The sequence below is a fragment of the Oncorhynchus tshawytscha genome, linkage group LG29 (assembly GCF_018296145.1).
Source record: "Oncorhynchus tshawytscha isolate Ot180627B linkage group LG29, Otsh_v2.0, whole genome shotgun sequence".
Taxonomy (NCBI): domain Eukaryota; kingdom Metazoa; phylum Chordata; class Actinopteri; order Salmoniformes; family Salmonidae; genus Oncorhynchus; species Oncorhynchus tshawytscha.
The window spans coordinates 16537811-16659706 of NC_056457.1; the positions used below are offsets into that span (position 1 = coordinate 16537811).

Here is a 121896-nt window from a genome sequence, read left to right on the forward strand (position 1 = left end):
TGATAGTGTCGCACGCCTTCTCCGACAGATATTGATATTCAATGTCTGGTGTCCAATAAAATAGTAACATGCTTCAAGTCCATAAATCCACATATAAGGCCTTGTACTGTCTATGTGTGCAAATACAAGTACTTGTACAGATGAACATAGCGCTTTATTTGAATCAAAACGAAGAGACCAATGAGCCAAACCCCCATCATAGTTGCCCATCCCTGTTCTAGACTATACTCTCATGGCTGAGCAGGAAAAGGACCGAAGCCTCTTACAGTAGCTTCCCATTTCATTCTATTAACATTTGAAGAAGAGCGTGGGAAGATTATCATTATCTGTGTGGATAAGTCGGGGGCAATTAACCACGAGGCTAACCGAGGTGTTGTCGAGGATGAACCTAGATAGATAAAGAGTAAGTGTCAGCCCCATAAAACAACAGCTATTCCTTCTGTATGTGAACGGAATTCAAAATGGCTCTCTCTTAAATGTAATTATATGGGCTAATTATGCCAGTGTCAGGCAGGAAGCAGCCCTGGTAGAAATGAAAGCCATTTCTTCCCTCTGGAGATGTGGTACCCTGTTAAACCCACCGAGACACAGCGCGCTGCTGGATGTGTTATCTATCTAATGAGGTCCATAGGGCTTTAGACCTGACACGGCATGGGAATAACACTGTGTGCATGGATCTCCCATGATGAGAATGCACGGCAGTGTGTTTTGTAATCTGTAATGGAGTTTAGCATTAACCGCCTCCAATGAATTGTCAGAGTGGGATTAATACTCACACAGTGCTGGGTGTGAATGTGAAAGTGTCGACCTACTGTTGTGATTCTGTGTGCTGTCTCAAAGGAGGGAGGCAGTGAGTGGAGTCCCTCCTCTAGTCCTCTTCAGCAGTCCTCTCTTCCTTCCCTCTCTCAACCTCCTCAAAATTGTCATAGGGAGGCGAGGAAAACGTTAGAGGAGAACATCTGAGGAGAGGAACCTCCATTGCTCTCCTCGCTTGCTTATGACAATTTTGAGAAAGAGTCAAGGAGAGAGGAAATACTATTGAGATTCACCCAGCAGTGTCTCATTGGATTCCCGCCTAAAGTGTCAGCCTGTGAGTGGGGAACCCTGTTCCCTGGTGTGCTCATGTGATCCGTGTCTCCTTCGACAGTACAATTCAACTGTGACCTCTGGCCCGGTTACAGCCTATCACGTTCTTGCTGCACTGTTGCACTATATAGAAAAGCCTCTACACACTCATTATCCGTATACGTCCTAAGACAAGACCCTATATCTTTTTATTCAGTATTTTTGACATTTAAGTCATTTAGCAGATGCTCTTATACAGAGGGACTTAAAGGAGCAATTAAGGTGAAGTGCCTTGCTCAAGGACACATGGACAGTTTTTCACCTAGTCGGCTCAGGGTTTCGAACCGAAGACTCCAGCCACCCGAGTCATAGACTGTTTTCTCTGCCACCGCATGGCAAGCATTACCGATGGAACCAACAGGACCCTGAACGGCATCTACCCCCAAGCCATAAGACTGCTAATTAGTTAACCAAATAGGTACCCGGACTATCTGCATTGACCCCTTTTGCACAAACACTTTTAACTCACCCCATACGCTGCTGATATTGTTTATCATCTATCCTGTTGCCTAGTCACTTTACCCCTACCTATATGTACATATCTACCTCAATTACCTCTGTATATGGACTCGGTACTGGTACCCCGTGTATATAGCCAAGTTATTGGTACTCATTGTGTATTTATTCCTTGTGCTATTTTTCTCTCTGCATTGTTAGGAAGGAACTCTAAGTAAGCATTTCACTGTTAGTCTACACCTGTTGTTTACAAAGCATGTGACAAATAAAAAGAGATTTCTGTATTTCATTGATGTGTAGGTGAAGCTAGAATACCATGTTTTATGCTTGTATGTAGGCTAAGTGAAGTGTTTCTGTCTGCCTATCAGGTGGTTTCCTGAAGATCAGGGGAATTCACCACCAGTAGACCCACACTAGCAACGGTGGAAGGATTTCTCTCTACCTCTCTCTCTCGGCTGTTGTCCGACTCCATTAGCCTTGTTACTGAACGATCAATGCTGACGAGAGCGCACCGGCTCCTCCAGAAGAGAATAGAAGCGTGCTTAGCTCCCACTTAGCACAAATAACATTTGAAACCCGATGAGCCGTGCATCTCATATGCTGTTTAATTCACTTAAGCGCTGTAGGAAGAGGCAGAGAGATAGAAGGAAGAGATACAAAGAGAACGACAGCCCTGGTTGTTTTGTCTAACTTTCTTCTGCAGGTTTAGTTTCTACTTAACTGTCATGTGGTCATCAGCAAATGCATATGGGGTTGTCTGTTCTTTGATGTACTTGAAGCAATGCATTTGCTGCCGTGTGTATAGATTCTAGGCTCTATGCAAAGGATCTATTCATTTGTTGTCCTGTTTCTTATTGCATCTGTTTCTTTCCATCTGTGTCTACGTCTCTGCTTCTGTCTCTGGTTCTTCCTGTCCTTTTCTGTCTGTCTGTTTTAACATGGTCAGTATGTCCTTGATCTGTGTGTGTTTGTCTTTGTCTCTGTCATAATGCTCTGTGTCTCAATGATTCATATTTTGTCTGACGAAGATGAAGTATGAAAACTCCCGAGCTCCTGTTCGCTTTCTCATGCCACTAGCATCTCCAGTTTATGCTATTTCCAGTATTTTACGCATTAATGATAGGGCTGGGAATTGCCAGGGACCTCATGATACGAAATGATCACGGCACTTAGGAGGCGATACGATATGTCTGGCAATTCTCACGATTCTATATATCTATATTGTGATTTTATTGCGAGTCGATGTTCCCGAACAGACCGTATTGCTCACCATAAGTCTGCTTATCAGAGGGACAAGAGAGAGGCATGGGAATGAGTTTTGATTAGTCATGGAAATAAAACGGCTTAAAACGAACTGGCCCCCTATTTAAAAAGAAGATGGAGAACAGGCTATGAAGAAAAAAATACTGGAGTTTTGGTGCAGGTACATCCAACTAGCACAAAAATGATATTGCGATATTGTAAAAAGGATACGATAGCCTATATCGTCAAAAATAATATCCCAATATTGTAGTGATTTCCCCCTGAATCTCTGTTATACAGTATATTAGTGTTCATGTTTTCACACATCTGATCTGTATAATCCAGTTTTAAATGGCTACTTTATGTTTATGTTTTGAAAGAGAAGTGGCGACCCTTACCCACCAGTTCACAGCTACTATGTACTATGTAACCCTACAGTGATAGAAACACAGTTATTTAGGGATATGCTACAGAAAATACCACATGATCACGTAATCAATAGTATAGTCAATCATATAAACTGTGATTGCGCTGTGTTGCTTTCCATGCTAAATAATCCCATGACCTTTTCCTCAGGATTTGATGTGCTTTGAGTTGACGACACATAATGCTGCTGAACCTGTGTAGTGTTAAGGTCAGTGTCCTCCTCGCTCTGTGCCGTCGCCATTACCCATCAACCATCACACCTACCATGCTGTGCTCCATAACAGCATCGTGGTCCGTCTGTGGTGTCTTCACTCAATGTGTTTGTGTTTCTAGCTGTGTCTCATATGGTGTTACAACTAAAGTACCCAGGTCCAGTGTCCAATGCCAATTGATGCCTCTTCTTGGGGTCTGGCCCTTACCCTTGGTTGTGCTTAGATGGGAAAGGTGCTCAACTCCAAGAATTGAAATAGACAGACAATGACCTAAACCAACTAACTAACCTACAAACATTCCCCCACTAAATGTAAGAATGACAGCATACAGTATGAGATGTGCAGTGATGTTTTGGTATCACTATTAAATAGACTAATTGGCCTACAGTTGGCCCTAACTGGCCCTACACATTGCTTGCATTCTGAATGACTCTACTGTAAACTAAAACTAGACTACCAGGTACGCTGTTCAGTGTTAGCAAGGATCAGGCCTTTTCACTGAAGATGTGTTGGAGTAAACCAGCCTAAAGCTAAATAAGGTGATGGTAATCTCACTGAGAAGTTAGGGTGTTCTTTCGCAGTGGGAGTTAGACTGCCAGGTGTCTCTGGAGGCAGAGCTGTCTGTCAATACCTCTTCTACTGTGGGAGGGCTGCTTTCCAACACACAGATAGGACTTTTTATTTTGTCACTGCATCTAGGCTACACCATGGATTGTTCACTCCAGGCTGTTTACGATGAGGATTGTGTCTGTGGGTGCCCTTAGGCCAGAAACCTATATTGATGTTCTGTATGTAAAAGATAAGGATCTCTGGGGAGTGTGGGGGGTTTGTGTGATCAAAACACACACAAGCAAACGTAGCCTAGTTCATCATTGCACTCACTGTGCAAGGATGTGAACACTTCCTTAGGAGGAGCTGGCTTTGACGATGTGAAGACACATCAGACTGGATTATATTGTTTTCCCTATCTTCTTCCAATTTTAGGCCTTCACCACTATAATGCACCAAACCCACATCCAATGGGGAAAAGACCCATTTAAACTAAACCTTAACCAAACCAAGGTCATCATTTTAGGATCCATATTCATCATGCAATCAGTCACATCCTTCAGCAAAAGAAGGCACCTGTAATGGTTGCTCGTTAGAATGGAATGTATACCGTGTGTACACCTCCCCACCTTGACCTTGGTGGGCTGGATAACCGACTGTTCACTTACTAATGTGTCCACCCCTAACAACCTACCACACCAGGGCAGTGTTCAGTGGGGCAAACTGCACCAAAACGTTTTGCAACAGTAACGAAAAAATCTGTGTTGTCATGGGACAAGTTTTACTAACACCTCCCAGTTTAAAAACATTTCATAATGTTCACTCCCTACTGAACAAGACCCAGATTGCACCTCATGGCTCTACCATCAGATTAACATTTCCATCAGTGGAACCCATTCCCCCACACTCTTCCCACACATCGTTAGCGTCCATTACAAATGAATGTGTTTGCCCAAATGTTTCTGCCAGCGCCTATGAATTACTGTGATTGTCCTGCTGCTAACAGTTAACAACCTCCATGTTTATGGTGATGTGGAACGGAGTGCCAAATGACTGCAACTGCCGCTGGGTGGAACGGCTCGGAATCCTCTGATTGAGCGAATGAGCATTCACTTGTGTTTACATTTGCTCTTATCTGTCTTTTAATGCCACGCGAAAGAGCTTCGATGTCTAAGCAGATTGGCAATGGGTAGTGCAAAGTGCCCTACAATCTCAACACACCCATCTTAAAGCTGGTACTGGCAGAAATATTCTCACTATGTATACTCTATGTAGTCACGATGTGAAGGGATGGTATCAGTGACGCTGTATATCGGTCCAATATGATGGATCATTTTACTTCCTTTTTTTTTTTTACAGAAAATTTACCTCAGTCAGAATGTAATTTAAGTAGTCCAGCAACAATGTTCCTAATTCACTTCACTATTTAAAGTTGCTGGACTTACATCAGACAGGGTAGCTGTATTATCTCGTACATGAAACATCCAACACATCTTCCGGTAATTACATTACCCTGTAGTGTGTGTGTTGTACCTCCCTCCAGAACTTGTACCAGAACAGGTTCCTGGGCCTGTCCGCCATGGCGTCGCCGTCGCGCAGCGCCCAGAGTCGGCGGCGCTGCAAGGACGCTGGGACGCGTTACAGCTACAGCCCTGAGCAGTACCCCAACGGTGGGCCCCGGCACGACCACGCCACCGCCCTGGCCCTGCAGCCCCGCTCTACTAGCGATGCTGACCTGGTCACCTCGGACAGCCGCTCAACGCTGACAGTCAGCACCTCCCACTACGCCATCAGCCAGTCCCAGGACATGCTCATCTGCTGGGACATCAAGGAGGAGGTGGATGCCGGGGACTGGATCGGCATGTACCTCATAGGTGGGTGGAGCTTCTGATGAGTCAATGGCAAGAGTCAAGTCTACACCAGTTCCTAACATCAGAATGATTGTCCAAACTTTGCCCATTAGACTAATCCCAGTGGGCACAGACGTCAGTTCAACGTTTAGTACACGTTGGTTCAACGTAATTTCGTTGAAGTGACATGGAAACAACGTTGATTCAACCAGTGTGTGTCCAGTGGGAGGTTTATACCTTTTCCCAACTGACATTTGTCAAGTTCACAGTGGGCTTTGATTACAGTGAGCATGCATGCAAAATAATATAGAAGCTACAATATATACTGTTACATTGTGTATGATGTTCCTGTTCATTTAGATGAGGGACTGTCGGAGAACTTTCTGGACTATAAGAACCGGGGAGTGAACGGCTCCCACAAAGGCCAGATAGTGTGGAAGATCGATACCAGCTCCTACTTTGCAGATTGTAAGTATACCTATCTCCTTTAAAATCACATTTTAAATGTCGACAGGTCAACTGGTAGCAAATATTCTGAGACTGTTCCTGTTGTTTTATCACTATGTGGGAGATTTGAAGTTCAGCATTGTAGCACGTCCTGTGTGTGGAGCATGTTGTTTATCTGTAGAGAGAGTTGATAGCGAATTTCAACCCCTCTATGTTGTTTTGTCATAAGTATTTAGACTACATTGGATGTTTACTGGCCTAAGCAAAATGTCAGTATTTATCTCTTGGATGTCGCAAGCTGTTAGAATTATACCATGAGGTGATACTTTATTTATACCCATTAAAATGGTGCATCAGGCTACAGGCAGGCACTGATGTTTCCGAGGGCTGCAGAAATCACAGTGAGTCAGACTCAAAAACCCACTCTCTCCTCCAGATGTCTGGAACTTTCAGACAATTTCACCACCAATTTTTCAGCCAGGTAGAGTAAAAAAAAAAAAAACTGCTATTATGCAAAATATGTCCCATTATCCACATTTCTGTCCATATCTCATTCTCAAACCTGCCACCGCCGACCAGGACGGATGTATTGATTTCTCTCTCCCTTGCTATTCATCTCCGACAGGGATATGACAACTAGCAGGACTAATGTCTACTGCTCACATGGCAACCTGCCTGATCTGTGGCTGGGACTCAGGATCAGTCCAAACAAACCGCCTTATCTACTGCCGAGGCTGCAGAAAGCCCAAGCCTAGAGAGAGCTATCCTCAGGTTCCCTGTGGAAAAGCCTGGCACTCCCCTGTGGTGGCAGAGCCCAATGACTGTGCAAGGAATGCTAAAATAAGGGGAGCCCATTTTTGTGTGACAAGCAGAAAGTGATTTTTCCTTAGAGCCTCCCTTGGATACAAATGGAATGTGTTACAGAGTGAAATGGTACCCTATTAGTTAGGTGACAGAGGAGCAGGTGTGAGCTGTTTTCAGACTGAGACACACACACACACACACACACACACACAGGGGAAGTCAAGTGGAGCATTCCGAAAGTGGGTCTTTTCTGGTGGCTATCTTTTTTTTGCTCAGCTCTGATTTTCTGTTTTTAGAACATGTGTAGTAGCTGCATAAGGAGACGGATTTGGCAGCACAAATTCACATGGGACTCTCCTCTCGTGAACACCGCCACCACCCACCTCTTTGTCATCACAATGCGTGCTCCCTAGAGCATGTTTCTATCTCTCTGTCTGTCTCTCTCTCTCTGTCTCTCCCTCTTTCTCTCTCTCTCTCTCTCTCTCTCTGTCGCTCTCGCTCTCTCTCTCTCTGTCTCTCCCTCTTTCTTTCTCTCTCTCTCTCTCTCTCTCTCTGTCGCTCTCTCTCTCTGTCGCTCTTGCTCTCTCTCTCTCTCTGTCTCTCCCTCTTTCTCTCTCTCTCTCTCTCTGTCGCTCTCGCTCTCTCTCTCTCTCACACACACAATAGACAAGAATGCACATGCCTATCCTAAATTGATTTATTCTCCTATTATGTCAGCCGACGCCTCTTTAACCTATACTGGCTGTATCGCAATGATAGCAGTACAATTTAGAGGGAAATGAACAGTTAAAAAAATGCAATGATGTTGAAGTGATTGACTTCCCTCATTGGATACAGTGGATTATAGTCTGTCGCACAACAATGATGAACTATAGTGCTCCATTTCTGCCTTCCTCCTCCACCAACCTGATGATGATGTCAACAAAGGGATTAGGGTTGGATCATCCTGTCAGGAAGCCTGCCATCGTCTCTGTCACTACTATTCTCTATTCCCTCCATCCACCCATCCCTCTGTCCAATCCATCCCTCCATCTAATCCAGTGGGTCACGGGAAGGGGAAAAAACGAATTTGTGGTGACGTGACCTTAATCTCACCTCCTTTCTTTTCTCTCTCTCTCTCTCTCTCTCTCTCTCTCTCTCGCTCTCTCTCTCTCTCTCTCTCTCTCTCTCTCTCTCTCTCTCTCTCTCTCTCTCTCTCTCTCTCTCTCTGTCTTGTTATCCCTTATCCTCCCTCCCTCTTTCTCTCTCTCTCAGTATGTCTCACTCTCTCTCTTGATTTTGACACTCTCACTGGATGTGACTATTTTAGTAAAAAGTGTCGTCTGACGGTACAATTGGTTGCCATTCATTGAAACGTGTCAAGAAAAGGGCAATTAAAGTTCAAATCTCTCTCTCTCTCTTTCTCTCTCTCTGTTTCTTTCCCTCTCTCCTGCAGCGGAGACTAAGATATGCTTCAAGTATTACCACGGTGTGAGCGGAGCCCTGCGAGCCACCACACCCAGTGTGACAGTGAAGAATGCATCTGCCCCTGTGAGTGTCACACCCTCGTCTTAAACCCTCCCCTCTGTCCTCCTCCCTAATGATCCGTGTAGAAGTTAACCAATAGGCACAGATCGAGTAACCTATAGCCACATATTTTGTAACCTATAGGCACAGGTCTAGCACAGATCTAGGATCAGCTTATGTTGGCGTTTTAAAAAAAAGAGAGACATTTGATAAACCTATACAGACACTACTGTAGCTGCTACTGACCCGTAGCACTCACGTCTGTAACCATTAAGTGCTTCGAAAGGCTGGTCATGGCTCACATCAACACCATTATCCCAGAAACACTAGATCCACTCCAATTTGCATACCGCTCCAACAGATCCACAGATGATGCAATCTCTATTGCACTGAACACTGCCCTTCCCCACCTGGACAAAAGGAACACCTACAGTATGTGAGAATGCTATTCATTGACTACAGCTCAGCGTTCAACACCATAGTGCCCTCGCAGCTCATTAATAAGCTAAGAACCCTGGGACTAAACACCTCTGCAACTGGATCCCGGACTTCCTGACGGGCCACCCCCAGGTGGTAAGGGTAGGTAACAACACATCCCCCACGCTGAACCGCAACACAGGGGCCCCTCAGGGGTGCGTGCTCAGTCCCCTCCTGTACTTCCTGTTCACTCATGACTGCACGGCCAGGCAGTACTCCAACACCATCTTTAAGTTTGCAGATGACACAACAGTGGTAGGCCTGATCACCAACAACGACGAGACAGCCTATAGGGAGGAGGTCAGAGACCTGACCGTGTGGTGCCAGGACAACAACCTCTCCCTCAACCTGATCAAGACAAAGGAGATGATTGTGGACTACAGGAAAAAGATGACCGAGCACACCCCCATTCTCATCGACGGGGCTGTAGTGGAGCAGGTTGAGAGCTTCAAGTTCCTTGGTGTCCACATCACCAACAAACTAACATGGTCCAAACACACCAAGAAAGTCGTGAAGAGGGCACGACAAAACCTATTCCCCCACAGGAGACTGAAAAGATTTGGCATGGATCCTCAGATCCTCAAAAGGTTTTACAGCTGCACCATCCAGAGCATCCTGACGGGTTGCATCACTGCCAGCTTCTACCCCCAAGCCATAAGACTCCCGAACACCTAATCAAATGGCTACCCAGACTATTTGCATTGACCCCCCTTTTACACCACTGCTACTCTCTGTTGTTATCATCTATGCATCGTCACTTTAATAACTCTACCTACATATACATATTACCTCAACTAACCGGTGCCCTCTCACATTGACTCTGTACCGGTACCCCCCTGTATATAGTTTCACTATTGTTATTTTACTGCTGCTCTTTAATTACTTGTTACTTTTATTTCTTATTCTTATTTCTTCTATATTTTTTTACTGCATTGTTGGTTAGGGGCTCGTAAGTAAGCATTTCACTGTAAGGTCTACACCTGTTGTATTCGGCGCATGTGACAAATACATTAGGATTTGATTTGATTTACTATCAATGTCTGTGGGAACACATTCCAACAATGTAGCATCCCAACATAAGACTCAAGTGAATTTCTATAATGGCCGTTGGTTTACACAGTAGCTAACTCTACAGTAGTCATGTCCTCAACGAGGCCTGTAAATGCAGCCACAGACATACAAAGGAGAATTACTGCACACAAACAGAGGGATTAGAAATAACAGGGGGAAGAGAGTGAGCAGAAGTCCTCTTTAATGAGCGAGAGGTTGCGTGCAGACCTCCCTATCTCTCATCCTCCTATCCTTGGCTGAATGGGAAGTTCAAGAGCTCTGTGGGTGGCCAGCCTCTTTCATCCTCTCCTTCTGTTGTTTTGGTTAGAGGACTTCATACTGTAAGATTGTCCTTGCTGTATTCATCCCTATTTTTTTTGCGTGCTGTGATGCCCCCACCCACTTTTCGATTGAATGCATAGTGGAATTGTAAAGTGTAATGACCATAGAGGTCCCATAATTCATAGGATATATCATTAATAGATTCTATGTCATTCTACAGTATTGCAATGACTGTCTTACCGTGTCGTCTTTTGAGAGTTGAGCTCTTTCTACCTTCTGTCTGTGGATTAGATGATCATGGACAGATCCAGATTGACCTGGCTCTTATTGGTGGAGTTTCTCATTTCCTAAATGCTGGAGCGAGAGTTACCTTAATTAGCTTTTCACTACATGGCACCTTTATCCTTTATTGGGTTGTGTAGAGTTTGTGAAGCACAGTTAACTACCACTTACAGCATTGTGCCCTGTTGAAGTGTGTTGAAGATGGGCTTTGAGTGCAAAGGCACTCCCTATTTATTAATACAATGACAACAATGGGGGCGAATCCCAAATCACACCCTATTCCCTATAAAGTGCACTGCTTCTGGTCAAATCTGTAAAGAGATATGTCTCTGTTTGTGTGTTTTTTATACAAAAATCTAATCAAATCAAATCAGATTGTATTTGTCACATGCGCTGAATACAAAAGGTGTAGACCTGACAGTCAAATGCTTACTTACAAGCCCTTAACCAATAATACAGTTTTAAGAAAATAGCTAAAAAAAAGTAAGAGATAACAAAAGCAAATAATTAAAGAGCAGCAGTAAATAACAATAGCGGGGCTATATACAGGGGGTACCGGTTCAGAGTCAATGTGTCAATGTGCAGGGGCACCAGTGTCGAGGTAATTGAGGTAATTATATACATGCAGGTAGGGTTATTAATGTGGCTATGCATAGATAATAACGGAGAGTAGCAACAGCAGGGGGGGGGTGCAAAAGGTATGGGTAGCCATTTGATTAGCTGTTCAGGAGTCTTATGGTTTGGGGGTAGAAGCTGTTTAGAAGCCTCTTGGACCTAGACTTGGCACTCCAGTACTGCTTGCCGTGTGGTAGCAGAGAGAAAAGTCTATGACTAGGGTGGCTGGAGTCTTTGACAATTTTTAGGGCCTTCCTCTGACACTGCCTGGTATAGAGGTCCTGGATGGCAGGAAGCTTGGCCCCAGTGATATACTGGGCCGTACGCACTACCCTCTGTAGTGCCTTGCTGTCAGAGGCCAAGGAGTTGCCATACCAGGCAGTGATGCAACAAGTCAGGATGCTCTCGATGGTGCAGCTGTAAAACCTTTTGAGGATCTGAGGACCCATGCCAAATCTTTTCAGTCTCCTGAGTGGGAATAGGTATTTTCGTGCCCTCTTCAGGACTGTCTTGGTGTGCTTGGACCATGTTAGTTTGGACACCAAGGAACTTGAAGCTCTCAACCTGCTCCACTACAGCCCCATCGATGAGAATGGGGGCGTGCTCGGTCCTCCATTTCCTGTAGACCACAATCATCTCCTTTGTCTTGAACATGTTGAGTGAGAGGTTGTTGTCCTGGCACCACACGGTCAGGTCTCTGACCTCCTCCCTATAGGCGGTCTAATTGTTGTCGGTGATCAGGCCTACCACTGGTGTGTCATCAGCAAACTTAATGATGGTGTTGGAGTACTGCCTGGCCATGCAGTCATGAGTGAACAGGGAGTACAATAGGGGACTGAGCACTTACCCCTGAGGGGCCCCCGTGTTGAGGATCAGCGTGGCGGATGTGTTGTTACCTACCCTTACCATCAGGGAGAGCCTGTCAGGAAGTCTAGGATCCAGTTGCAGAGGGAGGTGTTTAGTCCCAGGGTCCTTAGCTTATTGATGAGCCGTGAGGGCACTATGGTGTTGAACGCTGAGCTGTAGTCAATGAATAGCATTCTCACATAGGTGTTCCTTTTGTCCAGGTGGGAAAGGGCAGTGTGAAGTGCAATAGAGATTGCATCATCTGTGGATCTGTTGGGGCGGTATGCAAATTGGAGTGGGTCTAGGGTTTCTGGGATAATGGTGTTGATGTTGGCCATGACCAGCCTTTCAAAGCACTTCATGGCTACAGACGTGAGTGCTACGGGTCGCTAGTCATTTAGGCAGGTTACCTTAGTGTTCTTGGGCACAGGGACTATGCTGGTCTGCTTGAAACATGTTGGTATTACAGACTCAGACAGGGAGAGGTTGAAAATGTCAGTGAAGTTGGTCACTTGCCAGTTGGTCAGTGCATGCTAGGAGTACACGTCCTGGTAATCCGTCTGGCCCAGCGGCCTTGTGAATGTTGACCTGTTTAAAGGTCTTACTCACATCGGCTGCGGAGAGCGTGATCACACAGTCTTCCGGACCAGCTGATGCTCTCATGCGTGTTTCAGTGTTACTTGCCTCGAAGCGAGCATAGAAGTTATTTAGCTCGTCTGGTAGGCTCGTGTTACTGGGCAGCTCTCGGTTGTGCTTCCCTTTGTGGTCTGTAATAGTTAGCAAGCCCTGCCACATCTGACGAGCGTCGGAGCCGGTGTAGTATGACTCGACCTTAGTCCTGTATTGACGCTTTGCCTGTTTGTTGGTTCGTCGGAGGGCATAGCGTGATTTATTATAAGCTTCTGGGTTAGAGTCCTGCTCCTGCCCTTTAGCTCGGTGCGAATGTTGTCTGTAATCCATGGCTTCTGGTTGGGGTATGTATGTACAGTCACTGTGGGGACGACGTCCTCGATGCACTTATTGATAAAGCCAGTGACTGATGTGGTGTACTCCTCAATGCCATCTGAAGAATCCTGGAACATGTTCCAGTTTGTGCTAGCAAAGCAGTCCTGTAGTTTAGTATCTGCTTCATCTGACCACTTTTTTATAGACCGAGTCACTGGTGCTTCCTGCTTAAAATTGTTTCTTGTAGGCCGGAATCAGGAGGATAGAGTTATGGTCAGATTTGCCAAATGGATGGTGAGGGAGAGCTTTGTACGCGTCTCTGTGTGTGGAGTAAAGGTGGTCTAGAATGATTTTTTCCCCTCTGGTTGCACATTTAACATCCTGATAGAAATTTGTTAAAACTGATTTAAGTTTCCCTGCATTAAAGTCAACACAGTGCTGTGTTGTGTGTTTTGGCCAGTCATTGTGTGAGTCACTTTGTCTGCGTTGGCTTCTACCATCTCCTGTCCTTTTGCTTTGATTACATAAACCCGTAGACCTGTCGTTGCATACTTCTTAATTCAACATTGAACGTTGGTCCTGGCTGGTAGTGCAGTGTTTGACCTAAGCTAGGCTAGCTATAGTGTTACCGCGGCTGCCTGCCGTTGTGCTGGCGTGGCCACCAGAAATGCTGATCACCTCTAAACCTGATCTGACTACTGTATTCCTGGTTTAAAATAACCTCACCTTGTCAGAGGGAGAGAGAAGGCTTGAGTGGTTGAGCTGGAGTACACATCAAATGGACATGGGCAGAGGAAGGGGGCCCTAGCTTCAGTGCTTCATTACAGTACTGAAGCCTGTCAGGAAGATAGATGATGGAGTGGACATGCTTGGCCGCTTTGGACCGATGAGGCAAAGTGTGTTTGTGTGTGTCTGTGTGTGTGGTGTGTGATTCATGGAGAGACAGTCAACAGCCGTGACTGATGGTGTCTCCGAGACGCACTGAGAGGAGGAGGAGGAGGACTCTACTCACCTGGCTGGCCTGGGTAATAGATGGCCAGTTAATTTCTCTCTGCTTCTTGTACTATCTTGTCCTCTCTTTCTCTACCGCTCACTCTCACCCTTTACCTCTCACTTTCTCTGCCTCTCACCCTCGACCTCTTACTTTCTCTCTCTCTCTCTCTCTCTCTCTCTCTCTCTCTCTCTCTCTCTCTCTCTCTCTCTCTCCCTCTCTCCCCACTCTCTCTCTTCCTATGTGTGACAGTATCTGTTTTGTTAACTCCTGGTAGTGTTCTGCTCTATTCTGCCAAAGGGCATAACGCTTGAAGTTTGAAGACGCTTGTCGCTTAGTGTATTAAATAATTTATATTCAGCGTAGGCGTCGTCTAAGTAGCAGGTGTCAATCTAGTAGTTAAATGATAGTATTTCTGTATCAGAAATGTACAAAGTGGTTTTCACTTTAACTGTCATGTGTTGTCGCTTGCATACTAACCTCAGGCTGTAGGAGAGGTGGCTGTGTACTGAGATAAGGAGCCTGTCAAATCAGAGAATCAGTGTGGAACTGTCCCTATCGTCTTTTGTGTTTCATCTCAGATCACACACACACACACACACACACTGTGTTATCTGTGTTCTGTGTTACTGGCTTGGCGATTCCTCTCTAGGGACTCTCCTTCCAAGAATGTGTACTAGATTACAAATGGCTTGACTGAGAAACCCACAGCCATAATAGTATGCAGACATCCACAGAGCGGGGTAGTAAACCTGATAACCAGTTCTTCCCATCCATCAGTGTACCCATACTGGTATAATGCCAGAGCCCACAGGACGTCCCAGACATATTGGGTCGCCGTTGTGGGCATCTGAATCTGCAGGGAGGAGATTTGTTGCAGTGAATTTGGGGGGTAGAGCTTTATTTATCATCAGTGTTATCTGCCCATCGCCGTCTGTGTGACTCTCTTTGCCTCGCTTCTCCAGATGAACTGGGCCCTCTTTGCTCCCACTCTTTCATCACTCTCAAAGCCCTCTATTACATTAGAAAGGAGGTGAAGTTATTTACAAAAATGACAGTGTTTGGCTCAGGTCTACCTCCATTGAATAGTTACTGTACAGTAGTATGTATAGCTCTTCATTCAGGAGAGGCAGGCTGAGAAGCTTGGTTCTCCCTCTGTCGTGTGATCTGCGGTGGGAGTGTGTGTGGTTGCCTGCTCTGTCCATTTTGAGGTGTAAATGTGTCTTTGTGTCTTTGAAACTGAGACAAAGTGATTGTATGTGTGTGTGTGTGTGTGTGTGTGTGTGTGTGTGTGTGTGTGTGTGTGTGTGTGTGTGTGTGTGTGTGTGTGTGTGTGTGTGTGTGTGTGTGTGTGTGTGCGTGCGTGTGCAAGTGATAGAGATGGCACATGATGGCACAGGTTTACATCCCAGCTCTGTGGATGTCAGCATACATTGTGTTGTTTACTATTATGGCTGTGGGTTTCTCAGTCAAGCAATTTGTAATCTAGTACACATTCTTGGAAGGAGAGTCCCTAGAGAGGAATCGCCAAGCCAGTAACACAGAACACAGATAACACAGTGTGTGTGTGTGTGTGTGTGTGTGTGTGTGTGTGTGTGTGCAGGGCAGTGCATCTATGTTGGCATAAAGTATATGTATGTATGCGTCTCTGTCCTCACTGTGTCCTGACTCTTTAGTCTAAGCCGTGCCATGCGCTGAGCTGACAGGACCGCTGTGTAAGCTTTTCACTCAGTGGGGCGCCAGCCTTAGCAGTCAGCAGAGCAGCCGCACTGCAGAGGAGAATCCCCCTCTCCTCTTCTCACTCCCTCTGCCTTTGAATCTGACGCTGCCTCTCTGAATCTGACTCGACCAGTTACTCCCATCAATACCCCACTGGCCCTAGTCTGGCCTCAAGTCAGAGTAGGTTCACCTGGGCCATGGCCAAAGGCTTTTTGGGGGGCCTCAGGGGTGGAAAGACAAAGCACCGGTGTAAAATCCTGCAGTGGAAAAGGGACATATCATATCAAGTCAAATTGTATTGGTCACATGCACATGGTTAGTAGATGTTATTGCGAGCGTAGCGAAATGCTTATGCTTCTAGAGCCGACAGTGCAGCAGTATCTAACAGGTAATATCTATCAACTCCACAACAAAACCTAATATCTAACAAATTCCACAACAAAACCTAATACACACAATCTAGTAAAGGAGTGGGATAAGAATATACACATGTAAAATATATAGATGAGCAGTGACAGAGCGGCTAGGATGCAATAGATAGTATAGAATAAATAGTGTAGGATACAGTATACAGTATATACATATGAGATAAGTAATGCAAGATATGTAAACATTCTTAAAGTGACATAATTAAAGTGACTAGTGTTCCGTTTATTAAAGTGATATCAAGTCTGTAGGTAGGCAGCTGCCTCTCTGTGCTAGTGATGGCTGTTTAACAATCTGATGGCTTTGAGATAGAAGCTGTTTTTCAGTCTCTCGGTCCCAGCTTTGAAGCACCTGTACTGACCTCGCCTTCTGGATGGAAGCGGGGTGAACAGGCAGTGGCTCGGGTGGTTATTGTCCTTATTGATTTTTTTCGCCTTCCTGTGACATCTGGTGTTGTAGGTGTCCTGGAGGGCAGGTAGTTTGCCCCCGGTGATGTTGTGCAGACCGCACCACCCACTGGAGAGTCCTGCGGTTGTGGGCGGTGCAGTTACCGTACCAGGCAGTGATACAGCCCAACAGGATGCTCTTGATTGTGCACCTGTAAAAGTTAGTGAGGGTTTGAAGAGGTGCTGTTGCGCCTTCTTCACCACACTATCTGTGTGTGTGGACCATTTCAGTTTGTTGGTGATATGTACCCCGAGGAACTTAAAACTTTCCACTGCTGTCCCTTCAATATAGATAGGGGGGTGCTCCCTTTGCTGTTTCCTGAAGTCCACGATCATCTCTTTTGTTTTGCTGACATTGAGTGAGAGGTTATTTTCCTGACACCACACTCCGAGGGCCCTCACCTCCTGTAGGCTGTCTCGTCGTTGTTGGTAATCAAGCATACCACTGTTGTGTGGTCTGCAAACTTGATGATTGAGTTGGAGGTGTGCATGGCCACACAGTCGTGGGTGAACAGGGAGTACAGGAGGGGGCTGAGATCAGTGGAGTGGAGATGTTGTTTCCTACCTTCACCACCTGGGGGCGGCCCATCAGGAAGTTCAAGACCCAGTTGCACAGGGCTGGGTCAAGACCCAGGGACTCAAGCTTAATGATGAGTTTGGAGGGTGCTATGGTGTTGAATGCTGAGCGGTAGTAAATTAACAGCATTCTTACATAGGTATTCCTCTTTTCCAGATAGGATGGGGCAGTGTGCAGTGTGATGGCGATTGCATCATCTGTGGACCTATTGGGGCAGTAAGAAAATTTAAGTGTGTCTAGGATGACAGGTAGGGTGGAGGTGATATGATCCTTGACTAGTCTCTCAAAGTACTTCATGATGACAGAAGTAGTCATTTAATTAAGTTACCTTGGTTTTCTTGGGAACAGGAACAATGGTGGCCATCTTGAAGCATGTGGGGAGAGCAGACTGGGATAGGGATTGATTGAATATGTCCGTAAACACACCAGCCAGCTGGTCTGCGCATGCTCTGAGGACGCGACTAGGGATGCCATCTGGGACGGCAGCCTTGCGAGGGTTAACACATTTAAATGGTTTACTCACGTCAGCCACGGAGAAGGATAGCCTACAGTCTTTGGTACTGGGCCGCATCGGTGGCACTGTATTGTCCTCAAAGCCCGCAAAGAAGGTGTTTAATATGTCTGGAAGCAAGATGTCGATATCTGCGACAGGGCTGGTTTTCTGTAGATCCTGCCTCATGCGTCTCGTGTTTGAGCCGTTGAATTGCGACTCCACTTTGTCTCTATACTGACACTTTGCTTGTTACGACACTGTTTGTATTCGGCCGTATTCCCAGTTGCCTTGCCATGATTAAATGCGGTGGTACGTGCTTTCAGTTTTGCGCAAATGCTGCCATCAATCCACGGTTTCTGGTTAGGGAAGGTTTTAATAGTCACAGTGGGTACCGCACCTCCTATACACTTTCTTATAAACTCGCTCACCGAGTCAGCGTATACGCCAATGTTGTTCTCTGAGGCTACCCGGAACATATCCCAGTCCACCTAATTGAAGCAATCTTGAAGCGAGGAATCCGATTGGTCAGACCAGCGTTGGATAGACCTAAGCACGGGTGCTTCTTGTTTTAGTTTCTGCCTATAGGAGGAGAGCAACAAGATGGAGTCATGGTCAGATTTGCCAAAAGGAGGGCGGAGGCCTTGTGTGCATTGTGGAAGTTAGAGTAGCAATGGTCGAGCGTGTTACTCGCTCGTGTACTGCAATCGATATGCTGATAGAATTTAGGTTGCCTTGTTCTCAAATTAGCTTTGTTAAAATCCCCAGCTACAATATATGCAGCCTCAGGATATATGGTTTCCAGTTTGCATGAAGTCCAGTGAAGTTCCTTGATTGCGTCTTGGTATCCTCTTGCGGGGGGATATACACGGCTATGACAATAACCGAGGAGTGTTCACTTGGGAGATAATACGGTTGGCATTTGATTGTGAGGAATTCTAGGTCAGGTGAACAAAAGGACTTGAGTTCCTGTATGTTGTTACAATTACACCATGAGTTGTTAATCATGAAACACACACCCCTCCCTTCTTCTTACCGGAGAGATGTTTAATCCTGTTGGCGCGATGCACTGAAAATCCCGTTGGCTACTGACTCAGACAGCATGTCCCAAGCTAGCCATGTTTCCGTGAAACAGAGTATGTTACATTCCCGGATATCTCTTTGGAAAGCAACTCTTGCCCTGATTCCGTTGACTTTGATAACTAGGGACTGGACATTAGCAAGTGATATACTCGGAAGCCGTGGGTGGTGTGCGCGCATCCGAAGCCTCAGAAGAAGACCGCTCCCGCACCCTCTCCTCTGGTGGCGTTGTTTTGGGCCTCTGGAATCAATTCAAATGCCCTGGGAGGTGCAGACAAAGAATCCACTTTGAGAAAGTCGTATTCCTGGTTGTAATGCTGGTTGTGCTGGTAAGTTGGCATCTCTCTGATATCCAATAGTTCTTCCCGGCTGTATGTAATAACACTTAAGGTTTTCTGGGCTAACAATGTAAGAAATAATACATAAAAAAACTAAATAGTGCACAGTTTCCTAAGGACTAGAAGCGAAGCTGCCATCTCTATCGGTGCCATCTTTAATATTAATGCACATGTGTACTAGGTCCTACCGCACCACATCCCATGGATTTTATAGACACACTTCTTCCCATAGCAATCTCCTTTTGTCAGCAAAACTCTCTGTCCCACTGTCTGTATATACTAAGTGATGACTCTAATCTAGCATCTCTCTCTCTCTCTCTATATATATATATATATATATCTTTCATTGTGATGACTCCTCCACCATTGGATTCAATTAGAGGTTGTGTTCTCTGAACTGGAAGATGACAAAGATGGTAGACAAATGAAGATGTCCCACTCAGGCCATTTACCATTGAAAAAAAATGGTCAGTTCTGGTCTGCTTAGCGGGGTGGCTCTCCCATAGGCACCCATGCATTAGCAGCTGGGTCTGGTCTGCTTAGTTCATCAACTGTATAAGAACTTGAAAAAAACAGAGGGAGTGGGATGTCTCACTTCCTCTTTTCTCTCGGAAGATGATAGAACAAGGAAGGTGATATGGGGGAGCTGCCCGACAGATCCGTTCGGTGTCTATTTATGGCTTTTGCCCTTTAATTTAATTCATATCCACTCTGCAGATGTAGTACGGCTTGATCTTGAGTAAGAGCATTGCCTGCTAAGTCAAATAGTGGGGACAGAGTGCTGAAACATTTTTTTTTTAAACTCACCGTTAAAGACTGATGGGTACAGTCCATATTGAGACATTCCTGTAAATATGTGCATAATTTGGTAGAAACAATATTGGATCTTTCAAGAGCAGAAATTAAAACCCCTACAGGTCAGATAGTTATCGAAGTATTTGTATTTGTTTTCTCCACTTGGCCCCTCCTCAACCTAAATGCATTATTTGCAGGAAGTAGGACGATCGATTACTGCGTTTCCTCATCAATCATGTCTCACCCTCCAACTGGGCTCAGACATCAGATCAAGATTTAGTTTTGATTTACATTTGGTTGAGTTGTCAACTAACGTGAATTCAACAACAAATGTCATTGGATTTAGGTTAAAAGTTTTAAAAAATATTAAATGCCTTTACGTTGATTGCTTTTTGCTAATCCAATCAGCTTTCTACGTTGATTCAACATCATCACATTTATTTTTGGGGTTGAAATAACTTTGATTCATCCTCTTTGACATCTTTTAATTCAGGATAAAAAAAAATCTTCACATTTTTATAATCTTGTTATTGTGAAACTAGTGCCAATTCATTTTGTGACTGAATCTATGGTTCAGCTGTAATTTGATTAATCTGGCAGTCAGATTATGTTAATCTCTTTGTGTTACGGTATAATCTGTGAATAGACCTTGTCGTTGGCCTCTGTTTTATGTTCAGGACCAAAGGATTTGCATTTCTTTGTCTAAAACTGGTCCAAACACCTGCTCTTAAGGTTATTTTGTTCACTTGCCAATTGTTTCTGTTACTGGCATTTAAGGCTTTTGTTTTGTAATAAACATTTAGAAAATGGTGGGCAAAGTCACTTCGCACTGAGATATCAAAAGAGTTTTGAGGGCACGGTACAGATTTGTGAATCTCTAGTGTAGCAAATACAGTGTTGACACACAATTTTCTCCACTATGTCAGAGACAGCTGATGGGTTCTGGGTGTTGGTGTTTCCTCCATCAGAGAGCCCTGGATGGGAGGGCTGATGCAGCTACAGTTTTCCATGTTCTGAGTAGGCCTCTCCCTGGGGGCCTCTCCCTGGGGGCCTCTCCCTGCTCTTCCCCTTCCTTCCTGGAGACCGGATCAATTGAGCCCTAATGAATGCAAGGCTATTGATCCCCCAGCCCTCAGCCAGGCCCATTGTAATGGCCCTGAAATACTGGATCTCACTTCCCAGACAGGACAGGACAGATAAGGAGGAGGAGGAGGAGGAGAGAGGGGGAGGGAAGGTAAGGGGAGGTACTGCATGTAACTCACTCCCTACTGTAATGTCGCTTCCTTCCTCCCTGTTCCTGTCTGTCTCTCATTGCTCTTTCTCATTTTCTCTCTTTCTTTCCACACAGGTGCTGAAGCCAGTGGTCAGCCAGGAGGTCACACAGAGTCTTGGCAACAGAAGGCTCATCAGTTTCTCTCTCTCAGGTGAGTCACTCTTCCTCCATCCCTCCATCCCTCTTTTAACACAGGGTGTCACATGGGACAGGAGGAGCTCTGTTTGGCACCACTGATACCTCTTTCTTTCTCTTCAGGTCTATTTTAGTTCAGAAGGTCAGGCTCAATGTCAGTCAATTGATTTATAAATGTGGTCTATTTTAGACTTCAAGGAGAGACTCTCCCTTGTTTTGGTTCTATATCAGGCTTTGTGTCGATATTGTCAATGTTTCATTTTAGCAGGAGAGGGTATAGTCAACCATGCATAAAGCTCTGCTTTTTAACACCAGAACCTCCTGGCCTTTCAGCCTATAAGTACCCACTAGAGATCGTTGCTGGGTCCACCTTTAACATATGCATCAGATGCATATCAACCCGCAAGGTGCGCAAGCATAAGCACCACCACTTGATAAATGGTGCATAAACTATAATAAAGGATTAATTGCATGAAGAAATATAGCCTTTTAAAACAATTATGTCAATGGTTATTTGTTTAGATCATGTCAAGGACATGTTTTGTATAATTCTACCAAGTCCTAGGAAACACATAGGCCTTTAGACTATTTTCGTTACCCTTACAATAAAAACAATGACAGTGTAATCCATTTGATCAAATGTATTTGTAGATTCGATTAGTAATATAGTTATAGTAATTAATAACGTCCAGTTACAGCTTCTTTTGGCCAAATAGAAACGGAGAAGATAATAGTAGAACCAGGTGCAGAGGTGAAATGATTTGCTGCATTCCTGACCCAAAGCACCAGTGCATGAACAATTGTAAAGGATGAATTGCATAAATAAATATATTGTCATTGTAATTGTATTGTAACGGTTCTCTTCGATCTCCTCCTCTGATGAAGAGGTGGAACAAGGATCGGACCAAAATGCAGCATGTAGATTGCGATCCATAATTTAATAAACAAACGTAACACGAATCTAAATATAAACACTACAAAACAAATAAACGTAACGTAAAACCGAAACAGCCTATACTTGTGTCAACTAACACAGCGACAGGAACGAAGACACTAAGGACAATCACCCACGACAAACTCAAAGAATATGGCTGCCTAAATATGGTTCCCAATCAGAGACAACGATAAGCACCTGCCTCTGATTGAGAACCACTCCAGACAGCCATAGACTTTGCTAGATACCCCACTAAGCTACAATCCCAATACCAACACCAAAACCCCAAGACAAAACACACCACAATACAAAAACCCCATGCCACACCCTGGCCTGACCCAATACATGAAGATAAACACAAAATATGCGTGACATGTATTATGTTACTAGTTTTTGCTTAGTAGCCAGAGCAATGTTGCTGGCTAAATAGGCATGTGCTGAATGCACGGATATTCTGGAGAAAAAAAGGGGGAGCAGAGCTGCACCTCTTGAATTATGAGAGTTATTTGGCAAAGGTAAGTGTAATAGAAACGGCAGAATATTCTCTATCTGATACTTGTCTACAGGCTAACTTTTATTACGTGTGAAATTAGCTTCACACATAGTTTAGGTGTAGTTTAGGTGTAGTTTAGGTGTAGTTTAGGTGTAGATTTGATGGGCCGGCTGACTGGCATCGTTTGTTCCCCGCTCATCAAGTTGGACAGAGTCAAGGAGATGTTTTGTATTATTCTAAAGGCCTACTGCAACACGTAGCCTGTTTTTGTTACCCGTACAATAGATTTGATTAGTATCAGAGTTATAGTAAATAAAACGGTTCCATAACAACTTCTTTTTGCAAAGTAAAATGTAAAAGACAGTGGTATCAACCCCGAAGGCTGTCAAATGATTTGCTGCTGATAAATAGGCATAACAAACGCATCATTTCACTAAACTGAATTAAATCAACCTCTTCACCCTCCTTATCATTAAGTTAGGCCTCATTTAAATTCAATTGTGAAGTAAGGTGCACAATTATCGCCCATTCATCCATTTGTCATTCATTCAGTGAGTAGAGAGAGAGAGAGAAAAGCTTTAGCACCTGGCTAGGTACCAACGTTCCACAGCACATTTCTTAGCAGGTTAAGTTGGGAATAGGTGTGGAAGAAAACAGTTAAAAAGGTTCTAAATGCTTTTTTTTGTGATTTCAAAATTCTGACAAATGAGCAGTGTGAAATACAAACATTTAGGAAAAGTCAGGGAAGGAGCAGGACATGGCTTATTTTTTCTTTACAAAATCAAACGTCAGTGACCTTTGGCCTATGGCGGTTCTAGTGTTAAGGTACCACTACTGTCATTTTGGAGGCATCTGTAACTTTGGAATTTGTCTATATCTATTTGAGCAAGAGCATTGGCGAAAACTTTCAATGCAGTTTCTCTCTCTCTTTCTCTCTCCATGGTAGGTGGATAAACTGCATCTTTGTCCTTAGCTATACATACACTTTAAAAGCAAATGTGTAGCTATATTTTGGAAGTGTTTGTTGTTGTGCTCTGTTAAGAGCCAATCGCCCATGCACTGCCTGGGGCTTGTTGTATCTGGCCCTACTGTACTGTGCCCATGCCTCCACAGCTCAACATCCCCCACAAGTGTCACTGATGCCCTGGCAATCTGTACTGTAGCTATTTTTCACATTGCTATGGATAGGGCCTCTGGAGCTACCTTCCAAATGTAGCTGTTTTTCAGATGCCTGTTGGAATGTTTCATTTGATTCGCTGACTTTGGTCAATATAGGCTGTCATCTTCAGGAACCCTTCAGGAGTCCTCTTTCAAGGCTTTGACTGCTGCAGGTCCACATTTACCTTCCTTTTGTCGCTCTCTAAAGAGGAGCTGAAACCAAGGCTATTCTTTCATGTGCACATAAAGGGGTCACACTTTCGGCATATTATTACATGGAATTTGCATTAAGGTGTAGTTACAGTACATGTATCTACATAGTAACTATATTAGTCATTTGAACACAGTTTTAATTCACCCATTTTTCTGCACCATGTACATTCTGGTTATTGAAGGACCTATAGAGTAACTATGTGGTGCGAAGGCAACATAATGTGAAGAGTAGTCCAGAACTGTTATTTGTGTAAATGTTCAGCTAATAGATGTTACTATGAGAAATGGGAGGTGCCACAAGATGAAACATATTCTGTATTTTCAAGTATCCTCCTTTTTCCTGCCCACTACTCCCTTACCTGGAGTAAAAGCTGTTGCCACTCTATCCAAGCTTTCCTCAAACAATGAAACTATAACCCAAACGAGCACTAACAATTCACCACACGCAGTTAAGCTACACACACTCTCTTTTAACGCACATACGTCGTTCAACCCCGCCACTCTGTATGGCTTTAGCTATTGACCGTGTCGTGTTCTCATATTTCATTCATAACCACTTCTCTCTTGCTACTGCTTTAGAAATGCTGGTACAAATATGAGCATTAGCGACTTAGCTACCAAGCAGGCCAGAGTTGACTGATGTCTGTACCCCGTCTCCCGTTATCCACAAACCCTCCTTCCCCTTGTCTGCTACCACAGTCACCCCTAGAGGGAGAGGGAGGGAGGGAGGGAGGGAGGGAGGGAGGGAGGGACGGACGGACGGACGGACGGACAGACAGATGGGTTGATTGGAGTGGAGGAGAGGGAGCTAGCGCTTACAGTCTGAAAGGGGGGAGGGGGGATCTCCTGGCCCAGGCTATTGTTTGTGATTTATCGAGCGGCCCAGAGCAGCTATAGGCAGCGGACATGCAGAGGGAGAGAGAGAATTACACCGCCACAAGCTTTGATCAATGGGGTACGACTAGAGACCGAGTTGTAAACAAGGCCCAGAACCATTAACAGCCAGATCCACACACTGTGTTTGATCGCTCAGTCTCCCTCTGTTAGGGGATGAATATTTGAACAGGTTATCAGGCTCTTGAGCGGTTTGTAGACTTCTATCTTTCTCGCCCTGTTTCCACGTTTTTTTGTCTTCCTGTTTCTCTCGCCCAACCACCAGCTTTTACCACCAGCTTTTACCGTACGTCACCCATTTTGTCGTACTTTTTCTTTACATTTGAGTAATGTAGCAGACACTCTTACTGTGTCTGACTTACAGGGGCGATTAGAGTTAAGTGCCTTGCTCAAGGGAACATTGACAGATATTTCACCTAGTCAGCTCGGGGATTCGAACTAGCAACCTTTCCGTTACTGGCCCAACACTCTTAAACGCTAGGCTACCTGCCATCCCGGAGAGGGAATATTTAGAGAGAATATAGTTACACCCCTTCAAACTACAGAATACAGTCTATATGACTCTCTCTCTCTCTCTCCCTCTCTCAGATGTCCAAGCGGTGGGGCTGAAGAAGGGCATGTTCTTCAACCCTGACCCCTACCTGAAGATCGCCATCCAGCCCGGCAAGCACAGCCTCTACCCCGCGCTGCCCCACCACGGCCAGGAGAAACGCTCCCGCGTTGTCTGCAACACCATCAACCCTGTTTGGCAGAGAGAGGTGAGTCTGACTGCTGGGTTGGTAGGGTTAACAGTGGTCTCTGGGTATTCTAGAAACTGTACCTTGTTTCTGTGACAGTGTCACCAGTTTATTCAAGTGTCTTCAGGTTTGAACCCAGGGAGGTATGGCAAGACGTCAGCAAGGGAAAAGCATTATAAGTGTACGTCACAAAACAATACACACACTATACAATACCGAATGGAGGTAGATGTGAAAACTGGATAATGATAATGCGTTCATCCTTAATGGATCTTGGTCAGTGTCGATGGATCCTCTATGGCGTTGTGTGTCTGGGGATATAATTCTACCCTGACACGTCTTTTGTGAACATGTCTGAACTCAGGGCTTGGGGGAACCTGCCATTTTGAAAGACAAATCTGAGAAATGCATGGCATGAATAGGGTGAAGAAAGTGATGTAAGGTGTAGGAACTGTGAGAAGAGTTGGTGACAGGCTTGCAGTCAGACAGGTTGGGAAGTGTCCCTATTTTTCGTCCAACCTCGACTGTCCGTCTCTGCTACACCGAGTATTTGGCAAGGACATCTAATTCATCTCACAGACATTGTTCTTGAGAATGTTGACACTGGCCGGGGAAATGCATTTGACACAGTGGCCTCAAAGCTCTGTGCAATGTAAGGATTCTAGATAGGGGAAGACTCAGACTGTGGTGTGAGCTGCATGCCTGTGGGATATTGTTATTTCCCTCACCTATCTTTTTGCCTTCGTTTGTATACTGTGCATGCTCAGTTTACCTACTTGGTTAGGAATAAAATGTTTATCCACACCAGAACAAAGGTACTTTTCCAGAGTAAGAAATTGTCATTGAACAGCAGTCCCAGAAGGGGAAAACAGCAGGATCAAGGTGGAGAAGTTTGGGACTGCTGTCAGACAATTCATTGGCCTGTTGTGCTTTATTAACGCAACACAGCTCATTGGGAAAGCTGTAGTGTCGCTGTGTGTTTGTCGAGGACTTGTGTCTGACATTGAGATTATTTCTCTTTTTCACGCGGAGCAGAGAGAGAGACTTGAAAAGGGGAGCCCCTGGGAAGCAACGTCTTTGTGGGTTCCTTGATGCTGCCGCTGAGTTTCCTTTGAACAGTTAAACATCAGCTCTCAACACATACCGTTCTGATCCCTCCATTTTGTCGTAACACTTTGTTAAGTCTGTAGTCTGTACAAGAGAAGTCTCAGGCTTACACTCTAGCAATTTGTGATCAATAAGCCAACTCCAGAAAACAAGCCATTCGATATTCATTGATTGCCTAATTTATTGGTGGATCGATTATAATATTGTGTATTTGTCAAAGTTACCTTTTATGTCACAGTTACACTGGCTGGTGATTTTTGCCGGCTCACAGAAGAGCCTAAAGAGAATGTGTATGCCAGCGTAGGTGTGTATGTGTGTAAGTGCGTGTGTGTACACATACATGCGTGCGCATGTGCGCTAAGGAGTTCCTCTCTGTCTCCTCACTACCTACTGTGCGGTTCTTGTGTGACAGAGTGAACGTACTTCCTGTATCTACGTCACAGTGTCCTTGTGGGTTCGCCCGTGTATCCCCCAGCACTGAGGCAAGGGAGGACCATGGCACCGAGCCAAACCCCGTATAGCTGGAACACACAGCGTCTGTGGAACTCACTGGGTGACTTTGACGGTGTGAAAAAGCACTGTATGCCTTTACATTTTCAGTATATCATTTATTTCAAAATAGAACTGCAATGAAAAAGAATCTGACCTGGTATGTAATATCTTGTCGTCTTCATGTTATGGAGGACAACCCCTTTCATTCATTTTCTACATGTATTGCATTCACACCTTATCCCACTGGCTAAGTTGGTCTGGACTTCATTACAAATGCGGGGTGTTCATTTGGTGGCGACCCACATTCTCCATCTCCACCCGATTTGAAATATGGGTGTACCACAAAGAACGAATGGGTGACACTCAGGGCCCTGCAGTATTTTTTTTTTTTTTTTGTCAGATGCTCTTATCCAGAGCAATTGGGGTTAAGTGCCTTGCTCAAGGGCACAGACAGATTTTTCACCTAATCTGCTCTGGGATTCCAACCAGCAACCTTTTGGTTGGTGTCAACTGCAACAGGTTTTGAAAGGGTCTTTAGATTCTCTCAGAACAGATGGTTTTAGCATTCTGTGTCTGTCCCATCAAGTCACTGTTGCACATGAATGTGATATGAGGGATTGATAACGTGAGTGGCACCCCGATATGACTCTATGTAACGTCACCCTGTTAGACAGATCTATGGTGGAGCAGAGGGAGAGAGAGACTGGAGAAGGAGAGATGGGGAGAGAAAGATGGGAGAGAGATGGGGAGAGAGATGGGGGAGAGAGAAATTGGAGAGAGAGAAATCAGGGAGAGAGATATGGGGGAGAGAGAGATGGAGAGAGACATATGGAGAGAGAGATGGGGGAGAGAGAGATGGAGATGGAGAGATGGGGGAGAGAGAGATGGATGGGGAGAAAGATGGAGAGAAAGAGATGGGGAGAAAGAGATGAGAGAGTGAGAGAGTGAGAGATGGGGGAGAGAGTGAGAGATGGGGGAGAGAGAGATGGGGGAGAGAGCGAGAGATGGAGCAAATGAGTGTTCAAGAGGCAGAGAGCAGAGGCGAAGAGATGAACTCTGATGGAAATATGGGAACCCTGGTCGGTGCAAGAGCAATGGGAAAGATATCCCCATCCCTTTTTGATTCCCTTCAGTGAATTGGTTCCATGGGGGCCATGTCAGTGACATCTGCTATCTCCCCACAGACTGTAACTATAACATCAATACAGTGCTCCCATGCTGGCTATATGCACACCAACGACCCACTTCCTTCTGTACCATAGAAGAATTTCTCAGTGAGTGGACTCATTTGGAATCGTCATCTGTATACCTTGGAGCTCCTTCCCCAGTAGACTAATTTGGATCCTGCTTTTGTGGACCAATTTCATATCGAATTTGTCTTTCTGCACTGCAGACTATGCTGGACCAGGGGAGCTTTCCTGTCATCACCGTTACACACTCTCTCACTTCCTGTCGGGGTCATCTCCACAGCCATAAATGTCCTTTAGGATTTACAGCCCTGCCGCCAATGAAATATACTGCCTGCCATGTCATACATGTGGCCATAACTCACACCCGCTCAGAGAGAGAGAGAGAGGAGAGAGAGAGAGGAGAAGAGAGAGAGACAGACAGACAGACAGACAGACAGACAGACAGACAGACAGACAGACAGACAGACAGAGCAGTAACACTGATGCTTTACAGCAGCTCATGTGGTCTCCATGGTGATAGGGACTCGAAGGGTTAATGGTGTTGTACACGTTTCTGTGGAAGGGAGCAAAACCCAACTCTGCTACATACCAATGGATTTTACCAATGATTTTAGGACACAAATGGGCAACCTGACATGAGTCAAGGGTCTATTCCTTTTCATGGGTTGTTGCTGGTGAGGCTATGAAGAGTAGCCTCTCACAAGCTGTGGTGCAGATGGGTGTCCTTTCCTCCAAGGTTTAATGCACCAACAATGCAGTTGTAATGTGAGATCCGTCATTCTCCTCTCTCTCCCTCTCGGTCACTGCACTTAAAGGCAGGGAACACACACACAGTGTGAATAATTGATTTAGCAGGCACATTTCCGTGAATGTGTTAAGGAAGTCATTTGTGCATATTGAAGGGAAAAAAGTTGTATATTATGCCCTGTGAAGTGGAACAGTAGGCATTGATGATGCCATAAAACTGGTTTGCTGTGCTGTATATTTCATGTACAGCATGTAGGGTATACATATAGTACATTTCAATCTGTGTGGCTATATCACCCTCTTATAGCAATGTCCAATACCATCTCTCCATGTTGTGTCTTTTGGGAAGTGTTTAAAATGTGATGCAGTCCTGATGGCCCAGTCATGAATCAAGCCCGTGACCTCTCCCTGGCCCAGGCTAATCTTTCTCACTCTGGCCGCGCCGTAGTATTTAGCCCCTGTCACACTCTATTCCGCCTGGCATATTTGGTACCTCCTGAGGCGGGACTGGGCACGTACTGTAGCTGTGGCTACCTTAGCGCTTGACTAAGCAGGCCTGTCTGACTCTGCACGAGGCATTTCATCATCAAACCCCTGATGAGGCACAGAGCGTGCCGTTATTGCCACACACTGACTCCCCGAACACCACGGGAATGTTAATGGCTGGACGGGAGAAAGGTTTCATCCATTTGGAGGCATACGGTTGATGATTTCTGCTATTGTTGCTCAGTACGTAGTGAGCAAACTCTCCTCGCGTTCTTCGTGAGCCAGCATAACAGGAGGCAGGTACGGTGGCTCCCGTAGGACACGTAAAGGGTGAGTCAAAAGGAACACACAACGATAATTCACAAGGGCTACATAGTGAACATAACAAACACAACTGTTTACTATGGATACTCGTGACAGTTAAATAGGTGTATGCTGCACAGTGTCTGTGAATTGAAGCTCTCGACTCTCTCGTTTTTACGCAGTTACCTGTGGTTTCGGCTTTACATGTTCTTCTCTCCGTGTGTAGCCATGCCGGTATGGTCAATCAGGAAATCCGTGCCACCTTTTTAACCTTCTTAGACGTGACAAGACTTTCAACACGTGATGAAGAAAGAAAATCATAAAGTGTTAGAAGTAGACAGCATATGAAGAGAATGGGAGCATTTCAAAAGCTCAAAAATGGTGTTCCCGCCACAGTTATCCCCTGTCGGCACAGAAGGCTAATAATCTCACTGGAGATTGCAGGTTCAATCCCAACTATTCTTTCACCATGTCCCCCCCCCTCCCTCAAAAAAAAAACATGAAATTGAGGCTTAGATACAGTATACTCTACTAAAAGAGAGGATGTCTTCGTTTTGTCCAGATTTATTATTCCAGTCGAATGCAGAATTTAGACCAAATGTAAAAAATTAAACATTGTATAGAAATTGACTGTTCAACTTTGAAAAACACACCTGATATAATTCATACGTGTTGCCTTTTGATAAGGTCCCCCTTGGCTTATTTTTCATGATCTGATCCTAGATCAGCGCTCATAGTCTTGGATACCTTGTAAATATGGACCCAGAAGTAAGCATCATATAAAGAGGATGGGTGAGGTGACGGTGAATAACTCAGGTACCAGTATTTCCCTGGGTTGGTTATGTCTAAGAAGGCTAAAAAGGAAGCATGGAATTCCTGATTGACCATACTGCCATGGCTATATACTGAAAAAATATGATTTAAGACATCTTCCATGGTGACGCAGAGGATAAAAGACCTGGCTTGGGAGCCAATCATTGCAGGTTTAAACCCCAGATTGTGGACATAAAGTGTAAAAAAATACACTTGTGTTCGTGTAATTAAATTCTGTACAAATGTCTTAATAATGAAATGAAAATGCCATGTCTCTATATCACCTACGTTGTGTTATCTGTGGTGGTTGGTAAAGACGTTGTGCACGACATTTTAGTGAATGTTAGGAGAACATTCTGAGGATATTTCAGTCAAAATATATATATTTTTTAACGTATATAAAGATTTGGTTATCAAAAACATTCACTGAATGTTTTTGGGATGTTATCGTAATACTGCTAGTTAAATCCCTAACTTGAACTTAAAAGGGAATCTTAGCTAATGTTCTGTCAATGTTCCCAGTTTGCTGAGTAGTGTCTGGTGATATTGTCAGCTAAGAGAGGTTAGAAGGTCAGAAATACTTCTAAATGTCACCATTGTGTGCTGTTTTTTTGTTGTCCTTCCTGGTTTGGACCTGTATCTGTATTACATGCTTAACTCTGTTCCATTTTCTTCCTATGAGTAAGGAACACTACGTTACCAAAAGTATTTGGACACCTGCTCATCAAACATCTCATTCCAAAATCATGGGCATTAATATGTTGTTGGTCCTCCCTTTGCTGCTATAACAGCCTCCACTCTTCTGGGACGGATTTCCACTAGATGTTGGAACATGGCTGCAGGGACTTGCTTCCATTCAGCCACGAGCATTAGGCGTTCGATAGGGTTGAGGTCAGGGCTCTGTGCAGGCCAGTCAATTTCTTTCACACCAATCTAGAAAAAAAACATTTCTGTATGGACTTTGCTTTGTGCACGGGGGCGTTGTCATGCTGAAATAGCAAAGGGCCTTCCCCAAACTGTTGCCACAAAGTTGGAAGCACAGAATCATCTATAATGCATTAGTACGTATATCTCTTCACTGGAACTAAGGGGCTTAGCCCGAACCATGAAAAACAGCCCCAGACCATTATTCCTCCTCCACCAAAATTTACAGTTGGCACTATGCATTGGGGCAGGTAGCGTTCTCAGATTCGTCCAGCGGACTGCCAGATGGTGAAGCGAGAATCATCACCAGAGAACACATTTCCACTGCTCCAGAGTCCAATGGCGGTGAGCTTTACACCACTCCAGCCAACACTTGGCATTGCGCATGGTGATCTTAGGCTTGTGTGCTGCTACTCAGCTATGGAAGCCCATTTCATGAAGCCCCCGACAAACAGTTCTTGTGCTGACTTTGCTTCCAGAGGCAGTTTGGAACTCAGTAGTGAGTGTTTACACGCTATGCGCTTCAGCACTTAGCGGCCCTGTTCTGTGAGCTTGTGTGACCTATAACTTCGAGTCGTTGTTGCTCCTAGACATTTCCACTTCACAATAACAGGACTTACATTTTTTTATTTAACCTTTATTTAACTAGGCAAGTCAGTTAAGAACAAATTCTTATGTGCAATGACGACCTACCCCGGACGACGCTGGGCCAATTGTGAGCTGCCCTATGGGACTCTCAATCATGGCCGGATATGATACAGCCTGGATTCAAACCAGGGACAGTAGTGACAGCTCCTGCACTGAGATGCAGTGCCTTAGACTGCTGCGCCACTTGGGAACAGCTATTGAACTGGAGCAGCTCTAGCAGGGCAGAAATTTGAGGAACTCACTTGTTGGAAATGTGGCATCCTATGATGGTGCCACGTTGAAAGTCACTGAGCTCTTCAGTAAGGCCTTTCTACTGTCAATGTTTGTCTATGAAGATTGCATGGCTGTGTGCTCGATTTTACATACCTGTCAGCAATGGGTGTTGCTGAAATAGACAAATCCACTCATTTGAAGGGGTGTTCACGTACTTTTGTATATACCATGTATAATGTAACTGCTGGCTCTAGGAGTTGGCTTTAATTTGGGATTCATTCAGAATAGTGCAACGGCCCCTGACCTAGCATTTTCTGGAGTGTGCTGCTACTATTTGGCTAACACGATTATATTATCACTGCGACCACTGAGTGCGTTCCATTTCCCCCCACTGTGGGACAGTGTTGCTCTCTTAACCTGAGGGAGACAGCTACTCCCGCTAATCAGGCTAATCAGGGAAGCTACACGAACACTCAGTATGCTAACACTTTGCTTTATTAAAGTCGAGAAGTGATATGACGGCTTGGAACTGGGAGAATGACTCACTCTGTGCATCCCACCAAAGCATTTCCCTCGCTCCTGGCACTCGAACACAGCAAACACTTCTGTATTCTCTCAAGTGGCTTGGTTTGTTTACCCTTTATGTGTTTGTGTGAGGCTGTAGGCTAATGATAGCTAGCACGGAGCATGTTTTCGTTACTCCTCAGTTCCTCCACAGCACCTTGTAAATTAGGAAGGGAGGTTTACTTGAGGGGATCCATCTTAATGGTTAACCACCCTGGCCGGGCTTTAAGTGACAATAAACAATGTTGTGAACCTTGCTCTACAGAGGGATGTTTTTGTTTTCTGGTAGGTTAGCTTAGCTTAGCATCTCTGGATCAGCAGTATGGCTCAATAATACTACAGAACTGTTTGCGCCTGAGGCTATTACATAGCCAGCCAACCATCTTTACTGTACTGTACAGTAGGTGCTGTGCTTAGCTTAGTCACTGCAGTAGTCTCCCAGATGGCTGCAGGCCAGAGGAATGCAGAGCTGGATGGGAAATGGATTTGCATGTATGCAGGCATCGTCATGACTCACGAGTCACGACACACAATTCGCTCTACTTTACTGTCATTTAAATCTATAGCTCTCTTGTTTATTTATTTACCATCATCGGGAAAACAAAAAGCCTGCACATCAGATAGTACACTGAGGCAAACATGGGTTGAGTTTTTCTATCCTATTCCTTCCTTAATTTGTCTGTCTTCGTTTTTCCTTGAATACTCCCAGCATCTATTTTGGTGGGCCTGCAGCTATCTTGTTTGTTTGTGTAGTGGTTATTGGTCAAACACACAGAGAAAGGAGTCTCAGGCTAAAACATTCTCACATGGGCTATGAAGCCTCTTCTTGCTCAGTGCATAGTGTGCTTGTGGAACTATGTGTATGTTTCTTTCTGTCTCTATCTTCTCCGATACAGGAAAGAGCTGTACTTTTCAATTCAATTAAAACGGAGCGCTGAGGATGACAAAGCCGTGGGGCGGAGGGAAAGGGAGAGACACTGCTGGATGCAAATTACATTCAGCTGCTACAGATTGGATTTTAAGGGGTGGTGCAGAGGGGGGGGGGACATTAACTAGGCCAGTGCATGGAGGAATCAGTGGCTTCGTTGTTGTTTTTAGTGCGAGTGGCAACTCAAGCGCGGCAGAAAGCAGACATACCAAAGCAGCGTATTCCACTTTGGCGCTGCAGCTGAAATTTGATAGCAGGCTAGTTGTGGAACAGTGCCCTGGAACCATGAACCGGTCAGGCGGTCACTTACAAGGTGCTCCCATCCAACTGTCCTCCACGCGAAGGCCATTTTTTCTTCTACTGACCTGTAACTGATTGAACGCACCACAGCAAATCCACTTTCACAGAGGACTACACATCACAAACCCTGTTATAGTATACCCAATGGTTACCCGTGCTCTGGGACACTGCACACACACATTACATCTCCTATGTACATTTCAAATCCACCGAAGCTCTACAATGAAACGCCAGTTAGTTACTGCAGCTGCAGAGCTGGTGCCTTTTATCTGGCTTGTTCACTGGGCAGGATGCTCCTCCGGTCTCTCTGGCGTTTGGATGGAGTTCAAGGCACTCTCTCTCTCTGATTCTTGGCTGAGGGAGAGGGCGTTTAAGCACCTTGGACAGCGCTCATTTTCTGCTGCCGCTGGCCTTGGTTCATTCAGCACCACGAACAGCAGCAGAGACAGCCCAGACATGGAGAGGAACTGAGCGACAGAGAGAGTCAAAGAGTGTCAAAAAAACAGCGTGAGGGAAGGAGAGAAAGGCAAGGAAGGAGATATAGAAATGGATTGAGGGAAGGAGGGGGAGAGAGAGTTTGGGAGAGGAAGGGAGGAGGGGGAATATAGAAAAAGGGAGTGAAGGAAGGAGAGAAAGAGATAAAGGCAGTAAGGGAAGAGAGAGGGAATGCACATTTCAAGATCTTATCCTTCAAGATCCAATTTTTATCATACATTGATTACTTAATCCAAGCTCTAAACTCCATAAGAAGATTTCTATACGTTCCATTGTCCTTTAATATTAAAATATATATATATATATATATATATTTAGAGTATGGTCATAATAGGTCTAGTAATCAGGGAACAGTGTAATTAAGTAACTATAGAGATTTTGGCTAAATCGGAGAAGGCAATGCTGCCGTTTTGACCTTGATAAAGGCTCTTTATTTCAGTGTAAAATAGCTGTCATCAAGAGAATAATTCAAAGCCAATGTGTTTTTGAAGGTTTCATCAATGAGAAGCCATGCCTAACAAAGATGCACTGTCTCCTGCTATTCCTAATAGATCTATTAATAACACCATGAATGGTCATGAAAAACAATTCTGAATGATATTAATGGTGTGTATAAATTAATCATAAAGAGACCTGTAAGGACCGCCGCCAGGGTTGAGAAGCAGGTACGGGGAGTCAAACATTTAATTGGGAACAGACATGAAACCAGACAGGACCAGCGTCAGCACATGGGTATATAAGGACATAGGACAATCATTGCAGAAGCAGGGAACAGGGCTGGGAACCAGAAAGATATAGGGAAGGTAATGACAGAGATGATTGAGTCCAGGTGAGTCCAATAATCGCTGATGCGCGTGACGGGGGAAGGCAGGTGTGCGTAATGATGATGGCAGGAGTGCGCAATGCTGGGGAGCCTGGTGCCCTCGAGTGCCAGAGGTGAAGTGCGGGAGCGGGCGTGACAGTACCCCACCGCCCCCCTCTAGGGGCACCACCCGGCGTTCCACGTGGGAGAGCCCTACGTGCGGGCTGAGGCACGGGCTCTGAACAAGCCGGCTGGGCGTGAAACACCGACGAACAGGCAGAGGCGTGAGCGCCTGGCGAGCTGGCGGAGGCATAGCAGCCTGAGGAGCTGGCTGGGCGTAAAAACTTGACGATCCGGCTGAGGCCTGAAGTGGGATGGGCGCCTTCTGAGCCAACCGGGGCAAGAAACCTTGAGCCAGCTAGGGCATGACAGCCCGACGAGCCAGCTTAGGCAACCCCGGTTCCATCGCTGTCGGGCCACGGACCCGACGTCACCACCAACCGGCACCCTCGAGCACCAGGGGGGAAGTGCGGGAGCAGGCGTGACAGAAACACACATAGAAGTTATCATGTCATTATGATGTCAGTACCTGATTTACCATATAATTCCTTGGAATAAATACCCAGTAAATGGCATTAATGTATAATAGAGTGTAACCAATCAAGTGATGTTATCGGTAAGCCCATGGGCACTAACATAATATACCTTTCTCTCCTCTCCTCTCCTCTCCTCTCCTCTCCTCTCCTCTCCTCTCCTCTCCTCTCCTCTCCTCTCCTCTCCTCTCCTCTCCTCTCCTCCTCTCCTCTCCTCTCCTCTCCTCTCCTCTCCTCTCCTCTCCTCTCCTTTCCTTTCCTCTTCTCACTATTTCTGTCTGCAGCGCTTCAGCTTTGTGTCTTTGCCTACGGACGTGTTGGAGATCGAGGTGAAGGACAAGTTTGCTAAGAGCCGGCCCATCATCAAACGTTTCCTGGGCAAGCTGTCCATGCCGGTGCAGAGGCTACTGGAGAAACACGCCATCGGGTAGGTCACCTGACCTGACCACAGCCACTTCCACACACTCAGGCCTACTGGGCCATTAGCGATCAGACCCTGCTAGGGATCCATGTCCCCTGTGTGGACAGCCTTATGTCAGTTTGCATGTTGGTTATATGGAAAGTTATGTATATACTGTATAGTACCAGTCAAAAGTTTGGACACACCTACTCATTCAAGAGTAAAAAAAAAAACTATTTTCTGCATTGTAGAATAATAATGAAGACATCAAAACTATGAAATAACACATATGGAATCATGGAGTAACCAAAAAAAGTGTTCAACAAATCAAAATATATTTAATATTTCCGATTCCTCAGAGTAGCCACCCTTTGCCTTGATGACAGCTTTGCACGCTCTTGGCATTCTCTCAACCAGATTCATGAAGAATGCTTTTCCAACAGTCTTGAAGGAGTTCCCACATATGCTGAGCACTTGTTGGCTGTTTTTCCTTTACTCTGAGGTCCGACTCATCCTAAACCATCTCAATTGGGTTGAGGTCGGGTGATTGTGGAGGCCAGGTCATCTGACACAGCTATTCATCACTCTCCTTCTTGGTCAACTAGCCCTTACACAGCCTGGAGTTATGTTTTGGATCAATGTCCTGTCGAAAAAAAATGATAGTCCCACTAAGCACAAACCAGATGGGATGGCGTATCGTTGCAGAATGCTTTGGTAGCCATGCTGGTAATGTGTGCCTTGAATTATATATAAATCACTGACAGTGTCACCAGCAAAGCCCCCCCCACACCATCACACCTCCTCCATTCTTCACAGTGGGAATCACACATGCGGAGATCATCTGTTCACCTACACTGCGTCTCACAAAGACACAGCGGTTAGAACCATAAATCTCAAATTTAGACTCATCAGACCAAAGGACAGATTTCCACTGATGTCCATTGCTCGTGTTTCTTGGCCGAAGCAAGTTTCTTCTTATTATTGGTTTCCTTTAGTAGTCGGGTTCTTTTGCAACAATTCCACCATGAAGGCCTGATTCACGCAGTCTCCACTGAACAGTTGATGTTGACATGTGTCTGTTACTGGAACTCTGTGAAGCATTTATTTGGGCTGCAATCTGAGGTACAGTTAACTCTAATGAACTTATACTCTGCAGCAGAAGTAACTCTGGGTCTTCCTTTTCTGTGGTAGTCCTCATGAGAGTCAGTTTCATCATAGCACTTGATGGTTTTTGCGACATCACTTGAAGAAACTGTCAAAGTTCTTGAAATGTTTCGTATTGACTGACCTTCATGGCTTAAAGTAATGATGGACAGTCGTTTCTCTTTGTTTATTTAAGCTAGCTGTTCTTGCTATAATATGGACTTGGTCTTTTACCAAATAGAGCCATCTTCTGTATACCACCCCTACCTTGTCCCAACACAACTGATTGGCTCAAACACATCAAGAAGGAAAGAAATTCCAGAAATTAACTTTTAACAAGGCACACCTGTTAATTGAAATGCCTTCCAGGTGACTACCCCATGAAGCTGGTTGAGAGAATGCCAAGAGTGTGCAAAGCTGTCATCAAGAAGAATTTGTTTAACACTTTTATGGTTACTACATGATTCCATATGTGTTATTTCATAGTTTTGAGGTCTTCACTATTATTCTACAATGTAGAAAATAGTACAAATCTTGACTGGTACTGTATGTCTGGTCCTTTTAAATGTCTCTTTCTACTTCGCTTGCGTTTTCTATAACTTTTGTATTATCTCCCCTTTTATCTCTCTTTCCTCATGTCTTTTTTTGCTCTCTCTCTCTCACTCACTCACACACTCACTCACTCACTCATAGGGACCGTGTGGTGAGCTACTCTCTTGGCCGCAGGCTGCCGACGGATCATGTTAGTGGACAGCTGCAGTTCAGATTTGAGATGATGTCCTCAATTCACCCAGGTCACAAGCACTTCCTTCTTTGAACCCTTACCTTCTTTTACATCAGGACCGAGATCACATTTATGTCCCTTTTGACTCAGTGATCAAATTGAAATAACCATGATAAAACCCAGTCATTTTTTATGTCCCACATGATATAGTCAAGAACATTGATCACAGTGGAGATTAATGTGAACAATATTACTGTTGATTCATTCCATGTACTATTATTGTCCTGATTAAAAGTCCAACACATTTGTGTTAAAAAATCCCTGTACTTTGCCAATGCCACTATTCAACAATTACACATAAAGGAAATCCACAGTGCAATTTCTCTTTGTCAGCAATTTCTTTTATTGGGTGCCCAAGTCACCATTCTAAGACAGTAAGGTGACTTATTGTTCTCTCTCATTTCAGATGACGAGGACATCTCCCTCGTCATGGAGTGCCCTGTGGTCCCTGACCCTGACCAGTTGGAGGTAAACCAGGTGGACCCAGTCGCCCCAGCAGAGATCCCTGCCGAAGACACATTGAGCATGGGGCCCGACACACCTGAACTCCCCCTAGATGGAGCCCCAGACTTGGAGGACCCGGAGCCCTCCACCACTCTCGCTTATGTCTCCCTCACAGAGGAGGCCCATCCTGGGGACGATGTCATGGAGGAGGAGGGTGTGGAGGAGCAGGTCACCCTGGTTGAGATGGAGGAGAGTACAGTTAGGGAGGTGCAGGTATCTTCTTCAGAGCCACAGCCTGGGATAGAAGAGCAGGTTTCAGCTGAACAATTGGTGGAGGAGAGAGAGGAGGAGGAGGAGACTGGAGCCCAGGAGGCTCAAGCCCTGTCTGAGGAGGGGGAGGCCCAGGTGCAGCCTAAACCTGAGGGTGTGGAGATGGAGTTGGACAGTGAGGAACCTACCACTGCTGTGGAGGAGCCGTTGGAAGGAGCCACGGGGCCTGTGCCGGCTGAGGGGGTAGTGGAGGTAGTGGAAGAGGAGGGACAGCAGGTGGTGGTGGAAGCCAAACCAAGGAGGGTTGACTGTTGCTGCCCAGCCCGCGCCTCCCCTCCAATGCGGAGCGCCCTGCGGCGCAAGAACAGGCCCTGCTCGCTGCCCGTCTCGGAGCTGGAGACAGTGATCGCCTCATCGTGTGGCGACCCCGAGACACCACGCACCCACTACATCCGCATCCACCACCTTCTCCACAGCCTGCCTTCAGCACACCAACGGCAGGGCAGCGGGGAGGAGGAAGAGGGGGAGGAGGAGGGAGGGTCTTCTACCGAGGAGCCGACTATCAAACCCACCTCCAAGGATGGGGAGGAAGGGGAAGGGGAGGAGGAGGAGGAGGAGGAGGGAGACGCGTCCCAATCCCTGGCGTCCCCCTCCCAGGTGCGTGAGTGCACAGCCCCCTGCTGTCGTAGTAGGACTCTCCCCCGCAGTCTGTCCATCGAGCGCCTGTCAGAACTCAACCAGCTCCTGGATGGAGGGGAGAGGGGAGGGAGGACGCTGCACCCACGCCTGGAGAACGAAGAGGCGGAAGTGGGCGGAAGCGGCCGGGGAGTGAGGGGGAGCGAGTGTGAGTTGTGCGACAACTCCTGCTACAGCACGTCTTGTTACAGCACCAGTTGTTACAGCACCTCCTGCTACAGCAACTCTGGCTACGAGGGGCGCAACCGCCCCTGCAGCCACACACGGCTGTCGTCGGTGGACAGCACACGCCTCTCAGAGAGCACCGTCTTCTCCTCGCAGGACGAAGAGGAGGAAGAGGAGGAGAACAGCGCCTTTGAGTCGGTGCCTGACTCCATCCAGAGCCCCGACACCAGGGAGCCTGGCGGCGATGGGACGACAGCAGAATGGAGGGAGGAGACAGGGGAGGGGACGAGAGGGGAGTCGCCGGTGGCCGGGCCTAGCGATAGGACAGTAGGAGGTGAGATGCTCTTCATAGTCACTTGCTAACTGATACACCTGGTAAATGTGTATTTACCCTGTTCAGAACCTGAGACCAGGTCAACCTTAGCAAACGTGATAAAAACATACCCAGAATAACAAATGAAAACGACACTCTTAACCTCTCCATTCAAAAGGTTTCTATTTTTGCATGACTACTCTACATTCTTGCCTTGTGATGATTACACTGTACAACAACTGCACAGCATCGCAGCCCACCACAATAATTATAGCTTACTATACACAGAACCTTATTTTAAGAAACAAGGCCTCCTCCTCACCTCACCATAGTCTATTGATAGAGAGAGCACAGGAGAGGTCTGTTATCGAGTCCATAGCCTCCGCTGTGACAGGCCTGGCTGTCCATTAGTGTGTTGCACAGGGAGCTCTGTTGTTTCTTCCCCCACATTCAGGTGCATGAGCACTGTCAGTGTTGCTGTAATAATCTTCCCCCCAACCCCCCACTGCCGTGAATCGAGTGAATGCCAACCGAACCATCACCCATGATTGTGATTATCATTGCTTTGCCCTTTAAAAGGGCAGTGCACCGTGGGTCGAGAAAGGAGGCAATGGGAAACACATACCCCCGCTATTGTGCGTTTTACCCCCAATTTCACAACGGTCTTTGTGTCTGTTGTGATGACCCTTGTATGTGTGTGGGGAAGACACACACACATCACACACACACATCCTGGACAGGGGTCAAAGGTGACGGTGGCCTCAGAGGAGAGGGGTCAGCGTGGGGTGGTTAGGTCACACAAACAATGCGATCAAACTCATGGTAGAGCTTTGGCATTGGGTTTAGGTTCCTGGCTGCCATATGGCACCAGGCTTTTGTTTTTGGTCATAATCTGCTTTGCTGCTGCCATGTTGTTTTGTTATCTATGTTCTTTGTTTCTATGTTTGTTTTTGATTTGGCTTTGACTGAAATGGTGGTCCAGCTACTGGTTGAGTTATTAGTTCAGCTACTGGTTGAGTTATTAGTTCAGCTACTGGTTCAGTTACTGGTTCAGTTATTAGTTCAGCTACTGGTTAAGTTACTGGTTAAGTTACTGGTTAAGTTACTGGCTCAGTTACTGGGTCAGTTACTGGATCAGTTACTGGATCAGTTACTGGGTCAGCTACTGATTCAGTTATTGGTTCAGTTATTGGTTCAGTTATTGGTTAAGTTACTGGCTCAGGTTCTGGTTCAGGTACTAATTAAGTTACTGGTTAAGTTACTGGTTCAGTTAGTGGGTATGCTACTGATTCAGTTATTAGTTCAGTTGCTGGTTCAGCTACCGGTCAAGTTACCGGTCAAGTTACCGGTCAAGTTACCGGTCAAGTTACCGGTCAAGTTACCGGTTCAGCTACTGGTTCAGTTACCGGTCAAGTTACCGGTCAAGTTACCGGTTCAGTTACCGGTTCAGTTACCGGTTCAGTTACCGGTTCAGCTACCGGTTCAGTTACCGGTTCAGTTACCAGTCAAGTTACCGGTTCAGTTACCGGTTCAGTTACCGGGTTCAGTTACCGGTTCAGCTACCGGTTCAGTTACCGGTCAAGTTACCGGTTCAGCTACTGGTTCAGTTACCTGTTCAGTTACCGGTTCAGTTACTGGTTCAGTTACCAGTTCAGTTACTGGGTGAAAACACTGCTACACAAAGTGGATGCCCAACCTTTTGAGGCTGGGTTGTTTTGAAGTAAGGACAAAAGGAGGGAATAGTGAGAGAATAAGGACCAAGGAAGATAATCAGTGCAGGTTACAGATTGCTTTTGAATTTGAAACAGTTCTGTTCAAGCGAGCCCACAATTCAGCTTCATTTACATTGTTCACGGTGACATTGCTGCTGCTGGGCAACATACCTTCAAGGGGTCGTTATGTCTGTTGGCTGTTTTTAGGGTATACACTGAAAATGCATGGTCTTCTTTCAACTTGAACTCCTGTGTTCTCCAAAGCTTTACTATAAGTGTTCTGTTTTTTACACGTTGACTCTCATTAGACACGATACGCAATGTAGGTCACAAATCAGAGCTAAAAAATGAAGGCCCCATTTAATGGCTCGATCAACACACGGCGAGAGTCCTGCCTGCGTTTTATACCTTTCTCCTTTCATCTCACGTACACTTCAAAGTCATTCTTCCTCAATTAGAATTGCTAATGAAAAATGTTCAGAACTTCTGTCACCTGGGTAACTGACTATTGTTATCATTGTTGGAGAAAATGGGTAATGTTGGTGGGGCATGTGGCGGTTTTATATCTGTAATTTGTCTTTACGGTTGTTTGACGTTTTCTCTGCTCTCCCTCTCTCTGAGGGCTGACAGTACAGTACCTCTTTATGGACGGAGATACTATACGGTGGGAGATAAATCCTACACAAACACAGACACACAGTACGCTCACCACACACACTGCTGAATACTGAGAGAAGGGGTGGGTGGGTAGAAGGCGTGCAGGTACCTGCAGCTACAACGTACTCAGTACAAAGTCAGTCCCCACTGATTCTCCACGCTAACAGTCACTCCTGTACTAACCCGGCCAAGCAGAACCAAGTCAGTCCCCACTGATTCTCCACGCTAACAGTCACTACTGTACTAACCCTGCCAAGCAGAACCAAGTCAGTCCCCACTGATCCACCACGCTCACAGTCACTACTGTACTAACCCGGCCAAGCAGAACCAAGTCAGTCCCCACTGATCCACCATGCTCACAGTCACTACTGTACTAACCCGGCCAAGCAGAACCAAGTCAGTCCCCACTGATTCTGCCAAGCAGAACCAAGTCAGTCCCCACTGATCCACCACGCTCACAGTCACTACTGTACTAACCCGGCCAAGCAGAACCAAGTCAGTCCCCACTGATTCTCCACGCTAACAGTCACTACTGTACTATCCCGGCCAAGCAGAACCAAGTCAGTCCCCACTGATTCTCCACGCTAACAGTCACTACTGTACTAACCCGGCTAAGCAGAACCAAGTCAGTCCCCACTGATTCTCCACGCTAACAGTCACTCCTGTACTAACCCGGCCAAGCAGAACCAAGTCAGTCCCCACTGATTCTCCACGCTAACAGTCACTCCTGTTAGTGTACAGCACTGGGAGCTTCCGCTGCCATTTACCTGACATTCTAAATAGCAGCGCCCACTCTGTGCAATAACACACACACAGACACAGTACAATAGCTAGACACACACACGGAACAGTATCAGGGCCTTATAGAATCCCCGTTGCAGAGAATGAGGACAGAATCACGGAATCTAAAACATTAAAATGGAATTGAAGAATATTCAAAAATGTAGTAAACTTAATATGAAATCAACTAGATCCTTTCAACGTAATATAACATGCATTCATTTGCCCAAGTGAATCATAAGACAGGAACAAAATGCGTATTTTTATGCAGTTTTCTGAAATGGCGCAGGAATGCAGCTGTCTGTGTGCATGTGGGCGCGTATACACTTTGTGTAGCCGTTAGCGGTATGATGCTAATGACAACCTTCTTCTCGTAAAGATGGAAAGGCTTTCCCAAAAGCCTTCTCAATTAAATACTAACTACAAAGTATCCTATGCCTACCTGGCAGAATGATAACATGATTATTTGCAGCAATCCAGTGGACATTTCTTTTGCAAACTCTGCAATCACATGAGCACTACAGCAACACCGCTTAACCAAACAGCGGTCTCTTCCTCTTCTCTTCCTGGTGCGCACTTGCATTAAAGAGTAACCCGTTAAAGGTTCTCCTGATGTGGTTTAAACATAGTTGTGAACTTAGAACCTAAAATGTTGTTGTTTTTCTATTAAAAACTTATGATTTTGAGGCCTCCCAAGTGGTGCAGTGGTCTCTAGCGACTCCAAGTGGTGCAGTGGTTTCTAGCGACTCCTGTGGCGCATGCACAGTGACACGGTTGCCAGGTGTACGGTGTTTCCTCAGGCACATTGGTGTTGCTGGCTTCCGGGTTAAGCGGGCTTTGTTTCAAGAAGCACTGTGGCTTGGTTGGGTCGTGTTTCGGAGGACACAACGGCTCTCGACCTTCGCCTCTCCCGAGTCCGTACGGGAGTTGCAGCGATGAGACAAGACTGTTACTAGCAAATTTTCTCCCCACTAAATTGGGGAGAAAAAAGGGGTAAATAAAAATAAATAAAAATACAAAAAAAAATGTGTATGATTTTGAGAGTAAAATATTTAACCTGGAAAAACCAAAGGGAGATAAATCAATAAGGAATCAGGCCAGAAATAAAACAGATTTTATAGGGCCATACAGTAGCAGCCACACACACTGCACTTTCTGAACTGAAAAAAGTCACGCCCACACCACCCCCACAATGTGTCTCTCTATCTCAATCCCTCACTCTCTCTCTTTCGCTCACTCTCTCTGGTCACTGTAAGGTGGAGTTTACTTTGTGGTCCCTCTAGGCTGGGTAGAGTGCCCTAGAAATACCATGTGCCATCATTAAGTTTCAGTGGCATCCATTCTGCACAGGTATTTACTTTTCTACCTCCTGACTTATTTAGCTGGGGTCAACCCGGCGAAAGCAGGTCTCCAACCTGGCAACAAAATCTCTCAATAACACTGAAACTACATTTTCTCCTCCAATTTCTCGTCCCCTGACATATATCCGATGTGAGCTGATATATGAGATACATGTCTACGTTCACCAACCTCCATTTCCCACCTCTGTTAGCTCACAGGTTCCCCTGTGTTTCTCCTCCCATGTCTATATAGGAGATAGTTACTTGCCATGCGGTCATCCTCCTGCTTTGCGACCTGACACCCACCATTACCCAACTGTTGATGAACCGTTGCCTCCAAGTAAGACTTCCAACATCATTCACCACCCTTACTCTTACCCTGGAGTCGTGTGTCTGTGTGTGCACGCGCCTGGGGGCTTTGATATGTGTGTCGCATTCATCGATGTGCATGTAGCCATTTCTCTTAACATCTCTCCAATGGCGAGGGACACACCACTCTGGTGGCACCTGTCCATCTCTCTGTCTATCAGTACATTGATCCATCCTTGATGTTTTCTGTACGACCATTCACGCCATGGTGATTTGACCATCTAGAACAGTCATTTCTGGTCGCCCTGAAGTCATGAGACCTGGCGTGTTTTATGTCCAAGGTTTTGCCAGATTGGGTTTCTAGGTGGTACTACAGTATATGCTACTATGTGGCATCCTGGGGTGCTGTACATCTAACCATCTCACACATCAGGCACCACAGCCATCGCCACCACCGTTTCTATAGTGACAGGCCCTAGAGAGGCAGAGCGGGAGAGGCAGTCTATATTTATATCAGCAGGGCGTCTGATACTAGTGGAGGCTGTTGGGTTCGCCTCACGCTAAGGTCTGTTGGACTACAAGTTCCATGAACCCTAGAGAAGAGATGAATGTGACTGGCTCTGGAAAATGTTGTTTATTGCTAACATAGATGGTTCCTTGTGAACTCTTCTGTAAGTTAAATTGCAGCAAAATGGAAAGTATTCACAATAGAAAAAAATACGATGAAATATTTCACTCTTGCTTTTTACATTGCTTTTCATTTTTTATTTTGTTTACTCAAGTTTCTCTTCCCCTGTGAGCAGAGAATTCATCCTGTTTTTCAGGTTGGTCTTTCTCTGTGTTGATATTGGAATTTGGTGCAATGTCACACCAGCAGAAGCCCTGCTGAGCTTTGGTTTTTACTATGAAATGGCTAAAAATAGCCTCCAAAAACCAAATCAGTGGAGAGTTACCGGGGAGAGATCTGACAGCCACAAATATAGTGCTGCTGCACCAAGAGGGACTCTATTCCAGCTCATTAGAATAAGCAGAGCAGGGATGGAGAGGAGCTGCTGCTAGGAGGTATATTTCTATCAGGAGATGTTGTTTATATGCTCACAGCTCACAGACATACTGTGTTAGTATTTAGGACACGTGAATGTACACACACACACACACACACATTCTTCAAAACAGTACCAAACTACAGACTATCTCTGACAGTAACTGCCTCTCAATCTTCATCTCCCAAAGCCCTCATATCTAACGTAAGCACCTTACAGCCTCAAGTAGACACATCCACATCCCCAAATAGGCTTGTATATTCAGCTCTACTCTGCAGTGCAGTGATAATACCCACATCTCTCCACGCTGACTCAAAGTAACTCCCTCCACAGTAATAATATCCTGTATGCATGTTTCTCTGTTTCTCTCCCTGTCTGCTTGCCACAGCACTGACTACACTACCCGTGATTCTGCCAGTCTGAATACAGTAGTATACAACTGATGCAACATCGTCTCATGAGCGATACGTTCCATTTCAATACCTTTGCCTTGATTTTGGGGTGAGGATATTTTCTGCTGCTTCGACTAGCAGGCTGTACTGCTGGGCATTTAGTGGGTTATAATCCACTTCCTGGGTGGGTGTCAGATGAGATGATCTCTCTCTCTCTCCCTCACTCCGTGCCATGTGTTGTGAAAGCCAGCAGGTTTCTAATCCCAGAGTGAATCCCATCACCATGATTCCCCACCCACTGCTGTGCCCCGCCCACTACTGTGCCCATCCCACTGCCGTGCCCCGCCCACTGCCGTGCCCGCCCACTGCCGTGCCCCGCCCACTGCCGTGCCCCGCCCACTGCCGTGCCCCGCCCACTGCCGTGCCCCGCCCACTGCCGTGCCCCGCCCACTGCCACTGCCGTGCCCCGCCCACTGCCGTGCCCTGCTACAGAGAGACAGATGATGATTAAACAGAGGGAGGAGAAGGGAAAGAGATTTGGCCGGGGTGAGGCCCAGCTTCAGAACAGAGAGAGAGGAAAGACAGGGAAAGGGAATGACAGAAAGGAGGAAGATGTACAGCAGGCTAAATGGATGTGTTGGGACGGAAGCTTAAGTGGTTTTGGGAGATTACTTTACGTGCTGGTCCTTGGCTACAACTGTAGACCTCATTAATGGCATCATAGCTAGTCATCAGCCCTGTCTCACAAACAACAGATGCCATTTAGAAGCACTTCCAAGTTTTAAACACAGGATCTCAATCATATTTTTAAGAAGTCAGGAAGGATCCCTTGTATTTTCACTTCATGGTTGCCAGTATGTGTCATCAGGCACCCTGGTGAAGTGTCACTTTGGCTCTCGGTCACCTTCACTATTAATGTGTAAATCTGTGGGCAAAAGGGTCCTCTGTTGCTGTGGATGTACAGTATGTATGTGTAATTCCTATAGGGACTGCCAAAGCTGACAAGGCCTGCATTCCAAATGGAACCCTATTCCCTATATAGTGCACTACTTTTTACCTGGGCCCATAGGACTCTCGTTAAAAGTAGTGCATTATATAGGGAATAGGGTGCAATTTGGGATGTAGTTAATGACTTTAAGCTCATGTGTTTACCATTTACTGAGGGTCCATTCATGCAGGGATGTACTGTGCATGCACCTTTAGGCGTCCAACTCCTGTCTGATGTTAGCAACCTTTCTGAATGTCATGGGGTGTGAAGCATATAGCTAGTTGCTTAATACAATATCGACCTCCGTGAGATTACTTTGATCCCAAAGCCAGCTGACCACAGCAGACAATAACCCCTTGTCAGCTTCAATCATCTCCCAAAGCAAACCTCCCATTCCATCCTTACTCCTCTTTCCTGTCTCCAGCTTTCCCTTTTGCTACTACTCTGCCTCTTAATCAAACCCCTTTCAACTTCCTTTCCCTTCAATTCCTCTCCTTTCTTTTTCTGTCATTCTTAATTGGGTGTCGTATTACAATCACATCTCCCTCTCTGTGTCCCCCTCCCTCTCGCTGTACTTCCTGTGTGTGTGCAGACTGGGAGGCGCGCATCGACAGCCACGGACGTGTCTTCTACGTGGACCATGTGAACCGCACCACCACCTGGCGGAGGCCCACGCACGCCGCCTCCAAGTGTAACGGCATCCAGCGCTCCAGCTCCACCCAGCAGATGGAGCAGCTCAACAGGAGGTGGGGTTGGGAGAATAGAACGGAATAGAACTTTAATGTCCTTCCCTTTGGCATCACCGTACACACGCGCATTCATCATCATGCACATTGAAAAGCATCAGTCCAGCATACACAAGCACACGGAGGACATCGATGCATTCACTCACAACTGCCGCTGCCCCAACTGCAATGTTCAAATAGGTAAATAAATAAGTGCCAAGACATTTCATGTTCTATTTAGTAATCCCACGGCACAGGGAACAGATTAGTGTTTGTACACGTTCTTCCTGGCCATGGGCATCATGAAGCACCGGAGAAGGGGGGATGAGGGGATGGAGAGAGGAGACAGGGGAGTGTAATAAAGAAAGGGGGATCTACTTCAGTGCATAAAATGGTCAGAATGGATCATGCATGATTGAATATCTCTTAGGCTGCCTTGCCTTAGTCACACGATGTGACGACCAGTTGGATTCTCAGTGATGTGCTCTGTAACTACTTTTCATGTGATATCCCCTCTGTGGTAAGCCATCAGTTTACTCTTATGTTTGTGCAGTGCTACCATCTAGTGGACATGCCTGGGCATGCATCCTAAATTCCCATCTAAATTCCCATTTGACAATCACTCTTTTTCATTCTCTGTTTTTCTATACCTCACAAACACAATCCCCCCCACACACACACACAGAGATTTAAATCTGTAAAGATGCAATGAAGCCATCGTTTGGCTCCCAGTCGCTGAGGGTCCCCATGTCTTTAATGCTCCAGTGATTTGCCCACATTAGATTCAGAACACACACCTTCAGAAATAAACTAATTTCTGCTTCCACACACTGACCTAATTTTATGCCACAAGGGACATCCACTGACCAATAAATGAAGAATAAGAGATGAGAAATGACCCAGTTATATCGCAAACGGACTTGGCAGTTCCACTGCTATGGATTACAGCTTTAAGAATGGTGGATGCCGTCTTTGACCTGGGTTGCATCTTGAAAGTATACCGTTTAGTTTATCAATGACAAAAAGGTGCCAAGCTGCAGTACTGTATAGATTAATTTGTACTTTTACTGCTCGAGTGTGTACAGTAGCAGATCAAGTCAACAGAGTTGACCGTGAAAGCGCCTCGACGCAATAAGGCGCCTCGTCGGTGCACTGACGTACAGTGATGTCACTCCCTGTTCCTTTCCAGGTACCAGAACATCCAGAGGACCATGGCGACGGAGGATGAGTGTGGTGGACGGAGGTTGGAGAGAAGTGCCAGCACGGAAACGGAAACAGACTCTCCACCACAGGCCATTGGTGTGTATCTCACTCCTCTACCTAAACCATCATGGAATATGCCATTTAGTTGACGCTTACAATAGTGTATGCATACCTTTTCGTATGAGTGGCTCCATTCAAATCAGACCCATGACCCATTGCAAGCTTCATGCTCGACCACCATGGCGTTCATATGGTATTAACATGATCAATGTAATACATGCATATTGTACATATATTATTCAATATTTAGACACGCATTGCCTACTTTTGTGTGCAGAGCCAAGGAGAGAGGGCCCCTCATCCCCTGTCAGCAACCAGAAGATCACCCTGCTCCTCCAGTGCCCTGCCGTTAAGTTCATCACCCACCCTGAGTTCTTCACGGTCCTACACGCCAACTACGTAAGTGCTGTTCAAATAGGAATAGTCCTTTGATGGTTTAGGTCTTTGGATGTAATGTTTGACTGTCAGTTGAACTTTTATTTACCCTCTGTTTTGACTTTGATAACCTACCAGTGATTCATTTCCTTTCTGAATAAATCAAACTTTGCTACAGTGTGTAAACACTTGGTAAACTGGCGCTGGATTCCTACAGTATGTTGGTCTCTGTTGAAATACACAGTTCACCTCTGTCTCACCTCTGATCCTACCACTGACACAGCACATGTTAACACTGACCTTGTTGCCCTATCACAAGAACCTATTCTGAGTTACAGTTCATATAAGTAAATCAGTCAATTGAAATACATTCATTAGGCCGTAATCTATGGATTTTACTACTGGGAATACAGATATGCATCTGTTGGTCACAGATACCCTTAAAAAAAGGGAAGTGACATGGATTAGAAAACCAGTCCGTATGTAGTGTGACCACCATTTGCCAAATGCAGTGCAACACATCTCTTTTGCATAGAGTTGATGACTGTGGCTGTGCGAAGTTTCTGGATATTGGCAGGAACTGGAACACACTGTCGTGCACGTTGATCCAGAGCATCCCAAACATGCTCAATGGTTGACATGTCTGGTGAGTATGCAGGCCATAGAAGAACTAGTACATTTTCAGCTTCTTGGAATTGTGTACAGATCCTTACATGGGGCTCTGAATTATAATAATGAAACATGGGGTGATGGCTGCGAGTGAATGGCACGATAATGGGCCTCAGGATCTTGTCACGGTATCTCTGCATTCAAATTGGCATTGATAAAATGCAATTGTCTTCATTGTCCATAGCTTATTTCAGCCCATACCATAACCCCACCATGGGGAACTCTGTTCACAACATTGACATCAGCAAACCACTCACCCACACAACGTCATACACGCGGTCGGTGGTTGTGAGTCCGGTTGGACGTACTGCCAAATTCTCTAAAACAATGTTAGAGGCGGCTTATGGTAGAGAAATTAACATGAAATGCTCTGGCAACAGCTCTGGTGGACATTCCAGCAGTCAGCATGCCAATTGCATGCTCACTCAAAAATTGAGACAAAACTGCACATTTTAGAGTGTCCTTTTATTGTCCCCAGCACAAGGTGCATCTGTGTAATGATCATGACGTTTAATCAGCATCTTGATATGCCACACCTGTCAGGTGGATGGATTTTATTGGCTAAGGAGAAATGCTCACTAACAATTTGTGCAGCAAATTTGAGACAAATAAGCTTTTTGTGCGTTTGGAAAATTTCTGGGATCTTTTATTTCAGCTCATAAAACATGAGACCAACACTTTACAGGTTACGTTTATAGTTTTGTTCAGTGAAGTTTCCCCCGTTCACCATCTTCCCTCAGAGCACAGCACAGGACAGGACAGGTCATATCCCTGAGCACTTCAGGTCTATTTCCAGATAATATGACCCTGCTGTTGCCTTGGTAAACGGTGCTTATTACCACCAACAGTGACTTCACGGTCCTCTCACGGTCATGACCTCATCAAACTAAGCCCAGCGGTTGCGGTTGGGTCGACACGGCGGCGTTGTTCCATACCGATGGCCGATCTATTAATAGAGTCTGGTTATTGATCCATCGACCGTTGGGAGTCGGAGCTCGCTGCAACTTCCTGCCAAAGCAAGGGAAGCCGTTACAGAGGTGGGGACGTGACCTTTCAACTGACAGAGAGAGGCAGAGAGGGAGAAGTTCTTCCCCTGGGTTGAAAGGAGTTTATAGATAGTTGATCAGATGGAAAGGTCAAATAATGTGTATTACTACTAAATACACTCGATTGGATAACTTTGTTTGCGGATTCTGTGACATTCTATTTCAGTTCAGGGGGGTGTCTAAAAGCATACGTGTTTATGTAACAAAGCCTGGTATGTTTGCGTGGAGAGAGCGTTGGTTGCGCCTTCTGTGCACAATGACTCCAATAGCGTTCAGTAGCATTGCAAGCCAGTAAATTGGGTCTTTTCCCCCCACTGTCACAGTATAACCACACCACTCCACGTTCTGCAATGTAATGTGTTCTCTGTGTGGCAATCCCAGGGTGCCTACCGGATATTCACCAACAGTACCTGTCTGAAGCACATGATCCTGAAGGTCAGGCGGGACGCGCGCAACTTTGAGCGCTACCAGCACAACAGAGACCTGGTGATTTTCCTCAACAAGTTTGCCGACACACAACTAGAGCTGCCCCGAGGCTGGGAGATCAAAACAGACCCACAGGGCAAGGTAAAGGTCTGCTCACTTATCCGACGTCTATGCACTTATAGTTAGGTTGTAGTTAGTGTTGAGAGATGGAGCTTAGTCCTGAAATGATAAATGATGAAACTAAGAATTCCGAGAGATTCTGATTGTACCCCGATTCCATAATTGATGTCAATATAAGAAGCTTGAGTTATCTGATGTCAGGATTCCACCTATAATGTCTAGCCACAGTGGAAAGATACTTGAGCCATGGTGAAGTGTGTTGAAACTTTAGGTACCATGGTTGTGGGTTTCCCCTGGATACTTAGTCTCAAGTCCTGTTCATGTAAATCTCTGTTTGACGTTGTTTTCCTCTTCTTTCCAGTCGTTTTTCGTGGACCACAACAGCCGGGCGACAACCTTCATTGACCCCAGGATCCCCTTACAGAACGGCCGTCTGCCCAACCATCTGACCCACAGGCAGCACCTGCAGAGACTGCGCAGCTACAGTGCTGGAGAGGTGAGAGAATCCTCTTGGAATGGAATTGAATGGTCTATTTGTCATTACCAATGGAGTCAATAGTAGACTCATCTAATGTCTTCTATGAGCTGACGATTGAGATTATGACGACGAGGATCACAGTGATGATGATCTTTGTGGTGTCTGTCCCAGGCGTCTGATGTGTCCCGGAGTCGAGTAGCTTCCCTGATTCACAGACCTGGGAACAGCCTGGTAGCCGCCATACGTAGCCAGTACCACCCCGACTCCACACCGTTAGGTGCACCATGTAAGTGCTGCAGCAGAGTTAATATTGTTCAGCTGTGGCTGTAACTTTTACAGAACTTGGACCCTCGTGCTCAATCATAGTCACACATATTTTGTCTGTTTGTGTTTAGGCATTTAGCAGACTTTCATCCAAATGGTCTTGACGACACGCGTATTCAGTGTCTGTGATCTATGCAAGAGCCCAACCCTCCTACCAACTGATCCACCCCAAGTGTTTCTAGTGAGGGCCAAACCAGAAGCATACAGCTTGTCTCAACGGAGAGTCTCATTGCTGAGGACAATGATTGTGTGACTCTATCACGTCCCCTGAGACACTCCTTCTTTTTCTCTCTGTCCAAATTACCCTGAAAATGGTTCCTGAATCAGCCAGGCCACAGGCACGGCCCTAGCCACCACAGCTGGCGTGGCACTTAAAGACACGCTGGCTTGCCGTAGGAATTTATATTCCTCCTCATTCCCCTCATGTAGGTCTATGGTTCCCTCTCATCCTCCCGCATCCGTAACGTCTCCACTGGTGCGGTTGAGCTGCACAGCGCTCGCTGTGATTACAAAGCCCAGAGTGCCACAGAATGCCTCTCCTCTCCTCAGTCATGTCAGGACTAGGACAGAGTGATGGGCGGTTTTAACCAGATAGCCGTCTTCCATCGGAAATGGGTTCAGTGGGGTAGTTGTGTTCACTTAGACATACAGTAAGTTATCCAGATATGTGTTGAGCAACGACAGCGTGACATTTTCTCTGAACATGTTCTTGTATGGAGGACAAGATGTGCGACCAGTCGTCTTGCCTGCCTGAATAATTAGCCACACTATAAAGTTACTGTTATCTTTTGAAGTTATCCGGAACCACAGAGTGCTAACACAATTTGTGTGAATAGCAATAACCCAAAGGAAGTATCTCAGCACGATCCCTTATACTCTTGCACTGGTCCAAGGACTTAAATGCAGCTTGCTAATTCTGAACCTCATCATCAGCAAGCTGCATATAACACCCTGGACCAGAGCTAACTTCATCACGTCTTCTGTCTCCCCAGTTTCTCTGTCTGATGAGCGCCATTTGACAGAAAGGTCACTTTGTTTTAACCATCATAGATAGAGATAGTGTTGCGCATCACTTTCCTGCCCTCTGTCCAGGTTAACCTTTATTGTCATGAATCTTGCCCTGGAGGCAGAACTTAACGTGGGCCAACTGCAAAGTAAAAATGGTCTATATCGTAAAAATATGATCAGGTTTCCAGCATTTAAGGTTAGGGTTAGCAGTGTGGTTAAGGCTAGGGTTAAGCTCAGGGTTAAGTTTCAAATCAGATTTTCTGACTTTGTGACTTTACCAGCTAGTGACCAGTCTGCAGAGCTGCCTCCAATACATGAGTCATCTCAATAAATGCCCCTCTGTCTCCCCCTCAACACAGCTTACAATGACAAGATAGTGGCGTTCCTTCGCCAGCCAAACATCTTTGAGATGCTTCAAGAGCGCCAGCCGAGCCTGGCCAGGAACCATGTACTAAGGTGATCCTCTATATATTATATATTTTGCAAGACTTATTGTTGCTTTATGAATTGTTTCATGAGTTTGTATTTTTACCTTTTTGTGTTTAAGTTGTGAACAAATACGTTTGGTAATAACCTTTTATATCACTTTTTATGTACTATGACTTGGTTTATAAATTATTTGTGAACTATATATATATTCCTTAAAAAAAATGTTTTTTTATGAATGCCCTATAAAGCCTTTATGTTGTAGTTTGTAAGTGTGACTACAAGGGATTCCGTTTCCTGTGTAAGGGTGAAGTTCTTAGTATTAACAGAGTCAGTGTGAACAGGCAGGCTCTCATAATTGGAGGGCAGTACAGTGAGTTTTTGTTTAAAGCCAGTCTCAGAATCCTCTTGTTGCCGATAGAACCTTAGAATTCTAAGGTCACAATTTGGCTGGATGTTTGACTGCTCTCACTCTGTCAACCAATCAGGGAGAAGATCCACTACATCAAGACGGAAGGTTCACAGGGGGTGGAGAAGCTGTCTTGTGATGCTGACCTGGTCATTCTACTGAGGTAGTCTTGTTTACCCTGTTGTTGTTGATACTAGATGGTTGTTTTGGCTGGTTCTGCGGGGCTCCGCTGGCCGGACGCTGGCTAGATTACAGTAAACCCAGAGCATCTTGTCCCACGGCTCATTCACTGTCTGTCTCACAGCCAATCCGATTACACCCTTCACATGGGCACACTGTATTACTTTAGGCCTATATACCCATGCCCAAAACCAGCAGCCAGCAGGCGTAATGTGATTGGTTTATAGTCCACAGACCAGCCAGCAGCCGTAATTTGATGGGTTTATAGTTCACAGACCCAGCCTGACAGAATTGGTATTTGTTACAGTCTGTCTACCATGTTTGTGAGGAGAGCAAACCCTGTAATCTACATGATCGACAGACAGTTTTCTGTATAGAATGCAGCGATAATTTCCTTCACGAAATGGAATGGAATAAAGACTTGATACTTTGTCCTTTCTAGGTGTCCATAACATTTGGACCATTTCGAATTTGTAAACTATCCCTTTAATGCTCTCCCTCCATCACTTTCCCTCCATCACTTTCCCTCTCTCCCTATCTCCCTCCCTGTCAATCTCTCTCCCCTGCAGCTTGTTTGAGGAGGAAATCATGTCCTATGTTCCACCCCACTCCTTTCACCCGGGGTACAGCTTCTCGCCCCGCTGCTCACCCGGATCCTCGCCACAAAACTCCCCAGGTGGGTCTTCCCTCACTTTTAACTTCACTGACCAGCCAATCAGCTCTCATGTATGCTAATCAAGTACAGGGCTCTAGCCTCATGGGCCACCACCAAACCCTCCTAACTTAATACCCCAAACCATGTCTGAATAGGCATCATTTATTTAAGTGAGGGTAACCACTCGGACTGCACTAAGGACCTAAGCCAATCAGGATCCTTAGAACCACATGAAATCAAGTCATAACAAGTGCCACTTATGAATTAGTCCCATTAAGGGAAACAACCAGTCACCTCTTGAACAGTAGCTATTATGAAGCCCAAGCACCACTCAATGCAAACCACAATGAGTGATTTAAATGAGCAATTGGGTTGATGGTGTCAACATTCTATCCTCAGCCTTTACAAAGATAACATACCCATAATTACACTGGCTATGAAATATCAGTCAGACCATACTTTGGGCTCCTAGAGCCAGTTATGAATGAATAATTACACTGTGAAATAGAATCCATTATAAACTGAGTGGTTCGAGCCATGAACGCTGATTGGCTGACTGCCGTAGTATATCAGACCGTATACCACGGGTATGACAAACATGTATTTTTACTGCTCTAATTACCTTGGTAACCATTTTATAATAGCAATAAGGCACCTTGGGGGTTTGTGGTATCTAGGCACTCCGGTTTGCATCATGCATAAGAACAGCCCTTAGCCATGGTATATTGACCACAACCCCTTGGCCCTTATTGCTTAAATATCACACCATAGAGCAATAGAGGAAGCCCAGTGGCCGGCAGTGGGAGAGTATGGAGCGAGGTGGAACTGTGCCAACATTCTGCTGATTTTCTCATCGAAGAAAAGCCAGATCGCAATACAGTTCTCTGTTCCCAAAGCTGGAATCTGTTTCGAACAGAGTTCACAAAGTTTTGTAGACGTGGAGCTTTGCTAAATTAAAAATATATATTACAGGTAGTGCAAGGGCGAATTGAATTATGCACATGCACGCTTCACAGAGAGTGTTCCTTATTTGAACTATGCAGATACAGTGGCAAGAAACAGTATGTGAACCCTTTGGAAATACCTGGATTTCTGCATAAATTGGTCATAAAATTTGATCTGATCTTCATCTAGGTCACAGCAATAGACAAACACAGTCTGCTTAAACTAATAACACAAACAATTATACGTTTTCATGTCTTTATTGAACACACAGTGTAAACATTCACAGTGCAGGAATGAAAAGGTATGTGAACCCGTGGGTTTAGTAACTGGTTGACCTCCTCAACCAAACGTTTTCTGTAGTCAGACCTGCACAACGGTCAGGAGGAATTTTGGACCATTCCATTATACAAAACGGTTTAATTTCAGCAATATTCTTGGGATGCCTGGTGTGAACTGCTCTCTTGAGGTCATGCCACAGCATCTCAATCGGGTTAATCAATAAACGAAACACGAACAACGCACAGACATGAACCTGAAACAGAAACAATGATGCCTGGGGAAGGAACCAAAGGGAGTGACAAATGTAGAGAAGGTCATCTGGGAAGTGATGGAGTTCAGGTGAGTCTGATGACGCGCAGGTGTGCGTAATGATGGTGACAGGTGTGCACCATAACGAGCAGCCTGGTGACCTAGAGGCCAGAGAGGGAGCACACAATGACAGCTTCTGTGTTTTGGGTCGTTGTGCTGTTGAATCACCCAACTTCTGCTTCAATTGGCGGACATATAGCCTAACATTCTCCTGCAAAATGTCTTAATAAACTTGGGAATTCATTTTTCCGTTGATGATAGCAGCAGCAAAGCAGCCCCCAAACCATGATGCTCCCTCCACAATACTTTACAGTTGGGATGAGGTTTTGATGTTGGTGTGCTGTGCCTTTTTTTCTCCACACATAGGTGTTGTGTGTTCCTTCCAAACAACTCAATTGTAGTGTCATCTGTCCACAGAACATTTTGCACCCAGGTGCACTTTTACAAACTTCAGACATTTTTTTTTGGACAGCAATTGCTTCTTCGATGGTGTCCTCCCATGAACACCATTCTTGTTTAGTGTTTTACGTATCGTAGACTCGTCAACAAAAATGTTAGCATTTTCCAGAGATTTCAGTAAGTCTTTAGCTGACACTCTAGGATAATTCTTAACCTCATCAAGCATTCTGCACTGTGCTCTTGCAGTTATCTTTGCAGGAGAATAGCAACAGTGCTGAACTTTCTCCATTTTATAGACAATTTGTTTTACCGTGGACTGATGAACATCAAGGCTATTAGAGATACTTTTGTAACCCTTTCCAGCTTTATGCAAGTCAACAATTCCTAATCTTAGGTTTTCTCAGATCTCTTTTGTTCGAGGCATGGTTCACATCAGACAATGCTTCCTGTGAATAGCAAACTCAAGTTTTGTGAGTGTTTTTTATAGGGCAAGGCAGCTCCAACCAACATCTCCAATCCAGTCTCATTGATTGGCCTCCAGGTTAGCTGACTCCTGACTCCAATTAGCCAAGGGATTCACATAATTTTTCCAACCTTCCAACCTGTTTAAATGATGTATTCAATATAGACAAGAAAAATGTTATAATTTGTGTGTTATTAGTTCAAGCACACCATGTTTGTCTATTGTTGTGACTTAGATGAAGATCAGATCTAATTTGATGACCAATTTATGCAGAAATCCAGATCATTCCAAAGGGTTCACATACTTTTACTTGCCACTGTAAAATCGTTGAACATGCTAAAACACGCCAATAGGATCTCGCTTACGCGTCCTTGACTTTGCCCACTATCCTTAATTTGCTCCCACTGAAAACGACACAGATGAACTACAGTATACTAAACAAAAATATAATTGCAACATGTAAAGTGTTGGACACATGTTTCATGTTCAAGATCCCAGAAATGTTCCATACGTCTCACAAAAATCTTATTTCTCGGAAATGTTTGTGCACACATTTGTTTACATCCCTGTTAGTGAGTGTTTCTCCTTTGCCAACTGACAGGTGTAGTATATCAAGAAGCTGATTAAACAGCATGATCATTACACAGGTGCCACTTGTGCTGGGGACAATAAAAGGCCAATAAAATGTCACACAACATAATGCCACAGATGTCTCAAGTTTTAAGGGATGAGTGCAAATAGCATGGTGACTACAGGAATGTCCAGCAGAACTGTTGCCATAGAATTTTATGTTCTCTGCCATAAGCCACCTTCAAATTCGTTTTAGAGAATTTGGCAGTACATCCAACCGGCCTCACAACCGCAGATCACGTGTAGCCACACCAGCCCAGAACCTCCACATCCGGCTTCTTTACCTGCAGGATTGTCTGAGACAAGCCACCCGGACAGCTGTTGAAACTGAGGAGTATCTCTCTCTGTAATAAAGCCCTTTTGTGGGGGAAAAAAATCATTCTGATTGGCAGGGCCTGGCTCCCCAGTGGGTGGTCCTATGTCCTCCCAGGGGCACCCATGGCTGCACTCCTGCCCAGCCATGTGAAATCCATAGATTAAGGCCGAATGAATTTATTTCAATGGACTGATTTCCATACATGAACTGCAACGCAGTAAAATCGTTGAAATTGTTCCATGTTGTGTTTCTATTTTTGTTCAGTATATCTTGGGTTAGTTGTAAATATCTTTGGTGCTAGGCTAGCAGCTAACAGCTAGCATCCTCACAATACGATCATCACTCCCCATGAAAGGCCCTGCTGTGCTACATTAGAGCATGGCCATGCAGCGCTAATCAGCTGATAGAGTCGTTAAGAGGCCATGAGGAGGTGTCAGGGGTTCTTATTCTTTTTGATGAGAGCAGAGGAGCTATTAATGGATGAATGGGAGCAGGGCCACAGCAGGAGGGAGGCAAACCTGGATTGGAATGATGCTGCATTTTCTCTCCCTTTGGTCTTGTTGAGAGAGAAGTTTTTTTGACTGCTTTTTCAACAGAACATTGTACAAATGTCAGCAACATGCTTAATTGTGAATACAACTTAAATTTGAATATTACAATTGGCAATACAAATTAAAATACAGTAAACAACAGAAAGTTATGTTAATCGTCAACTGTTCAGCAGGCGGACCATGGCTGGGACGGCGCTGCAACAGAAACGCTCAGTCCTGCAGTGGATCAGTTCCATTTTAGTTGAGGAGCAGGTCTGGTGTAGGCTCACAGACGATTGTTGAAGTGGGAGGACACGGCGCTAAGGGTCAAAAATGTCAAATGTAATCTTGCGAAGAGACTTTCCCTGCGAGTGCGTGTGAAGTGATGGTAGGCCCAGATTGGTGCATGCATCTGAGTAGTACTTTTCTCCTCCCTTGCTCTGTTGAACTGAGGCTAGCCTGACTCAGGCTAGCTTCAAGTCATATCAAAAAATGAGTTGACTGATGGATCACTGTGGCAGCATATTCCACCGCTGGTTGGATATACACTGTCCATTAGATGGTGAATACGGTCACTTAGGGATGTGGAAGTGCTTCAAGCATCAAAACGTGACCCCCAAAAAATACAACAACAAGGATGATCATTGGCTCAGCTACACTAGTGGGGAAGGTTTTGAACTCTTAACAACTGCCCATAAGTGCCTGTGTTTTTCACTGGGCCTTGAGGCCCATGAATTATGTATGTATAAGGTATTGATTGCAGTTGTATTAGCTTATTAGCTTGTAAATTATGGCTATCGCTCACTCTGTGTGTGTGCTTGTGTGTTTGTGTGTGTTGGCAGGCTTACAGAGGGCCCGAGCTCCGGCTCCATACCGCAGAGACTTTGAAGCCAAACTGCGTAACTTTTACAGGAAGCTGGAAGCTAAGGGCTATGGCCAGGGGCCAGGGAAGATCAAGTAAGTCTCTCTGTGTCTGTGTCTCTGTGTGTGTGTGTGTGTGTGTGTGTGTTTGTGTGAGTGACACATACTTGAGTGTATATGCTGATACCCACCCTCTGGTGGTAATTATATGTCAAGGATATTGCAAGATGTTGCAAGCAGAAACTACAGCTAGAGATAGAAACAGTAGATGATTCTCTACCATGTAGCATTGTGGATTATGTCTGAATTTCTATCTTAAATGTTCTGAATAGCTCTATAAGACCCAGTAAGATGATGTGATGAGAGGAGATAAGCATGTCTGTACAGGAACTGTAGTTTGCTAATCATTTAATTATTGTCCCAGACTGATCATCAGAAGAGACCACCTGTTGGAGGGCACCTTCAACCAGGTGATGGCCTACTCCCGCAAGGAGCTGCAGAGGAACAAGCTCTACATCACCTTCCTGGGAGAGGAGGGGTAAGCGTGTGTGTGCATGTATGTGCATGGAAGCATGTGCATGTGGGATTGATCCCATTGCCGTATTTTTAAAACTACATCCCCCATGTCCCCCGTCTCTAGGCTGGACTACAGCGGCCCCTCCAGGGAGTTCTTCTTCCTGTTGTCCCAAGAGCTATTCAACCCTTACTACGGCCTGTTTGAGTACTCAGCCAACGACACTTACACCGTCCAGATCAGCCCCATGTCTGCCTTCGTTGAGAACCATCTGGAATGGTGAGGACTGATACCCTGAGAGAGCATATTATCGTAATTTTTACTTTTTTATACAGGTATTTAACCAGGTGATCTATTGTCTGTGTTTACACAGGCAGCCCAAATCTGATATTTTGCCACTAATTGGTTATTGACCAATCAGATTAATTTAACCTTTATTTAACTAGGCAAGTCAGTTAAGAACAAATTCTTATTTGTTTTACCAAAAGGCAAATGTCCTCCTGTGGGGATGGGGGATTAAAACTAAAAATACAGGACAAAACACACATCATGACAAGAGAGACACCACAACACTGCTTAAAGAGAGACCTATAATAATTGGGAAAAATATCAGAGTTGGGCTGCCTGAGTAAATGCAGCAAATGAGATATTAATCTTTTCTTTAAATGAGGCTTAGCCAAGAGACTATTAATGAATAAAAATACAAATAAAACCAGATGTTTTACAGTTGGTTTCTGTGCATCTTTAGCCAAGGAGTTTATGACCACCGTACAACTGGTGTAGGTCATCAAATTGTCTAGGGTTAATATCACTCGTTAGCATTTTATTGGTGGGACTAGGGGAGTCATGTAAAACCAAGCATCGTTTAATATTCCCCTTGACACAAACATAATGATGACACTCTAGTAAACATGGTATGATGTACCAGTATGATGTATTTACCATATGTGTCAACCCTGAAGCAGTGGGGAATAGTACAAGGATTGTTGGTTTTCAACAGCGCAAATTACTTGTGTACTCAGGAAAATGACTAGTGTAATAGCATAGACTGAAAAACTAAACCTATAGAGGAGAAACTGATTTAAGCTGTGAAATGTAGCCAACACCCTGTAATATTCCCTGTTTTTACTCTTAGTGGAAATGCAGCCTTGTGAGCTCCGTTCATTGTCACCGGAAATTAAACTACTTCATGGACACAAAATGGTTGCCATAGCATTCCAATTAGCCTGTCATTGGACGCTGGACTTGAACCAATGAGGGTAAAGTTTATAGCTTGGCAGATGGCACTCTGCCGAGTCATTAATTACCAGTCACAAGTTGAAAGTAAATTAGTGTCAATTATACCATTAACCAACAACATCCTTCATTCCTTGAGAATATACCCTTTCCTGAACAGTTGATAGCGCTTTTCCACAGTTTTTACCTTTGGAAGACGAAGACAGGTTTATGCAGCTTGTCCTGTCCAAGACCATGGTCTGCCTCTCAATAGTCTAAAGTGGATTCCTCTCCTCGTCTCCTTTCCTTCCTAGGTTCCGCTTCAGTGGGCGTATTCTAGGCCTGGCCCTGATCCACCAGTATCTGCTGGATGCCTTCTTCACACGACCCTTCTACAAGGCCCTCCTCAGACTGTGAGTGCATTGACCACCCTTTTGCTTCCATATACCCCACACACACGCACACACCTGTACCATAATCTAGCCTACACATTCTTACTTCTGTACCTCAATTACCTCTCTTCACCCTACACACACACACACGTCTTGTGCCACAATCTACCCGACTCACAACTCTCCCTGTACAATTACCTCACACACTCCTCTCCCCGTACAATGTATCTGTACTAACATTGCATCATGCTACACATCTTTTAGAAGGAATCCTACTGTAACATCATATCAATCAGTCAACCAGTCAATGTGTGATGTTCTCACAGATCCACAGACCTGAGTGATCTGGAGTATCTGGATGAGGAGTTCCATCAGAGTCTCCAGTGGATGAAGGACAATGACATCACTGACATCCTGGACCTCACCTTCACCGTCAATGAGGAGGTCTTTGGCCAGGTCAGTCTCAGTTAGGAGTCCATCTGTTAGGGGTCGGTCTCAGGGATGAGTCTGAAGTAGGCCACGAGGCACTAGGGCTTTGACTGTCTCTGCTTAGCCTGACCTGGCACTTTGTAGTAAATTGTAACTTGGGGAAATGGAGTACTTTATCAATAAATTATTATATTCTTCTGCCCAGGACAGAATGAAATGTGTTGGAAGTTTCACTTTAAAGTTTCATTTCGAAGTTAACATCTGCCCACCACACCAGAGTACATCTTTTGTTGGGAGGTCAAAGAGGCAAAAGTTATTTTAGCCCAAAATGGTCCCCACACCACACACTCTTCATAAATACAGTTCTCTGACATAATTTCCTGTATGTCATTTCCTGTGTCAGGTGACGGAGCGGGAGCTAAAGTCGGGTGGCTCCAACCTTCAGGTGACGGAGAAGAACAAGAAGGAGTACATTGAGCGCATGGCCAAGTGGAGGGTAGAGCGCGGGGTGGTGCAGCAGACTGAGGCCCTGGTCCGAGGCTTCTATGAGGTACAGCACAAACCTAGAATACCCCACATGGCCTTTGACCCATACTAACCCCTCAGTGTTTGCAGATCTGAAAGAATAGGATGGGTATAAGCAATATGGCGGAACCTCCCCATTATCATGATGCTTACACCTATCCAGTCCCTCTCGTCCAGTCCCCCTCTGTAAATGCCAAAGGAAGGTATGGTCTCTAGAGGAAGTGTCAGAGACATTATTCCATCTCACTATTGCCAAGTGAATTCCATTCATTTGTGGAACAGCAGGCAATCTATTGACATCCCTAATCCCCTCTCCAACCCTCCTCTGGCCCCAGGTGGTAGACTCTCGTCTGGTGTCGGTGTTTGATGCCAGAGAGCTGGAGCTGGTCATTGCAGGGACGGCTGAGATCGACCTAAACGACTGGAGGACCAACACAGAGTACAGAGGAGGTGAGAAAGTAAAAATCAATGCAGATATCTGAGTACTTCTATTTCTGTTCTAGGATAGTCATCTTGTGAAGTGTCCACGGAAAATGTTTTGTTTCCCGAAAGTAAAACATGTACTATTGACTCTGAGAAAAAAAGCTGCTATCAAGAACCTAAAAGTGTTCTTCAGCTGTCCCCATAGGAGAACCATTTGAAGAACCCTATTGGGTTCCATGTAGAACCCTTTTCCTAGAGGGTTCTACATGGAACCCAAAAAGGTTTCTACCTGGAAACAAAAAGGGTTCTCCTATGGGCACAGCCGAAGAACTCATTTGGAACCTTGATAGCACCTTTTTTCCCCTAAGAGTTCAAACTGAAACTGACAGTGCTGCAGACCACACAGGGGAGGAAAGAAAGTAGTAATGTAAAAAGACTGACAAAGACCAAGTGATGGTCGAAAAGCTGTCACTGACAGTCATGCTGTTTAATGTAAAGCCTACGTTTTTGGAAGCATAAACCAATGTGTCCCTTTCTGCATAACAAAGTACTAGAGTCTATATGTTCCAACTGGTACAGTGCAGTAATGACACAGAGCGGTCAACGCCAAGTAGAACATGCCGGAACATCCGTCTCACGGCCTCATTAGCGCATACGCACCATGTCACCTGACATAAGAGAGTGTGCGTCTGTAACTGATTACGGCCACATCATGAGCGCCGTTGCAATTTCTCTCTGCCTCCTTTGAACAGACAGATGTGGCGGAGGGTCCGGCAAGCCCCGAAATGCCCATAAACGTCCATAACTCATTAATCACCCAGAAGGCCGTGCTCCAGCTGCCAGGCTGCTCATCTGGTTCTCATTATGGCTAAGCTCTTAATTGGCCAAACTCATCATCTGCACAATTGGAGCTGTTTGCTCTTTCATTTGGCAAAGACGTCAGTTTGCTCTGGATGGATTGGATCACAAGCTGGACTGGAAAGCCTGCAGTGACCCTTCTCAGCACAGCCTCCAAAAGCAAACAGCGCCCTGTTTAGATTGCAGTTTGTCATTTAAAGTGAAAACTTTCAAAATGGAACAGAAAGTGGTGAACATTACCTTTGCTCTCAGAATGGGAGCTAGCTTCTCGGTCCACAGTATTAATAGTAATGACAATGACTTGCAGTTAATGAGCTCATTTCTCAAACCCTAAGTAAGGGGTTGACTTAATCCATTTCACCCTCAGTGTGTAGCAACCACATGTGTGTACGGTTGATGCAGAACACAAAGCAGTGAGGGATAACCAGGGTTGTGTACCAGTCAGTTCCACCTACACTGACCTCACCAATGAACCCTAATGACTCCTTCCCCAGGTTACCATGATGGCCACATAGTGATGCGGTGGTTCTGGGGCGCGGTGGAACGCTTCAACAACGAGCAGAGACTGCGGCTGCTACAGTTTGTGACTGGCACCTCCAGCGTTCCATACGAAGGCTTCGCTGCCCTACGGGGAAGCAACGGCCTACGACGCTTCTGCATCGAGAAGTGGGGCAAGGTCACCTCACTACCCAGGTACTGGATAAAAAATATACCAACATATTAATAAATATATTGTTTGGAATTGAATCCTCTGATAAGAATCATATCTCTCCCGGACAAGTTTTATTCTTATAATCAACTAGTATCAACTCTTAATAAAAGCAAACTACATTGTAAGTATTTTTTGACCACTACGGCATAAGCAGACTCATGATTCTTAGAGGCAGAGTGCACTGTTTTGGGTGTTTTATTCTGGAATAAAGAGGTAATTTCATTGACTAATGTAATTATTCCACTACAAGGAGATGAAAATATCCAGAAAGACATTCCACTAACCACACACTGGTTGAATCAACATTGCTTCCACATCATTTGAATGAAATTACATTGAACCAACTTGGAATAGATGTTGAATTGACTTCTGTGCACACTGGGAAATAGTACAGTAAACCTAGTTCAAGGGTCAAATGTACTGTAACTTGTCACACTTATAAGGTCCATTGGAAACGCATGCTAAATGTGTCCATTTATAATTCTTAAAGCAGGTAGCCACGCCCTATTTAGGGACAGACATTTGAGCAAAATAAATAGTCTTTCACCTCATAGGAATGACTGTAGCGAGAATATTTTTTAAGGAAATTAAAAGAAAACTGTCTGCTTTAAAAAAATATAATATCAGCAGCTTATCTGACTGGGCTATTATTTTTATTTATTTATTTTATTTCACCTTTATTTAACCAGGTAGGCAAGTTGAGAACAAGTTCTCATTTACAATTGTGACCTGGCCAAGATAAAGCAAAGCAGTTCGACACATACAACGACACAGTTACACATGGAGTAAAACAAACATACAGTCAATAATACAGTAGAAACAAGTCTATATACGATGTGAGCAAATGAGGTGAGATAAGTGATGTAAAGGCAAAAAAAAGGCCATGGTGGCAAAGTAAATACAATATAGCAAGTAAAACACTGGAATGGTAGATTTGCAGTGGAATAATGTGCAAAGTAGAAATAAAAATAATGGGGTGCAAAGGAGCAAAATAAATAAATAAATACAGTAGGGAAAGAGGTAGTTGTTTGGGCTAAATTATATGTGGGCTATGTACAGGTGCAGTAATCTGTGAGCTGCTCTGACAGCTGGTGCTTAAAGCTAGTGAGGGAGATAAGTGTTTCCAGTTTTAGAGATTTTTGTAGTTCGTTCCAGTCATTGGCAGCAGAGAACTGGAAGGAGAGGAGGCCAAAGAAAGAATTGGTTTTGGGGGTGACCAGAGAGATATACCTGCTGGAGCGCGTGCTACAGGTGGGTGATGCTATGGTGACCAGCGAGCTGAGATAAGGGGGAACTTTACCTTGCAGGGTCTTGTAGATGACATGGAGCCAGTGGGTTTGGCGACGAGTATGAAGCGAGGGTCAGCCAACGAGAGCGTACAGGTCGCAATGGTGGGTAGTATATGGGGCTTTGGTGACAAAACGGATGGCACTGTGATAGACTGCATCCATTTTGTTGAGTAGGGTATTGGAGGCTATTTTGTAAATGACATCGCCGAAGTCGAGGATCGGTAGGATGGTCAGTTTTTACAAGGGTATGTTTGGCAGCATGAGTGAAGAATGCTTTGTTGCGAAATAGGAAGCCAATTCTAGATTTAACTTTGGATTGGAGATGTTTGATGTGGGTCTGGAAGGAGAGTTTACAGTCTAACCAGACACCTATTTGTAGTTGTCCACGTATTCTAAGTCAGAGCCGTCCAGAGTAGTGATGTTGGACAGGCGGGCAGGTGCAGGCAGCGATCGGTTGAAGAGCATGCATAGTTTTACTTGTATTTAAGAGCAATTGGAGGTCACGGAAGGAGAGTTGTATGGCATTGAAGCTTGCCTGGAGGGTTGTTAACAGTGTCCAAAGAAGGGCCAGAAGTATACAGAATGGTGTCGAGAGAGTAAGGCTACGTTTACACAGATCTGATCTGATTGGTCAAAAGACAAATTAGTAGAAAAAGATCGGCATTGGGCTGCCTGTGTAAATACAGCCAATTTGACCTCCGTGAGAACATAGAACAGACTGCAATCCCAACTTTGGGACAGTTCTTTCTTATTCGGTATTGATAATGGCCTTGTCAATTTATTTTCCTGGCTGACAGGCAGCTTTTGTTTTTTGTTTGTTAGTGTGTGCATGAGACCCCATACAGCAGCAAATGTTTTGTCCTGGACACAAAGAAAAGTCACAAAGAAACTGGCTTTTACCATTCCATCAATGAGATGATCTATTTTGAAACGAATACTATTTTATCTGCCAGTGACAATTCTCAAATCGCAAAATCAACACCACAGAAATGCACTCAGTCAGCTGTCATTAGAAATTAGGTGGTCACCCATTTCAGGCATAGTCCCGATCTCCCGATTTTACTTCCCTTACATGAGGCGCTCTCATTCAGACCACATGATATTGTCATGTAATCCAACATTTTCATAGTGCAACCATTCTATTCTCACACACAGGACGGATGTAACCAGCTCTCTATCTGTCTTCCTCTCTTTTTTTTTATACATAGTCTTCATATGGACAGCTGGTTGAGTGTGGTATCAAGGCTTACGTTACCCATGTGGGGAAGGAACGAAACGGCTGCTGGTGTTTACTCAACCATTACATTTAGAGATCTACCTTGTAATCACCTCTTAATGCCAGCCAGCTTTACAGAGAGGTATAACCAGCGGGAAAAATACTTCTCACTCTCACACCCCCACCTTGTTCTCAAACTTGGTGACGATATTTGGTTTAGACAATCTTCTAGAGAATGAAACAATTGCGTTGGAAGCAGATAACGTTATTCGTCATTTCAACACGAATGTGTAAATTGTACGTGGTCTAGCAAAAGGTTCATAAAAGTCACTTCTATTAGTGTGTTTTCTACTAGCGTATAACCGCCACTAGCATGCGGTTTCTTGCTTGTGTGAAAAGAGTTGTTGATGGAGAAGTGGCTGGGTCATGTTCAGTAGGTACCAAACAGAGGGAAACAGGGATGTAGCCTACTATCTGATGACAAATCCGTGTGTATATTTTCCATTGCAAAATGTTTTGCTACGTGTGCCTTATAATGAACACCACCCAGGTCACACAGTATACATTGCTTCTACAACACTATGTGTCGCTGATGTCTAAAGCCAGGCGAGCTGCCGAGTTTGGAACACACACGTGATTATGGTCACTCACTAGTGCCAGACGTGATATGAAGTTCAATTTGCTGAAATGAGTACCGACTATAGTACTGAATCCTTACACCCACCCTAGGCCTACTTCTATTTTCATATTCCAATTTTCATGGATCCCTCTGAATTGGTTGCATTGCAAACACTGCTATATTTGATGCCTGTACAGTATTTGCTTTATACCTTTCACCTTGTTAGACCTGCATTGGACATTTATTTGGCAAACGGGAGAAGATCTCATTTAAAGCTAACTAAGTCAGCAGAAAGGAGAGGGCTCCCATTTCACTGTGGAGGAGAGGAAGTGGTAGTGTTTATCATTGTGTAGGAAGCACAGTGTCAGCAGTAAGGAAGCTAAATAAGGCTGAGGTTGGAGAAGAGAATGGCATGGCTAGCGAATAACATTTCAACCTAGGGCTTTCTCATGATTGGTGGAAGAGATAAACAATTTCCACGAGTCAGATTTACAGTTAACCACCTATATAGTGTATGTGGCCCATGCAAGAATCAAACCCACAACCCTGGACTTACGGTATGAACACATCATATGGGACATTATTAATAGACCAATCATATCATATTGGGGTCTCATTCAGACTCGCTCCTCTCCTCTCTTTCAGGGCTCACACGTGCTTCAACCGCCTGGACCTTCCACCTTACCCCTCCTACACCATGCTGTATGAGAAACTGCTGATTGCTGTGGAGGAGACCAGTACCTTTGGCCTGGAGTGAGACTAACCACTGGCACTGACCACTGACTGACTTCCTTTGGCACCCTACTAACAAACTTGTTTTATTTTTACGTACAAATATTAACTATGGACAAATGGCATCCTTGTTTTCTTACAATACGTACCTGAGGAGTGGGTTTGAAAAAGAGGGATCAAACGTATTAAAACTTGCATGCACTGCATCACTCATCTGAGACATTGTACATAAACCAACATGTATGCAACAGTGAAGACCTTGGCTCCAGCCTGTTCTACGACCCCCCCCCACCCCACCCCCCACTTTGTCCACCTCATGGTCTCATCAGTTTAATCTTCCCCATAAGACTATTCCAGCTCCAAAGACTGAGGCTGACACTATGCAGGGGAGGGGCTTGCTCCACCGGCTGCCACCCACAGCCCGCCACCTCTGACATCAGAGGAAGTGACATCGGCGGTGACCCCCTAAAAGTCGTAAGTCTCTCCAGACCTTAATCTTGCCCTATCAATCATCGCAGAGCATTTCCTGAAATCACCTTGACTCCCGACGACCATTCAGTGACAAGACCAAAACATTTTTTATTCCCATTGTTACATTTAAAAAGCATGTTTCATGCATGTTTCACCAATTGCTTTATCATCATAAGGGCATCACTGTTTTCCTCAGAGTGGATGAACAGGTGCTTTTTTAGGAATTCCTTCACGGTTCTGAGTCCATGCCCAGCCTGGGTGTACTTACTGCACACAGTTGTCTGAATCTCCCGCCCAAGAAAGATACTGTACTATGCCTCCATGAGTTATTGCCTCAGTGACACCAGCTATGTGTTATTGAATCACACATACTATTGGAGACGCCGATGCAGTGGTGCAATGGTTTTTGCCGCATCGTGGCAGCAGGAGGCTTATTAGAGTCACAGTTCCTGTACGGTGAGAGGAACTGTAGAGACCCAGGTGATGATGTAACTTGTACAAGGCTAAGATTAGAATGTGAAAGGCTAAGCTCTGAGAGTTCTCTTGTCAGCCTTGCAGTGTCATTGAGCTCACACCATAAATAATACCCTTGTCATTCGGACCATGGGCTTTGCAATTTAAGCCCAAACGCTGACTGGGAGATCTCAACCATAGAGGTAAATTCTGTACTGTGAGGCACTGTGCAACTTTGATGGAGTGTAACATCATGTTGAACATCCCTTTCTGTCCTGGTCTAGTGTTGACAATTATTCTTGGGGTCTCGTCCTTTGTTTTTAAAATTTTCATTGAAAGGATGGACACTAAATGGCAGTTTCCAGAACACAGATTAGGCATAGTCCTATACCAGTGGTATTCAAAGTCGGAGGGAATTGCAGTCGTGTTTTTTTGGGGAGGTTGGCCAGAAAATGAGGATTGTATATTGTCCCATACAATAACATGTAAACGTTTTTTTGAGAAACATAATTAGAAAAATCTAATTTTATTAAGTCAATTTATTATTTTGATAAAATATGAAAATATCATCAATTGAAGGTTATTTGTTTATGTAAAAATGGAAATTGACAGATTTTCAGGTTGCGTCATTAGATTTAGGGTGGGGTGGAGTCGCCAGAAATTCTGACGAAAGAAAAAAGGGGTCCCCGCTGAAAAAGTTTGAATACCGCGGTCTAGACTAAAAAGCTATTTCAATGAAGATTCTCAATTGACTGTGCTTTTTAGTCCTGAACCAGTATTAATCGGTTTCAGGAAAACCAGCCCTAAATGACCCCTAGTTATACTGTAGATTGTCCATGATTGAAGCTACAGCTGTTGTACTATGATCATAGTATAATATTTGTATGGAAAGAACCCGGGCTACTACAAAAACAAAAAAATGTTCAGGGAGCATAGAAGATTCTTGTTAGTTTTGTTTCATAAGTACTGTTGTTTTTTTTTTTTTTTTTTTTTGTCAAAGTGGGTGATGTAATATTATGGTTTCTCTTTAGGACCATAAGGTGGAAAACTAATTTGAATGTTTTGTTTGGTAAACATTGTCCAGTATTGTTTAGGTGTTTTATAATGATGGCATAGGAATTGAAATGCTTTCAAAAACAGGACTTTTATGTGCCCCCCCCCCCAATGTGTACATAGTTTTTGTTACTTATGCCTTCATTTAGTACCTTTTTATATTTTTCATGATTTTGAATTGTATTTCAAAATGGCTTTGTTCATTTAGAATTTGTGGGGAAATGTTGGTGTTGTCTTCCTTCCCTTTGCACTGTAAATGTAACCTTGACCACTTTCTCTTTCGTCACTATCTGGCCAAGTTGCAAAGTCAGGAGCCCTGTCTAGTTCTATTCTTAAAATCTGATTTTAAACCTAACCGTGACTCTAACCTTATCCACACTGCTAACCTTATGCCTAACCCTAACCTTAAAAATGTTTTGTTTCATACATTTTTATGATATAGACAATTTTGCAGTTTGGCCATCTAGTGGGAACCCAATCTATCCATCTTCTATGTTGGTATTGACTGGTGAAAATTGTTGTTTATTCAAGTTGTTGACGTAGGAATTGCATCCTTAATGGTCGAAGACACAGAGAATGTATGTATACCAAATGGTACCCTTTTCCCTATGTAGTGCACTACTTTTGACCAGGCCCTCTCAAAAGTAGTGCACTATATAGGGGTTGGGCAGCCATTTGGGACATAAAAATGTGTCATGTAGAGAATAAGTCATTTTGTTTGAATTGTCTAGCATTGTATTTTAAAAAAATATGTAATTCAGTAGTCTATTTTTAATGGCTTTATGAAGAATTTTATCCATAGAATATCCTGGTCATCACTTGGTATGATCGATCCTATAATATGAGAATATTTATTAAATTAATATTGCTCTTAAATTATTCAATATTACCCTTAAATTATTCTAAATGATCTATGTACGTTGTTTAAGTGCATTAACTATTCAAATATTTAAGACCAGAGCTTGATCAGAGCATTCAAATAAATAATGCACCGATAATTCAATCTAACTGTACTACAGTTTGAGTACCTTATTTTTGTGATTTAAAAAAAATCTAATATTTTTATTTGCCTATTTATTTTTCATGTTATATCCCCTTGGGAACAGCAAGGTAACAGTAGATCTTCCAATCATCAGTCAAAAACTGGCAGAAAGGTTGTGATATTGATTAGCATTAGCATCTATACCTTGTTGATATGACTTGATAAAAGGCTCCCTCTTATGGAAATTGGTACATTGTCCTCTCCTTTTTAACTTTCCTTGTCCTGTAGGACTTTGTCTTTCAGAATTGTGACATTTTGAAAGACATGTTTCATGATCAAATTTGGTTTGATGACAGGTCACTAAATTCTCAGGCTGTGCTTTCGCTCCATGTACTCATATCACTGTACACGAATGTCAATAAACAATCACTTTGTAATTAATCCTTTGTCTCTAGTCCCTTTGAATATGTTTGACCTCAATGTAGTGAAATAGATGGATATTGGCAGAGCCACTAAAACCAAAATGCCAGTGGTACAAATGTTACCATAGTAGCTTCAGGATTAAAGAGCCTGATAAGGTAGAGGAATGTTTCAGACCTTGATAACTAGGCTCCTAATCTATAGAGCCCCACAGTTGATGCGTCATAATAGCCATAAAACCTAGCGGTTTTACACTGAAATGGTTCCAATCTTTTTTTAACCATACATTTTTTCCCATATGGGATTTTAGAACCACTTCAAATAAGGTATGTGTTTCGTGTAGGCGTACCCTGGCTTGACGTTTTGATAACCATGTAAATCTCTCTCGGACAAGGGAACTTTTATCAATATAATCAGCTCTATTTACTCTCAGATTCAGAAATGCTAATTAGCATCAAAGTAGACAAGCTTCTGCAAGTCATCTCTAGCTGACACCTTTGCTGTCAGCTAGCTACCTTGATCCAAAACAAAAGATCTATTGAACATTGTCATTTACTGTTCCATATTTTATCTTACTAATATTTGTTGGCTTATTTGTGCAGTTGGTCTTGTCTTGTACAGAATACTTTAAGGGCCTCCCAAGTGGCACAGTGGTCTGAGGCACTGCATCGCTGTGCTACTAGAGATTCTGGGTTCCAGGCTCTGTTGCAGCCGGCCGTGACCGGGAGACCCATGGGGCAGCGCACAATTGGCCCAACGTCGTCAAGGTTAGGGGAGGGTTTGGCCGACAGGGATGTCCTTGTCCCATCACGCACTAGCGACTCCTGTGGCAGTCCGGGGCACAGTGCACTGTGTTTCCTCCCACACATTGCTGCGGTTGGCTTCCGGGTTAAGTGGACATGGTGTCAAGAAGCAGTGCGGCTTGGTTGGGTTGTGTTTCGGAGGACGCACAGCTCTCGACCTTCGCCCATCCTGAGTCCTTTCAGGAGTTGCAGTGATGAAACAAGACTGTAACTACCATTTGGATACCACGAAATTGGGCAGAAAACGGGGAAATATATATATCAAAAAGCAAAAATATTTAGTATAAATAGAATACTTTACAATGTGCCATGAATACTAGGCTACCTACCTAGATGATATTAGCAACATACCCTTATTTTACCAGATCCTTTTCTCTTTCAGCCGGTGGAGGTCTATATTTAATCTATATATAATTTTCTTAAATGATTGATTCATCAATGCCACAAACCTGGGACATCGGCGAGCACAGTGTGAACTATTGTTACTATCCGAGAGAGCACAGATTTTTCTGCTTTTCCATTTTAGGAATTAGACCAACAAAAATAACACAAAATGTAAAACATTTTGGGTGGTTGAGTTACAAATAGAGAAACAACTGGATGTGTAAGGTAGGTTTAATATAAAATACTAGATAATCTCCAGTAGAATGATGAATATACAGACTCAATACAAGGAAGCCATGCCTAAATACAGCTATATCAACACCCTTGTCAATTGTTGGTCCATGTTACTGCTGTCAATTGTGAGCAGCACATTTAATACTGCATTCAATCTGAACCCCAGAATAAACAGGAGGACAGCATTACACAGCTGAAAAAAACATAGCAAAAACAGTACACAACTCTTGTTACTGAGTATAAATGTTATTAAATCATTGTGTGAAATAAGGGTTAGGTAGCTAGAGGGATGGATGGCCATGGAATAAATATAAAATGGGGTGCTGGTGTGCTTCTGCACCCATTTTAGGTCGTTGTCACAAATATCCGGCCCATGTCCAGTCATACTCTGGGTCTCAGTGTGTGTCCCTTGATGTCATTCCGTCTCAGCATTCAAATCATGGTCATCGTGTTTCTGGTGAATCACGACATTAAAGACGATGAATGATCACAGCATTTCCACAGATTGAGCCATACACAATACAACTTCATCCTTGAGGACAACATTTTGTTGACAACATGGTGGGTCACGCTGTCTACTGTGTGTGAATGATGGACGAACCTTACCCCAGCTGTAGATCAATTTCAGTGTGTGTGGTCACTTCAACTGGTGTTGGGAACATTGGAGACTTGGGAAGCTTGCTCTCAAAGACCGTACCACACAGGCCAGTACAATAGTCTACACATGGATAGTAACCTAAAGGCACACACGGTACCAACCAATACTACTCACCCAACAGACAGAGCAGGTGTGTACCAGTGCTGCCTTGGCTGCATTCTTTTGGTCTGCAGCTACTTCCTTCTTAGCAGCCACCGCCACTGTAGTATCAGTCAACAAGTTAAACTTCAATTTGAGAGTGGAGCATGCGTTATATATACACAGTGCATTCGGAAAGTATTCAGACCCCTTGACTTTTTTCACCTTTTGTTACGTTACAGCCTTATTCTAAAATTGATTTTAAAAAATTAAAAAAATGAAATCCTCAGTCTAACCACAATACCTCATAATGACAAAGAGAAAATAGTTTTTTTTCTTCAATCCCAGCTGCCATTATTATAAAAAAAACAGAAATACCTTATTTACATAAGTATTCAGACCCTTTGCTAGGAGACTCGAAATTGAGCTCAGGTGCATCCGTTTTCCATTGACCGTCCTTGAGATGTTTCTACAACTTTAATTGGAGTCCACCTGTCGTAAATTCAATTGACTGGACATGATTTGGAAAGGCACACATCTACTACAGTGGGGCAAAAAAGTATTTAGTCAGCCACCAATTGTGCAGGTTCTCCCACTAAAAAAAATGAGAGAGGCCTGTAATTTTCATCATAGGTACACTTCAACTATGACAGACAAAGTGAGGGAAAAAAATCCATAAAATCACATTGAAGGATTTTTTATGAATTTATTTGCAAATTATGGTGGAAAATAAGTATTTGGTCACCTACAAACAAGCAAGATTTCTGGCTCTCACAGACCTGTAACTTCTTCTTTAAGAGGCTCCTCTGTCCTCCACTCATTACCTGTATTAATGGCACCTGTTTGAACTTGTTATCTGTATAAAAGACACCTGTCCACAACCTCAAACAGTCACACTCCAAACTCCACTATGACCAAGACCAAAGAGCTGTCAAAGGACACCAGAAACAAAATTGTAGACCTGCACCGGGCTGGGAAGACTGAATCTGCAATAGGTAAGCAGCTTGGTTTGAAGAAATTAACTGTGAGAGCAATTATTAGGAAATGGAAGACATACAAGACCACTGATAATCTCCCTCGATCTGGGGCTCCATGCAAGATCTCACCCTGTGGGGTCAAAATGATCACAAGAACGGTGAGCAAAAATCCCAGAACCACACGGGGGACCTAGTGAATGACCTGCAGAGAGCTGGGACCAAAGTAACAAAGCCTACCATCAGTAACACACTACGCCGCCAGGGACTCAAATCCTGCAGTGCCAGACGTGTCCCCCTGCTTAAGCTAGTACATGTCCAGGCCCGTCTGAAGTTTGCTAGAGAGCATTTGGATGATCCAGAAGAAGATTGGGAGAATGTCATTTGGTGAGAACTTTTTGGTAAAAACTCAACTCGTCGTGTTCGGAGGACAAAGAATGCTGAGTTGCATCCAAAGAACACCATACCTACTGTGAAGCATGGGGGTGGAAACATCATGCTTTGGGGCTGTTTTTCTGCAAAGGGACCAGGACGACTGATCCGTGTAAAGGAAAGAATGAATGGGGCCATGTATCGTGAGATTTTGAGTGAAAACCTCCTTCCATCAGCAAGGGCATTGAAGACGAAACGTGGCTGGGTCTTTCAGCATGACAATGATCCCAAACACACCGCCCGGGCAACGAAGGAGTGGCTTCGTAAGAAGCATTTCAAGGTCCTGGAGTGGCCTAGCCAGTCTCCAGATCTCAACCCCATAGAAAATCTTTGAAGGGAGTTGAAAGTGTGTGTTGCCCAGCAACAGCCCCAAAACATCACTGAGGAGATCTGCATGGAGGAATGGGCCAAAATACCAGCAGCAGTGTGTGAAAACCTTGTGAAGACTTACACGAAAACGTTTCTCCTCTGTCATTGCCAACAAAGGGTATATAACAAAGTATTGAGATAACAAAAGTTTATTGACCAAATACTTATTTTCCACCATAATTTGCAAATAAATTCGTAAAAAATCCTACAATGTGATTTTCTGGATTTTATTTTTTCATTTTGTCTGTCATAGTTGAAGTGTACCTATGATGAAAATTACAGGCCTCTCTCATCTTTTTAAGTGGGAGAACTTGCACAATTGGTGGCTGACTAAATACTTTTTTGCCTGTTTTAAACTGTTGGTTTATAAAAGCCAAAGAAAACTAAACTTTCTATAAACTTCTCATGCATTTAAATGGCTAGACAAAAAGACGGCTAATGTAGCCATAGCCAGGCTAATGTTGCTAACCATGAGCTAGCTAGATACCAGGTATTGTGTACAGTAAATAAACAATTTAGCCAATTTATTTATTACTAAATTTAGCTAACATTAGTTAATCCAGCAATCCTTAACTTTGCCTCGATTCAGCAATCTCGTCTCATCATGTCACTGGTGAGTGACGGGAAGTTTGAGACAGGCAGTTGTAGATGCGACATTAGCAGCTAATTAGGATTTCATTTTGGGGGATAAATACATCATTGATAAAAGTCACTTTTTTTATTTTATTTAAAAAAAATAAAAGTCACCTTGTCCAAGAGAGATTTACATGGTTATCAAAACGTTATGCCAGGGTATGTCTAAAATCCCCTATGGGAAAAATAAATGGTAGGGAAATGATTAGATACATTGTTTGATGTAGGTTTTATGGGTATTCTGACCCGCACTGTGGTACTACATACCACTCACCAGCAACAAACAGCACAGTGCAGCATAAGTGCACTCCTACTACTCAGTGCAAGAGGCGTCACTACAGTCCCTGGTTCGAATCCAGGCCCGGCGTCGTTCGGGTTTGGCCACGGTAAGCCGTCATTGTGAATAAGAAATGTGTTCTTAACTGAGTTGCCTAGTTAAATAAAGGTTACATTTACTACTAGTACCACTGTTACTACAGTATGTGCACTTCTGCACTACTATGCTTCACCAGAAGAGGGAGAATTTGATTCTCTGCACTCTAATATACACAGCAGATTCTACAAAATACATGTTCTGCTATGCAAACCCACTCACTCAGGTGCAAGCCTTTAGTTAAAATAGACAAAAAGACACCATATAATCTATTGTTTTTAATGTGTTGTGGTGGGTGTGTTTCTGTAGGGTATTGGAGGGTGGAGGGAACATAACAGTTGTTTCCATTGCAAGATGAACAATAAAGTATTCCATTATATTATACTCTATTTTCTTCTATTATTCTAATGACTCTCACTGGTTAATGTGCCCAAATGTTACTATGAAACAATACTATGAAAATTGATACAGGTTAGACAAGGTTAATGTAAAGTCCCAATCAATTGATTATATTAGTTATTATCTTACTGGGAATTCTCCCTTTCTCAATGAGCGTTAGCTAGTGCTGTGTCTGATTAGTTAGGATATTTAAAGCAAATTTAACTTAATTGAATAAGACTCATGGCACTGGTACTGCGCCAACTGTTGGCTGATCTTATTTATGTGGAGAGCCTTCGCCTGCTTGTAGTAAAGTAGCATGCGCCACCCTATTTGGTCAAATTACTTGTCAATCAAGAGTGTTACCATAGTGACAGAGAGCAAAGTATCTGACTGGTAAACTTGTATTCACTCATCCGTTGTTCATACTGATGAGCGAGCGAAGTTAGAACAGATCGCCCGGTTACAAACATTTAGTGGAGTTGAAAATATTGATACATTGTTGCGCCCTTCGACATAATTTAATTGAACATGAAAGTAACAGTTCTCTCATCTGAAATATCCGTGAGGTATGCGGTCTTATTTTATCACTCCTAAGCAGCAAAGTACTGCTATTTTTGTGGTCACTTTGTAGGCAACGTTTACTAGCCATCTATTAGCTAGGGAAGTTTGGTTGCAGTAGCTGTTAGGTTTGTTTAAAAGTGACAGGAGATAACAACAAGCTGTAAAACCGAATCGACGCGATGATTCCTGAATATAGTCCCCGGACCAGCGAGACAAGAAGCCGTACGCGTTGCCACTATGGTCAGGCAGCCGAACCAAACCAGAACCGATGTGGGCTACTCTCCGAAATCAAAACTCCTATCAAGAATGAACTATTCACTGACCACTACACCATCATTCCGGGCAAAGAACTTGGCAGGTACTATACGTGCTTAATTAATAATTACTGGGGTAATACAGGGGGGCATCTAACCATCCAGTTTGTCAAGTTGTCTGTGAGTTTGTCTGTCAACTTGAATAACCTTTTTGCTTACTATGACTGTTTCCATACTTGTGAAAATATAATACAGGAAAATGTTCAATTTCTAGATTAATTCATATTCAAATATCACGGTTTTGGCCTTTCGTACTGCCACATCTCCATCCCTGCTGTCATTATGTAGACATTGTCTGCACCACAAGTTCACCTTTAATTGAATTTACATTTAATGAAACGTTGTGGGATGTTGTCCAGCAGTTAAAAGTTGCAACATGTATTTTGATTGTGCACATCAGTGTAAGCTAATGCAAATCCTTTCAATGGATTCCCCAATGTCGCAGTGCACTTGGTTGGAACCAAACAATGATTGGTGCACTCCAATGTTCTCCCATGAATACAGGGTCCCAGCTGCCAAATCATGCTTCCATTGTTTGTTGTTGTTTGGTTTGAGAATGCTGAAGTATGCATGGCTGCTATAGTAGTGGGCTTGCATTTTCTCCACAGCAAAGGTCACTCAAGTCCAGTGGTGTAAAGTACTTAAGTAAAAATACTTTAAAGTACTATTTGAGTTGTTTTTTTGGGGGTATCTGCACTTTACTTTACTATTTTATCATTTTAACTACTTTTACTTCACTACATTCCTAAATAAAATAATGTACTTTTTACTCCATACATTTTCCCTGACCCCCAAAAGTACTTGTTACATTTTGAATGCTTAGTAGGACAGGAAAATGGTCCAATTCACGCACTTATCCCTGGTCATCCTGACTGCCTTTTGATCTGGCAGACTCACTAAAGACATGCTTTGTTTGTAAATGATGTTGGAGTGTGCCCCAGGCTATCCTTAAAGAAAAATAATAATAAAATTGTCAGGTTTCTCAATATAATGAATTTGAAATGATTTATTTTTTAAATTGATACTTAAGTACATTTTAGCAATTCCATTTACTTTTGATACTTAAGTATATTTAAAACCAAATAGTTTTAGGCTTTTACTCAAGTAGTATTTTACTGTGTGCATTTCACTTTTACCTGAGTGATTTTCGAAGCCATCTTTACTTTTACTCAAGTATGACAGTGTTGTACTTTTTCCACCACTGCTCAAGTCATATCTTTGAGTGTTTGAACTGCAATGTGGGCGGCCACACCTTGTGATGAGCCTGCTAAATCTTAAAGTAAGCAGATGGGTTCTGTAATGAAACATTCAAGAGCTTTTTCTCCCTCTGTTTTCAGGCAGTCTTCACTAGGCCTAGTCTTGGGACCACATCATAACAACTACAGTACTAATGGATGCATTTTACAAACACACTATTGGTCTTTTTTACTTAATTAAGTATCTACATTTCTCTAAGCATTGGCCTATGACTTGACACAGAGCCATTGCCAAATTGTCTTCAGTTGTAGCTGTGACTTAGATGCATCACCCTCCATGTTGTAAAGTTTGATGAAACACATGATAATTACAGCATAGCCTGCATACACGACTGTGCCCTTTCCACTCAGTGACGGCAATAAAAATACATCAAGACTTTGTCATTGGTGCTATGAAACTCCAAACTTCACCCCCGAATTAGGGTAAATCCATTTGTATTCAATCATTTTTTTGACAGAACCCCATTTGATTTGAACAAAACCTTCCATACATATTTTTTGCCCATTGTAGAAGTGCTCAGAAGTGACTTTTTTGGCCTTTACCTAATAGCTTTAGTCCATTTTGTTCTTGGTAGCCGTCTCCGTGGTTCGTCTCTGCTTTACTGACACAGAAAGAGGGGAGATTCCAGTGTGTTTTTATGAGTGGAATATCTCAGCCTTGTTTATCCACATAGCTCTCTGAACATGCCTGCCACAGTCTTGGGATAGGAACTTTTGCCACTGCACATTCTAAAGGGCACCAGTCAGACTAGGCATTGCAAACACCATACTCAACCATCTAAATGGCACCATGTTCACCCAAGGACAAGTATATTCAACTCCTCTGAGGTTTGATTAAACCGATAAGAAGTATGTGAGCCCTCTTCAACGTCAAAGCCATTGCCCTTTTTATAGAAGGTATTTGAGCTTTGTATGAGATTCTAATGTTTTAGCGAATAAAAGGGACATTCAGAATATGGCTTTGCGTCGCATGACCGGCCGTTGCGTCTGAGATTAGCTAAAGGCACTCACTTCAAAGTGTTTGGCTAAGCCACATATGAGTCAAATCACTGTACGCACTGCCCAGTGACCAGCTGCTAGGGAAGTAGCCTTCTGGTGACTGGTCACAAGCATCCGTCGTCTAAAGCCCCAAATACACCCACTATGAACCCTAGTTTCTTAGATTTTAAAAGAAAAAAGGAGTCAATTGCAACATATTAGATGATCTGGTTTCAGATCATTTTTAACTGCAAATTGAGGCCTGTTAGGCCTAAAGGTAAACATACGTTTCACATCTCAATCATTGGAACGTCTCTAGCTGACCATGTGTTGCTATGTCCTCACTGTTAATCCATTTTTTTCTTAATGACTCCATTGTGGACAACCTATACTCAAACAAAGAATGTAAAATGTCTGTAGGATCGTCTCTTCAGGGTATCTGATTGGCTGCAGAGTTATTTTAGATTTTTTTTTCTTGAGCGGAGTGTCTGGTTGCCAGCACATAATTCCGAATCATTTGTAGACGACAAATTGAACGAAAGAAGACCAAACTGATAAGTTTGACTAAAACATTTCTATGCGATCACGTTTCTCTCTCTTATGCGTGGGAATAATTGGGAACATATTTCTTAAATTAAAATCACTGAGATAATTTCCTGGTATATATATATATATAGAAGGGGTCTGAATACTTTCCGAATGCTATGTGTGTTGTGTGTGTGTGTATGTATGTATGTATATATATATATATATATATATACCACACACATACATACATTGCATTCGGAAAGTATTCAGACCCCTTCCCATTTTCCACATTTTGTTAAGTTAAGCCTTATTTTTAAATGCACTAAATAAATGTTTTCCTCATCAGTCTTCACATGATACCCAATAATGACAAAGCGAAAATGGGTTTTTAGACATTTTTGGAATTGTATTACAAATAAAAAACAGATACCTTTTTTACATAAGTATTCAGACAGACCCTTTCCTATGAGTCTCAAAATTGAGCTCCGGTGTATTCTGTTTTCATTGATAATTGTTGTTTCTACAACTTGATTGGAGCTCACCTGTGGTAAATTAAATCGATTGGACATGATTTGGAAAGGCACACACCTGTCTATATAAGCTCCCACAGCTGACAGTGCATGTCAGAGAAAACACCAAGCAACAAGGTTGAAGGAATTGTCTGTAGGGCTCAGAGACAGGATTGTGTTGAGGCACAGATCTGGGGAAGGGTACTAAAACATTTTTGCAGCATTGAAGGTCCCCAAGAACACAGTGGCCTCCATCATTCTTAATTGGAAGAAGTTTGCAACCCCTAAGACTATTCCTAGAGCTGGCCGCCCAATCAAACTAAGCAATCGGGGAGAAAGGCCTTGGTCGGGGAGGTGAACAAGAACCCGATGGTCACTGACAGAGCTCCAGAGTTCTTCTGTGGAGATGGGAGAACCTTCCAGAAGGAACACCATATCAGCAGCACTCCACCAATCAGATCTTTATGGTAGAGTGACCAGACGGAAGCCACTCCTCAGTAAAAGACACATGGCAGCCTGCTTGGAGTTTGCCAAAAGGCACCTAAAGGACTGTCAGACCATGAGAAACAAGATTCTCTGGTCAGATGAAACCAAGATTGAACTCTTTGGCCTAAATGCCAAGCGCCATGTCTGGAGGAAACCTAGCACCATCCCTATTGTAGCAGCATCATGCTGTGGGGATGTTTTTGGGCAGCAGGGACAGGGAAACTAATCAGGATCGAGGGAAAGATGAACAAAGCAAGAGATCCTTGATGAAAACATACTCCAGAGCGCTCAGGACCTCAGACTGGGGCGAAGGTTCACCTTCCAACAGGACAATGACTCTAAGCACACAGCCAAGACAATGCAGGAGTGGCTTCGGGACAAGTCTCTGAATGTCCTTGAGTGGCCCAGCCAGAACCCGGACTTGAACCCGATCGAACATCTCTGGAGAGACCTGGAAATAGCTGTGCCGCGACACTCCCCATCCAACCTGACACAGATTGAGAGCATCTGCAGAGAAGAATGGGAGAAACTCCCCAAATACAGGTGTGCCAAGCTTGTAGCGTCTTACCCAAGAAGACTTGAGGCTGTGATCTCTGCCAAAGGTGCTTCAACAAAGTACTGAGTAAAGGGTTTCAGTTTGTTCACATATTTCACATTTGCAAAAATGTCAAAAATCCTGTTTTTGCTTTGCCATTATGGGCTATTGTATGTAGATGACATTTTTTGAATAAGGCTGTAACACAATGTGGAAAAAGTCAAAGGGTCTCAATACTTTCCGAATGCACCGTATATTACTTTGCTCAGAAAACTTGGGGGGCCAAATAGAATGACCTGTGGGCTGCCGGTTGGGGAACCCTGACATAAGGCATGGATGTCATGGAGTTAGCTGGAGTTGAATGACGGTTCACAATTTGTTAGATTTGGCAGTGTCTTTGCTTCACTAGTGGTATTTGGACCATTAGACTTTTACCAGGGACATTAAATTACCATCGCTGTCTGTCTGTATGCCTCAATTGAGGCTCTAGCCTGAGCCTAGTTTAGATGTAATCTGTTTGTTTGGGTTGGCCTTGTATCAAATTCCTGTAAATAATGTGATTTAATGAAGTTATCTGGCTGTAATGCTGAAGTAAGCACTTGACTAATAACCCTGCTAAGCTGTCCAGATTCCAGATTTCTCATATCATTTGGCTGGATTGCTTTTTTGTTAGTACGCCAACCGCCATGAGATTATGAACCTGTAAATTCAGCCTGGAACTAGATTTCAGTTGTGCACATGGGACCTGTGTTTTAGTGTTTTCTGCATGTTGCTACAAAGTTACTGTATTTTACCATCACTGAGTGTATCTCTTTCAATGCAGTTACAGACGTAGAGAAATATACAGAGGCCTGTGTTTTTTTGCACACTGACGATAAAGCATGAAAGACGAAAGCTCTGAGAACATTCTGTCTGTATCCCTCTGAACTGAGCACAGTGGTGTGAAGTGCGATCCCCGCGGTCCTGTGATTTTCATACTCTTGCATGTAGATAATTGCAGGGCCTAGCGGTGGCCGGCCTAGTGGTGGCCGGCCCAGCCCTACAGAATTCCACAGGCCTCCTGCTCTGGGGGAAACTCCCTGTCCGCATGGATCAACACCAGAACCAAGGCTTAGCGAGTCATCAAAATGAGTCATCAAAATGAACCCCATTAGCTGTAAGAGGACCTGGCCATGTAAAAAAAAAAAGAGAGCCCCCGTGTCATTTTGGAAGAATGTCCTTTTCTAGTTACGAACTCATCGTCGAGCGTTGAACTCGGCTGCCGTTTTCAACGTGGTATTGAAATAGCTCAATTGTGTCTCAGGCCGAGGTTCCAATGAATTCACTGGGCAAATGCACTACATGGCCAAAAGTATGTGGACGCTGCTAAGATTTATAAAGCACTTTCTACATCAGCCGATGTCTTAAAGTGCTGTACAGAGACCCAGCCTAAACCCCCAAACAGCAAGCATTGCAGATGTAGAAGCACGGTGGCTAGGGAAAACTCCCTAGAAAGTCCAGAACCTAGGAAGAAACCTAGAGAGGAACCAGGCTCTGAGGGGTGGCCAGTCCTCCTCTGGCTGTGCCGGGTGGAGATTATTACAGAACATGGCCAAGATGTTGAAACGTTCATAGATGACCAGCAGGGTCAAATGATGATAATGATGATAATGATGATAATAATAACAGTGGTTGTAGAGGGTGCAACAGGTCAGCACCTCAGGAGTAAATGTCAGTTGACTTTTCATAGCCGTTCATTCAGAGTTGGCGTTAGAGCTTAAATTCACACAGGACACTGAATGAGACATGAGAAATACTCCAGATATAACAGACTGACTCTAGCCCCCCGACACAAACTATTGCAGCATAAATACTGGAGGCTGAGACAGGAGGGTTCGGGAGACACTGTGGCCCCGTTCGACGATGGCCCTGGACAGGGCCAAACAGGCAGGATATAACCCCACCCATTTTGCCAAAGCACAGCCCCCACACCACTAGAGGGATATCTTCAACCACCAACTTACTACTCGGAGACAAGACCGAGCATAGCCCACGAAGATCTCCCCCACGGCACGAACCCAAGGGGTGCGCCAACCCGGACAGGAAGATCATGTCAGTGACTCAACCCACTCAAGTGACGCACCCCTCCTATGGACGGCATGGAAGAGCACCAGTAAGCCAGTGTCTCTGCCCCCAAAATAGGGTTAGAGGCAAAGAATCCCAGTGGAGAGAGGGGAACTGGCCAGGCAAGGGCGGTTCGTCGCTCCAGTGCCTTTCCGTTCACCTTCGCACGCCTGGGCCAGACTACACTCAATCATAGGACCTACTGAAGAGATGAGTCTTCAATAAAGACTTAAAGGTAGAGTCCGAGTCTGCGTCTCTCACATGGATAGGCAGGTCATTCCATAAAAATTGAGCTCTATAGGAGAAAGCCTTGCCTCCAGCTGTTTGCTTAGAAATTCTAGGGACAGTAAGGAGGCCTGCATCTTGTGACCGTAGCGTATGCGTAGGTAGCTACGGCAGGACCAAACCGTAATGCTTTGTAGGTTAGCAGTAAAACCTTGAAGTCAGCCCTAGCCTTAACAGGAAGCCAGTGTAGAGAGGCTAGCACTGGAGTAATGGGAGAGGCAGGATTCTTTTATCACCTGGCTTCGCATACACTTGTGAACAGTGTAGATGAAATAATATGTACAATTGAAGTCAGAAGTTTAAAGTCAGTTTTGTGAAATCTGTCTGTAAACAATTGTTGGAAAAATGACTTGTCATGCATAAAGTAGATTTGCCAAAAGTATAGTTTGTTAACAAGAAATTTGGAGTGGTTGAAAAATGACTTTTAATGACTCCAACCTAAGCGTATGTAAACTTCCAACTTCAACTGTATGTGTACATTTTATTTTTGCAACGTTCGGGCACGCCATGTGAGCTGTGTGGTCAGCATGTTAGGCCTGGCTCACAGCCGGCATTCCAATTCATGAAATGTTTCTGTATGGACCTCGCTTTGTATACGGGGGCATTGTCATGCTGAAACAGGAAATGGCCTTCCCTGAACTATTGCCACAAAGTTGGAATGTACCTGTATGCTGTATTCTTAAGATGTCCCTTCCCTGGAACTAAGGGGCCTAGGCCCGAACCGTGAAAACAGCCCCAGGCCATTATTATTCCTCCACCAAACTTTACAGTTGGCACCATGCATTCGGGCAGCTAGTGTTCTCTTGGCATCCGCCAATCCCAGATTAAACCGTTGGACTGTCAGATGGTGAAGCGTGATTCATCACTCCAGAGAATGCATGTCCCCTGCTCCAGAGTCCAATGGCGGTGAGCTTTACACCACTCCAGCTGATGCTTGCTATTGTGCAGGGTGATCTTAGGCTTGTGTGTGGCTGCTCGGGCCATGGAAACCCATTTCATGAAGCTCCCAACGAACAGTTCTTGTGCTGGCGTTGCTTCCAGAGGAAGTTTGGAACTCCGTAGTGAGTGTTACAACCGAGGACTGGCGATTTTTATGCGATAAGCGCTTCAGCACTCTGCAGTCCCGTTCTGTGAGCTTGTGTGTCCAATTCGCGGCTGAGCCGTTGTTGCTCCTGACATTTTCACTTCACAATAACAGGGCAGGGCAGAAATGTTATGAACTGACTTATTGGGAAGGTGGCATCCTATGACTGTGCCCCGTTGAAATTCACTGAGTTCTTCAGTACGGACCGTTCTATTGCCAATGTTTGTTTTTTTAATTTCATGGCTGTGGCTGAAATAGCCGAATCCACTGATTTTGAAGGGGTGTCCACATACAGTACCTTTTGGCCATGTAATGTTGTAGGTAGCTTGAAGGCTGTACTCGTTGTATAAGTGTGCAACCATTTGTAGTTTAGTTTGTCAACAAATTTCAAGGAATTAGCCTAGGTTTGTAACAGGGCTAATAGGTGGTGTAAAAGAAAGCCTTGGAAAAACAAACAAAAAGACTAAACTAGACTAAATATTTAGAGCTTTTCAGTCTGAAGCCTTTTCCTTACCATGGTTACTGTTAAAAGAGTGCTGGTTTAATAACAGGAACAATCACATGCCTCAGACAGCATACTAATGAAATCAAAATAACCCACTGTTTTAAATATAGAGAAGAAAGAGTGGGTAGTACGAGCACTACTGTTCTCTCTGGTGAAATCCATCACATTTATTTCCACATCACTTCCTCTCTTTTGGATCTTTCCAGGCCTGCTCTAATTAATAAAAGTAGGTTAGGCCTATAATATCCATTAGGGTATTCAGTTCTTCACATAGTTTCAGCCCTATGCCAAAGTTACAGCCTGTACACATGACAAAGGGCTGTATGACAAATGTTTTTTTGTATTTTCTTTTCACATCCAATTTTTGGTGTGTATATGCATACATACATACATACATACATACATACATACATACATACATACATACATACATACATACATACATACATACATACCACAGATACACATACAGTGGGGCAAAAAAGTATTTAGTCAGCCACCAATTGTGCAAGTTTTCCCACTTAAAAAGTTGAGAGAGGCCTGTAATGTTCATCATAGGTATACTTCAACTATGACAGACATAATTAGAAAAAAAATCCAGAAAATCACATTGTAGGATTTTTAATGAATTTATTTGCAAATTATGGTGGAAAATAAGTATTTGGTCACCTACAAACAAGCAAGATTTCTGGCTCTCACAGACCTGTAACTTCTTCTTTAAGAGACTCCTCTGTCCTCCACTCATTACCTGTATTAATGGCACCTGTTTGAACTTGTTATCTGTATTAAAGACACCTGTCCACAACCTCAAACAGTCACACTCCAAACTCCACTATGGCCAAGACCAAAGAGCTGTCAAAGGACACCAGAAACAAAATTGTAGACCTGCACCAGGCTGGGAAGACTGAATCTGCAATAGGTAAGCAGCTTGGTTTGAAGAAATCAACTGTGGGAGAAATTATTAGGAAATGGAAGACATACAAGACCACTGATAATCTCCCTCGATCTGGGGCTCCACGCAAGATCTCACCCCGTGGGGTCAAAATGATCACAAGAACGGTGAGCAAAAATCCCAGAACCACACGGGGGGACCTAGTTAATGACCTGCAGAGAGCTAGGACCAAAGTAACAAAGCCTACCATCAGTAACACACTACGCCTCCAGGGACTCAAATCCTGCAGTGCCAGACATGTCCCCCTGCTTAAGCCAGTACAAGTCCAGGCCTGTCAGATGTTTGCTAGAGAGCATTTGGATGATCCAGAAGAAGATTGGGAGAATGTCATATGGTCAGATGAAACCAAAAGATAACTTTTTGGTAAAAACTCAACTCGTCGTGTTTGGAGGACAAAGAATGCTGAGTTGCATCCAAAGAACACCATACCTACTGTGAAGCATGGGGATGGAAACATCATGCTTCGGGGCTGTTTTTCTGCAAAGGGACCAGGACGACTGATCCGTGTAAAGGAAAGAATGAATGGGGCCATGTATCATGAGATTTTGAGTGAAAACCTCCTTCCATCAGCAAGGGCATTGAAGATGAAACGTGGCTGGGTCTTTCAGCATGACAATGATCCCAAACACACTGCCCGGGCAACGGAGTGGCTTCGTAAGAAGCATTTCAAGGTCCTGGAGTGGCCTAGCCAGTCTCCAGATCTCAACCCCATAGAAAATCTTTGGAGGGAGTTGAAAGTCCGTGTTGCCCAGCAACAGCCCCAAAACATCACTGCTCTAGAGGAGATCTGCATGGAGGAATGGGCCAAAATACCAGCAACAGTGTGTGAAAACCTAAGACTTACAGAAAACATTTGACCTCTGTCATTGCCAACAAAGCGTATATAACAAAGTATTGAGAAACTTTTGTTATTGACCAAATACTTATTTTCCACCATAATTTGCAAATAAATTCATTAAAAATCCTACAATGTGATTTTTCTGGATTTCTTTTCCTCATTTTGTCTGTCATAGTTGAAGTGTACCTATGATGAAAAATACAGGCCTCATCTTTTTAAGTGGGAGAACTTGCACAATTGGTGGCTGACTAAATACTTTTTTGCCCCACTGTATATATGTATTTGTATGCATATACTGTCGAAGTCGGAAGTTTACATACACCTCAGCCAAATACATTTAAACTCAATTTTTCATAATTCCTGACATGTAATCATAGTAAAAAATTCCCTGTCTTAGGTCAGTTAGGATTACCACTTTATTTTAAGAATGTGAAATGTCAGAATAATAGTAGAGTAATTTATTTCATCATATTCCCAGTGGATCAGAAGGTTACATACACTCGATTAGTATTTGGTAGCATTGCCTTTAAATTGTTTCAGGTAGCCTTCCACAAGCTTCCCACATTAAGTTGGGTGAATTTTGGCCCATTCCTCCTGACAGAGCTGGTGTAATTGAGTCAGGTTTATAGGCCTCCTTGCTTGCACACGTTTTTTTCAGTTCTTTCCACAAATTTTCTATAGGATTGAGCAGTTGCAAACCGTAGTCTGGCTTTTTTTACGGTGGTTTTGGAGCAGTGGCTTCTTCCTTGCTGAGCGGCCTTTCAAGTTATGTCGATATAGCACTCGTTTTAATGTGGATATAGATACTTTTGTACCTGTTTCCTCCAGCATCTTCACAAGGTCCTTGCTGTTGTTCTTGGATTGACTTGCACTTTTCGCACCAAAGTACGTTCATGTCTAGGAGACAGAACGTGTCTACTTCCTGAGCGGTATGACGGCTGCGTGGTCCCATGATGTTTATACTTGCGTACTATTGTTTGTACAGATGAACGTGGTACCTTCAGGCATTTTGAAATTGCTCCCAAGGATGTACCAGACTTGTGGAGGTCTACAATTTTTTTCTGAGGTCTTGGCTGATTTCTTTAGATTTTCCCATGATGTCAAGCAAAGAGGCACTGAGTTTGAAGGTAGGCCTTGAAATACATCCACAGGTACACCGCCAATTGACTCAAATTATGTCAATTAGCCTATCAGAAACTTCTAAAGCCATGACATTATTTTCTGGAATTTTCCAACTGTTTAAAGGCGCAGTCAACTTAGTGTATGTAAACTTCTGACTCACTGGAATTGTGATACAGTGAATTATAAGTGAAATAATCTGTCTAAACAATTGTTGGAAAAATTACTTGTCATGGACAAAGTAGATGTCCTAACTGACTTGCCAAAACTGTTTGTTAACAAGAAATTTGTGGAGTGGTTGAAAAATGAGTTTTAATGACTCCAACCTAATTGCATGTAAACTTCCAACTTCAACTGTATATATTTTGTTTTTATCTATTTAACTAGCCAAGTCAGTTAAGAACATTCTTATTTACAATGGACGGACTACCCTGCCAAACCTTCCCTTAATTCTTATTTACATTGACGCTGGACCACTTGTGGCCGGTTGTGATACAGCCCGCGATCGAACCCGGGTCTGTAGTGACGCCTCTAGCACTGCAATGCATTGCTTTAGACCGCTGCGCCTCTCTCCCCCCCAAATGTGTGAAGAAATCCAGTGGTCAGTGGAGCCTTCAGTGTCTCATCAAGGGAGAAAAAAATCTCTGTCATCATTGACTGAGTGTGTCATATTTATTTGCTGTCCTGGGAATCGTCCTGAAGGATTAGACTGCAGTTACAGCAGGCGGTGATGCAGCATCCACGTCCTTGGGATAGCTCTCAGGGTCCTAGTAGGGGGGGTCTTCTCTCTGGATGATCCTGTGTGTCTGTCGGATGTGTGCTGTGGGGTCCCTTTCACCCACACTCCCCAGTCCCAACCCCTCCCCTTCATGTTTTGAACCAAACCTCCCCCTCTGGTTCTCACAGAAAGGATCTCTGTGTCTTGACAATCAGGCAGGATTCCATGACATCATCGGCCTGGCTTTTCACGTTGTTTGGGTCTCGCGGCCGGGCCGGTGGCAACATCTGCTGAGCGCCTTGGAAACAACCAACCGCGGAGAAAGGAGGGGCGGAGGGCATGTGAAAGCCAAGTTTGTTATTGAACCCCATCAGCGAGATCCCTCACTCTCTCGTGTCAGGAGATGAGGGGAAGCGCATGGAGGGGGGTATGTCATGCTATACTTCCTCTCCCGCCTTCAAAGCAATCTACTTAAGTTGATAGAACTTCCTGTGGGTCACGGCCCTCCCCGACTACAACTGTGACACACCTCACCAAGGAATCGCACGTTTCCATCATCAACCGGGCCTAATCTGTTTCATATGAACTATTAGCACTAGCCATTTTCTCTCTCTCACAGATTAGAGGTGCTACGCGTTATCGTGTTTCCTTGCTCGCTCAGCAGACCCAATTTGTCATGTCCTTTCACATGTACTGAGCTGTGGCGAGAGAAAAAAAGCCGGGCAATGAAGTCCAACCCGAGTACGGAAATCATTCATCTCCACAAAGGCGTGGCGAGCGAACCACATCTTCTGTGGGCCATTAACCTCCGTGGAACGGAGCCTGAGCCGGTGGGTTTTGAAACAGGCCGCCCAGGGGATGGTGATGAGGCAATAATGCCCTTTCCCAAGGTATTCAGAAAATGTCCTGTGTGCAAAGAGCATGGGAATAGGCAACCTCTTTCTCTCTCTGTCCCTCTCTTTCCGTACAGGGGTCACATGTCAGAGTTCCTTATTCCCTCATGTCATAGACGCAGAGTAAACATACCTCTGGTTTCAGTCCATGCGCTGGTAAGAGCTCAGAGGCCCTGTTCTTATTGGGGGAAAACGAGGGGTCGGTCAATAGGAGCTCTGCCTTGCTTTTTGTTCTAATGGTGATGAGGCTTTCCTCCTGTCAAAAGCAGCCACTACCTAATTGCTTGAGGCTCACTCTCCGTGCGCCCGTTGATGATTAATGGAGCTCTTTGAGAGATGGCCGCGCTTACTCTGGACACTCTGGTGAAACTACAAGCCTGTTTTAAAAAATAAGTCAAAAATCTGTAACAAAAGTAGTTGATTAGCCAAAGTGCACCTGGTTGCCATAATATTGACAGAACTAAGCAGGCGGACAAATACCCCCCATATAAAGTGATTTTTGTTTGTAGTGAGTCTAGGGACCCATTTCCACAACATACTTAAAATGCATTAAAAACACGGTTCACGTTCTCCCATGGGCAACAGCTGGAGGAAGCGGCCCTGCTGCCAGGCTGGATCCCCTGGCTTAGAGCCTTCTCTCTTTCTGCCATCTGAGGGCACTGCCATAGTCTGACTTTTGGTATCCTGTCAACGCCTCTGCCAACTTGGAGACCCTGTCTGCATTTTTATAGACTCTATAAACTGGCCACAATATTCCCGGGCTGCGTTCTCTTTTTGCACTGTTTAGATCTGATTCCATTGATGAGAATAGTTTTGGCGGGAGGGATTAAAGTAATACCTTTCAACCTTTTAGAGGAGTGGCTGCAGATGGTAGACGAGAGCTCCTTTAGTCTGCGTAGACCACTTGTCTGCTACTGCAGATAGAATGAATCCATCTGTCCAGGCTTTGCAGTTATCTGTGAGACGAATGACGACAATGGAAGGCCTCTCAACTTGAAGCCACCAAATTGCGGATGTCATCTGCACCACTCTGTGAAGTGTTGATTGTCTGTAATTTCCTTGGCACAATGGTGTCAGAAATGGGATGACGCGCAGAAGGTTTGTACCGTACGCACAGTGACTTGAGAGTTTGACACCTACCAGTTAGATGACCTGGCCACTCCATCAGTGTACGACCAACATAGCAACAACTTTATTTCCACGGTTTAACAGGTGGTCAAAGTCCAAAGTGGGCTCACATCATCTTTAAGCATCTGTCTGTCAGAGCCACTCTAATTTACTGTCAGCATCCATCAGATTTACAGCTACCTGATGAAGTGTCACTCTACCCATACCAACTGTGTCACTCTCAAAAATTGGGCCTATGCAGAGGCCATTTAGAGGGTGCGATCTTGCCGAGGTTAATTCAATAAAGCTGACAGTTGAGATCTGTCAGCAGCTTTATCTCAAGCCCCCTCCTACAGTTTGGCCACTCAACTGAGAAAAGAGATGTTAGATTCCTAACATTCCACCTTTTTTAACCTGTAAGTTACCTTACATACTTGCAATGAGCTGACTTTCCCCCCTCAAGGGCTTGTTCAGAATTTCTGAGAGGCTACTGTGTGGAATCTTTTCATATAGAAAAGGAGACAAACCATTCAGCTCTTGGCATGCAAACAGCTCTGGCACACCGCCTGCAGCATAGCCCTGTTATATTAAATGAATCTTCTGCTTGGACGCCTGCCACTGCAAAAATGTGTATGGGAAAAATATGTCCATTAATTTCAATGAGCATGGGTCAGGAACCTGGGTGTGATAAATTATAAATAAGGAAACTTCAGCCAAAAGCTCAAATGGACCAAAGCAGAGGTGCCACGTTCAGACTAGTTTCACAGTTTTTGTAAAAATAAAAAAAATTAAAAAGGAAACTTACTGCCACTTGACGAAGTCCAGTGGTTTTGAGCCATTTATCTTTGTGCATAAACGGCCAAGCCATCTGTTCTGAATCGAACTGTTCCTTTACATTGACCCAGCAGTCACCCCTGGTGTCTGCACACATGAAAGGGGTGTTGTCTGTGTTTGGACACAGGCTTTGGAAATGTGCTGACATGACTGGAGAAAGGCTGTGGTCTGTTTTAAAGGTACCAGAGTCCCAGTCGCAACCAGTCTCTCCAGCAAGCATGTACACAAGCCCTAAATCAATGGCTTGTGTGTGTTAGCTGAACTTGGAATATTTAGTATATTGTGCACTGCTAGCATTGATGGTAGACTCTGTTTTCTCCTCAATCCCATGCAGATAGTTGCCCAGCTATAATATAAATCAAAATAGGCTACTTGTCTCCTTTGGAATGACACATGGAACATTCCAGGCAGGCCTAGACCTCCTGTCCTCCCTAAGCATAGCAAAGATTCATGGCCGACTTGATGAACTTCACACAGCGTTGATGCCAATGCCTCTGATCCAAAGTATTATTACTCACAGCGGGTGAGTGGCCAGACGGGACAGGACGAGGCTGCTGTGAGGGTTTTCATTAGGCTAGGGCTGGTTCGCACCCCTGCCACCACGCTACACCACAAACACCTCATCTATGGCACTGTTTTTTTTATTCATTTTTTATTTTTACATAAGACAATTCGCTTAACACGCCTCTGGACCGTACAGAGCTCCGGGGCTTTCAAGTTTTTAGGAAACCAATCTTACGACAGCAGGGGCTGGATTAGAGTATCGGTGGTGGCAGAGGTATGAAGGAATGCCTCAGCCATGCAGTCAAGTGTGGCGAAAGCCTATTAGACCTGCTCTTTAGCTAGTTTCAAAGGCCCGGAAGGTTCCTTATAGCACAAACTATTTCCTCTGAACTTGATTGATTAGACGCAGCCCGTTAAGATGTTATGAATGCAAGAGATTACGTCTGCTCCCTGCATTCCTGTCATTGGATGCTGTGACTATAAGGAGACCCCTCCCTCCGAAGGATTTTCACAAGCTAATGTCAAGTGCCTTCCTGCAGCTACCAAGTGCGTCTTTCCTCCTGGTTCGGATGGTTGACAAGGTGTTCACAAATATAGAGTCAGTGGTTCTCCTTGCCTCTACGTGCCTCATGTTCTCGCTGACCTTGTCACGTTGCTCTTACTTTGTCACAGCCCTGTCACACTGGCCACAGACAATAACAAACGCCTCTGTCCGCCACATCCTCAAACTCCTCAGATATTTAGCCTGATCCAACGCATTAAGGCAAGTCTGTGGACTTGATGAGTTCAGCACAAGCCAAAGAGCATGGCTTTTTCTTTCTTCATCCTCCAGTCTCTACATTTTTCTTTCTTGTGTGAGTGTTTCTGCAAGGGAAAGGCAGCTGTATGTAGTAAATCTGTGCGTGGCTGGACAGAGTGGGATTGAGAATGTAAGGACAAGAGGGAATAAAGCTGGAGAGCCTAGAGCCCCAGCACAATCTTCCAGGCCCATGACTCTCACATGAGCTCAGATCAGCACCCCCCCGAGGCCCAGGCTCTTTCTCTCCCTCTCTCTCTCAATGGTGTGTTAGAATATTCACGACTCAAAACAGGACTAAAAACACTGACCATATTACATCAGGAAGTGCATCGTTTTGACCAGCTACGGCATAGTTGTCTGTCACAATTCCTATGCCAATCTAGTCTAAGGCGCTCAGCAGACATTTACTGCCTGTTTCTCTGGAGGGCAAAACCAACTCCAGACGCAATTTCTTCCAGTCTGCTTCCACTCCTGCCCCGACAACATGACAATGACACTCGGCATGGTGGCGTTAGGCAGGCATGACTAAACTGGACTTCTCATTAGTCTCTTGCTTGTGTTTTCTCTTGGGTCTGATCTAGAGGTCGACCGACTATGATTTTTCAACGGCAATACTGATACCGATTTTATTACAGGACCAAAAAAAGCAGATACCGATTAATCGGGCTATTTATTTATTTTATGTGTGTATGTAATAATGACAATTACAACAATACTGAATGAACACTTTCATTTTAACTTAATATAATACATTAAAATCAATTTAATCTCAAATAATGAAACATGCTCAATTTGGTTTAAATAATGCAAAAACACAGTGTTGTAGAAGTGCAATATGTGCCATGTAAGAAAGCTGACGTTTAAGTTCCTTGCTCAGAATATGAGAACATATGAAAGCTGATGGTTCCTTTTAACATGAGTCTTCAATATTCCCAGATAAGTTTTAGGTTGTAGTTATTATAGGAGATATAGGACTATTTCTCTCTACCACTTGTATTTCATATCCCTTTGACTATTGGAGGTTCTTATAGGCACTGTAGTATTGCCAGCCTAATCTCTGGAGTTGATAGGCTTGAAGTCATAAACAGGGCTTTGCATCCCAGCATTGTTAAGAGCTGCTGTTTGAATGAGTGCTTACGAGCCTGCTGCTGCCTACCACCGGTCAGTCAGACTGCTCTATCATAGACTTAATTATAATATAATAAACACACAAATACGAGCCTTTAATCATTAATATGGTCAAATCCGGAAACTATCATTTCGAAAACAAAATGTTTATTCTTTCACGGAACCGTAACGTATTTTATCAAACGGCTGGCATCCATAAGTCTAAATATTTATTTTACATTGCACAACCTTCAATGTTATGTCATAATTATGTACAATTCTGGCAAATTAATTACGGTCTTTGTTAGGAAGAAATGGTCTTTACACAGTTCGCAACGAACCAGGCGGCCCAAACTGCTGCATATACCCTGACTCTGTTTGCTCTGAATGCAAGAGAAGTGACACAATTTCCCGAGCTAATATTGCCTGCTAACATTTATTTGAACTAAATATGCAGGTTGAAAAATATATACTTGTGTATTGATTTTAAGAAAGGCATTGATGTTTATGGTTAGGTACATTGGTGCGACGACAGTGCTTTTTTTGCGAATGCGCTTGTTAAGTCATCACCTGTTTGGCGAAGTAGGCTGTGATTCGATGATAAATTAACAGGCACCGCATTGATTATTTGCAATGCAGGACAAGCTAGTTAAACTAGTAAAATGATCAACCATGTGTAGTTAACTAGGGATTATGTTAAGATTGATTGTTTTTTATAAATTAAGTTTAATGCTAGCTAGCACCTTACCCTGGCTCCTTGCTGCACTTGCGTAACAGGTGGTCAGCCAGCCACGCAGTGCAATGTAATCGGCGTCCAAAAATGGCGATCACTGATTGTTATGAAAACTTTAAATCGGCCCCAATTAATCGGCCATGCTGATTAATCGGTCGACTTCTAGTCAGATCTGTCCCTCTTTGCTGCCCAGTCTCTCGCATCCCTCTTTGCTGCCCAGTCTCTCGCATGTCATGGCTGTGTTGCTCATGATGCAGGCTGGTTGACACTACTTTCATGAGAACTGGGAGGATGTGCCCACCCCCTTACACAATCTGACAGTAAGGACAACCTGAGATATTTGACAGCTCCCAGGCTCAACCTTCAAGGCCACTGTCTTCTTTAAGGTAGATGTTGAACATGGTCTTACACCATTTATCTGAGTGTGCAAGGAGGGATGAAGGTGGCGGATACGAGGAGGACCAGGTGATATGTGGTTCAGATTTTCAAAATCTAAGGCTTGGATGAGAGGAGCTAAGGTCATGGAAATGATGTTTAGGTGGATGTTTACTCTCCACCCTTTGGCAGCTCTGGCACTTCCAGAGGTCAATCGCTCTGACTTTTCTCAACTGCCACCATGTTCCGGCGTGAGTCGTAAATCCGTGTGTGCGTGCGTGCATGGTTATTACTCACACAACTCTGTTTATCAGCCTCAAGTCACCTCGGCCGGTAAATCATTCTTCAGACCTGTTTGATAAGAGAGTTGTCTGGCTCCGGAGAGCTCTGACTTTTCCACTGCAAACCTCTGTTTCAAAGAACCTTTCCTTGTCCCGCAAATACTTCCTCCTTAGAGGTTAAGTCAATACCATTGTACTATAAAGTGTAAATAAAAGTTATGTTGCCTTCGCATGGAAAGTAAAGTAGGCAAACGGTATCCCTGTAGCCTACACTGTTTCTACTTGGCATTTAAATGTCTCTGCTACACATTTTAGAACCTGAGGTTGTGTTGTCATATCCTCTTACAATGAGGTCAGACAATAATGGGACCATTGGTTCAGTGTATTAGAGCATTTGGCTGCATTCTTGGTAGCCGAGAGGGGAGTTGATGTTGGCGTGTCATCTTTATACACTGCTTTCTCTCTGCAAGGCCCACACACACTCTGTGTCCCTAATGGCACCATGTTCCCTGTATACTTTTGACCAGATCTACTTATGGACCCTAATCAAAAGTAGTGCACCTCATAAGGGAATAGGTTGCCATTTGAAACACAGCCGCTCACTGTGTGTTTTTCACACCAGTCCAGGCCCCTACCCCTTCATAGTCCACATTCAAAGTGGGTCAGCGCCACAAAGCAGACGGCTGTAGCGGTGAGAAAAAGGGCCAACTCGGGTTCTGGGGACGGGAGATGACTTCATCCTGCAGAAATGCCAAGGAGACAAAGGGATGTTCAGATCCAACGTTAAGTGTGCTGGTCTCAGGATCACTACAACACCTCTCTCTCATCATCACACACACACACACACACACACACGTCTCTTCTCACAGATGAAAGGGTTCTACGAAAAACATTTCTGCCTGTGTGTACACATTTGTATGTGAATCCACTGCTTGTTCATCGGTTCATTTTGATTTGTAACATCATGCAGATCTAATGAGAGACACTGTGATGACTTCCTTTAGTTTCTCCAGACTGAACTCTTAACATTCATTTGTGGCTTTGTGTCATTCTTGTGAATTGTTAGAAAGTCCGTATTGCCCTATTGGGTCAGTGAAACTAGGTCATATAGTCAACTTGTCATGCCAAGTGATGAACGGCCTTCAGTTACCATAGTTACAGAGCTAGTTAAAAGGCCTTAGAATATCTTGAATGGTGCACATATAAACCTTCTCTATTGTAGATGACATTAGACTAGAAAGTGTCTGGAAAAGCCTACCTTATTCTCTGTACTGAAACAACTTTTCAGTGAAATATAAATTTCACCCAGCACCCTCTTCTCTCTGCCTGTGCTTCTCCTCAGGGGGAAGTTTGCGGTGGTCAGGAAGTGTGTGGAGAAGTGCACGGGCCAGGAGTACGCCGCCAAGTTCATGAGGAAGAGGAGGAAGGGCCAGGACTGCAGGCTGGAGATCATCCACGAGGTGGCCGTTCTGGAGCTCGCCACGGCCAGCCAGCGGGTGGTCAACCTGCACCAGGTCTACGAGATGGCCGCTGAGATGGTGCTCGTCCTCCAGTTGTGAGTGTCGCACTTTGGTCAAATCGTAGTTGTAGGAACAATGCCACGTACACGGTATGATGCGTAGATTTGAAAAGGTCAGCCGTGGAAGAAGAGCGAGAAGGTCTACCCTCCATTTTAGTCCACTTCAGACATGGACGACAATCTCTTTTTATGCACATATTTTTTACACACATTTAGTATCTCAATAGTCTGATATGGCTTCATCTCCTTCTTTTACACTGGTCTGAAAAAGCAGGATAGGTAATGTGCTTGTGATCTAATGCAAAGTGTTATTTAGGTCATGGAAAAGGTAGCTCGACACGACGTATCACCTTTGACCCACAGGAAGTACGGGAAAGGCTCCCGGGCACTGCAGACTGATCTCTTAGCTGCATGCCACCTTAACTGACTGGTGAATAATAAACAGTCTGTGACCCTGATGGTTTATTGAAAGGCAGCAGGTCCATGGCAAGGCAAGCTGTTAAATATTGAGACTGAGGTGAAGCAATAGAATGAGAGGAGATAAGTACAGGGATGGGACAAAAAAAACTGGATAGGGAGGGAGAGAGCGAGGCCTCACTGGATAGGGAGGGAGAGAGCGAGGCCTCACTGGACAGGGAGGGAGAGAGCGAGGCCTCACTGGATAGGGAGGGAGAGAGCGAGGCCTCTCTGGATAGGGAGGGAGAGAGCGAGGCCTCTCTGGATAGGGAGGGAGAGAGCGAGGCCTCACTGGATAGGGAGGGAGAGAGCGAGGCCTCACTGGACAGGGAGGGAGAGAGCGAGGCCTCACTGGACAGGGAGGGAGAGAGCGAGGCCTCACTGGACAGGGAGGGAGAGAGCGAGGCCTCACTGGACAGGGAGGGAGAGAGCGAGGCCTCACTGGACAGGGAGGGAGAGAGCGAGGCCTCACTGGACAGGGAGGGAGAGAGCGAGGCCTCACTGGACAGGGAGGGAGAGAGCGAGGCCTCACTGGACAGGGAGGGAGAGAGCGAGGCCTCACTGGACAGGGAGGGAGAGAGCGAGGCCTCACTGGACAGGGAGGGAGAGAGCGAGGCCTCACTGGACAGGGAGGGAGAGAGCGAGGCCTCACTGGACAGGGAGGGAGAGAGCGAGGCCTCACTGGACAGGGAGGGAGAGAGCGAGGCCTCACTGGACAGGGAGGGAGAGAGCGAGGCCTCACTGGACAGGGAGGGAGAGAGCGAGGCCTCACTGGACAGGGAGGGAGAGAGCGAGGCCTCACTGGACAGGGAGGGAGAGAGCGAGGCCTCACTGGACAGGGAGGGAGGGAGAGAGCGAGGCCTCACTGGACAGGGAGGGAGAGAGCGAGGCCTCACTGGACAGGGAGGGAGAGAGCGAGGCCTCACTGGACAGCCTCACTGGACAGGGAGAGAGCGAGGCCTCACTGGACAGGGAGGGAGAGAGCGAGGCCTCACTGGACAGGGAGGGGGAGAGAGCGAGGCCTCACTGGACAGGGAGGGAGAGAGCGAGGCCTCACTGGACAGGGAGGGAGAGAGCGAGGCCTCACTGGACAGGGAGGGAGAGAGCGAGGCCTCACTGGACAGGGAGGGAGGAGAGAGCGAGGCCTCACTGGACAGGGAGGAGAGAGCGAGGCCTCACTGGACAGGGAGGGAGAGAGCGAGGCCTCACTGGACAGGGAGGGAGAGAGCGAGGCCTCACTGGACAGGGAGGGAGAGAGCGAGGCCTCACTGGACAGGGAGGGAGACAGGGAGCGAGGCCTCACTGGACAGGGAGGGAGAGAGCGAGGCCTCACTGGACAGGGGGGAGAGAGCGAGGCCTCACTGGACGAGGCCTCACTGGACAGGGAGGGAGAGAGCGAGGCCTCACTGGACAGGGAGGGAGAGAGCGAGGCCTCACTGGACAGGGAGGGAGAGAGCGAGGCCTCACTGGACAGGGAGGGCCTCACTGGACAGGAGAGCGAGGCCTCACTGGACAGGGAGGGGAGAGAGCGAGGCCTCACTGGACAGGGAGGGAGAGAGCGAGGCCTCACTGGACAGGGAGGGAGAGAGCGAGGCCTCACTGGACAGGGAGGAGAGAGCGAGGCCTCACTGGACAGGGAGGGAGGGAGAGAGCGAGGCCTCACTGGACAGGGAGGGAGAGAGCGAGGCCTCACTGGACAGGGAGGGAGAGAGCGAGGCCTCACTGGACAGGGAGGGAGAGAGCGAGGCCTCACTGGACAGGGAGGGAGAGAGCGAGGCCTCACTGGACAGGGAGGGAGAGAGCGAGGCCTCACTGGACAGGGACTGGGGAGAGAGCGAGGCCTCACTGGACAGGGAGGGGGAGAGAGCGAGGCCTCACTGGACAGGGAGGGAGAGAGCGAGGCCTCACTGGACAGGGAGGGAGAGAGCGAGGCCTCACTGGACAGGGAGGGAGAGAGCGAGGCCTCACTGGACAGGGAGGGAGAGAGCAGGGGGAGAGAGGCCTCACTGGACAGGGAGGGAGAGAGCGAGGCCTCACTGGACAGGGAGGGAGAGAGCGAGGCCTCACTGGACAGGGAGGGAGAGAGCGAGGCCTCACTGGACAGGGAGGGAGAGAGCGAGGCCTCACTGGACAGGGAGGGAGAGAGCGAGGCCTCACTGGACAGGGAGGGAGAGAGCGAGGCCTCACTGGACAGGGAGGGAGAGAGCGAGGCCTCACTGGACAGGGAGGAGAGAGCGAGGCCTCACTGGACAGGGAGGGAGAGAGCGAGGCCTCACTGGACAGGGAGGGAGAGAGCGAGGCCTCACTGGACAGGGAGGGAGAGAGGCCTCACTGGCGAGGCCTCACTGGACAGGGTGGGACTGGACAGGAGCGAGGCCTCACTGGACAGGGAGGGAGAGAGCGAGGCCTCACTGGACAGGGAGGGAGAGAGCGAGGCCTCACTGGACAGGGAGGGAGGGAGAGAGCGAGGCCTCACTGGACAGGGAGGGAGGGAGAGAGCGAGGCCTCACTGGACAGGGAGGGAGGGAGAGAGCGAGGCCTCACTGGACAGGGAGGGAGGGAGAGAGCGAGGCCTCACTGGACAGGGAGGGGGGCCTCACTGGATAGAGATGGGGAGAGAGAGGCCTCACTGGATATAGATGGGGAGGGAGAGAGAGAGGCCTCACTGGATGGAGGGAGGGAGGGGGGGCCTCACTGCATATAGATGGGGAGGAAGAAAGAGGCCTCACTGGAGGGAGAGGGGGCCTCACTGGGTGGAGGGAGGGAGCTCTCACTGGATAGAGATGGGGAGGGAGGGAGAGGGGCCTCACTGGATAGAGATGGGGAGGGAGGGAGAGGGGCCTCACTGGGTAGAGGGAGGGAGGGAGAGGGGCGTCACTGCATAGAGATAGGACAGAGAGAGGGGCCTCACTGGATAGAGATGGGGAGGGAGGGAGGCAGAGGGGCCTCACTGGGGGGAGGGAGGGAGGCAGAGGGGCCTCACTGGGTGGAGGGAGGCAGGCAGAGGGGCCTCACTGGGTAGAGGGAGGGGAGGCAGGCAGAGGGGCCTCACTGGGTAGAGGGGAGGGAGGCTGGCAGAGGGGCCTCACTGGGTAGTGGGAGGGAGGCTGGCAGAGGGGCCTCACTGGGTAGTGGGAGGGAGGCAGGCAAAGGGGCCTCACTGGGTGGAGGGAGAGAGGGAGGCAGGCAGAGGGGCCTCACTGGATAGAGGGGCGAGAGATGGGGGGACTCACTGGATAGAGAGGGGGGAGGGAGAGAGAAGCCTCACTGGATAGAGATGGGGAGGGGGGAGAGAGGCCTCACTGGATAGAGATGGGGAGGGGGAGAGAGGCTTCACTGGATAGAGATGGGGAGGGGGAGAGAGGCCTCACTGGATACAGATGGGGAGGGAGAGAGAGAGGCCTCACTAGATAGAGATGGGGAGGGGGGAGAGAGAGGCCTCACTGGATAGAGATGGGGAGGGAGAGAGAGAGGCCTCACTGGATAGAGATGGGGAGGGAGAGAGAGAGGCCTCACTGGATAGAGATGGGGAGGAGAGAGAGAGAGGCCTCACTGGATAGAGATGGGAAGGGAGAGAGAGAGGCCTCACTGGATAGAGATGGGGAGGGAGAGAGAGCGGCCTCACTGGATAGAGATGGGGAGGGAGAGAGAGAGAGGCCTCACTGGATGGAAGGAGGGAGGGGGGGCCTCACTGCATATAGATGGGGAGGAAGAAAGAGGCCTCACTGGAGGGAGGGGTCCTCACTGGGTGGAGGGAGGCCTCACTGGATAGAGATGGGGAGGGGCCTCACTGGATAGAGATGGGGATGGAGGGAGAGGGGCCTCACTGGGTAGAGGGGAGGGAGGGAGAGGGGCGTCACTGCATAGAGATGGGGAGGGAGGGAGGCAGAGGGGCCTCACTGGGTGGAGGGAGGCAGGCAGAGGGGCCTCACTGGGTGGAGGGAGGCAGGCAGAGGGAGGCAGGCAGAGGGGCCTCACTGGTTAGCGGGAGGGAGGCAGGCAGAGGGGCCTCACTGGGTAGCGGGAGGGAGGCAGGCAGAGGGGCCTCACTGGGTAGCGGGAGGGAGGCTGGCAGAGGGGCCTCACTGGGTAGCGGGAGGGAGGCAGGCAAAGGGGCCTCACTGGGTGGAGGGAGAGAGGGAGGCAGGCAGAGGGGCCTCACTGGATGGATGGAGGGAGGGCAGAGTGTCCTCACTGGATAGAGGGGGGCGAGAGATGGGGGCCTCACTGGATAGAGGGGCGAGAGAGGGGGACTCACTGGATAGAGATGGGGGGGGGAGAGAGGCTTCACTGGATAGAGATGGGGAGGGGGAGAGAGGCCTCACTGGATAGAGATGGAGATGGGGAGGGGGAGAGAGAGGCCTCACTGGATAGAGATGGGGAGGGGGAGAGAGGCCTCACTGGATAGAGATGGGGAGGGGGAGAGAGAGGCCTCACTGGATAGAGATGGGGAGGAGAGAGAGAGAGAGAGAGAGGCCTCACTGGATAGAGATGGAGAGGGGAGAGAGAGGTCTCACTGGATAGAGATGGGGAGGGAGCGAGAGAGAGGCCTCACTGGATAGAGATGGAGCGGGAGAGAGAGAGAGGCCTCACTGGATAGAGATGGGGGGGAGAGAGAGAGAGGCCTCACTGGATAGAGATGGGGAGAGAGAGAGAGGACCTCACTGGATAGAGATGGGGAGGGAGAGAGAGAGGCCTCACTGGATAGAGATGGGGAGGGAGAGAGAGAGGCCTCACTGGATAGAGATGGGGAGGGAGAGAGAGAGGCCTCACTGGATAGAGATGGAGAGGGGAGAGAGCGCCCACTGGATAGAGATGGGGAGGGAGAGAGAGAGGCCTCACTGGATGGAAGGAGGGAGGGGGGCCTCACTGCATATAGATGGGGAGGAAGAAAGAGGCCTCACTGGAGGGAGGGGGCCTCACTGGGTGGAGGGAGGGAGGCCTCACTGGATAGAGATGGGGAGGGAGGGAGAGGGGCCTCACTGGATAGAGATGGGGAGGGATGGGGGAGAGGGGCCTCACTGGGAGAGAGGGAGGGAGGGAGGGAGGGAGGGAGAGGGGCGTCACTGCATAGAGATAGGGGAGAGGGGCCTCTCTGGATAGAGATGTGGAGGGAGGCAGGCAGAGGGGCCTCACTGGGTAGAGGGGGAGGCTGGCAGAGGGGCCTCACTGGGTAGCGGGAGGGAGGCTGGCAGAGGGGCCTCACTGGGTAGTGGAGGGAGGCTGGCAGAGGGGCCTCACTGGGTAGTGGGAGGGAGGCAGGCAGAGGGGCCTCACTGGGTGGAGGGAGAGAGGAGGCAGGCAGAGGGGCCTCACTGGATAGAGGGGCGAGAGATGGGGGACTCACTGGATAGAGAGGGGGAGGGAGAGAGAGAGGCCTCACTAGATAGAGATGGGGAGGGGGGGGGAGAGAGAGAGGCCTCACTGGATAGAGATGGGGAGGGGAGAGAGAGGCCTCACTGGATAGAGATGGGGAGGGAGAGAGAGAGGCCTCACTGGATAGAGATGGGGAGGGAGGGAGAGAGAGAGGCCTCACTGGATAGAGATGGGGGGAGGGAGAGAGAGAGGCCTCACTGGATAGAGATGGGGAGGGAGAGAGAGAGGCCTCACTGGATAGAGATGGGGAGGGAGAGAGAGAGGCCTCACTGGATAGAGATGGGGAGGGGAGAGAGAGGCCTCACTGGATAGAGATGAGGGGGGGGAGAGAGGCTTCACTGGATAGAGATGGGGAGGGGGAGAGAGGCCTCACTGGATAGAGATGGGGAGGGAGAGAGAGCGGCCTCACTGGATAGAGATGGGGAGGGAGAGAGAGAGAGGCCTCACTGGATGGAAGGAGGGAGGGGGCCTCACTGCATATAGATGGGGAGGAAGAAAGAGGCCTCACTGGAGGGAGGGGGCCTCACTGGGTGGAGGGAGGCAGGCAGAGGGGCCTCACTGGGTAGCGGGAGGGAGGCTGGCAGAGGGGCCTCACTGGGTAGCGGGAGGGAGGCTGGCAGAGGGGCCTCACTGGGTAGCGGGAGGGAGGCTGGCAGAGGGGCCTCACTGGGTAGCGGGAGGGAGGCTGGCAGAGGGGCCTCACTGGGTAGCGGGAGGAGGCTGGCAGAGGGGCCTCACTGGGTAGCGGGAGGGAGGCAGGCAAAGGGGCCTCACTGGGTGGAGGGAGAGAGGGAGGCAGGCAGAGGTGCCTCACTGGATGGATGGAGGGAGGGCGAGTGTCCTCACTGGATAGAGGGGCGAGAGAGGGGGACTCACTGGATAGAGAGGGGGAGGGAGAGAGAGAGGCCTCACTGGATAGAGATGGGGAGGGGGAGAGAGGCCTCACTGGATAGAGATGGAGATGGGGAGGGGGAGAGAGGCCTCACTGGATAGAGATAGAGATGGGGAGGGGGAGAGAGAGGCCTCACTGGATAGAGATGGGGAGGGAGAGAGAGAGGCCTCACTGGAGCGAGCCTCAGATAGAGATAGGATGGAGGGGAGAGAGAGGCCTCACTGGATAGAGATGGGGAGGGAGAGAGAGAGGCCTCACTGGATAGAGATGGGGAGGGAGAGAGAGAGAGGCCTCACTGGGTAGAGATGGGAAGGGAGAGAGAGCGAGGCCTCACTGGATAGCGATGGGGAGGGGGAGAGAGAGAGGCCTCACTGGATAGAGATGGGGAGAGACAGAGAAGTGGAGAGTGGGCCATAGAGAGTAGTGATCCAGTTCCAAAGCCCAGGGCGATACTCCGCATGCCTCAGTGAGCACTGGCTATTTCAACAACGTGCCATCCCCCCCTCCTCTCTGTCTCACTGGACGGGTCACACAGACACATTTCGTGGCGGATTGGGTTTCCCCTTTGTCACATGCAGACATTGAACTTTGGGGTTGTTGGGGTGAGAGCATTCTCATGGACTCAGGGGAAGTTAGCTGCTGTGCCATCACACTGACTGGCTGATTGGTTTCCCAGACAGGATCCATAGAAAAAGCTATGAAAAGCTATTAGCCTACTGTAGCTACCTAATACGAACTTCTGTGTCGACCTCTGATAAGTCAAAGTCCTTGATTTAGGCTAGGCCTTTTGCTTTTACAATATTGTAATAATATTGGCCGGATGAAAAATCTGAACATGTTAATGAAGAAATCCTCATTCTGATTTGATAAAATAGTGCCATCCTTTCAGCTGATCAAAAACTACATTCCAAAGGTCTTCAGCTGTCTGTATGAATTGAGTGGTAGAGTGAGATCAGTGCTGTTGACCAATGAGTGACCTGACCTGGTTCTCATGTGCCCTTTGTGTGTGTGAAGACTGGCGTGAAGGGAGAGGTCCCAGCAGCTAGCCCATAGAGCTGCACTCCCTCCTCCCTCCCTGCCTGCCTGCCTGCCCATGGAAACTAACCCACCACCGCTGTTTGCTCAGGACTTGTATGTGTGTGTGCACGTGTGAGTGTCTCTCTTTCCCTCCCATATTGAGCCCATTGACATGCACTTTCCCCTAGGCTGCCATGTTTCCACATGTTGGCGCTGGCTCAGGAGACTTGGACCCTTCACTCAACATGGGGTCACCTCTCCTCCCCCAGGGCAGCTTGGCTCTCCTCTCTCTCTCTCTCGCCAATGTGTTCATTCAATTATTGTAACTGTGCTGCTGGTTGTAATGGCACACTGTGTGCGCGTATGTGTGTGTGCGTGCACTTGTGTTTCAGAACAGCAGAGACGGATGTTATTCGACTTAATGAAATGCTAAGTGGGCCTGGGGAACAAGTTTACTGCAGTCTCTCTCGCTCTCTCGCTCTCTCTCTCTCTCTCTCTCGCTCTCTCTCTCTCTCTCTCTCTCTCTCTCTCTCTCTCTCAAGTTTAAAGAAGCTTTAAGTGGAGCCCTGTGGTGCCCTGGAGTAGCCTGGGGGATGGAAGTGGTGTTAGCATTAGCATTAGTAGGGAGATAATTGATTGGCCTGCTAGATTAGCATCTTAAGCTAATGCAAAGGGCACCACACTGCTGACCTCCGCTAACAGTCACTCCAGTCCATATGGAGCCCCTCTGTGACTCGACTGCTCACCTGGACAAGGCTGTAATGCTCCCTGTGGTGGGGGCTACTCAATGGACAAGTACTGGAGTAGCCTAGAAGAGAAAATTAGATTGCGCATGTTAACAGGATGAGATGCCCTACTACTCTCCTTTTGAGACTGACCGTTCAGCCTAATGTGTATTATGTTGAGAAGAGGGGGATCGTTCAGCCTAATGTGTATTATGTTGAGAAGAGGGGGATCGTTCAGCCTAATGTGTATTACGTTGAGAAGAGGGGGATCGTTCAGCCTAATGTGTATTATGTTGAGAAGAGGGGGACCGTTCAGCCTAATGTGTATTATGTTGAGAAGAGGGGGATCGTTCAGCCTAATGTGTATTATGTTGAGAAGAGGGGGACCGTTCAGCCTAATGTGTATTATGTTGAGAAGAGGGGAACCGTTCAGCCTAATGTGTATTACGTTGAGAAGAGGGGGACCGTTCAGCCTAATGTGTATTATGTTGAGAAGAGGGGGATCATTCAGCCTAATGTGTATTATTATGAGAAGAGGGGGATCGTTCAGCCTAATGTGTATTACGTTGAGAAGAGGGGATCGTTCAGCCTAATGTGTATTACGTTGAGAAGAGGGGGACCGTTCAGCCTAATGTGTATTATGTTGAGAAGAGGGGACCGTTCAGCCTAATGTATATTACGTTGAGAAGAAGGGGATCGTTCAGCCTAATGTGTATTACGTTGAGAAGAGGGGGATCATTCAGCCTAATGTGTATTATTATGAGAAGAGGGGGATCGTTCAGCCTAATGTGTATTACGTTGAGAAGAGGGGATCGTTCAGCCTAATGTGTATTACGTTGAGAAGAGGGGGATCATTCAGCCTAATGTATATTATTATGAGAAGAGGGGGATCATTCAGCCTAATGTGTATTATGTTGAGAAGAGGGGGATCGTTCAGCCTAATGTGTATTACGTTGAGAAGAGGGGGATCGTTCAGCCTAATGTGTATTACGTTGAGAAGAGGGGGATCGTTCAGCCTAATGTGTATTACTTTGAGAAGAGGGGGACCGTTCAGCCTAATGTGTATTATGTTGAGAAGAGGGGGACCGTTCAGCCTAATGTATATTACGTTGAGAAGGGGGATCGTTCAGCCTAATGTGTATTATTATGAGAAGAGGGGGATCGTTCAGCCTAATGTGTATTATTATGAGAAGAGGGGGATCATTCAGCCTAATGTGTATTATTATGAGAAGAGGGGATCGTTCAGCCTAATGTGTATTATTATGAGAAGAGGGGATCGTTCAGCCTAATGTGTATTATTATGAGAAGAGGGGGATCGTTCAGCCTAATGTGTATTACGTTGAGAAGACTGGGATCGTTCAGCCTAATGTGTATTACGTTGAGAAGAGGGGGATCGTTTTTCATAGCTGTATCGGCGTATAGCGTTTGCGGATGACATTTTTTGTGTATTAGAATGTAATCTTTTAGAATAGAATATCCCTTAATTGCCGCTGCACTTCCGTTAGTCTTAATCCCCCCCCCCCAAGCCCATTGTTGATCTGCTGTTCAGACCTCAGTTGACAACCCGTCCCCTGCCTTTACCCCCTCTCTTCTGTACGACCAGGAGGGGCCCCATATCATCAATAACCCTGTCAAAAAAAGAAGGCTGAGTGAAGGATAGGAAGCGATCCCTCCCTGGCGATTGGCAGTGCCCCTGTCAGCACCATTCAATATGGATAGAGCTGTTTTGTTTTTTATTTTTTTAATACAGAAGGGAAGTAGAGCGGAATGCATTTAGCCTGTTTAAGGTTCTGGCATGTGGAATCAGTGGAAAGAGGGGGGGGACGGAGGGGGGGGACGGAGGGGACGGGGGGATGGACGGAGGGAGGGAGGACGGGGGGGGGCGGAGGGGATGGACGGAGAGGGACGGGGGGGATGGACGGAGGGAGGGAGAAAGAGAGGGAGGGAAGGAGACTGAGGGAGAGAAAGTCCTGGTTGTAATAGATTTAGTGTTTTTCCTTTTTCCTCTTATTTTTTTATATTTATTTTTAAGCTGATGGATATTTTGAGGCTCCGTGAGGAATGAGGAGAGGGAGGGGGTGGTGAGGCTTCTGATGAGGGTCAGCCTGAAATTAAAGAGAGCTATTCATGCAATTACAGTATGAGGCGGAAAGGGGGGGGTGCGGATGGTTTGGGGGAAGAGGGCTCCAAAGCTCTTTTCCAGGCAGGATGGAGAGGGGAGGGGCTGGGTGAGGGAGGAATGTAGCCTCATTGGGCTCCCTGGGCCCCAGATGGAAGTTTATTTTGTCAGTGGTGCTCCATGGCGGCACGTGAGGGCCCAGACCGTGGCTGCCAGCCCAGAGAAGGGGAGGATAAGAGCAATGGAGGAGGGTTAATCTCCGGAGCAAGGGGGATAGCCCATCTCAAGCAAATCTACACTGAGCTCTACAGTGCCCGATGGCACTTGATCGTTTTGTCAGTCTGTCCCATCAATCCAACCCACTTCACCTTCCTCCTTCCATCCTCTTTCTTCTTCTCTCTCGTTCTCATCCTCCATTGATCATAGTGGCTAGTTTTTTGTTTGAGTGGTGAAACAAAACAGGTCACCACAAAAATAGAAACAGACTGGACGATTCCCATGTTCAGTTTCGCTGAAATGGGTCGGGGATCAGTGGGATCTATCTTTCTTTGATTGAATGAATCCAGGGCACGGGAATTGTTTTGTCCGCTCAGACTGAACACTGATTTAGGTCACGTTCAAAGATATCCCATCCACGTAAATAGTTTGACAAACTAGTATCGTGGAAATTGGTATCAAAATTATTATATTTCATATTAACCACTGATCCCAATACATACTATTCATCATTACATTTGCAGCAGATCAGATGAAGCAATGATTGACCTGTTGTACTGAGAGCTAAGGGCCCAAAACCTAGAAATATTATACTCAGAAAGACTCCCATATTCTCTGAAATGGGGCAATAGGCTACGTTCCAATAGTTTATTTTGTACATGTGATGTGTGTGGCACTTTGGCATTAAGAGTTCATGTCACTTTGTGTGAGCCCTCTCGGATTAGAAGGGGGTTTCATCCCCGGTCCCACCACACCAAAACAGTACAGCAGCAACTGGCCAGACGTGCTCTCATCATCCAAAACAGCAATGACCTAGTTATGAATCCGCCAGATTTATTTTCCCTGACGCCCCTGGTGCACTCAGTGGTTAGAGGCTCTAAGAGGCTAAACTTTCAGCGCTAGGCTATAATTACTGGCCGTGCTAACAGAGGAACCAGTTTGTGTCCTCGGTGTCTGTGGAGAATACATAGAGAAGGGGAGGCTCTGAGAAACTTTTCCCCCTGTCCCCCCTAAAAAAACGCTTTGGTTCTGTGCTGTGTTGTCTGAGTTTCCTCTGCCAGTTGGACATCCCTGGTGTCCGGCATTATACTGGTCGCAAAGTTCAAACAGAATCCACTCTGTTTGGTACCAAGTGACTAATGTTGAAAATATCCAGATTTGTATTTATTTCTTTGCAGTTGGGGCAGTTTGTTTCCCCTAATGGTGGGTCAGGACTTGGGACCAAGTCACAGTTGTAGTTTGAGACTCAGCTGTGATGATTTGATTAGTGGGTCACAATGCTGAAACATTTAGCAACCACTGAGTTGGAGGGAAAACAAAGCTGATAACATGATTTTCCTGATGCAGCCTTTAGTTAGTGCTCCATGGGGTGTTCGTGGCTGACCATATGGAGCAGAGTGCTTTACCAGACCTCGACCTGGGAAGGAGGTCTTCCTCTGTTTAGGTTTAATCCCACTCTGTTACCGTCACAGACCTTAAAGCCAGGTTACTGTATCTCTACCCATCTCCTCTACCCTTGACTGACACCTGATGGTGAGGCGGTGAAACTGCAAGGGTTTTTCCATTCTCTCTCCAGAATTGCCTTAAGAGACAATAACAGAAAAGCACATTTCACCCTCAGCTAGAGAGTTAGTTATATGCTGTGTCTCACGAGTTAAAGGGCAATTCTGCCACTTTTCAACCTCATTCATCTCCAGCACCAAACCAGTGTCTACATATGTGAAAACAGCTCAGTGGTAAAACAAAATGTTTTTTTTTACTAGGTAGTATTGAAGGTAAATTAAAACGTTGATTTTCAAAACCTGCAGCGAGTTTCGAGCCCAAGGGAGGGTATTTTTCTTGCTCCCCACCTCACCGCTGATCTGTGTTTGAAAAAGCACTTTTTAACTTTTGACTATGGACTTTTTAACTTCATATATAATATGGTATTTTTCACATATGTTGACACTGGTATTGCGCTGGCAATAAGGAAAATGAGGTTGAATAGTTGTGGAGTTGCCCTTTTAAACTACCTTGTTTTCTTACCTCCACGATAGCTGATCTGGCAGGACATGAGGGGTGGAAGCAATATAGCGGAATCCTATTCACCTATCAAGTGTTAATGAAGAAAAAGACCTGAGGAAAGGACTTTCATTCTCCACGTATTGAGACATGGCCCATGTGTTTTAATATCACTCAAGGACATTACTGTACACTCAGATGTGCAGGCATGGGCTCACTATGTGACTCACCTGTCTGGAAGATAATAAAGATAATGAATAAGGAGAGGTTGTTGGCTTTCTCTCTCAGCTGTCTGCCCTTTGCAGAGTACATTGACTGGAGTCATCACTGATTTTCGATGGGGCCTCGCTCTCTCGCTCGCTCTGTGACGGGTTTGGCCAATTGTTGGATGATGGATCCTATACTCGGAGAGGGACGAGACTGGGTAGACAGACCCCACCCAGGCTTAGCCACTGGACATGTCATCCCAGGTGCAGCCGAGGAGCAACACAGTACTAGCACAACAACCGCTCCAGAGAAGTAGGATTACTAGTAATTCCATAATGTGCACAGCGCAACACCACAGAGCAACGCAGCGTACAGCTACACCACCTGAGAATATAATACAGCATAACCCACAACCACATACCGTGAGTTTAGACCCATGTGACAATACAGTACAGCAGGTTCTACATGAAGCCTACCACTCAGCTGACCAAAGTCTGACGTCCCTCTGATCTACCTTTCTGTGTTTTCAACCTGGCATGTGGCAAGCGCTGGATTTTCAGCCTTAGAACCAAAACAACTTCTGAAACTCCCTCCCTACCCAGACAGGACCCAATTCATGTTGGCTTCAAGGGAGCCCTTGTCTATTTTTGATAAGCCTCAGTCTTTCAACAAACTTTCTCGTGTCTCGCTTTCCAACTTAATTGGGTGGCAGTCACTGCGGGTCAGGAGTAAATTAAGTTAGTTTCACGTGTCACATAAGGTGTCGTGTGGAAAGGGGCACAGGGTGGTGGTTTTTTCCCCTGCTAGTTCCTCATGTCATCAAGACTCAAGACTGGAAAAAGTACCCAGTTGTAATACTTGAGTAAAGGTAAAGATACCTTTTTAATAGAAAATGATTCAAGTAAAAGTGAAAGTCACCCAGTAAAATACAACTTGAGTAAAAGTCTAAAACTATTTGGTTTTCAATATACTTAAGTATCAAAATTAAATGTAATTGGTGAAATATACTTGATTATCTGAAGTTAAAGTATAAATCATTTCAAATGTCTTACATTAAGCAAACTGGATGGCACCATTTTATTGTATTATTTTTCTTTAAGGATGGCCTGGGGCACACTCCAACATCATTTACCAAGCATGTCTTTAGTGAGTCTGCCAGATCAAAAGGCAGTCAGGATGACCAGGGATAAGTGTGTGAATTGGACCATTTTCCTGTCCTACTAAGCATTCAAAATGTAACAAGTACTTTTGGGTGTCAGGGAAAATGTATGGAGTAAAAAGTACATTATTTTCTTTAGGAATGTAGTGAAGTAAAAGTAGTCCAAAAAAATAAATAGTAAAGTACAGATTCCCCCCAAAAATGCTTAAGTAGTACTTTTAAAGTATTCTTTACTTAAGTACTTTACACAACTGGTACTATGAGAGAGATAAAACAAGACTTTCAAATAGTATTGAGTTTACAGTCTGTTGCTTGCCTGGTATTTACTTAGCCACATGATATGATGTACACAATGGTTACCTAATAATGACCTTTTACATTTGTTGGCATTAATTGAAGCAGTGCTTTGTAAGTACTAGGAAATAGACATAAGACACCGTTGTTTGTAATAACCATCTGAAATAGGACTGTAAAATAAAGTATTATCCCTCAGGCACTAAGAACTGCCAGTGATTTTAAAAGGCAAGCCGTTTCCGTTCCATGTCATTTAGTTATATTAACTATATTAGATATTTTCATATTAACTTTGTGGCGTACTGTGTTGTGAAATATTCATCATATTATTCACAAAACACAATCGTATGATCATGTGGTGAATCAAACCGTGTCAATAGTGTTATTGTAGTGCACTATCCCTAATTAGTGTGCTATGTTAGAACCAATCCTTCTAGCGAGATGGAGCCTTCCACACACTCCCTTTATCTAGATACAATATCTAACTGTCTCCCATGGGGGATACTGGAATAGACTCAAGTTCAAGTCGTTTTGACATCCCCCGGAGAAGTTTTGGAACAGAGTGCCATTGCTTTAAGCCACACACACACACGGCACCTCTGAAGCCTCCGAAGCCAAGAGGAGACCCATGACCTTGTCTGGTGAACTAGCAGGACTTATCACTGTCTGTGGCTGGCTACAGAGGGAAACAGACTCTTAAAAAGAGTCTCTCCTCATTAACAGTGGCCATATATCATTATGAAGGGTTGTCTATGTCAACACCAGGAGTGGATCACTCAACAGCTAGCTTCAGCCGGGGCAAAATCACCCAGGTGGTGGAATAACAGTAAAATGTTCCACCTCAACCCTGGAATGTCAAATAGCTGTACAGCTAATGCTACTGTCCAGACCTAGCTTGAAGGCAGCATAACCACCACCACCAGACAGGAGCCCAGACCTAGCTGTAAGGCAGTATAGCCCCCACCACCAGACAGGAGCCCAGACCTAGCTGTAAGGCAGTATAGCCCCCACCACCAGACAGGAGACCAGACCTAGCTGGAAGGCAGCATACCCCCACCACCAGACCAGAGACCAGACCTAGCTGGAAGGCAGCTTACCCCCACCACCAGACAGGAGACCAGACCGAGCTGGAAGGCAGCATACCCACCACCACCAGACAGGAGACCAGACCGAGCTGGAAGGCAGCATACCCACCACCACCACCAGACAGGAGACCAGACCTAGCTGGAAGGCAGCATACCCACCACCACCAGACATGAGAAACACAGTAATCACAGTCATCAATCATTCAGTGATTGGTCATTGAGGACAGGCTATCCCAGACTCTCAAAGAATATAGCAAACCACTGGTTGAGGTTAAGATGTTAGTGACAGAGAGAGAGTAGTGAATTGCAAAATGAAAGGTTTGAATGTTTGTACTGATAAGATGTGTGGTTTTACATCCAATGCACACCAGCATATAGCCAGCCTGTCAAATCCGAAAAGCAAGCAGCTTGTAAAATACTACTATTACGGTTTCAACTTGGTTGTGTGTTTGTATGGAAAAGATGAGATCTTTAACCGGTTGGTGTGTGTCCACAGTGCAGCAGGAGGAGAGATCTTTAACCAATGTGTGGCGGAGCGGGACGAGGCCTTCAAAGAGGAGGACGTGAAGAGGTTGATGAGACAGATCCTAGAGGGAGTTTCTTTCCTCCACAGGAACAACATGGTGCACCTGGACCTCAAGGTCAGTCCCTGACCCCCTGCTACATGCTTTACCAAGGTTCTTGTTATATGCATGTGATCACATCGTCCACCTTGTGGTTAAAGGGATAGTGTGACATTTTGGCCATTTTTTTTTTCCTTCTGCTTACCCAGAGATGGATGAACTCGCGAATACCAATTTTTTGGGAGGTATGCGTGCAGTTTGAAGGACGTTGCTAACTAGCAAAAAAGCTTAATTGCCAGAATGTTGCCCTATCCCTTTAAAGATGGACTCCAGCTTTAATATCGCTGTTTAGACGCAGTACCAAACACACGCAAGTTAGCCACACTGGACCTCCTCTGAGGCCGCTGTGTTTTTCTTTCTTCCTCTCCAGCCCCAGAACATTCTGCTGACCAGCGATGCTCTTCTGGGGGACATCAAGATCGTGGACTTTGGTCTGTCCAGGATGGTGAGCAGCAGTCAGGAGCTCAGGGAGATCATGGGGACCCCGGAGTATGTGGGTAAGTAGTGCAGCACATGCCATTTTGTTATGGACATCATGGTCACTGCACTCAACATGTCCAAAATCTTTAAAGGGATAGTTCACCCAAATAAAATAAAGACAAATGTTTTGCAGCTCCAGAAATCCTGAATTACGAGCCGATTAGCACAGCGACAGATATGTGGTAAGTGGCATTTCACTGTGCTGTAACTTAGTGCAACAGTACGTTGTATGGCTTGTGATTGAATTATCCAAAAGCTTATTTGAAAAAGGGATAGAAAATGGAAAACTTCACACATGAAAGAAAACAGCACCGTTCCATTATGCACATGTAAAGTTCTGAGTTTATCTTCGAGAGAAAATCTGGAACTTATTTCCCATGGCTGTCTAACCGTCTGTCACTGTAAATGGCTGACAGGAGTATTGGTGTGCTGGCCTATGTGATGCTGACGGGCATATCTCCCTTCCTGGGAGAGGACAAGCAGGAGACATTCCTCAACATCTCCCAGATCAACATCAGCTACCAGGAGGAGGAGCTGGAGCATGTAGACCAGGCCGCCATCACCTTCATCAAAGCCCTGCTCATCAAAGAACCCCAGTGAGTAATGACACTTTAAAGCCCTAAGAATGAATACAAATATAAATGCAACATTTTTTTTTTTTTTTTTTTACTGAGTTACTGTTCAATTGAAATAAATTATTTTGGCCCTAATCTATGGATATTACATGATTGGGCAGGGAGGCAGCCATGGTTGGGCCTGAGAGGGCATATGCCCACCCACTTGGGAGCCAGGTCCAGCCAATTATAATTAGTTTTTACCCACAAAAGGGCTATATTACAGACATACATACTCCTCAGTTTCATCAGCTGTCCAGGTGCCTAGTCTCAGACAATCCCGCAGGTGAAGAAGCCTGATTTGGAGGTCCTGGGCTGGCATGGTTACACGTGGTCTGCAGTTGTGAGGCCAGTTGGATGTACTGCCAATTTCTCTAAAACGACATTGGAGGTGGCTTATGGTAGAGAAATTAACATTAAGTTCTCTGGCAACAGCCCTGGTGGACATTCCTGCAGTCAACATGCCAATAGCAACACTTGAGACATCTGTGGCATTTTAGTGGCCTTTTATTGTCCCCAGCACAAGGTGCAGCTGTGTAATGATCATGGTGTTTAATCAACTTATTGATATGCCACACCTGTCAGGTTGATGTATTATCTTGGCAAATGAGAAATGCTCAGTAACAGGGATGTAAACAAATTTGTGTTCAAAACTGCGCTTTTTGTGCTAATGGAACATTTCTAGGCTCTTTACACTTGTTGCATTTATATTTTTGTTCAGTGTATACAGTGCATTTGGAAGTATTCATACCTCTTGACCTTTTTCACATTTTGTTACGCTACAGCCTTATTCTAAAATGGATTACATTTAAAAAATCCTCCTCTCAATAACCCATAATGACAAATGACAAAGCAAAAAAATAATGCTATGAGTAATGCTATGAGACTTGAGATTGAGCTCAAGTGCATCCTGTTTCCATTGATCATCCTTGAGGTGTTTCTACAACTTGATTGGAGTCCACCTGTGGTACATCTAGTTGATTGGACATGATTTGGAAAGGCACACACCTGTCTATATAAGGTCCCACAGTTGAGAGTGCATGTCAGAGCAAAAACCAAGCCATGGTGTCGAAGGAATTGTTCATAGAGCTCAGAGACAGGATTGTGTTGAGGCACAGATCTGGGGAAGGGTACTAAAAAATGTCTGCTGCATTGAAGGACCCCAAGAACACAGTGGCCTCCATCATTCTTAAATGGAAGAAGTTTGGAACCACCAAGACACTTCATAGAGCTGGCTGCCCGGCCAAACTGAGCAATCGGGGGAGAAAGGCCTTGGTCAGGGAGGTGACCAAGAACTCAATGGTCAATCTGAAAGAGCTCCAGAGTTCCTCTGTCGAGATGGGAGAACCTTCCAGAAGGACAACCATCTTGGCAGCACTCCACCAATCAAGCCTTTATGGTTGTGGCCAGACGGAAGCCACTCCTCAGTAAAATGCACATGACAGCCCGCTTGGAATTTTCCAAAAGGCACCTAAAGACTCTTTGGCCTGATAGCCAAGCATCACGTCTGGAGGAGACCTTGCACCATTCCTACGGTGAAGCATGGTGGAGGCAGCATCATGCTGTGGGGATGTTTTTCAGTGACCGGGACTGGGAGACTAGGATGGAGTGAAAAATTAATAGGGCAAAGTACAAAGATCCTTGATGAAAACCTGCTCGGGACCTCAGACTAGGGCGAAGGTTCACCTTCCAACAGGACAACAACCCTACACACAGCCAAGACAGTGCAAGAGTGGCTTCGGGACAAGTCTCTGAATGTCCTTGAGTGGCCCAGCCAGAGCCCAGACTTGAACCCGATTGAATATCTCTGGAGAGACCTGAAAACAGCTGTGCAGAAATGCTCCCCATCTTACCTGACAGAGCTTGAGAGGATCTGCAGAGACGAATGGGCGAAACTCTCCAAATACAGCTTTGCCAAGCTTGTAGCGTCATAGCCAAGAAGACTCGAGACTAATCGCTGCCAAAGGTGCTTCAACAAAGTACTGAGTAAAAGGACTGAGTAGTTGTAAAAAAATAAAAATGTACATAAATTTGCAAACATTTCTAAAAACCTGTTTTTGCTTTGTCATTAAGGGGTATTGTGTGTAGATTGGTGATGGAAAAAAACGCTTTAATCCATTTTAAAATAAGGCTGTAACATAACATTTAGAACGAGGGGTCTAAATGCTTTCCGAAGGCATATGTCATAAAATAGGTGCCTTGGGCAATCAAACCCACAGCCTTGGTGTTGCATGTGCCATGCTTGCTGAAACCCACCAAGCCAACGAAGAAGGTAGATATTCCCATTGATTCCCTGGCCTCTCTCCTTTCTCCCAACAGGAACCGTGCCACAGCAGAAGAGTGCCTACAGCACCAGTGGCTCCAGCCAAAAGAGAAAAAGGAGGCAGAGGCGACAACAGCGGTGAAAGAGACTATCAGCCCAACCAAGTGCCCCTCGGAGCCAGCCAGCCCTGAGAGCCCCATCAGGGAAGAGGAGAAGGAAGGGCCTGTAACAGAGGAGCTGGTCGTGGTGGCAGCTTACACACTGGGCCAGTGTCGCCAGTCAACGGACAAGGAGGTCATAAACCCCGACCAAAAGGCTATCTCCAAGCGCTTCAAGTTCGAGGAGCCCTTTAGTGCCCTCCAAGAGGTCCCTGGGGAGTTCATATACTAAAGGACACAAACCCACAGACACACAGACACACACACACACACACAGACATCTCAACCTTTACACAAGGGGTCTTCGCTTCGGTCCTGGAGAGGTACTGGTTGTGTTGGGTCTCCCTCCTGCCGTTCACTAACACACCAGCTAATTCAGCCGATCACAGCCCTAATTGGTTGGTTAGTAAAATCAGCTACATTAATGATGGCTTGGAGCGAAAGCCTTCACCACCCAGTAGCTCGCCAGGAACCATAGTGGAGAACGCCTGCTCTTACATCTAGGTGAAAGCGGTACAAAATGTCGCACTTACAAACCAGAATAAATATGACACTTTTTAACCCACCTCATGGTCTGAACTCGTAAGCCAAACTCTATTTTTTATTTTATTTTTTTCCTGTTGTTTTTTGTCTTATGTTGGTGCTGCTTTACTATACATGGGGAATCGTTACTCCAGACTAAGGCCTAGATTCAGTCAGATCAAGCGTTAACCCATATCCGACACCCGCAGAGCTGATGTTTTGGCGGTGTCGGAAGTGGAACTGCGTTGGAGCTGTCAAATCAGAGCTGCTCTTGTGATTGTCACGAAACCACAGCCATCCCACTTGCATTAAAGTTCAGGACGAGAAAGTGTAGGCGATATAGAAATAATGACGCTCGAATGGAAAAGCAATGAGCAAAATAATGATGATTTCTATCCGCCTAATCGAAGTGTAGATTACGTCTCACATTCCAGTGTTCGAACTTGTAAACAAGGCTGCATGGGATTTCTCTCAATGTGACACTGTGCAGCCAATGACGATGTGCGCTTTAGGTATAATGCCGGGATCCGTTGTGGATTTGACAGCTCTAACGCGGTTCCACCTCCGACAATGTCAAAACATCAGCTATGTGGGTTTCGGCTTAAGCCGATCTGATTGAATCTGGCCCTAAGCCTTGTTGTGATACTTTGTTTTGTTTTTGTTTTCTTCTTCTTTGGTGCCATGCTTGGAGAATTAGCAATAACTTGGGCCATAAATGCAATTGTATCTTTTTTTTCCCCTTCAGTTTTTTGTCCATGTTTCGTCAGGCCATCACTTTTCTTAAGGTGTTTTGTTTAAGGTTATAGATATCCTCTAAAATGGGAACGGGGGGAGAGAGGGTTAATTCTATGTATGTGAAACAAACGTTCTGTTGCTTTGGGAGTATATCTCTAAATAATACTGTTTAAAAAGCCCTTGCACACGTTTGACCCAGAACTGGGAACATCCCATGGGTTTCAATCTCTTCGGCAATAATTGCAAATAATTTACTTGTTTTTGCAGACGGCGCTTGTTTTTCTTTCCTAACTCCCAATAGTAATTACTGTATATCAAACGAGAGGCTCCTTATTATGGGAACAAATTTGTACATGAATGTCCTGATACTGTAAATAAAGATAAGTCTCTAAACCTTTTTTGAGTACGATTTGGTTTTTGTGTTGTGGCCTTGAATGAAGACATTTATTTCAGAGGAGATGACATGTAGTGTGTGTGTGCATTTTCAGAGGAGACGACATGTAGTGTGTGTGTGCATGCATACGAGTGTATGATACATCTGCGTGGACACACTGGCAACTGTGTCTGCTGGGTGAGGGAAAGGGCAGGCTATTTGCCAAGCATCAGTGTGATGCCCCTCAGTCGAGGTCATAATACACATAAAACCTAGCGGCCAAACAGAGAAACGGTTCTAATCGTTTTTCCACTATTCATTTTTCCCATAGAGGATTTTAGAAACACTTAAAAATATGGGCTGTGTTTCGTGTAGTCTTACCCTGGCTTGACATTTTGATAACTATGATACTTTGATAACTATGAAAATCCGATCTGAAAAATGCTAATTAGCATAAAAGTAGAAATCATGGAAGACAACTAAATCCCTGCTAGCTCCTGCACGTAATTTCTAGCTGATACCTTTGCTAACAGGTATTGTGTCAATTTAAAATTTGCACAAGACCGTTGACAGAATTGTCAATTTTAAAGAAATGTAGCCAAAATATACATTAATACACTTAGTTAACATTCGATAGTTAATCCAGAGTTCTGACCTTTGCCTCGATTCGACAGTCTCGTCCAGATCATCATGACAGTGGACGATTTGAAGGGGTGGCAGGTAACCTAGTGGTTACAGCGTTGGGACAGTAACGGAAAGGTTGCTGGATCGAATCCCGGAGCTGACAAGGCAGTTAACCCACTGTTCCCAAGTAGGCTGTCATTGTAAATATGAATTTGTTCTTAACTGACTTGCCTAGTTAAGTAAAGGTTAAATAAAAAAATTAAGAATAGCCACATTAGCAGATAATTAGCATTTCATTTTTGGGGGGTGAATACAGGTGAATGAATATATTGATAAAAGTCACCTTGTCCTAGAGAGATTTACACGGTTGTCAAAACATCACACCAGGTTTTATGGGTATTACAACTCATAATGTGGCACTCTATTAGCCGTTCATATACAGCTGTTAAGTAGACTTCTCTGGTCTTGTCAGTCCTCTCCTCTTTCTCTCCCTCTCCACTTCTGGTGAGGGTTGACTTTCCAGTGGGTGTTCTTTTTACTACCACCCTCCAAGACCATTATCTTAATGAAAAAGTTATTGAGCCAGCAATTTGTTTACAACCAGTAGTTCCTCAGTCCATTGAGGAACTCATGCCTTTGGGTCTGGGTGTTGAATGATACATTATATTTGTCAGGAACGCAATAAGGAAGGGATCTATTCACTGTTTTCTGCCAAATGACCG

General features: G+C 45.4%; 2 protein-coding genes across 2 annotated transcripts; both read left to right on the top strand.

Annotated features, from left to right (window-relative positions):
• The first annotated feature begins 5542 nt into the window (after positions 1–5542).
• Positions 5543–71102, top strand: LOC112227572 (E3 ubiquitin-protein ligase HECW1). The gene is made up of 27 exons (XM_042308869.1): positions 5543–5884; positions 6221–6328; positions 8547–8641; positions 21325–21400; positions 25665–25834; positions 36703–36845; positions 38655–38755; positions 39152–40654; positions 45376–45462; positions 48447–48600; positions 49769–49878; positions 50120–50241; positions 52314–52499; positions 52840–52974; positions 53128–53242; positions 54648–54744; positions 55203–55286; positions 55873–55979; positions 60672–60786; positions 61115–61228; positions 61331–61483; positions 62734–62832; positions 63138–63267; positions 63644–63790; positions 64101–64215; positions 65541–65739; positions 69528–71102. The coding sequence occupies exons 1-27, from the start codon at positions 5590–5592 to the stop codon at positions 69637–69639; spliced, it is 4872 nt and encodes a 1623-aa protein (XP_042164803.1). The 5' UTR covers positions 5543–5589; the 3' UTR covers positions 69640–71102.
• A 7543-nt stretch (positions 71103–78645) lies between these two features.
• On the top strand, positions 78646–120574 carry stk17a (serine/threonine kinase 17a). The gene is made up of 7 exons (XM_024392781.2): positions 78646–79231; positions 99059–99271; positions 115279–115423; positions 115776–115902; positions 116019–116067; positions 116302–116481; positions 118819–120574. Exons 1-7 carry the CDS (start codon positions 79053–79055, stop codon positions 119150–119152), a joined length of 1227 nt encoding a protein of 408 aa, XP_024248549.1. The 5' UTR covers positions 78646–79052; the 3' UTR covers positions 119153–120574.
• Positions 120575–121896: the final 1322 nt, after the last annotated feature.

What these genes read in the sequence shown, in the direction of transcription:
- LOC112227572 (XM_042308869.1), top strand. Translation starts at nt 5,590, where the DNA reads ATGGCGTCGCCGTCGCGCAGCGCCCAGAGTCGGCGGCGCTGCAAGGAC. An exon ending in CGGTCCTACACGCCAACTAC is followed by an intron (nt 50,242 to 52,313) that starts GTAAGTGCTGTT and finishes TGGCAATCCCAG; the next exon opens with GGTGCCTACCGGATATTCAC. An exon ending in AAGGTCACCTCACTACCCAG is followed by an intron (nt 65,740 to 69,527) that starts GTACTGGATAAA and finishes CCTCTCTTTCAG; the next exon opens with GGCTCACACGTGCTTCAACC.
- stk17a (XM_024392781.2), top strand. Translation starts at nt 79,053, where the DNA reads ATGATTCCTGAATATAGTCCCCGGACCAGCGAGACAAGAAGCCGTACG. An exon ending in TGGTGCACCTGGACCTCAAG is followed by an intron (nt 115,424 to 115,775) that starts GTCAGTCCCTGA and finishes CTTCCTCTCCAG; the next exon opens with CCCCAGAACATTCTGCTGAC. An exon ending in GGGGACCCCGGAGTATGTGG is followed by an intron (nt 115,903 to 116,018) that starts GTAAGTAGTGCA and finishes AATGTTTTGCAG; the next exon opens with CTCCAGAAATCCTGAATTAC.